Source organism: Dermacentor andersoni, chromosome 1 (genome assembly GCF_023375885.2).
Source record: "Dermacentor andersoni chromosome 1, qqDerAnde1_hic_scaffold, whole genome shotgun sequence".
Lineage (NCBI taxonomy): Eukaryota > Metazoa > Arthropoda > Arachnida > Ixodida > Ixodidae > Dermacentor > Dermacentor andersoni.
Genome location: NC_092814.1, coordinates 409,424,341 through 409,568,519, shown reverse-complemented (window position 1 = coordinate 409,568,519; position 144,179 = coordinate 409,424,341). Strand labels below are relative to the sequence as shown.

At 47.1% G+C, this 144,179-nt stretch overlaps 1 long non-coding RNA gene across 1 annotated transcript; it reads right to left on the bottom strand.

The window, feature by feature from the left end:
* Window positions 1-31,253: 31,253 nt before the first annotated feature.
* LOC129381760 (uncharacterized) lies at window positions 31,254-94,906 on the bottom strand. Its single transcript, XR_011892119.1, has 2 exons — window positions 94,705-94,906; window positions 31,254-35,275 (listed from the first exon to the last, which is right to left on the bottom strand). It is a non-coding gene; the product is annotated as an uncharacterized lncRNA (long non-coding RNA).
* Window positions 94,907-144,179: the final 49,273 nt, after the last annotated feature.

The window sequence follows — 144,179 nt, the reverse complement described above, 5'->3', positions numbered from 1 at the left end:
TTCCGTTGCATGCCGCCGCGATTTTTGACCAGACGCCTTAACCCAAGTAAGGGAAAGTGGGCCAGTCGCAGACGCCGGCACCACCCTCTTCATCCGGTTATCAATTTCAGTGCAGCGGCTCGGCCCCATCAAATCTCTCTCCACTTGAGCGTTCTCCTCGCCTCTTGTCAGCCAATTAGAGAAGGCAAGCCACTCAGTGTCGGCAATGTTATTCGTTTTTCAAGCAAACAAAAGAGACTTCCTATGAACGAGGACAGCGTTTGATTGGTCTGTTCAGACAACCCTGCGGGTGACCGCCCGATGCTTGCGTCGGCGGTTGCGCAAGTTCGACGTCAGGAGATTGGAATAAAAACATATTGGAATAGTTTTACGTTATAGGGCCTCTTTACACACCAAAAAAGACGCCGTTCCAGCAATATTTGGATGAGATATCAAGTCTACAGACGACTGTGTCAAGAGTGAAAAGAGCCTCTGCCATCATTTTACAACCACGGATATTGGCCGAGTAATACAGGTACCTCAACAACAAAAATTTTGTCTTCAGATGTACCTGCAACCTCTGAACAAGCACAGACAACGCTAGCCAAAAGAGTTCTGTCAGCTTCCCCTTCCTTAATGAACTTCCTGGCCTTGTCAAATACCATTTGTGCCAAGTATAATTTTTTTAAATAATGCAAGCTTTTTCATTCCACATTCTTGTTAAAGGTCATTCCTCTTCCTCATTCAAACACTGAAGGTCAATGGATTCTTTGCTCGTGCTCAATACCAGTCGCTGTAGCAGTAGCATAACATATCTGTAGCAGTATTTTCTAGTGTACGATGCCATGTGCAATTCCTCTCCTGAATTAGCTGATGTGGCATTGGCATGTGTCTTGCATTAACATTTGCACCGTGTGCTATGTAGCATTAAACATTTCTTAATGTTTTTGGCTTTCAGTGCTTGCAAGGTAGAGCGGCTTCTTTCTTGAATGCAAGCTTTCTCATTCCCATATTTACTTCCTAGTCTCGTTCAGGACTACTGTTCTTGCTCGACAGTCTGTGTTTTTGCGCAAGCTACATTGAAGCGATTGATTGCGGCATCTGGTTTCGCTGCTGTCCGACTTGGTACTCGTTACTGTGTTAGGTTTCTAGTATGTGGGAGTCTAGTCAGTTGCATTGGGAAACAGTCTCTAGAGGCAAGCACCTGCTCCTGCAGTCCGCACAGTGACATAGACTCTGAATTTACACGCACGGTGATTGGTGCTCCCCGTTCCGTCCTTTCCTGCTGCTGCCATGTGCAAATTTTGCTTGTGGCCTTCCTCGGCCATAATTTGGCGTCAACGGAGATTATCATACGTGATTACATGGTCCGAAGTGTATGAAGTTGATATCCACATGGGAAAGGCCTGCAAAAGTGGCTGCGAAAGGTGACGCCCACAAAACCGACCATGCCCATATTTAGAGAACGTGGGCCACCAATTGTGAGTTACACATTAGCGGCACACGAAAGAACAAAAAAAAAAAAAAACGTGCAGGTTGGAAAGGAGGTAACGCCGAAATGCCGGGTACTCCATGTCGCTATGTTCACTGCGACAGCAGATGCTTGCGTCACCCGATTGCTTCATAATATAAGTTGCTCATCTTCAGCTACTGTCGGTGCAAACAGGTTGGACACACTGTTCAATCTGCTTGCGCTGCTGGTTGTCGCTTGTTACCAGACCACCATGTGCGACGAAGGCAAGCACTATGCATGCAGTCGGACCGTTGAATTTGCCGTAAGCGACACGCGTGTGTGTATGCTCACTGTAGTCATCTATATAATGCCAATGTATATAATGTATAGTGCCGATGCGTTATGTTAGAGGTACGCTGATGTTATTTGATTGCAGAGTCTTATTTCAATGCTGTCCCACTTGGTCATGGTTGCCGTGTTAGATTTCTCGGATGTGGCGGCCTGGTCAGTTGCACTGGGCACAGCCTCTCAATGTAAGCACCTGCTCCTACAGTCCGCACAGCGACATAGACTCCCTGTTTACACGCACCGTGATTGGTTCTCCTCGTTCCGTCTTTTCCTGCTGCAGCCGTGTGCACATTTTGCTTGTGACCTTCCTTACACATGATTTGGCGTGAACGGAAACCAGCATACGTGATTACATGATCCGACGTGTATGAAGTTGATAGCCACATTGGTGGAAAGGCCTACAAAAGTGGCTGGAAAATGGTGATGCCCACAAAACCGACCATTCCCATATTGAAAATGCAGGACACCAAGTGTGAGTTACACACTAGAGGCATGCGAAAGAACAAAAAGAAACGTGCAGGTTGGAAAGGAGGTAACGCTAAAAGCCGGGTAGTCATGTCGCTTTGTTGGCTGCGGCAGCAGACGCCTTCGTCACCAGATTGCTTCCCAATGCAACTTATAGCGACTATCGATGCAAAGAGGTGGGACACTGTCCAATATGCTTGCGCCGCTGGTTGTCACTCATTACTAGACCGCCATGTGCAACGAAGGCAAGCACTGTGCGTGAAGTCAGATAGCTGAATGTGCGTTAAGCGATCCGTAGTGCGTGAATGCTCACTGTTGTCGTGTGGATCTTAGCCAATGTTCAGTGTAGTGTCTGAACCTTATGCGGTAATTGAATGTCGAGTGCAGCGGTGGCGTAGAGGTAGAACACCCGCCTCGCGTGCAAGAGGTCCGTAGTTCGAATCTCGGTGCCGCGCAATTTTCGACCGGATTAAAAAGAAGAAATCCGCGTGTTGATAAAATTGCATAGACAGGCCTGGAGTGTGGCCTGATCCCGGTGACCAGAACCGGTAACGCACTCCCTCACCAGAGCAGGATTGGCCACCCTCGTGCAGTACTTGGCCAACACCTCTTATTTGAACACAACAATCAAACCCCGGCTCTCAGTCCCCAGCAGCTGCGAAGCAACTGACCACAGCGGCGGTCAGACCTGCGACGCAGCAGAGGCTGCTAAGAATCCCTGGATCCGGACACGCCGCCATTGGAATCTGAACCTGGCAACGTTTAACGCTAGAACGTTATCTAGTGAGGCGAGTCTAGCAGTGCTATTGGAGGAATTAGAGGGCAGTAAATGAGATATAATAGGGCTCAGAGAAGTTAGGAGGGCGAATGAAACATAGGCAGTGCTAAAATGCGGGAGCGTCCTGTGCTACCGGGGCTTAGCGGAGAGGCGAGAACTGGGAGTCGTATTCCTAATACAGTTGGTAACATACAGGAATTTTATAGCATTAACGAGAGGGTGGCAGGCCTTGTTGTGAAACTTAAGAGGTACAAAATGAAGGTTGTACATGTCTACGCCCCTACATCCAGTCATGATGACCAGGAAGTCGAAGGCTTCTATGAAAACGTGGAATCGGCGATGGGTAGAGTGAAAACAAAACACACTGTACTGATGGGCGACTTCAATGCCAAGGTAGGCAAGAAGCAGGCTGGAGACAAGACAGTGGGGGAATATTGCATAGGCTCTAGGAACAGCAGGGGAGAGTTATTAGTAGAGTTTGCGGAACAAAATAATATGCGGATAATGAATACCTTCTTCCGCAAGCGGGATAGCCGAAAGTGGACGTGGAGGAGCCCAAACGGCGAGACTAGAAATGAAATAGACCTCATACTCTGCGCTACCCCTTGCATCATACAAGATGTGTACGTGCTCAGCAACATAATCCTAATCCTTAAGAAAGGGGACGCCAAAGACTTGAAAAATTATAGACCGATCAGCTTACTGCCCGTTGCCTACAAAGTATTTACTAAGGTAATTGCAAACAGAATCAGGAACACCTTACACTTCTATCAAGAAAAGGACCAGGCAGGATTCCGTTAAGGCAGCTCAACAATAGACCATATTCACACTATCAATCAGCTGATAGAGGAATGTGCAGTATATAACCAACCGTTATATAAAGATTTCATTGATTACGAGAAAGCGTTTGATTCAATCGAAACCTCAGCAGTCATGGAGACATTACGGAATCAGGGTGTAGACGAGCCGTATGAAAAAATACTGAAAGATATTAAAAGAAATTATGCTTCTGGGCCTTCATCGGCCGTGATGTAGTGTGAACGGAGACCAGCATACATCTCGCTTTATAGGTGCGTGTTCTAAGGCATCTCAATCTCGCTTCGAGAAGTAGTGAGCTTATCTTTGAGTTATCATAAATTGTTTCTTTCCTGATTTTGTTTTTTCCTCTTAAGTAGTTACTCATGGCAGGTTTCTTTTCCATTGCGCCACCCATGAGATTATTTCAGCCTCTCTGACTTTCCGCTTGACATTCTTTGTTGCTGTGTTGCCTACCCTACAGGCCACATACTTGCTGGTAAGCTTCCTAGTTCTCTTCCTCCACTGTGAATCAATGTTTTTCCTGTACAGATACCTCAACACTCTCCCATTCCATTAACTTTCGTCCATATTCCTCAGTCGTTCTTCATACTCAATTTTACTGCGAGCTTCCCTCACTTCAAAACTAGTCCAGCCCACATCACCCTGCACAGCTTCATTTGTAGTCTTCGCGTGAGCGCCCAATGCGAGGCGACCCACTGACCTTTGGTTCCCATCGAGTCCTGACTGTACCCCTGATTTAAAGCAAACAACCGCATTTTCAAAAGTAAGCCCTTGAACCATTCCACCTTTCCACGTACCTCGGAGCACCTTGTACGTATTGTATCCCCATAGAGCTCCGTGCATCATTATGGCTGCATTTCTCTTCCCCTTCACTGTTATTGTTTTTTCCTGTGTTTCCATATATCTATTGCCTTCGTTTATCCATATACCAAGGTATTTATATTCTGTTACCCGAGGTATTTCCTGGCCCTGTATTGCCACTGTATGTTCGCTGTTTTCTTTGAATACCATAACAGCTGAGTTTCTAAGACTAACTTTCAAACCTAAATTGTTGCCTTCCTGTTCACAGATATTAGCGAGACGTTGCAAATCACTTTGCTTGTTAGCTAGCAACACAATGTCTTCCGCGTAAAATAAACCTTGAAGCTGCTGCTCTACTACTGTACCCGCTTGTTTGTATGAGAGATTAAAGCCGATGTTACTTCCTTCTAGCGCCATCTCCATCCTCACCATAAACAGCAGTGGGGATAAGGGGCACCCCTGCCTCAGTCACTTGTTGATATGAACTTTCTCATCGCTCCTCATCCCTTCCCATTCAAGGCAAACGGTATTTTCTAGGTAAATTTCTCTCAAAAGCTGTAGACAACCGTCACCTAAGCCTTTCCCTTCCAGAATATCCCACAAAATGTTGAGGTCTTCATTGTCATAGGCTCCTGTAATGTATAAAAAGCACTCTTGCTCTTGCTGGTTGAACAGCACCATCTGTCGTGCGCCCCGCTACGTTCCATGCGCTGCGACTGCTTATTTTCGTACCCCTGCATAAGGTACAATTTCCCTTCTCTAAAGTGGGTTCTTTATTCTATGCGCCGACGCCGGATTTCCTGCGACACGGGCTCCTTAACGATGCATCGCGCGCCATGCATCGGGGAGAGTGGAGCGAGAGAGGGAGGGAGGGTGGTCGGGCATAATGATTCTCTGATCGGTGAATCAGTGGTTGTGGAACATGTTTACTTGCCTTGTTTGACGCATTATATACACTGGCTTTTGCTTAGGTACATAGGCTTATTGGAGACTTATATGTATATTTAAATATCTTGGTGCGAGGTTTTGTGTACGCATGCACTGGACTTGGTTTCCAGTAAGACTTTTTTGCCCTTTATCAACCTGCATCTTCACATTTGTTTATTCCATTGTATCTTCCCATTTCTAATGTATATATTGCAGAACTCGTTCTTTCTAAATGTGATCTCTGTTGTGACTACAATTTTGCTGCAATTACTTGCAATACGCGACAGCTGCTCCTGCGTAATATGTTGGAACAAAGGAAAGCGTCATTGAGATTTTTCCATGGCCGTTGCATATGTACGAAAATACGAGGAAGTCAAGAAGTACAGAGACTTTTGCAATTTCTTGCACTAGGGCTTGGTAACACTGCTAGTATCCAGTGCTCTGCAACACTTTTATGGAACGTATCACTCTTATTCCCGCGTTAATTGTTAGAGGGTAGCAGACCGTTAAACATGCCGGCTCCATTGTCGATCTGCACCATGGAGGAAATGGCCGTGATTCATTTTTTGTTTGCACAAGATGTTAAACCTGCGAAAATTATTCGTCGAATGCAAGCGCAGTCAGTTCTTTATCGCGAAGAAAGAGCTACGAATAGATAGAGCGTTTTAAACAGGGAAGAACTTCTTTATTTGACGAGGAAAAATAGGGCAGGCCATCGAGGCCAAAGGCTGAGCAAAATTTGAAAGTCATTGAGGGTATGGGGATGGAAAGCAGACGCGTCACATATCAGTCGTGGTTCAGCGTATTCCATCTAACATGACAGGTTAAACTTTCTGAAAGTGCGGGCAAAGTGGATCCCGAAAGAATTGTCAGCGCAGCATAAGACACAAAGGTTGGACTACTCTCGCAAACATTTGGCCCGTTATCATCGCGAAGGATATGCAATTTACAGCAAATTGTTAATGTAGATGAAACTTGGGCACATTTTTTTATCAATACAGCAATTCCCACTGGGGATTTTGGCAGGGTGGGAAACAATACATACGTAAAGAACACTATAGCATAGGCAACGAACACAATACAAATCAAGTCAACAGAGCTTGAAAATAGCAGTGGCACAGCAAGATAACAAATTTTTAGTCAATACTTGAAACAAACGCCGAAAGTGATGATTTTAAAGCTTCGTCATTGGTTAGATGATTCCATTCAAGCATTGTACAACTTACAGCCGTTTAGATCAATTCAACCGCGGACACAACAGCCGCTTTTGCTCACTGCGAATGAAAATATTGCATTAATGAGCGCCATTCTTAAACATATAAATTCATAGTCTAAAAAATTATAAGTGGATCCCACACACGTGCGAATCGATGTAAGCGAAGCTTTCTGTGTTGTTTGTTTTGATTGAAGGTAATTAGCGGTAATGCTGGCTGCGAATGTATAATTTCTTCAGTGTATAGTGCAATACAGAAGTAGTGAGTTAATGGCAACTATTACCTTGCGTGCGCTACTGCGCTTTTTATGCGCAAGACACAACATACAGCGAGCCGTGTTTGCTTGAGGCGTTGTTCTGCGCCATTGTTTGTAACCTGCGAGAGGGTTGAGCATTGCCATTGCTTCTCATGGCACATGGCATCGAGGCAGACGTGTTGGCAGAATTAAGGTATCATACGTGCAAAACACTATCGGATTATGAGGCTAGCTGTAGTGGCGTACTCTGGATTAACTTTGATACCCTGGTGTTCTTTAACGTGCCCCTAAATCAAAGTGCACGACGGTTTTTGTATTTCGCTCTCGTATAAATCTGGCTCCCCGCGGCGGGGATCGAACTCGCGACCTCCAGCAATGCCATAGCCGTCAAGATACCGCGGCGAGCACGTAAGTGTTGATTTGACGTGTGACCACTTCAGTAGTGGGCCTCTTCGATTGTCAGAGTTCTGGCAGCCAGCTAGTTCCGGTTATGATAGGAAGCCACGTGGGCTGGGATCCCAAGACAACCTGAACCTGCCCGAAGTTTGCAAAATCGAACGCCGGGACAGCTGGCCGAATGTAAACATGCTCCAGCATGACAGCGCCCGGCGAGGCCGGCGCGTGCTCGGCGTAGTCGGCACATTTATGCGTTGAGAGCTTGAAAACATATAGTTGCAGTCAGGGATACGATCACGTTCGCGCGATTTCGCGCGACTCGGCGCAGGCCGTGCGCTGGGCCAACCTCACCTTGCGCAGCGCAACAGATGGCCTCCGACGCGGCGGATGACAAGACGCGAAATCGCGCGTAAGTGGTTGTATACTCGAAAGCGATAGCTCGAGGATCTCTGCTCGCAGCGATCCCGTCGCCCACCGGCGACATTGATGAGTTGGGGGTTGTGTCATCACAAGACATGAAAAAGCAGGTTATCGGGTACGTTTCATGCGCATAAAGTTTAGTGCCGACCTGCTTGGGCTTCGATTTCAGAAAGTTTGTTGTGGCTGATGGTGCTTCTCATTTTGACCCTAAGGACCTGGGGACGCGGCTGGCGCATTAAAAGGCACGCCGCCTGTGACCAGCGAAACGTTTCATACGAAGAACAACATTGGTCGCGATCATATGAGACCAATAAGGCAATGTACATGTGCCTATTACTCAATCAGTGCATTAGATCAACGGCCTGCAGTTCGAACACACATCGGTTTCGAGCTGCCACCCAATATCATACGACGGAGAGACGGAGCGAACACGGGCTAGGTGCAGACTTCGCTAACTGCCGAAAAAGGAGATATATACATACGCGAGATTTGTGAAAAGGAACACCACCAGAGAAAGACGAACCCAAAATGTACCGCAATGGGTGCGGTACGAGCGTCTACAACTTGCGCGTCTTACAACTTGCAATGAGCGTCTACACCTTGCGCGTCTTAAAACTTGTAATGAGCGTCTACAACTTGCGTGGAACACGATGCAGATAACATGCACGCATACACGCATGATAACATGCACGCCGCGAAGTAGCCATCAGAACACGCACACACACACACACACACACACACACACACACACACACACACACACACACACACACACACACACACACACACACACACACACACACACACACACGAAACGGAGCGTTAGCACCTAAAAAGATAACGCTAAAGTAAGGAAATCCAAAGGTGACCGCAGACAGTTCGCTGACCGAGGTAAATTTAAGTCCTCAAGCGCCCGCGTTTCAATCCGTGAAGTCCCCGCAAAGATGGTGGCGAACGCCCATCGCCTCTTTTAGTCGTGTGCTAGCCAGAGAAATTCCAGAGAGCAGCCAGACCAAAATCGTCCTGGCAGGTTCTGGCAGCCCGCGGGTAGCCAGAACCATCCAGCCCGAGCAAAACAAACGGCCAGTGGAAGTGTGTAGTGCGTTGGGCGGAGCAACCCCAGAAAAACGAAGACGCTCTGGCTGGCTCTGGCAGTCCGCGGGTAACCAGAAGTGGAAAATCAAAGAAGCCTAGTGTCACCTATACTCGACGGTGATTAATTGCGGCTTTGCGTCGGCGCGCCCTGCGTCTGTTGTCCACTTGACAAATTTACATGGTGCTTATTTTTTAGAAATAGCGGAAACTTACAGTAGCGTGCCTTCAGTTTGCTCCTCAACTGTGGTCGTGTCTATAGTAGTAGAGTTTCGTTATATTCTCACGTCGTCCTTTCCCTGTTTTGTACTTCCCTCCGACATGAGAACTGCGTGCGTAGAATGGCATGGGTGTTACTCGTTTCGTGAATACCCCCGTTCTACCCATTCTCCGCCTCGTCTCCCTGACCCCTGTGTTTACCTCTCTTCACGACTTGCATGTTAGAATAAGGGCAAGCGCTGCAGTTTGCAGGGGTTCACGGATAATTACAACTGTAAAGAGGGTAATGTGACGACGCCCAGGGAGCTCCAGAGGGGCAGTATGCACATGTGACGCGATGGCAAGCTCCAAACGAGTTTCTTGCGCCGCCTTTGCGCTTTTCCATGCTCCTTCCATGTATATGCACACTCTGAACCCCTCCGGACACGGCGTGCAAGAGAACACCAGCACAAGTGGAAAACTCGAAGGAAGAAACAAAGAAAGCTTCACTTTAAAAAAGTTGTCCTTGTTGGCGTATAGTGCCGTGTCGTCGTGGCGTCCTTTGCGGGATTTCAAAGCGGCGAGAGCCACCTGACCGACCTGCCCACTGGACTTTCCGCCTTCAGGAGCAACCTTATCCTGTTGCCAAGACGCGAATGGTCTATCCAGTTTAATACAGACCTACAGGACAATTTTTTTAGCCTGTTCATTATTTGCGCCCTCACAGCTATACCGAGAGTACTTCCTTTTTACTACACTGCATTAATAAGTGAACTTCAAATTATATTCGAATTATATTCTCTAATAGTGTTGTATTCTTGCTATTATTGTCGTACGTAATCTACATAGAGTACTAAGGCACCCTCTAATGAGATGCTTCGAATTTTTGCCTGATCACGCCCTCCATTGTGATGGTAGCAATATTTCTAGTAATATATAGTAAACAGACCTATCATTAAAAGGTTTGTTAACTTCAAGGATAAGGAACGTATCCTATCACGTGGTATCAGGCTCAAGGGTACTAACTTTGCGATCCGTGAGGATCTCAGCCCTGACGTCAGGCTTGCACGATCTAAACTTGTAAGTTATGCAAAAACATTGAATTGCTCTTTCAAACTTCGATACGATAAGCTACTCATTGATAAGAAGTGCTACGTTTATGATGGAACTCAGGATATTGTTGTTGAATTGAAAAAGTAGCAGAAGGGGCGGTACCCGAACAATAAGTCCTCAAAGCAATGTGTGCACACGGGACGTTCCGCTCATCCAATTTCAGAGCTTACCATTTTAGTCGTGAACTGTAGAAGTGTAAAAAACAAAACTGATGAATTTGCTACTCTTACCTCCTCAGTAAAACCCCACGTGATTATAGGTACGGAGTCTTGGCTCGACGAAGCTGTTGGTAGTTCCGAAGTATTTCCGCCTGGTTTTCACGTCTACCGTTCCGATCGCAATGCACATGGCGGTGGTGTCTTTCTACTTGTTGACTCGTGCTTGCAATCATCTCCCGTGTTAATCTGAACTGATTGTCCTGAGTCAGTTTGGTGCAATATCCGATTTGAAACTGGGCAATTACTGACAGTTGGCTCCTTTTACCGTTCCCCCGCTTCCTCATCGCCTGAGACCTTCACAACCCTATCCGAGTTTCTTTCTACAATAAATAATGACTATATTGTTGGCGGTGATTTCAACATGCCTGACGTGAGGTGGGTTCACTATAAGCCTGTCCTTGCTAATTCTTCCGCTCTGTCTATAGCATTTCGCGAGGCAATAGTTACCAATGACATTTATCAGTTTGTTACTGAACCTACTAGGTATGGTCCGAATAGCTCTTCTGTCTTAGATCTGCTTTTTTCAAACCAGCCATTGCTTGTGTCTGATAACGCCGTAATTCCCGGTATTAGTGACCACGACTGCATTGTGGCGCATGTGCAGATTGTCCCCTTCTCATGTGCACATGATCCCCCAAGGAAGGTATACTTTTTTGAGAAAGGCAATAACGTTTCATTGTCTAATGATCTTGCTATATTCCTGCAGGAATTCAGTCATTTAGCTCAGTCCGCAGATTGCAATACCCTATGAGATACGTTTTCCTCCACACTAAAGCACCTGGTTGACACACATGTTCCATGGAAACATTTGTCTGCAAAAAATCGTAGTGATAAGCCTTGGGTAACTCGGGAAGTCAAGCAATTGATTAAAAAGAGACATCGCCTTCTGCATGCTTATAGAAAGCAGCGTAACCCTTCTGTATTTGTATTGCTAAAAACCCTTGGAAAAGATATAAAAGTAAGAAACAAGGTTGCTAAGGAAGAATACTTCTTAGCATTGGGCCCAAAGTTACAAAATAACCCGAAAGAAATGTGGAAGTGTTTGAAAACGATTAGCAAAGAATCAGTTGGCATCCCGACCTTAAAAAACGGTAGTGTACTTCTTACTAATGATGTCGATAAAGCTTCTTGCTTCAATCTTTATTTCCAATCATCTTTCACAACTCCCTGCCAGAATGAATTACCGCCTATTCCCGACAATGTGTTTGAACCTATGCCGGAACTGGTCGTGACATATGGTGGTATACTTAAGTTACTTGGCAATATAAATGTTTCTTCTGCAAGTGGTCCTGATGGTATACCTTCTTATGTGTTAAAGGCTTGTTCTGAGACAATCGCCCACTATCTGGTTATTATTTTTGAGAAATCGTTAAGTACTTCTTGTTTACCTAAGGAGTGGAAAGTTGCAAACGTGGTACCAATCCATAAAAGTGGCCCAAAAAATATTGTCTCCAACTACAGGCCAATTTCTCTAACTAGTGTGTGTAGTAATACACTGGAGCACATTGTATACAGTTCGCTAATAAAACATCTAGAAAACAATAATTTTTTTTGTAAATATCAGCATGGTTTTAGGTCTGGTCGTTCTTGTTCGACCCAGCTCCTAGAATTCAGCCACGATCTTTTTCATTCATTCGATCTCGGTATACAGACTGACTGTATATTTCTAGATTTTAGAAAGGCATTTGATTCTGTTCCCCATGTTTTACTGTTGTATAAGCTATCATCCCTCGGTATCTCTCCTTCATTGCTTGGTTGGATTAAATGTTATCTACAAGAACGCATGCAACGTGTTGTAGTTAATGGTTCACAATCTGATTATGTTGATGTTACATCGGGAGTTCCCCAGGGATCTGTTTTAGGGCCATTGCTGTTTTTGGCCTATATCAATGACATTGCTCAGGTTGTGTCATGCAAAGTGCGTCTGTATGCGGATGATTGTGTGATTTATCACTGCATTAGGTCTGCCACTGACCACGAGTGTTTGCAACGCAATTTGGACTGTATAACACGCTGGTGTGTTAGGTGGCAAATGTCTTTAAACCCCAGTAAGTGTCAGTACGTGTCCTTTACACGTAAACAAAATCCACATCTATTTCATTATACATTAGACAATGTCCAGCTATTGCGAGTAACTCAGTATAAGTATCTTGGTGTTTATTTCTCATCGAATTTAACTTGGACTAAGCACGCTGAATATGTTACAGCGAAAGCCTGTAAAATGCTAAATTTTGTTAAACGTAACTTCCGGCTAGCTCCTCCCAAAATTAAAGAACTACTTTATTTTTCGAACGTAGGACCCATATTGGAGTATGCCTGCATAGCCTGGGACCCGCAAACCAAAACTCTGTCTAATATGCTCGAACATGTACAAAACCGCGCAGCCCGTTTTGTCTGTAATAACTATGACTTTACTTCTAGTATTACAGCACTTAAGGACAACTTGGGGTGGGAATTATTAAGCACGCGCAGAAAAAACATGAGGTTGGAAATGCTTTTTAAAATTTATTTCGGCCTGGTTAAAGTAGATAGAGAAACTTACCTGTTACCTCCTCATTTCTTATCTCACAGAAGTGACCACTATTTAAAAATAAGAGAACTCATTTGTAGAACAAACGTCTTCAAGCATTCATTTTTCCCACACACAATATCACAGTGGAATCAGCTACCGCAGGAAATTGCTGATTGTCACACTGAAGCATCATTCAGAGCATTTCTGCTGAGCATATAGTAGCGTGAATTTTTCTATTGTTGTGTTATTTTTTGGTTGACCAGTTCTGTATTTTGTCGAGCTTATGTACACTGTATATTCCCCCCTGCAAAAATGCCTTCGGGCGCTGCAGGTACTTGAAATAAATAAATAAATAAATATTGCTAGCAATTCTGCTAGCAATATCGCCCCCAGCGGCTTCACGCGCTCCCATACGCGGCGGCTGGGACTGGGACTCGAAAAGTTTATGTATAGGACGTCCTTGCATAAAAACTAAAGCAAAGTTACTAATATATTGTTGCCTTGGATATGTTTGGGACGAGGCGCAAGACGACACGAGCGCGTTCTTATGTTTGCGTTCGCGTCTCTGTCTTGAAGGGACGCGCACCGTAACATGTTGCAATGGTGCTTGCGTTGAGCGTAGGTAAGGCGAAAAACGCCGTTCTAAAATGTATGTTCTCTAACTTGTGCAGTAAACCCATCTTATAGTATTCCCGCCATAACTAGAGTCACGAGTAATCGTAACCGCAAGCATCACGGTATGCTCATAACGTGTCGCGACAGCGCAGTTGTAATCCACAGACCATGCCACTGAGGAATACGCTCAAGGTATTGCTGATGAATAAGTAATTGCCAAAATTGGGTTTCAGTAAACGTTTATTACGAAGAACGGCGGGTGCTTATACTGCAGCAAAGGACGGATGCTGGGCGGTGACTCCAATCACTTACTCGCCACATCCACACATCTACACTGGAATTCAAACGGTTTCACAAACTCTCGATTATATTCTCTAGATCCTAAACTGCGGCTTCACCTGCCACCCGGACACCAGGTTTTCCTCTTTGTCCCCCGCTCCTTTCCCAATGTGCTGAGACGTGCTTCCACCGATTTTTGCTCCGCTTTTTTCTCAATAAATGAAGTCATTCATTCAGTCATTCCTAAACCGATGCAGAAAATAGCGTGTCTTCATCTCAGTGACCACCCTGTCTATCACCTGGACTCTGCCATCGCAAAACAACGTTGCTCTGTTTCAAATGGCTGGGCGTGGCATGTAAAATTTTCTAGTAATGGCAAGCAGCGCGGTGTGCAATTTTCGGTCACCTGCTTTGCCTCTTCTCCACTCAGCGCTCTGCTCCGTGAGCTACTATTAGCCGCTAGGACGAAGCACGAAATGAAACAAACCTAGCTGGACTGGTCGCGGGCTGCTCTTTACGTATTCGTGATGCGTAGATTTAAAATGTACATTTCTCTTCTATGCCTGAATGACACCGATATTGGCGAGGTGAGTTACGGTAGCTCGTGGATTTGGACTAACGACGCTCTTCATGCAGCACTTTCGTCTTATGCGTGTTTGCGAACGGGAGTGAAAGGCATTAGGGTGACACACCTTCCTGAAATGAAACATTCGGAATAACCCTTTGTTTGACGGTTGGACATATGCCAAAGACCCACGATAGAAACCACCTTCAAGTCGGTGTCAGCTTCCAAAGGGGGAACTCAGATGAAACGTTGTCAAGGAGATATGCTTTTAATTATATTAAGGATATCTTTATTGAAATTTCTTACCACGAGGCGAAAGCCGACTAATAAGCATTTAAATTTTCTGCATAAGGTTGCTGTCTTTTACAGCCTCCTTAATTAAAATGTAAGTTCTTAAAAATAAATTGCTGTAAATAAATTATTGTGCAAGTCATGCAATGGTATCGGGATAGGCCCACCAAGTGACAAACTTTGATCACACTATACCTGCGATCAACCCAGTTTACTCAGCCAGAAAGCCATCCATGCATATGGGTAGGGGCGTGGCCAAAAGAGGGCTTTCATTAATTTTTCTCACATGGATAGCTCATTCATATAATCTTTCTTAACTTGGATGCTTTGTTGCTTAAAGTGAAGTTGCTTATGAGCACAATGTCTTGCATTTTATTCCTATTTATGCCTAACGAAAGTTGCTTTGTGCAGTGTCACTTTTCATGTGGTTTCTCTTGTGACACTAAGCTCACTTGTTTTATAGCAGTTATAGGTGTGGTTGGACCTGGAGGGGAAGTGCAAGCAGACCTTGCTATGTTGCTGATCGGTGCCTATCTCCACGTCCAAGTTGGTCCCGCGACAGTTGGGCACCACTGCGCCTTGCTTCATTGACAAGGTGATATAATATGGTGAAGTAGCTTGTAGATCAATATCGGTATTGAAAAATATGTTAAAGAAAAGCAACAAGGGTTGGCTTTTATGTAGATACACTCACGTTCTTTCTTTAAGGCGCTCTTTCGACACTGTTCTGGATGGACATATTTTGAGAGGATGCTAACACTCCTTTTCTGCAAACTGCCATGGAGCTCGTTTATGCGTTAAACTAGCACTCTTTCACCCAAAAAAGCCTTATTTAGCACACTATTCACAAGGAAGGAAAGGAAGCAACAGAACATAGCGCTACTAAGAGTTCAGTTTTATTACTCGCACAGTGATATCGTGCGAAAGGCGAAAGGGGGAGAATAGATAAATCTGAATACATGCTGCTCGCACAAAAACGAAAAGGACACATGGCATGGCTAGCGTGGCACTTGTTTTACAATGATAATAAGCAGTCTCACTATCTAGTAATCCTCTGGATGGTGAGCTAACGCACTGGTTCCCCGTCGTACATATAAGAAAGCCTGAAATATCTCTCCAGCGCTTTTGTCTTTATATTTTGCCACAATCAAGCAGTTTTCAAACATAGGTGCATATGCACCGAGAGGAGTGCACTACCACTGCTAACTGACCCATGCATCAAATTTGCTTGATCACGCAGCCAGTCATTTATACATTGGCCAGTTTACCCAATGTAGCATCTACTGCACGATAGCGGTATGTAATAGACACTGCACCTGTGCACTGTACATGTTTTTTGCATGCTTCTTGTTCACAGATGCTGATGCAGGCCTTTTCATTATTTACATGCCTACACAATAAACCAGCGTTTTCTGTGCTTAGAAAGAATTGTAGGAAAAGCCAGCATGAGGCAACTTTTCTCAGCCCTAAGCAAACTTGATTCGTTGGTTTTAGTTCATTGGGTCGATGGGTTTTGGAGCCCATGCGGCTTCCTTGTTCACACTAAGACAGACAAGCTTGTAGGCTGTGTATCTGCAATTTGTACAGCACACTGATAGCACAAGTGTGGGCCACATCTTGGGAAGAGGGCTGACTGATGACACCTTCCACGGCGCCGATTACTTGTGTTGGGCGAGGCACCAGTGTTGATGTTTGTTCCCTTGTGCAAAACAGCAGTCTTAGGTTTAGAGTAGTTGTAAGAAGACAAGTTGAACATAACCTCCATGGCTTGAGTCCGCTCATTTCTCTCGGGGCATCTAGCTTTTTTTCTTGCAACTGTGCAGAGGTGCTTCCCTAGAGTCGGCGTGATGTTGTCATAGAATTGTGTATTCAGGAACTCCTGAACATTGATCTGCTGTAGCTAGTGGTTTGCGAAGAATGCACCGTATACGAAGCCACTGATTTTCTGTTGGCATGCTTGTACTTGTATTGTCAGTAATTTCTTGGCTTGCTGAATTATCTTGAGGCCCCACGCTGATGCTACCGGTGTCTTCCTGTGCAGCCTTTTCAGGATAAGGTTTCTTGCTTTGCAAGTGTGGTTGAAGGGTAGGTGGCGCTTACAGGTAGCTATTCTAGATATTAGTGAAACGAACTGGCCAATCTTGTTTACGTCTTGTCCATAGTTTTCTAGGAATTAGTCAAAGATTTAGAAAATTGATCTCACTGGTAACGTGATAATAATCGCTTGGTCAATAACCACAACTTTATCATCATGTTACTAGACTAGATGAATTTTAGTCAAACCTTCGACAAAATCTCCTACAGAACTTATGAATAAGACGTGGTAAGGAAGGCCCACTGGTTTGTATTAGTCGCGTCCAGAATAGGCCCCTGTATGTGCCACCTTTCCTTTACCCAGACTAGCAAAGCAAAAAACTTCGTACCGAAAAGCCTGTGCTTGAAGACGGCGGTAGTGTCAGTGTGGGGCCTCAAGATGATTCGCCCAGCCAGGAAGAAATTACTTGAATCACGAGTTTAAGAATGCTGACAGAAAATCAAGGGTTTGAAAACTGACGCATTCTTCACATGGCGTCAACTAGACGGGGCCATTGTTCACGTATTTCAGGTGATACAGCTCCATATCAACTTCGCGATAATGCTAAGGTACCACCTGCCCAAACAGACGCAAACAAGCTTGACGTATTAAAATCAAAAGAGCCTATTCAAACCAAGAAGTTATCTTCACCTTGTCTTCTGCAAGCCCACAAAATCTGAAACTGCCATTTCGTGCAAAGGCGTCAACTTAACACTGCAGAATGTTTCACCCGATCCTGGCAAAAGTAACCTGCACCGTAGAACATGCCATCAGCCAGCTCCTTCGCAAATAAAAAAAAGGACCACGAGCCTACCTGCCATGGTGTAACCTAGAAATCTGTCTCTGCTCTGAAATTTGAGTTTCTTTCACCTTGACTAGGTCAATGACTACAATTTCATCGTTATGAAACAATTCATTAACAGGTGCAAACTCGGGTTAATGTGTTAATCTGCATGATTTTACGGACAAAAACTGATGAAAGGAGACCCGCAGTGACTAGCGAACCTGTACAGGGGTCTGTGTTATCAAGAAGTTTGAAACCCATTTGCATAGGCTAATGATCACAAGGCACACTTGTGCTGTTGCTTGAAACAGTACCATGCACTTCTTTAGGGAATGGCGTAAATCGTTTTTGTTGTATTCAGCACCATGGATGTACACTACCCCTATAATTTTGGTTAAGAGTAAAGAGGGTAAGGCAGAATAGGCCATTTAAAACTAGTGGGAGTAATCTTGACATTAGTAGATCGATGCTCAAAACGCCGGACAATTTCTTGTTTTGGAAAGTATGAAATTATTGTAAATTTAGCTGCTGTCAGCCTATCTTGTATAAACATGTTGTTTTATGAATATACTATTTGCCTTAAAAAATATAATTCTTGAGTTTTACGTGGTAAATTCACAATATGATTACGAGGCATGCTGCAGTGGGGACTCTGTATTATAGATTAAACACTTGTTAGCTCATACTCTGATATCTCCAAATATCAGTGAAGTAAAATGTTTTTCCTCGCTCGATGTTAACTCTATCTATATTTCACTTCTGATCCCGAAATGCTTTGCCACTGTGCTCCCGATATCCCGAAACTAGAGTGCGAAAATGTAGGCAAAATTCATCACCCGAAGGATTTCATACTTTGTGCGCAGCTGTGATGTCGCCTAAAAGTGGTAAGATCGCAAGTTTGTAGCAAATTCCACTTCATTCTACACCACTCTTACCTACTATTCATGTCCAGCTGCGATCTCATTGATAATCTTGGCCGAGTGTTCCGCTGACCCCTTAAAAGTGCGATGAGCACAAGTAGGCACACGTGACCTCCACAATATGCATGCTCACATGAGCGCGGCGAGTTGTCAGCTTGCTGTGCTCTGTGCGGACCGGCACGCTACGCCATGCTTCGCACTGCGCCAAATGTTTGATATGCTATAGGTATCTTCTTTATTAACGAATTCAGGGCTGCAGTTTTGCTCAAATGCCTTCTTCGATGCCATTTCTAATCACACTTCGTCAGTGATCATTGTGATCTCCACCCGCATTATCAGTACAGAATAAGCCAGCCAAAAACAGTGGAAGAAAGAGTGGCACATAATCAAGCGGAAGGCGTGGCTACAAAATCTCGGCCCTCGGGCAGTATTCCCACTTGATTACTTTTCTTTTTTGTCATACGAGCAGCTTCGCGATATCTTGTGTGACTATGCTTTGGCCGTGTCAATGCTTATGCGCAACAGTGTTTGGTAAGATCTGTGCAAGAATCGATGTTGCCCGTAGATGCCCAACACGTCGGGTTCCAAATTATACAATACCTTGCAAATGTGATCTACAAGAAATACCACTTCTGCTATATTTAGCTTTTGCAAGAAATTTAGCGGCTGCTGGCACCTACCTTGAAAGGCTTTATATGGTCTTTGCACGGCCAGGGCCTTCTACTTTAGTGAATTTGCTTATCTCGAAATTTCCTCCGGTTTTTATATCTTCAAGTTATAAAACTGGGGGAAATATATTCAAGTTATAAGAACCGTGAATAACAAAGTTATTCATGGTGCCTTCACTTTCGCTTCCCCACCCCGCGACATGCACGAGAAGACAATTGCTTTATATGACAAAGGTAACTATGAGGATATAAATAGTGAATTAAACGCATTCTTTTCTACCTTTGCAGGTGAATTTAACAACCACATGATTTATGATAACTGGCTGTTGTTTAAAAACAAACTGTGTGAACTAAAGAGCCAATTTATGCTTAGGATAACCATTCGATTTAATCGACAAAAACCATGGTTTACGGGATTCTTAAAACGACTAGAAAATCAAAAAGCGCCTTTATCGCCACGCTAAAGTTAAGGCAAGCTCAGTTGCGTGGGAGAAATATTACGCTGCTGAAGCTGCGTACTTAATCGGAATTCGCGATGCCAAGCAAGCCTTTTTGAACTATGACCTGCCAAACATTTTACTTACTAATCCAAGACAATTCTGGCAGGTGATAAACCCCAAAGAAGCGCGTATCAAAATCTTACGAGCTGAGTGAATCGCTGACAGACTTAACCTGCGCTAATATGTTCAACAACGCATTTTCTTCCGTCTTCACTAATGAAATGGACACACTTCCTCCCCCGCCAGCCACAAATATACAATGCAACATGTCAAACATCACATTCACAGTACGCGGGCTCTTATCTGTGATAGAAAATATTAAGTTGTCTTCATTATCTGGCATCGATGACATTAACTCTAAACTACTAAAAAACACGAAACACATTTCTGCAGGGTTTCTCTATGTATTATTTTCACAGCCGGTTTCCACAGGCACCATGCCAGACGAGTGGAAGATGGAGAAGTTTACTCAAGTCTACAAATCGGGCAACAAAAATTCTCCCCTAAATTACCGCCCCATCTCATTGACAAGTGTTCCCTGCAAGATCATGGAGCATGTAATCTACTCTCATATTATGAACTTTCTAGACACTAACAACATCTTTCATCCTTCACAGCACGGGTTCCGCAGGGGCCGTTCTTGCGAGACCCAGCTTGCACTATTTCTTCATGACGTTCATGCTAATCTTGACCGTAACATACAAACAGATGCCATATTTTTCGATTACGCGAAAGCGTCTGACAAAATAGCTCATCCACGCCTATTACTAAAACTTTCTCGTTTGAATTTGCATCCTGATATCCTAAAATGGCTTGAGCAATTTTTAACTAACCGCTCACAGTATGTCTAATTTAATAACCACGATTCAAACATTACACTCGTCACATAAGGTGTACCACAGGCGTCCGTCCTTGGCCCCCTTCTTTTCTTAATCTACATTAACGACTTACCCTTGCATGTGTCCTGCCATATCCGTATGTTTGCCGATGACTGCGTTATTTACCGCGCAGTCAATACCATCATTGACCAAATAACTCTTCAATCTCACCTTAACCGCGTACAAGAATGGTGTGATGTTTGGCTGATGACACTCAACTCTAATAAATGCAAACTTGTCTCATTTACCCGTCGACATCATCCTCTTCACTTTTCTTATCGGACTGGTGACGTCACCGTGGAATCAGTGGAATCCTACAAATACCTAGGTATCACCTTGACTAATGATCTAACCTGGAATGCGCATGTTACCTATGTTATTTGATCGGCTAACAAAACATTGGGATTTCTAAGACGTCACCTTCGCCTCGCTCCATCGCATGTAAAACTGTTAGCCTATAGATCATTGGTAAGAACGAAACTCGAATACGCATCTGCCACCTGGGATCCGCATCAAGCATATCTCGCCAATGCCCTCGAGGCAGTTCAAAACAGCGCCACTAGGTATATTCATTCCACATACTCTTACAACGTCAGCACGTTATCGTTAAAAAAAGAATCTTCCTTGTCGCTTCTATCGCTTCTTACCTCATCATGGTTTGTGTGGAGGCATTATTTAGCTTGCAGAGCATGTGGAGCCTTTCCCCTTACCTTGCGAGGACTAGTAGGCTAGAGACAGGCGCTTCTAGCCAACATCTCCGGCCTTTTCTTCATTAAAACATTAGTCATCCATGTACAAACCTTGTGCAGGTCAAATCCAGTAAGTTCTAATGCATTTCCAAATCATCCTCATCATTATCAGCCTGGTTCCGCCCACTGCAGGGCAAAGACCTCTCCCATACTTCTCCAAGTAACCCGTTCATGTACTAATTGTGGCCATGTTGTCCCTGCAAACTTCTTAATCTCATCCGCCCACCTAACTTTCTGCCACCCCCTGCTACGCTTCCCTTCAGTTCAGTTCAGTTCAGTTCAATTCAGTTCAGTTTTATTTCTTTAAAGGCCCCTTTGCTAGGGGTATTACATAAGGGGTGGGTACAGTTGGTAATGCGAACATAAACACAGGTATACAGAAAACTTTGTACAAGAAAGCAGCATTTTCGCAAGTGCATAAAAACAGAAAGAATAACGCGTGAAAGAGCAGGTTATTGATTAGCCGCCAAAGACACATTTTCGAGAACGATGTCGGGCAAGTGATTGCAGCGACGTGGTCGGGAAGGGCGTTCCAATCTGATGCTGTGCGGAAAAAAAAAAGACGAGGAAAAGTTGTGTGGGAGCGGGGGCGTAAGACTTGTAATGGGCGCCCAGTTCGTAGCGATATGCGTACGGGTGGTGTGATATATCGCTCGTGAAATAAGAAACTCTAAAAGAACATGTGAAAGAGGCAAAGGCTGGCAGTAGCGCGGCGACGTGCAAGGGGCTGTAGATCAGATTTTGCTCTTAAGGATGATACGCTTACTTCATATGAGTAGGATGAATGGGTGTATCTGACGACGCGGTTTTTAAAGGACTCGAGCTCGTTAACTAGATAGACTTGATATGGATTCCAGATGGGTGATGCGTATTCAACTTTCGGTCTGATAAGGGATTTGAAAGCTAGGAGTTTTACGTTCTGCGGGGCGTCACGCAAGTGTCTTCTCAAGAAGCCAAAAATTGGTTAGCTGATGAAAGTATGTTGGAAATATGCGTGCCCCACCTGAGATCACGAGAAAGTGTGACGCCCAAGTACTTAAATGATTCTACTGATTCTAAGGGAACGTTTACTATTGTATAAGAGGACAGTGCGGCGGCGGCAAAAAGATACATGTTTACATTTGTTGGGATTAAGAGTCATAAGAGTTCCCTTGGAATCCAGTCCGTAACCCTTAATGACCATCCGTTATCTTCCCTCCTCATTACATGTACTGCCCATGCCCATTTCTCTTTCTTTATTTGAACTAAGATGTCATTACCTCACGCTTGTTCCCTCACCCAATCGGCTCTTTTTTATCCCTTAACGTTACACCCATCAATAGCTCATCGTCATCATCATCATGGTTTTTATTTTCACCACTGGATACAAGGTGAAAAAGGAAGAGCCTGAAAAAAAGCCGAAATCTCTTCGGCTTGACAAACCTCCGGTCTCCCAGACAGGCACGGAAGCGGCTGGTGTAGCAATGCAATCACGCATAAAGTGTGGATATAAGAGCATTTTTAAACACAAATACATATAGACATCATCGTCACCGTGGTTACGCCCACTGCAGGGCAAAGGCCTCTCTGATACATATACACATTTTCATGTTATTACATAGAAACTAGTTATAATACAGTTGTTTCAAATGACTCCCAGTAAACAATTATAATCTGTTATCTCGCATATTATTATTTAACTCAGACTCAATCGCATATATGACAAGAATGCAAAAGCAATATATGTATACATATATATACATATATACATACACACGCTTACATATATAAATATAACAAATTTCACAGAAGTGTAAAATAAACACAAGTTACCATCAGGAAACGTTCATATTTTTAGAAATTATTTTACATACTTGCAAATATATATGTGCATCTATGTTAAAAACAAAAAAAAAATCTGCATATAGGCTGCTGCTTTCGCGACAGACATCTCGGCAACATAGCCCAGGGCGTCGTCACATCCTCGAATTTTAACAAACGCGAAGACGCCCTTTGCAGCGTTCAGTTTACAACGCAAAACCCTGCCACATGATCCGGGCACAATCACTGCAGCAGAAACCTGGATTCTAGGAATAATAGCTACAAGTGTGAACATATAAACACAACGAGAGTATATGATAAGATCTGCGGAACTGTTAGAGCAGTTAACAACACACATCTATAAGAACAAATCGAATATTTTAGTTTTGTTTAGAGATAACACATCAAGATTTTGTTGATTAAAATAGTTATGTAGGGAAGGTAGTGTATTTTTAAGGCGTTGGCAGCCATAATTAGTACGTGAGAAAGGGATCTGCCACCATGGTGCCTGGTGACGATATGAACATGCACTTCTATTTTGATGCGGAGTTGCCAGGGTTAGGAATGAATCGAGTTTTCCTAGCATAGCATTTCTATAGCTTAGTAATGTTTGAATTTATATATGGCACGGGCTCTGATTATTCTGTTTTGTTGGAAAAGCTCTTCCCTATGCTCGTAAAAAGAAACGTTCGCTATCGCCCGAATTGCTTTCTTTTGAAGTATTTCCAGCATTTGAATATTTTGCGCTGTAGTGTTACCGCATATAAGTGAACAGTAACTAAGGTGTGAATGGAAAAGAGCATTATAAATGAGACACTTAACTTTAAAAGGTAATGCACTTCGATTGTGATTTAACACACCAACAACTTTTCGTACCTTTCAGCAAACATGACTAACGTGTTCATTCCAGGACATATGCGCTGTGAATATTACGCCTAGGGTTTTAATGGATGACGTAATGTTAATTTTATACGGACCCAACGCAATATTATCTGGCAAGGTAGTAGAACTTCCCGGAGCATGAAAAATAACGCATTTCGTTTTGGTTTCATTGAGGATGAGGCCGTTTGCCTTAGACCATGCTCGAAGTCCATAACAAACGGAGCTTGCTATAGGCGTTATTTCTTTTAAATCTGTACCTGTAAAGAAAACAGAGCAATCATCTGCATACGCGACAAATTTACACATATCGCTCACTTGTACAACTCGTTGTGTCGTCCTCAATTTAAGTAGAACCCTTTTCGTAAGCCTCCAGGGTTCTGCACCGTACGTCAGTAGTGGTAAGACACACCTGTTATACACTTTCCCTTGAGGGATAATGGCAACCTGCTGTTCATGATCTGGGAACGCCTGTCAAACGCACCCCAGCCCATTTTTATTCCTCTGTTTATTTCAGTCTCATGATCCGGATCCGCGGTCACTACCTGCCCTAAGTAGATGCATTCCTGTAAAAATCCTGGGACAAGTACAAGTCACGGAGGAAGTAAAAGACGTGCTGGTGAAGGGACCGAAGTTCAGCCTTGAACCTGAAACAGCAGCGCATGAACTAGTTTCTTTGAATAGGCGTGTTGCCGGGAAGGCGGCACCTGAAGATCAGCAAAGGTGCCTACTGGAAGGAGTAGACGCTCTCTCAAGAGCAGTTTCGAAGAAATCCTCGAGCAACCGATCTGCGATTAACAAAGTAGTCACCTTCTTAAAGGACAATGGCCTGCTGCTTTTACAGGCTGAGAAGGAAGGAGGCTTCGTTGTGGTCCCGCAAGGAATATACAAGGAGAAGGCCTGCTGAGCTGTGGAAAAGAATTTCGCGAGGTCAAGCCTCAAGCCGGCTAGAGTGAAATCTCAGGCTGTGTCCCTCTGCAAGGAACTGGAACTAGGAAAGATAGCAAATGCTATAAGTAAGTGCAAAAATAAGACTTCGGGCATGTTTTTTACCACCAAGACCCACAACGAAGAAGTTCTGTTCCGGTGTATCGTGAGCGAAAGGGAATCTTGGCAACGTCATGTTAACCAGTTTCTCCTAAAGCATTTGAGTTCATTTAACATTGAAGATCCTTTCGAAACAGAGAAGTCCTATGATGTGCTAGGATTTTCGCAGTCCTGCAGTACCGTAGGTAGTTTTTTGTCGGTCGATGTTAAGGATCTTTTCTATTCTATCCCATACAAGGAACTGTTTTTAACTGTCCTGGCATGTGTTGAAAAGAAAGGCACTATTCCGTTTCAGAATTCTGTGGGCATGTCAGTTGAAAATTTCATTAGGCTTCTGATGTTTTATATTAGTTCCAAGGCAGTTCAGTTTGATGATAGCGTTTATGTTCAGAAGAAGGGCATCTGTATAGGGTCCTGTGTAGCCCCTACCTTAACCAATATTTTTCTTTCCGCCGTTGATAGCGTTTTGGACAGCATGTTTGACAAACGGAAGGTTTTGAAAGTATTTAGATATGTAGATGATTTCCTAATTCTGTTAAACAGACAGGATCCATCAGGCCACCAAGAATCTGTCAAAGAGATGCTGGAGGTTTTTATAAAATATAGCCATGGTTTAGAATACACCTTAGAACTATCAAAGAACCAAAAGTTACAGTTTTTAGACCTCGAGCTCTGCCTGGGAGCAGAAGTGCACTGGAAGTACCACCCCGAGTGCAAAAAGAGCTCTTGTCTTATGAATCAGCCCACTCTAAGGTCGTAAAAAGAGCGATAGCCACAGGGGCATTGGAATCGACTGTCAGGAAATCATGTAAGCATGGTATACGAAGCAGCTTCCAACTGAAGATTGAAAGGCTAAAGGAGGTAGGGTTCCCACAGACAGTTTTAAGTTCTGTAGTAGAGTGCCTGCTCCAGGAGATAAAAGCTAAAGCAAGATAAAACACGCAAGAATAAGCCAGGAGATCAAGACTCGTAGTCGTACCGTACTCTCACCGCGTAGCTCACAACCTGAAAAATGTCGCGAGTAAATTTAAAGTCCCGGTTGTTTTGTCAGCCCCTTCTAAACTTGCTACATTGTGCGCCCGCGTTGACAACAAAAAAACAGAACGCGCGACTTGCGGAACCCAGCATACCGATCCACTTGTCAGTTGCAAGGAAGGGGTAGTTTATCAAATTCCGTTCGCATGCAAAAAGGTTTACATTGGACAAACGGGGCGGTGTTTAAATGAAAGGCTAAATGAGCACGAACGCTCACAGAAAAAAGAACTGGTTCCAATATGGCAATCCATTGCAAAGAGTGCGGGTGCAAGCCTCGCCTAAGAGATACCATTGTTCTGGACAGAAGATGAGACAGCGTTGCCCGTGAGCTGAAGGAAGCCTTCCGCATTAAAAGGAAAGGCCTTGAATGCGTCAGCGAACCATCAAATATTCGGTATACAACTGAAATGTCCTTTTTAGAAGCCCTTAGTTAGAACTGAGCATGTTGCTGCACCGCCTGCGCTTGGTGAAAAATCTCAATCTTTTAGTTTTGAATGGGTTACTCCCTTACGGCGATCTCTTGTGTATCGCGTAACCATTATCATTTATGGTCATTTGGCCCTATACACCATGTGTCATTGTCACGAACGTCACCTTTACAAATGTTTTATCGCCTTTTGCCTGGTTACCATGTGATTTTCGACAACGTGTGACTTGAGCTGCCAGATTTGCGTATATATATTGTGTTTCCGTCAATAAAGCATCAGTTCTTAGTAAGTGCTCGTCCGTGTCCCTTCTTGTGTTGCTGTTTGGCGTTTTAGTACTTCAGTAGATGTATTAATTCCCTTACCACTTCCAATGCCTCGCTACCTATCGTAAACTGCTGTTCTCTTCCGAGTCTGTTAAACATTACTTTCGTTTTCTGCTGATTAATTTTTAGACCCACCCTTCTGCTTTGTCTCTCCAGGTTAGTGAGCATGCATTGCATTTGGTCCCCTGAGTTACCAAGCAAGGCGATATTATCAGCGAGTCGCAAGTTACTAAGGTATTCTCCATTAATTCTTATCCCTAATTCTTCCAAATCCAGGTCTCTAAATACCTCCTGTAAACATTCGGTGGATAGCATTGGAGAGATCGTATCTCCCTGCCTGACGCCTTTCTTTCTTGGGATTTTCTAGCTTTCTTTATGTAGGACTACGGTGGCTGTGGAGCCGCTATAGATATCTTTCAGTATTTTTACATATGGCTCGTCTACACCCCGATTCCGTAATGCCTCCATGACTGCTGAGGTTTCGAGTGAATCAAACGCTTTCTCGTAATCAATGAAAGCTATATATAAGGGTTGGTTATATTCCGCACTTTTCTCTATCACCTGATTGATATTGAGACTATGGTCTATTGTTGAGTAGCCTTTACGGAATCCTGCCTAGTCCGTTGGTTGACGGAAGTCTAAGGTGTTTCTGATTCTATTTGCCATTACCTTAGTAAATACTTTGTAGGCAACGGAGAGTAAGCTAATCGGCCTATAGTTTGTCAAGTCTTTGGTGTCCCCTTTCTTATGGATTAGAATCATGTCAGCGTTTTTCCAAGATTCCGGTACGCTCCAAGTCGTGAGGCATTGCGTATACAGGGTGACCAGTTTTTCTAGAACAATGTGCGCACCATCCTTCATCAAATCTGCTGTTACCTGATTCTCCCCAGCTGCCTTCCCCCTTTGCATAGATCCCAAGGCTTTCTTAACTTCTTCCTTCGTTACTTGTGGGATTTCAAATTACTCCAGACTATTCTCTCTTCCATTATCATCGTGATTGTCATTGGTACTGCATAAATCTCTATAGAACTCACCAGCCACTTCAACTATCTCATCCATATTAGTAATGATATTGCCGGTTTTGTCTCTTAACGCATGCATCTGATTCTTGCCTATTCCTTGTTTCTTCTTCACTGCTTTTAGGCTTCCTCCGTTCCTGAGAGCATGTTCAATTCTATCCTTATTATACTTCATATGTCCGCTGTCTTACGATTGTTGATTAACTTCGAAAGTTCTGCTAATTCTATTCTAGCTTTAGGGTTAGGGGCTTTGCTACACTGGCGTTTCTTAATCAGATTTTTCGTCTCCTGCGATAGCTTACTGGTATTCTGCCTAACGAAGTTCTCACCGACATCTAGTGCACACTCCTTAATGATGCCCGTAAGATTGTCGTTCATTGCTTCAACACTAAGGCCCTCTTCCTGTGTTAAAGCTGAAAACGTGTTCTGTAGCTTGATCCGGAAATCCTTTATTTTCCCTCTTATCGCTAGCTCATGATCGGCTTCTTATGTACCAGTTTCTTCCGTTACCTCCTCAAGTCTAGGCTAATTGGAGTTTTTACCAACCTATGGTGACTGCAGCGCACCTTGCCGAGGACGTCCACATCTTGTATGATGCCCCCCCAGGGTTAGCGCTGAGTATAAAATCTATTTGATTTCTAGTCTGTTCATTCAGGCTCCTCCACGTCCACTTTCGGCTATCGCCCTTGCGGAAGAATGTATTGATTATCCGCATCTTATTCTGTTCTGCGAAGTCTACTAATAACTCTCCCCTGCTATTTCTATTGCCTATGCCATATTCCCCCACTGCCTTGTCTCCAGCCTGCTTCTTGCCTACCTTGGCATTGAAGTCGCCCATCAGTATAGTGTATTGTGTTTTCACCTTACTCATCGCCGATTCCACGTCTTCATGGAAGCTTTCGACTTCCTGGTCATCATGACTGGATGTAGGGGCGAACACCTGTACGACCTTCAATTTGTACCTTTTATTAAGGTTCACAACAAGACCTGCCACCCTCTCGTTAATGCTATAGAATTGCTGTACGTTGCCAGCTACATTCTTATTAATCAGGAATCCGACTCCTAGTTCTCGCCTCTCCGCTAAGCCCCGGTAGCACAGGACGCTCCCACATTTTAGCACTGTCTATGCTTCATTTGTCCTCCTAACTTCTCTGAGCCCTATTATATCTCATTTACTGCCCTCTAATTCCTCCAATAGCACTTCTAGACTCGCCTCACTAGATAACGTTCTAGCGTTAAACGTTGCCAGGTTCAGATTCCAATGGCGGCCTGTCCGGATCCAGGGACTCTTAGCACCCTCTGCTGCGTCAGACCTGCGACGCAGCAGAGGGTGCTAAGAATCTCTGCATGTAGCGTCTGAGAAATACGCTGAACCAGGGATTCTTAGCACCCTCTGCTGCGTCACATGTCTGACCGCCGCCTTGGTCAGTTGCTTCGCAGCTGCTGGGGACTGACGGCCGGGGTTCGATTGTGTTGATATAGGAGGCTGTGGCCAATACTGCACCAGGGTGGCCAATCCTGCTCCGGTGAGGGAGTGCGTTACCGGTTCTGGTCACCGGGATCAGGCCGCACTCCGGGCCTGTTTGTGCAATGTTATCAACACGCGGATTTTCTTTTTTTTTATCCGGTGGAAAATTGCGCGGCACCGGGATTCCAACCACGGTCCTCTTGTACGCGAGGCGGATGCTCTACCTCTGCGCCACCGCTGCACCTACTTCCAAATATGCATCCATAAATGTGAGTTCTCGACAAACTCGGAAACTACTGTGGGGACTATAACGAAAAACGGAATGCAAAAAATCCGCAAATAATTTATTATTGTAAGAACATCGCAATGCTTTGCCGTTCTTGTATAGCATCGAGCAACATGTTCACAGCGATTGCTAAGCTTGTTTCCTGCACTTGCAAGGTGGAGCGATGCAAATGAATTCATGCTTGTAGAATGGCAGAAGGATATTCGCATGCATAGATGTCGAACAGAGCTATTGAGCGGAGCTACTGCTAGAGATCAAGGGGCTTGTTTGGCCAGCTGGTTCTCCGCTTAGGTTTCAGTAAAACGATCAAAGGAAAAACCATTAGACTTCAGTCGTTTGAACATCTCTTGCATAAAATCTGGTTTGATGTTTACAAAATCAACAATTGGTTGTCAGCGCCTGCATATGTCCTACGTGTTAGAGTTACTATTTTTATGCCTGTACATGCTGGAGTTTTTTTCAGTTACAATTATTAAGTGAACGTGCCCTTTTAACAGCATCACTCTGCAATTTTCTACAATTAATTTTTTTTCTTGGCCTCCCACCACTATATGAGGTGTTCGAATACTGATCTCGTGAAAATTTCTGTGTAGACTAGAAAATTTAGATGCGTTCGGTCTTGCGTGCGTGTGTGCTTAGGCATATTTTATGCATATATACAAGTCGAATGCCTGACAACGAAACAATCTGTATAACAATGGATTAGGTATTGTCCGGCTGAATTCCTACCTATCATATACATATTGAATGCGTTCACATCAAAGACCACTACAATGAATCGTCTGTACGACGTACGAGGCATCCCCTCGACCAGAGCTGCGCCACCACTGCACTCCGCCGTATAGCAGCCTCTCACTCCCCCTAAATAAATGGAGGGTTGAACAACCATATACTTTGACGAGAGGCATTAATGTGTTCGTGATAGTCTACTGGCAACATGTGATATCGGTGTCACAAGACCACCCTCGATCGCGATGAAGCCCGATCCGGATCGAAATTCTCGACTTCGATTGGCTCGCTTGCGGAAGGGAACCAATCGTGACCGAGAAATTCAATCCGCATCAGGCTCGATCTCGATTAAAGGTGCGTCGTGCGACGCCCGTATATTAGTTTAATAAAAAGAAATAGTGTAATGAGAATACGCAAGCCGGCAAAAGAAATTCCAAACACCAATATCTACATGCTCGGCACCTCTGCTAAACCTATAGCAAGATGTTGGTGCTGGCTATGGAAACTGGGAAAATACGCTGGAGCCTGCTGCTACTAAAAATTGCTTGCTTTTACTGGGTGAAATGCGAGGTCCGTATTTCAAAGAAACTTGTCCCCCAAGAAAAGATTTGAAGAAGTACTAAAAATTTCCAAGTTATAAACATCCCTCAAAAAGGCTTTCAAGAGTATATAGGACCAATATCGGCCCTTGAATTCTTGCACAGAAGAGAAGGATACTTGTCTAGATCTTCGCAATTTCTTTTACAAACTACATGCAGTGGTTATTTATTGAACACATTTACTTAAGGACAAAGGTTACGGCACTACGCAGATGAGGACAAAGTGAGTCAACATTTACGGGTGCCCGTCGTCCTTGTCTTCGTCCGTGTCTTTGTCCTCGTCTCCTTAGTGCCGTAATCTTTGCTTTCAAGTTATGAACCAAATAGCTCGGCAGAAATTTTTTTAATGAACACAGTTGGGCATTACAGATATGTTTATAAAAAGAAGCCCAAAGTAAGTTCCAAGAACAGACAAATGTTGAAGAGGTTTACAGGAATGCTTGCACAAGCATGCAGCGTATGCCCAAACTGGCTGTCGAAATGTACATCACTTGTTCTGCTTTATTAGTGATGCAGTATCACTAACATATGAATTTGCTTTCAGCTGCACTGAATTTGCACGACGTGCAATGTCTCATTGTGGAAGTAGAACTCAATTAGCGTACTGCCAAAAGCCAGCAGTCCTTAGTAGTGAAACGACACTTGCCCGGGTAGCCAACTAGTCTGCTGCCACATAGAATCTGTCGTAGTCTCTGAAGCCTTGCAATGTGCATTATGAAAATGTAAACTGAAAGAAATGGCACTATTGTTTCAGACTTGGTAATGTTGAATGATGCAGCCATACCATCCACTCTTAGCATTGGGCACAGGACATTTCCGTATGCAGTGTTCATTTTCTGCACAATGGCATATGGCCCTGTATGCGCCCACACCTCTAATTACAGGCATTTACCCCTGGAAGCCCAATGTAAAATGTTGGTTATGCCATGTTCGGTAAATCAACATTATGACTTAAGTGCAGGAAGGTTAACACCAGAAGTAGAGGATTTATTTTTATTTGCTGGAGCGAGTTTCCAGTTGCAGACCGTTCAGTGAACCAATTACTGGATAAAAATGTTTTCGTAGAAATACTCTTTATGGCCAGAAATAAAGGGTGTGAACAAGTTACGATTTTCCTTGATGTGGAATGGCATTTCATATTTGATGGTTTAAACAAATCAAGTGGCACAATGCTTAGCTTGACCCATCTATTTCAGCCTGTAACACCTTACTTTCGATGTCAAATCACAAACTATGCTTTCATGTCTGAACTTTTGTTGCACAATGCTGTGATAACAGCAGCCCAAAGAAGAGGTGCTCTTTGCACGAAAATCGAACATCAATGTCCCGAGTGTCACAGGGTAAAAATGCAAAGGTAACAGCTCAACTTACGGCTTCTGCAAGAACACACGTTGACTTAACAGAACCTTTATTGGCAAGATAGCTAGCTCCCTACCGAGTCTCGGAAAAGTGCAGAAAAATGCTTTGGCGTGATTGAAGGAGGCACACATACATAGCCGACTAGACAAGCCTTTCATCACAAACCCGACCAGTCTTGGATAACATACTTATTTTTGTCAGATGTAAGGTGTCGTTGCAACTCACTGCTTAAATTATCCCATAGTTTAGCATAACAGTTCGTGGTGCACAGCATTCATTGTATTGCAGTATATAATGCTGTACATCTTATTACAAGCTACAATGTTGAGCATTGAAAGGCAAGTAGATAAAGATGAAGAGCAAGGCTACGTTGTAGTAGAAACAACTGCCCAAGTTAGTTGCATCATACAGTCGGGCATTCCAGCGTCCACATAACCATTACAAATTGCATATGATAGGGCTGAAAAAAAGCATGAAAATGAAAGCAGCAGCTACTGGCTGGAACAAAGCCTAACAAACACTAAAAGGTAAATACGGCATGTTAACATAGAAGCACTACTGGCGCAACGTACAGCTGCAGTAATACACCTCACTGCTGCTGATATGGTAGCTATAGTATAGTCCCATTGTTTAATGCTTTTGAAAGTCATAAAGCTCTCTTATTCTTGGTACTGAGCCTACCTGAGGAAATGTCCAGCGCAGCTTCGCCAGTTTCCGAAGCACACCTGTTGAACATTTCCATACCTGACGCTTTCTTTCAACTGCAGCACAGGCAATCTTTTTCATCTTTTCAGTATAGGCTGTCTTTGCATTTGTGCGCATCCCTTTTAAATATAAAGTGTACACTTGCTTCTTTGCAACCGGGTCTTCGCAAATATCTAGAACACAAAGTGCTGTGTATGAGTCAAGTTCAAACAAGACATCCTCTAAAGACATAGCAAAACTAGCTTGCGATGGGGGCCTCGGGGTATGCGCTGAGCCAAGCCTAGACCCTGATGGGCATGACAAGCTCCTAGGATTTGCCGTGTCATTGCATTGTTGGAATCTACATGGCGGATGGGTAAAGTTCTCACAGTTCACAATTACACAGTCCTCATCTTCCGATTCTGTTGATATAAATGATGCAGTTTCTTGGTCGCTATCAATCTTGCCAGTACGATCAGAAGCTGCAGACATTGTACAGCCAGTCTTTTTTTGCAGCAAGATAGGACGAGTAGTTGTTGACATTGCAGGCATTTGACAGTTAACAACGTCTCGCAACAAAGCAGACGGTTTTAAAGATACATTTTCGTGTTCGGGTTTTTTAAGAGCATAAGCACTGTTAAAATCGAAACTATGCTGAGGTTCTTCAGTAGCATAAGCACCATCTCTTTGAAAATCTTTCTCTTGACATTCTGCGCCATAGTCTCTGCTATTAATACAAGGAGAAGTGACCGCGAGCCACTTCTGAACTGCAGCAATACCACTTCCCCCCGACTCAAGGAATGAGGCCAGTGGATTTAGTATAAATTCTGTTGCAACGTCAGTAGAAGGTTGCTGTGGTGTGCAAGAATTGTCAATGTGAGTTTCAGTTTCCTCACCGATCTGATCGTGAAGGGTACTGAGGACTGGCACCACGACATCACGCAAGTCATCCCGAGAAGTAGAGAAAGTTCCTGAGCAGAGGTTAGCACTGCAGTGCAAGGACTCTCTATGGGCATCTTCACCAAGGCATTTAGTGCAAACATAATTTTTTGTCGCTGAACGAAGCAAATTCACAGTGACAGGACCTTCTTTGCAAGCAATGCCAGATGAAGTGGACGCGACTTGGGGTAAAGATAGAGCAGCACCAATGCTACTGCTAATATATCCGATACTTTCTTTGCGTAATAGCTTAGGGCATGGGTATGTGGTACTATCCGGGCTTACGTCATGAATGTAAGCAGCATACACTTTTGAAGTGCACTTCTGGGAATCAGCTGAGTGGGTAGGTGAACAAAGGTTTGAATTTTTTCCTCTAGTATCACAATGCCGATCATGAAGGCTCGCTTCGGCTGTTGCAGGTGGTCCTTTTGCTAGCTCCTTAGCCCTAGCCTGAGTGCACGGAACAGATGTCTTAGCAACAGAGTTCATACAATAATTGGGCTTGTCGCCAGTTTCACCACTACCCCTGAAATCAACCTGTATGTGAGCTGTATTGCCATCGAGAGTTTTTCTTCTGCTTGTAGAAGCATGTCCGGAACTAAGATCACTGCACACGTGCACTCTGGCTGCATTCTTCGAGTCATGAACCTTCATTCGTTTGGCGAGGCTTCCATTGCCGCTTGCAGACGGCCATGTAGGACTGGTCAATGTGTGCTTGAGCTTACAAACGTCACTCTCTGTACATCTTTCGGGTAAATGCTTTGTACCGACTGCCGAAATCTTGTGCTTCATGGGGGCAGTGTGGTTTTCATCCTGATGCAGTAGTTCATCCCGTGTCTTTGCCAGCGGAGAAGTCAACTTGGAGCCACCACCTTGAGGAGATGCACAGCGCTCCACATGGGGGCCGTTCGAGTTGGCCATCGGGCTTTGATAGCATTGCGAGGAATTGAATCCGCCACAGCTTCCCCGATAGCCTGCACGCCCGAAGTATGGTGGCGGTGGAGACTGTAAGCGCTGAGGTGTGAAGGAGTATGGTGGACGGCCACGAGGAGCGCACGGTGGAGGAACGCACAGTGGAGGAGGCCTGCCTAAAAATGGTGCACTGAACAACGACGGCCCACCGCCGCGAAAGGGCGCGCCGCAACCCCAGCTCCCGAATCCAAACGGTGTCCTTGAACCACGGAAGGGCGCAGGGAATCGATCAATGTAAGGCCTGTTCCCACAGTCGACGGTTCGGTTGAAGCTATTGCTATGGCTTTCCTCGTAGCGGTCGCAGCTGCTTGAGTGCTTGCCGCCTCGATGAGCCTCGTGGTTGAATATCTGCGGCTGCATTTCCGTCGCACACGCGTTCGGGAAACGGAGATTGTCCTGCACACAGAGTGAGAGATGCGCAAACAACGCTTTTAGTTAAAGCATAAACATCAGATCGATCTGCCTGACTCACAAAGTCAGGTAGACGTGGGACAAGCGAAAATAAACATTTTCGTTACATTGAAATTGAATGGTTAGGTTTTACGGGACAAGATCACTATTTGATTATGAGGCATGCCGTAAAAAAAGAATCCAGAATAATTTCTACTACCCAGGGTTACTTAAAGAGCACGTAAATCTAAGTACGAGCATTTATGCTTGTCGCCCCCGTCTACATAAAGCCGCGTCGGCAGGGATTGAACCTGCAACCTCGAGCTTAGCAGAACGCCATAGCGATTAGGTCACTAGGCTACTCGAGAAGGCACTGCAGGAAGTCGCACACGACCTTTTCATTAAGTAGCTTTTCTATTACTACTGTTACTGCCATCTTCGCTAGTGTAATGACAGAGATTGGGTGCATCTGCGCCACAATCTTCTTCTAGTGGTTGGCTTCTTGGATTTACTGGATGGGGCTGTTAGTGTCTTGTTTTCCTCAAGCAGAGCGCGAGACCTAGCAGTGTGTAGCCCAAATATAGATTTGAGAAAACCAAAACGAATTCAGCAGTAAGAAGCTAAAGGGTTCTTTTGGTGGAGACCAGTGGCCAAGTCCGGATATGAAAGAGGAGGAAGAAAAGCAGAGTCTTTCCACTTCAACACTGGGAGGCACAACCCCCACAAATAAATACGACTCGCACTTATTTTACACCTCTAAAGGAGATTACTGAGTTGCATTGGCAAGTGTTCACTTCAACAAACACCGCATGACGCAACCTTCCTGCACATATTTCACCAGCTACTGCATCGTTTTGCATTACGAGTGAAACTGCAATTTTCTTTATGCCACAACTTGCCCAATTTGGTGTTTGGCGCTAGGATGTTAGCAGTGCTATTAAGGCACTTAAATTCTCGTGAATAGTAGCAGAGAAAAACAATAGAAGAAAGCAGTGCCTTTTTGTGCCTAGACTTTGCATACACCTGGTGCTCTCATTGTCATTTCTTCCCTATCTGCTAAACTTTTCTAAACAAGAAAAGCTTATACACAATTATAGTGCAAAGTCAGACCACAACTAAATCCGAGGTATCCTTGGTAGGCAAAGTATATTTGGTGACATTTTCTGCGGCCCTGCTAGGGCTTTATTTCTTTCCTTCCTTTTCACCTGTGCAGGTTCATTAAGAAGTGACGAGACAGTTTGACAATTTAAATCATTAAAAGACTTAGCGAAACCATTTTTGGGTTTTTTTCTTGGTTTCAGACTGCACATTGCAATTTAAGGTGTTTTCCATGTTTTTTTGCTTTCTTTTTTATGTGTAGGGCATGTTAACATTTTTTTAAACCATGTAAAGTATGTGGTGCCATAGAGTTCTCGGATGCAGTCTTGTCCTTTCGTTCTGCACAATGTGATGTCGCTTTTCGTGCCGAAGGCCGTTTTACACTTAAGTGCGATTGTAGCATTTTGCCAAGTTTCACCCAAGCTTCAAACATTGCTACCCACTGCTGGCGGCATGACACATGTGACATTTTTTTTTTGAATAAAAGGGAACTCTGTCACTTATCCTGTGCACTCGTTGTCTTTTTGAATTACAATTTGTTGCCTATATTTGCCCTGTTGTCGCATTTCAGATTAGGAATGGCTATCATCGTTGACATCATTTAACCATATTGCACACAATGTGGATGATATGTACTTGCAATATATGGCCACGATAAATATAATAAATAGAAGTTAATAATTAAAGAATAGTGCCTTCGAAAGTGGTGCAGCCATGAATAGTGGCTATAAGATACCAGCGGTGCCGGTAGCACTGCCTGTGCAGAATATAGTTCAACTCTACTGCTTTCAAACATCATTGTTTTACCTGCATTTGTATAGCTCCAGTTCCTGTGAACACACATCCGCTGGAAGAGTGGTTTGCAACTGCAGTTGGGGCCAATGAATTGCCGAATTTCTGCTCGTTTTCATGTTATTAGCATATTCGTAAAGGCAGTCGTTTTTAGAGTTGCCTGTTTGCCCAATGTAGCAGCCGGTGCGGGGTGTCAGGATCTCGTACACATCTCCAGCTTTGCAGGGGACGCAGCATCTCGCATATAGTTTGTCACAGGGCAATTTGAGTTTAGTCACTTGCAAATGGATGACCAAGCTTGTTGAAATTGAAGTAAACCGCCTGCACACTCAGTGGCCTTGATTTAGTGTGACATGTGGTTATAGCGACCCTTGTTTTATGCACTCGGCAGCAGTCTTTTGCTTTTGAAACACTCAGGATAGCTTTCAGCAAGCTGGACAGGAATAACACTGAAAAACCAGCTGTTGTTAATTGTCGAACTTATCATGCGAAGCTTCATACAGTATGATGAAGGCGTAAATAAACGAGGGTGTTCCTCAAGGCCTTGTAGCTTATGTCAAGAGTTTAGAGCAACCTGATGTATAGCACTCTTTTGATCGCATGCTATAGGTTCAGCAGGTGTGGCCATGGTTGAAGTGAAGCGAAACGTCAAAAAAAAAAAACATATCTATGAGTAGCACCCTGGTAACGGAGACTCTGGGAAAATTAGTGGGAAGCCTATTGAACACCTGGTTGACCAAGTTGCTGGGTTCATCAGGCAAAGTGTGATAAAGAGAAGGAAGGAAGTACTCCCCAATGCCTTCTTCGGTGACATCAGCAAGGACCAGCTTGAGGTAAGGGGTAATAGACGTCTTTACAAGCTAAAAATTCATGCATGCATGAAAAGCACGTTGCGTCCAAAAATTAGGCACTTTATAGGGGCACTGGAGAAGGAACAGATTATTGACAGTGGGCAAAGACAAGCTTCCCTGCAACTAGACACACAGCACTGTTGCCATGCAACAACCTCTGAAACAATCCCTCTCAAAGAGGAAATCATCTTTGTATCCACAAAGAGGGCAGACAGACAAGGCCCCTTCAGCAATGCTGCCAGCTTCAAAAGGCCCACTATGCACATTCTAAATGCTTCCTTCTTACTTTTCCGGGTACAAGCATTCTACTGTCCAAAAGTCATTGAGAGCACTGTTGGTTTGGTGGCAATACAGTTCAGAAGCGATTACAACAAACCTCCCTTCCTAGTTGGTGTGGAGGCTCACGGTGCTCATGAAGCGACACCATGAGACAAGCAAGGTGACTGGATACCTCCAAGCCCTTGTTCGTTTATCACACTGTTCTGTTAGTAACAACCAAGAGACCTGAAACCAATAAGCTCAAGTTCGGCACTAGTGTGGTTACTGTGGAGGATCCATAATGAAAAGCACAAAAACAGAAAACTCAAGGGAAAGGATAAAGCATCATTTAACACTTAGCATTGGTGCAGCCCACTCCTTTTATTTTGTCTGTCGTGCTACATTTTTTTACTATAGATGGGCATGAACTTCTCCTGTGCACAGCTTACTGCAGAGAGCATAGGTCGTGTTCCCAATCAGTGTCCGATTTATATATACACTATATGCTGGTGCAAAGAGGCTCAAAACACTGCAATGGAAGCTTCTAGTACAAAAGGTGCCTGGAAGAAAAAAAATAAGCTGTGCTGCAACCATCTTGGCAACATCTTGTCCCCTCAATAAAAATTCTGCTTACATGTGAACTTCAGCCCGCCAGCTTAAAGTACCAGTGCACTTATGAACAATGAATGAATTCTCAAAGAGCATGTGCAGTCCAGCCAAAAGCATAGGCATGAATCCACATTGTGCTCCTGCATTGAAGGTGAATAACGCGTTCCATAATGGCGAATATGCCTTCGTTGGCTTCCCTGCAATATAAATTCGTAATTTACAAAGGATTGTCAACGACGCTTACTACAAGCACAGATGCACTTGCAAATTATATCACAATTGAATATAATGAGTACAGTGTAAACCTATGTGTCCTTTCCACTTTTAGCATGCTTTACTGCACGATGCTTATTTCCACCCATGTATTGCGGTGTAGCAAGCTACGAAAGAAACGTTGCATAGTTGGGCTTTTTAAGATTACCTTTCTCGCAATACACCAATGTGTCGCGGGGATGTATACTAAAAGTGGAAAGGGGCCACTGTCGCTGGTCATAAGAGTTCTTTAATTACACACACCCGCACCCGCCGCTTCTCAGGTCGTCTAAGTGGACATACTATGCTGGGTAATAGCGCCCCCTCTCACTTTTAGTATGCTTCACCGCGTAACTAAAATGTACAGTGTCGTCCACTCTTAGTCAGAATGCCGCTCCGTGCTGCCGCGCTCCGCGGGGCGCCTCTGTCGGCCGCCGGAGAAACTATTGCGCAGGTGCAGTGAGAGCCGCAGGCGGGGCTTCACGCGTCGTAGCTACAGTGCGCCCTGTATTGCGGTGAAGTGGACTTCAAATTTGCACTGCCTTCGCAGAACGCCGATCGGAGAAACGTTTATGAATAAACAGAAGACTGCTGAGAAGCCTATCAGCTGCTTTTATCCCGTTCCAGCAACCGTAGCAAAGTTTCCTGCGTGCCTGGTGAAGCTGAAACACACAAATAAGCATGCCGGGGAGGAAATGCGCGCCGCGTAATATTCGAAGCTTTATACTACTGCTGCAACACTACGATCCACCAATTTTTTAAATTTTTGGTGTCTTGCTGAGTAGCTGGTAATAAGTGTTAGCAGACGAATGCTGTTGTCTGCTAAAATGTCGGCGCAACGAAAATTAATCGGAGCGGAATAGTAATAGTGGAGGTGGAGCTACATTTTCAGTCTCCTATTTTACCTTGCCACAGATAGAGGTAGACGGCCAGGTAGACTCATCAGCGTTTGAAAACAATCCCTAAGGTTTACCAGGACCTAAGTCTTCAGCTTTGCAAAGTTTTAAATAGTTGCTGAGATGATATTTATTAAGGCGATAGCATTTAATTGTTCCTACTAGCGTCCGTCCGTTACATTTTAGGTCACGTGACCTTAATATCACGTGACATCACGGTGCAGCGCGTCGTGATGTCACATGAACCCTCTGCCACGCTTGCGCCAGCTGCTCTTCTCATCTGTCACGAAATGAATTCAAGCGCGGGAAATTCAACTCAGTGGAATGAGTCGCAAACGGCTTTCGCCTTCCCGCAGTTAATGAACATATATGTGCCTCCAACGAATTTTACTGTTCACAGGTGGCCGTAGGAAAATATGTCGTACTGTGTTCCCGCTAAGTTCCAAGTATGTGGCTGGCGTATTGAAGCAGGACATCTTGAATCGGGTATGTGGACAATTTAGTCAGCCGCCTTTCAATCTGCCTCTAACACTTCCATCAGGGCTTTCGGATGAGCGCTAAAAGCATAACCTTTCCTTCGGTTTAACGCGAGAGTGCAACTTCCCGGTTGCGAAATTTCTATGACGAAGGTTATCTAAAGACGTAAACCGTCAAGTCACCCAACTGTCTGCAGCCGAGTGCAACTGCTTTCGCGAGTCATTCGGCGATTAAGACTACAAGAACGTTGCCGTATCACCACTGCGGCCCAAAATGTGATTCCCGACTGTGTAGACCGAGAGTGCAGGCGCGTCTGGTCGTTTCAATGTTTTCTGCTTGTGGGCCGCACTAAACCGAAACGTCGAGAGTGCCGGAGGACGAAAGACCTGTAGATTTCTGTGTCAGAGAATGCTCACTGCGATAAAGAATACTCAGAGATGTGTAGTACTGCAGCTACGACTACGCTGCAACGAGACTTCGACTACTCAACAACGACCTTTCCGCAACATTTTTAAACTTCGATCCTATTGTATGGGCAACTAATATTCACCATTGGTAAACGAGTGCTCCCATCTTGTGTGATCTCGGGGGACTGAATATCGACGCTGAATAGGCATGAAAAACTGCGGAGATATTGTCTGAGTCTAATATGAACACTGTAGCAAGGTACTCGCGCAATTACAAAAACAAAAAAAACAGGCAAAGGTAAATACCAGTATGCTTTACTTCGCAGATATGCACAAAAAGCAACAACATAAGCTTATTATGAACATGAAAACGAAACAAGTTCCCGAATACAGTTCTTTTGTTAGCTCAGAAGAAAAAGGAATGGCAAAAAAAGAACAACATAAATAAGGCAGTCTGGAACCGACGGTCAAGCGAGGCGCGCTACCTTGCAGCCCGTCTCGACGCAAGCGCGACGCTAAGTCGTACTCTTCATGGCCCAGTAGCGCGTAACATCACCGCTGGCATCTACGACAGCTCTCATCCGGCCAGGAAGGGAGTTGTAGAGCGACGTGCAGAGGTCAACATTGGCCCTTAATGTTTCCCAATGCTCTTGGACTACTCTCCACAATTGGTCTGCCGACAAACCATTCAGGTTTTGACCTGACAACGCAACTCTAATGTTCCCCCACAGGTTCTCGATGATGTTGAGGTCTGGTGATTGTGGAGGCCAATCCATCACGGCAATTTCCCGGTTCTGCAAATACGAGGCAACCCTCTTGGATGTGTTTATTGGGGAGCGGTCGTGTTCAAGAACGAAGTCCATGTCAGCGAACGGGCCGTCTAACAGAAATGGCAAAGCCACATCGTCCAGTATAGAGCAGTAGCCCTCCGACATGAATCGTCCAGGTATTCGGACTAGAGGTCCAAGGCCATCCTCCGTCACGGCGCCCCATACTGTCACAGAACTCCTCCCACTTGCGGCAACTCGTTGTATGAATTCCGGCATATACCTGCAAGAAAGATGGAGTGCAAGTACTATATCTTTGTTTGCTTTGTTGCCGTGAAGAAGACACTGTGTTCTAGTGTCGTAGAAGAAGTAATTGTCTTTTGTTACAACGCACTTGTTTCATGTAATAGTATGCCAACTTGTTATATGCATACATTTGTTATGAGAAATATACACCAGCCATCCGAAACCAATTTTCAAGGAAGGGATGCTTCTGAAGGCATACTATGTATTAATTTTGTTGAGTCTGCAAAGGGATCTTGTATTCCTACCAGCTAAGACAATTACCACAAGCAAACAAAAAAAATAATGGCTTGGCTGCTTTTTTGGCGACACCGTCTTTGCGTCAATCGGCTGCGCTGTCAAGTGGCTGAGAAACAATGACAAAAAAGTGAGAATTGACCTGCATTTAAACAGTTATTTTATTGAAGGTGTCATTAGGAAACTTGGCAAATATCAATTCTGAATGCTGCCTACAAGCTTTAACCTGCACATATGCATTCTTGACCTGTAGTTTAGCGTGAGCACCTTGTGCACGGAAAAGTATTGCCCTCCAAGCAGTGCACAATGCACAACACAAATTTTTTTACGCTGCCCGCAATCAACCCTTGTTGATAAGACAGTGGTCAAAATCGGAACTGGTTGCGCGCAAGTGTATTCAAGCTTTAAGTTATGTATTCAAGCTTGTTTTTACTAGCTTTATACACATACACCTAAGCCGGACACATCGATCAGTCTTTGCCCGATGCGGTAACAAAAAATGAGCTGCGGCGCATTTGAAAACTATATTACGCAAAGTATACACATTCATCAGAACGCTAATTCCAAGCTGAATAATGCTCCTAAAACGTTTTTCAATGTTTCCACACATTAATTTATAAGAAAGGTTTAGGAACAAAACCTCATACCTCGTGTTGATGGGGCGCCAGACTCGAGATCTTTGGTCCCATCTAGTGGAAAAAAGTAGACTCGTCTGTGAAGACGACGCTCTTCCAGTTCTCAACCGACCAATCCGCATGGTCTTGGGCAAACTGCACGCGTTTCGCCTTGTTTTGAGCACGCAGCAGCGGCTTCTGTGCAGCAGTTCTGCTCTTAAATCCAGCTTCGTAAAGGCGGCGCTTGATTGTAGTGGCAGAAACATGTTTCAAACCCAGCTCCACTTGCAGCTCCCGTACAGACATCTTTGGTTTATCCACCACGGCAGCTACTAGCTGTCTATCTTCTTGATCTGTTGTCACTCTGTGACGAGGGGCATCCTGAAGCCTGCCTTCATTCCGGTATGCATTAATTATTCTATTCACTGTGTCAATTGCACGATTGGTTTCTGCTGCAATTCGTTTCTGCGAATAGCCCCTGTGACTTAAGTCCACAATCAGCCGCCTTTCGTCCTCCGGCACTCTCGCCGTTTCGGTTTAGTGCGACCCACAAGCAGAAAACATTGAAGCGACCAGACGTGCCTGCGCTCTCGGTCTAGACAGTCGGGAATCACATTTTGGGCCGCAGTGGTGATACGGCAATGTTCTTGTAGTCTTAATCGCCGAATGACTCGCGAAAGCAGTTGCACTCGGCGGCAGACAGTTGGGTGACTTGACGGTTTACGTCTATAGATAAACTTCGTCATAGAAATTTCGCAACCGGGAAGTTGCAGTGTCACGGTAAACCGAAGGAAAGGTTATGCTTTTAGCGCTCATCCGAAGGCCCTGATGGAAGTGTTAGAGGCAGATTGAAAAGCGGCTGACTAAATTGTCCACATACCCGATTCAAGATGTCCTGCTTCAATACGCCAGCCACATACTTGGAACTTAGCGGGAACACAGTCGGGCATATTTTCCTACGGCCTCCTGTGAACTGTAAAATTCGTTGGAGGCACTTAGATGTTCATTAACTGCGGGAAGGCGAAAGCCGTTTGCGACTGATTCCACTGAGTTGAATTTGCCGCGCTTGAATTCATTTCGTGACAGACGAGAAGAGCAGCTGGCGCAAGCGTGGCAGAAGGATCATGTGACATCACGACGCGCTGCACCATGATGTCACGTGATATTAAGGTCACGTGACCTAACATGTAACGGACGGACGCTAGTAGGAACAATTAAACGCTATCGCCTTAATAAATATCATCCCAGCAACTACTAAAATCCTTGCAAAGCTGAAGACTTAGGTCCTGGTAAACCTCAGGGATTGTTTTCAAGCGCTGATGAGTCTACCTGGCCGTCTACCTCTATCTGTGGCAAGGTAAAATTGCAGACTGAAAATGTAGCTCCACCTTCACTATTACTATTCCGCTCCGATTAATTTTCGTTGCGCCGAAATTTCAGCAGACAACAGCAGTCGTCTGCTAACACTTATTACCAGCCACTCAGCAAGACGCCAAAAATTAAAAAAATTGGCGGATCGTAGTGCTGCAGCAGTAGTATAAAGCTTCGAATATTACGCGGCGCGCATTTCCTCCCCGGCATGCTTATTTGTGTGTTTCAACTTCCCCAGGCAAGTAGGAAACTTTGCTACGGTTGCTGCAACGGGATAAAAGCAGCTGATAGGCTTCTCAGCAGTCTTCTGTTTATTCATAAACGTTTCTCCGATCGGCGTTCTGCGGAGGCAGTGCAAATTTGAAGTCTACTTCACCGCAATACAGGGCGCACTGTAGCAGACGACGCGCGAAGCCCCGCTGCGGCTCTCACTGCACCTGCGCAATAGTTTCTCCGGCGCCTGACAGAGCCGCCCCGCGGAGCGCCGGCAGCACGGAGCGGCATTCTAAGAGTGGACGACACTGTACTGCGGCAAGGAAGCAGTACGTTTGTATTGAGTGAATAATCAAATGGTTTTTACAACAATACAGAAATAAACGCGCACCATGCATCAGTCTACCACACGGAAGAGCGTCGCAACAAAAGGTAGCTGATTCACACAGGCCGTGTAGCCCACTTATCACTCGTAAAGGGTATTTATTATGTGCAATTCGAAATTTCAGACACACAGAAACATGTTTATATGTTTACGTTCGTACTCCTTGCGTAATAGGACAGCCTGAACTTCCACAATAGAAAGTGATTAACAACACACAAACGCAAAGAACACAGACATATGCCTCGTTTTTAACTCGGCCGTCATGCAAATGATACATAGCACGGAAAAACGTGAACATGCTCTGTGTTAGCATCGCAAACTTCATACAAGGCAAGGAGCACACCACAATTCTGCGATAGGCGCTAATGAGACCAAAACGGGAGCGCATGTCTGAACGCGCAAATGGAGCACCTAGATCACTCTACTCGGCCACCACCTTCACTGCACGGCTGCACCACTCGTTTCAAGTACAGCACACCAATCGCTACCGTACTTCCCTTGACGCACACCAAATACACATTCAGCGCTAAAAAGTGGGCGGTGGACGCAGTTGCATTTACATGACTTGTAGCTAGCAGACATCCCTCGATGTCCGTTAAGCAAAGGCGGACACGGCGACGCCACATGGCGGTTCACTGAACTGCGCTGCCGATGCGCTAGGCAACTTCGACATTTCAACTGTCACCACCGCCGGGTTCTCAAGGAAGCACGAGTCACAACACAAATTCTGTACTGCCAGAGCTCACTGATGCCAAAGCCGCACTACCACAACTCACGGCTTTCCGCCAAGTAACACAGAACCTCTAACCAGCACACAAGCAACGTAAGCACACTCACATGAGCAATGTTAAGCAACGCGCGGTTGGCGCGGTCCAGAGAACGATCAAGTCGAGAACGAACACGCCACAGCGTCGCCCGGCGCCACCATCGTGCCTTCTCAAAAATCCCTAAACGATCCTGTCCCTAGGCACCTAGGATCAGGTCACCTGAGGGATTTTTGTACGACATTTACACGCACGCCCTCTTGCGTGGGCCGCGACGCGGTCGATGCGCCGGAGGCGAGCGCCAGCTGGAGTAAATACAAGGAACCGGGCGCGCCGCTCCGTGGGCCCCCAAAACACCCATCGCGCCGGCGCGCTCAAAATGGCGGACGCCGCGGCCGGCCTACGAACGCCGCGGCCGATTTGAGTGTTTGAATGGGTTTCTTTTGAGTTTTCGCTTAGCATAATTATGTTTTCTCGTATAGTCAAATTACAATCCGAGAGCTATCATGTCTGTTGGTTGTGTGGAAGTCGTAGTTCGCGATTTTTCTACGTATTTTAGCTAGAGAAATTCAAATAGTTCAGTCAATTCCTTGCATCATGTTCAAGGCCTGGGTATTTTTAGGAACTGCCTGCAGAGGTGCCGACATGCAAAGTTTTCCCAGGCAGCTGCAGCTGCAGCAGTGTTGGCGTTTTCTAGGAACCGACCGTCAGTCTCCAGCAGAACTAGGTCTACTGTAGAGATTTGCTTTGAAAGGACGGCAAGGCGTCATTCCGCAACCTCTTGGCGTCACGATGTCTGCTGCGGCGACTGACTGTGTGAGGAGGACAATACGCCGAGTCAACAACTCTTCGCCGGAATGCCGGGGCGAGGTAGGCGAACTAGGCTTTGTTAGTGAACTCGCCATCACCAACCTGGTATGTCGGGAGCGGGGGAGTTCCTGAGAGAATGTATTTGGCGGCACCGTGCCACGCGCCTTTCAAGACGCAAGACAATGGAGAACCACGGCGGCCACTTTGTTGGGGTCAGCTCAGGGATTAAGAGGAGCCTCCTTAAGGCAAGACCCAGTCCTGCGAAGGCCGTCTCGTCTCGGTGGGGGCAGTGAGACCTGTGCGGATGTGTGTGTGTGTAAGCCTTCCCCCTCAAAGGCGGCTCGCCTACAATGCCTCTGGTCGAACGTTTTCTCTCACCTGGGGATCTAGGGAGGACAGAGTGTATTTAAGGAGCTGTTGCACGGATCCTCAGTGTGCTTTCTCTCGCAGTCATGCTAGACTGATGAACTGCAACGCCCTTATGTAGATACTGTAAATAAACCCGTATTCTTCGTTCTCGATGAGAACAAGTCTCTCACTCCAACAACGTCCTCAGCGTGGATGAGTTGGACGATGGCATGGACCAGCTACCATCTAATTTATCTCCGACTTCAAACATTACAGTATACACCGTAATTTTTTTTTCATGGGAGGAGTAGGAAACAACTTCATTAAATAGTAGGGGAAGGAAGAGTGAGGTGATGGAGGGAGGCTAGGCCGGGCCCAGGGAGCCGCAGCTGTCGCCGTCCATTCCGCCAACCTGGACTGTGAGTCTTGGTCGACACTTCTCAGCGTTTCCTCACATTCCTCAGGTGAGAGGGATAGCCGCAGGAGCACTTTTGGGGGGGGGGGGAGGTCGGTTCCCCAGAGTTGGGGATGTGATCCTACCCAGCCTGAGCTAAGCCGCAAAACGTACATGTCGAGACGCTGTTATCCTTCAGGATGGCCGCTAGTCTCCTGGGGCTGAGCACACTGCACGTTTGAGCTCTGCGCAGGGCCAAAGCCTGTTGTCTGTTTAGGCCGCCGCATGGAGGTGTGTAAATCTGTAGTTCCTCTCTTTGCCGGCGGAGGCGATCTCCGTAACTTAGTGACAGTGTTTCAGGGTTTTCCGGGGGAGGCTGCCTCTCGGGCCGCTTAGGAGTTACGCGGGCTGTGAGGTGGGCAGCTTTGTTGCCAGTGTTTCCCTCGTGGCTAGGGACCCAGAGAAGCCTGATGGTTATCCCCGGCCTCTGTGGCTTCTCTGCCGCGGTTTGGCTTACTTGGCCCTATCTGAAGCTTTTCACCGCTGACATTGAGTCCGATACTATGAAGAGCGTCCCTGCGACAGCGGTTGCACTAGCAATGGCGGTCTCTTCCGCTTCTAGGATAGACCTCGCTGCGATTTCCTCGGTTCGGAGGATCCGCCCCGTTCCGTCCACAGCCGCTTTCGCATATGTGCCGTCCCCCACAGGCGAGGCGTCCACATAGGCGGCCGGTTTGTCTGCTACACTCTTCTTGAGGGACTCTGCGCGTGCGCGTCCCTTGTTGTGTTCTCCTACGTTCTTCGGGACTGGCGGAATGACCAGTTCGTTCCTAATCTCTCTAAATTTTCCCTCTCTTGCTGGTTCCTGTCTGTGCGTGGGGAGAGGAGAGATTCAGGAGTTGTAGGATCTCATGCCCCTGCTGTGTGCGTGACAGCCTCCACCAGTGCGCCGCTCTTCGCGCTTCCACGATTTCGGTGACGGTGTTATTTATTTACTTACTTCAACCTACTGTCAACCCCATGGGGGTTATTACAGGAATGGGGGTTTAAACTTTGACACATCATATGTATATTTGCAATCCTGGCTTCATTTTTTGAGCCAAAAAAAGAAATACAGAGTAGTTGGGAACAAATACAGAGACGCAAACAGTATCAATAAGTAAAAGAGAGGACTGCCTTCTGTGCAAGCTCAATAAATTTGGGAAACGTTGTCTGATCAGTGACACACGGGTTCAATTCATTCCATTCTCTTACAGCTTGCGGGAAGTAGGAGAACAAGAATGCGTTAATATTGCACGAAAACTCTTGTAGTCTATTTGGGTGCATCTACACCAGCTATGGAGTCCTAATTGCATCAGTCTTTCGTTGCTTGTCCATGTAGGAAGTCCGGCGGCTATTCTGTAGACTGAACGCAGTAAAGTGTCGATCTTTGCGATGTCGGTCTTTCGTAGTTGCAGGAAAGGGCATGTGTATGCTATCCTACAGACGAAGTAAGCCTGGATTAGCCTGCATGCCTCTTTCTCGTGAAGTCCAAACTTGCGGTCAGTAATACGTCGCAGCACCTCGATTACCTGGCGAGAGGTGCCCGCCGGTCTCTTCATGGTTTCCTTGCACGAGTTATTTTCTTCTAGGTAGAGCCCCAGTACTCTGATAGTGGGGACCAGGGGTACTACTCTGTTGACTACGACTTGCAGTTTAGTTTTGATTGCCTGCGTTGTTTTGCCGGCAATAAACAGTTCTGACACGGTAGAGGAGCATTTGAGGCTGTTGCCGGCCATGTAGGCTTGTACCGTTTCGGCTGCTGTTTGCAATGCCTGTTTGATGGCGCCGGCATTGCTTTGCCTTGTTCAAATGGTCCCATCGTCCGCATAAATGGCATGGCGGATAAGCTGGGGCTTGTTGAGGTCGTTTCCTCGTTGCCCAGTTGAAAAGAAAAAAATATAGTAATGCACCCTGGGGTGCACCCCTAGCGCCGAGGTCAACCTGAGGGCTGTTGATATCTAGAATGTTGAAAGTGGCTGTCCGGTCGCGAAGAAAGGCAACGATGTATCTGAGCGCCCGTGCCCCAACATTCGTTTCCGATAGGTTTCTCAGTATGGCCTCGTGTCTGACGTTATTCAATGCCTTGTGCACATCGAGCCCCAGGCAACGCAACATTTATTTCAGTCAGCGTAGGGTCAAAAAGCGAAGTATTCCCCGCATCAAAAACTCGCGAAAGTCGCCTGATCTCAGCGCGTGAGACAGAGGAAAAGGCCATCACGCAAAACCGAAAAGCGTTCAGTGTGACAATTCAGAAATGGAGGCGGCGCAAAAGCCCGATTACGACAGGAGAGGGCGCGTCTCTGCGAGTAAAACTAACCAATATTTTTAAAAATAACAGGAGCGTATGGCAACGTAGACTACAACAATTTGTGGGATATTCTGGAAGGAAACCTTAGGCGACGATTGTCTACAGCTTTTGAGAGAGCTTTACAGAGAAAATTCCATTTGCGTTGAATGGGAAGGAACGAGGAGAAAGTTGATATCAACAAGGGACTGAGGCAGGGATGCCCTTTATCCCCACTACTGTTTATGAAGTATATGGTGAGGATGGAGAGAGCGCTAGAAAGAAGCATCATCGGGTTTAATCTCACATACAAACAGGGGGGTACAATAGTAGAGCAGCAGCTTCCAAGTTTATTTTATGCGGGCGACATTGTATTGCTCTCTAACAAGCAAAGCGATCACGTCTGACTAATATCTGGACAGCAAGGAGAGAATTTAGGTTTGAAATTTAGCGTTAGAAAATCAGGTGTTGTGGTATGCAATGAAAACAGTGAATAGGCAGTGGAAATGCAGGGCCAGCAAATACTTCGGGTACAGGATATATCTTGGTATATGGATAAACGGAGGCAATAAATATATGGAAACACAGAAAAAAAACAGCAACAGTAAAGGGGAAGAGAAATGCAGCCATAATTAAGCACAGAGCGCTATGGGGATACAATAGGTACGAGGTGCGCCGGGGTATGTGGAAAGGTGTAATTCTTCCAGGACTTAATTTTGGAAATGCGGTTGTTTGCTTGAAATCGTGGGTACAATTAGGACTCGATGGGGACCAAAGGTCCGTGGGACGCCTCGCACTGGGCGCTCGCGGGAACAATACAAATGAATCTGTGCAGGGTGATATGAGCTGGACCAATTTTGAAGAGAGAAAAGCTCACAGTAAAATTTATTATGAAGAACGACTGAGGAATATGGAAGAAAGTTAATGGGCTGGGAGAGTGTTGGTATCTGTACAGGAAAAACATTGATTCACAGTGGAGGAAAAGAGCTAGGAAGTTTACCAACAGGTATGCGGCCTGTAGGGTGGGCAACACAGCAGCAAAGAACGTCAAGCGGAAAGTGAGAGAAGCTAAAATAACCTCATGGGTGGCGGCAAATGAAAAGAAACCTGCCATTAGTAACTACTTAAGAGGAAAAAACGAAATCAGGAAAGAAACGATTTATGATAACTCAGAGGGAAGCTCATTACTTTTCGAAGCGAGATCAGGATGCCTTAGAACACGCACCTATAAAGCAAGGTATAACAAGGAAAAAGGAGCATGTGCTTGCTGCAGTGAAACTAGGGAAACTATGGAGCATGTTTTGTTAGAATTTGATGACATGTTTTCAGAACCGGGCGGACAGTATACAGCGCACACAACTGTCACGAAAGCAGATATGTTTATCCGGCACCAAACAGAATCAGTATTCGGAAGTTCTGCAATTACAAAAATTTCAATGCCTTTTCTAATAAACAGAGCTACACCCCCTCCTTTGGCAAACTGTCTCATTTCTGATAACCCAGTAATCTGGAGGCGAAAATTCTACATGTGATATAGAGTCGCCCAGTCATGTTTCTGTTACGCAAATAATTGACGGACTGTAGCACTCTACAAGCCAATTGAAATCTGCAAACTTATTATGCAAGCTTCGAGCATTTATGTTCAAAAGAGTTTGTTTCTGCTCATTGACGAGTCACTCTGTGTTAGTAGGCACTGCAGCATGTGGAGCCTTAACAAGCCTTTTGCAAACATCATCCCAAGTGTCACGAACACTGTCGACTATAAGGGAATCGTACTGCAATCTATACTTATCTCCTTCTTTGCGGATATTAACCGAATCGTCCCAGAGAGCCTTTCGAATTTGCCGTACACGCGTAGAAAAGTCTTCACTAATGTACGTATCGGATCCTTTTAGTTTTCTGGCGTTTTTAAGGATGGAAAGCTTGGTTCTAAAGTCTAGCATTTAAAAAATTACAGGTCTCGTCTTTTCATTTCTTTGCGTGCCAGGCCTGTGACAGCATTGAATACCTTCACATTGGATTCCAAGTTTGGGACTTCGAAACTATGGGGCATGTTTTATTAGAATTCAAGGACATCTGCCCATCGGTCGATTTAGGCAGCAAAGGACCCCTTGAAGGCCTTGGGATCAGGGAGAGCAGGGGCAAACTAAGCATGTCCGTAACGGATATGAGTAAGAGGCGATTGGAATATTGGTGGGAGAAAAGTAGGAAAACAAAAAAAAACGGAGACGTAGAAAAGCAAAGTTGGTTTGGTTATGGGAATTCATCGTGCGTATTTTTTTGTTTTTTACCTAGGAGGGATATTAGGCAGTATAATAGTAAAAGCCTTGTGGGGCAAGTCCCAGCCCAGTTCCAAAGGGAACGTCCATAACATCGATCCATCCATCCATCCATCCCTCCGAGTGTGGCCGAGATGTTCAACCTGGCTTAGGGCCGATTTACGCTCAAACCGCCCATGGCCGCACATGCCGCACCGCACGCAGGCGGTTCGTGAAAAACGGGCGGTCGTCGCGATCGTTTGCAAAACTGCATTTACGCTGAAACGCATGATGCGGTGCGGTTCGCATGCGCCCTCTGGTTTTCCAAATAGGTAACCAGCTACTGGCAACGTGCATCAGAGACTTCACAGTCCCATGTGCTGGCGACCAGCAAAATTTCGCGCCCGGCCAGGATTTTGTTTGCTCTCTTATTAGTTATTTTTTATTAGTTAGCTCGAGTGGTTCGTATGCGCTGGCATCAGCACTTCGGTTTGGAGACGCGACGTCTGTTGAAAGCCGGCAAACATTCGGCAGTGCGCAGAGCAACACTGTTCGAAGTCGGCAACTATCGCCAACAGCAAACGACACTGGCATATTTTTGTCGATATAGGTTCAAGCTTCTGCGGCATGGTGAAAACGCCACTCTTGCACGGTCACATTCTGTGCTGCATGCGTGGCGTTCACGTGGTGACCCACCTTTGGAACACTGTGCAGTCCTCTTACCTGTGCCGCTTTTTTTATTTGTTTATTGCTACTGCATAATGTTGCGACAACATGCGTCACTATTGGCTCGGTTGTGTATGGCGCGATGGCGCAGTTTTTGTAGCTGCACTAGCGAAAGCTTGTGTTGTGGACAAGCTACGCACCACCGCTCCTCGGCTGTACAAAGCACCAGGGCGGAAGAAACGGGAAGCGACCCCATCCCGAGTCGAGTTCTGAGAATTCTTCGTCGCCCTCAGCGTCTCGGCTACCGGACAGGGACCGAGAGTTTGCCCTCTCGAACACATGCAGCTCTCACCTGCGTCTTTTGTAGAAAATAAGCGTAGTCTGTTTTCTGCCACCAACCGATGTGCACTCTTTTCACGGATGGGGTCAAACCCCGTACGTAACACTGGCGATGAGGCAGGAGTTGCGAAGTGGATAAGTTTTCGAAGTTAAGGCAGTGGCTACAGGACGAATGCACGGCGCTGTCGAGCCTTTCTTGGGCAAATCATGGGAATCGTGGATCCAGCGCCTCGATTTTACTTCGTGGCGAGCGGCGTCAGCGACGAAGCGAAGAAGCGGGCACTTCTCACGCTTTGTGGAGCCGACACTTTCGAACACTGTGTGCGCGTGCTGATAGCACCGAAGATCCCGAGAGAAGTCAACTTCAATGATTTAGTGACACTTCTCAGGCGGCACTTCGACACCAGGACATCTGAGCTTTACAGACCCGTGTTTCAAAGACCCGACCAACGGCTAGACGAGTCGATCAGCAGCTACGCTGCGGTCCTCGGAACCTTGACAACCGACTGCAACTTCGGAGCACTGCCTTCGGCTACAATATCGACGACGTCACCTGACACCCAAACGACCGCTTCAGCAGCGAACCCAACTATGCCGCCCCAAGATGTAATGCTCCGGGGCAAGTTCGTCCGCGGCGTCTGGGACGAACATCTTCCACAGAGACTGTTTGAAGAAAAAGCCTGACATTTCAATGCGCTGTGGACTTAGCCCTGTCAGCGGAAAGTGCGTCAAGGCATCAGCGAGATATCAAGGGAGTGGCAAACTCGGGGGAAATTAACAGGACGTCGCAAATCAAGCCAGAATGCAAGCGTACGTCAGCACGACATTGCCATCGATACGACGGCTTGCATGACCCTCATCATCATCATCATCATCATCATCATCATCAGCCTGATTACGCCCACTGCAGGGCAAAGGCCTCTCCCATACTCCTCCAACTACCCCGGTCATGTACTAATTGTGGCCATGTTGACCCTCCAAACTTCCTAATCTCATCTGCCCACCTAACTTTCTGTCGCCCCCTGCTACGCTTCCCTTCCCTCGGAATCCAGTCGGTAACCCTTAATGACCATCGGTTATCTTCCCTCCTCATTACATGTCCTGCCCATGCCCATTTCTTTTTCTTGATTTCAACTAAGATGTCATTAACGCGCGTTTGTTCCCTCACCCAATCTGCTCTTTTCTTATCCCTTAACGTTACACCTATCATTCTTCTTTCCATAGCTCGTTGCGTCGTCCTCAATTTAAGTAGAACCCTTTTCGTAAGCCTCCAGGTTTCTGCCCCGTACGTGAGTACTGGTAAGACACAGCTGTTATACACTTTTCTCTTGAGGGATAATGGCAACCTGCTGTTCATGATCTGCGAATGCCTGCCAAACGCACCCCAGCCCATTCTTATTCTTCTGATTATTTCACTCTCATGATCTGGATCAGCAGTCACTAACTGTCCTAAGTAGATGTATTCTCTTACCACTTCCAGTGCCTCGCTACCTATCGTAAACTGCTGTTCCCTTCCAAGACTGTTAAACATTACTTTAGTTTTCTGCATGACCCTGAAACGTGCCAATTCAAGACAGCCGAGTGCCCTTTCTGCTCCAAGGAAGGTCACATCGAGCGTGCCTGCATCTCAAAGAAAAAGAAAAACACGGAACCACGCTCCGACAACTAGCAGCTACGGGCACACAGTGTCAACCTACCACCTATCAGCAAATCCTGCTGCAAGCTGCACACAGTGAGTGTACGCACACACTGCCCCAAGTTCCTCGTGGACTTGAGAGTGGAGGGAAAGCCAGTCCAGTTTGAGGTGGACACAGGTACGGCATGCTCCCTGATAAGCGAGGACACGAACTACAGAATGTGGAAAAAACATGGCGTGGCTTTCTTGCGAGGCCCTTAATTGGCACACATGGTCAGGTAAAGAATTACACGTCCTGGGCTCCGGACAAGTTCGTGTGAGGTTGAGTTCAAAGGATTATCTGCTGCCGTTGTTGGTTATGAAGGGCACCAGGTGCAACCTCCTAGGAAGAGATTGGTTTTTGGCACTTCACATTCAGGTGAAGGAGATCAACCACGTTGGAGAGCCAGCACTAGAAATTACAGAGGTTCTGGGATGACACCCAGATGTCTTCAAGGAATACATTTGCAGCTATGCAGGTATACCTGTATACACGTCACTGCAGCACTGCTCACAGTGAACACTACAAAACGACTATTCAGGGTGGAATGCCTCCCGTTCTGAATTTCCACTTCACCAGCTATCTTCTAGTGCGTGAGGGAGACAAAGATACCTGGAATTCCAGGGGTGAGTGTTCACCTTTACGACATCATTGTCAACGGGAACAGTGCAAATGAGCACGCAAGTGTCTGAATCAGGTTCTATTCGAGGCTAACTGAGCAAGGCTTACGCCTCAAGAAAGAAAAATGCAGGTACGGAATTACGTCGGTTGAGTTTCTGGGACATCGAATTGACAGAAATGGTGTTCGCAACACCAAGAAAAAGGTTGAGGCTATACTTCAAGCACCCAAACCATCTGACAAGACATCCCTAAGAGCTTTTCTGGGCTTTATTTCATTTGACGACTGCTTTTTGAAGAATAAAGCGATGGTTGTGGTTCATCCATTCATCCCCACATGGTGCCCACTTCGGGCATATGACGACTACGTGCACGGCTTGGGTGCCCTCGCGGCTGCACGGCGTCAACGACGGAAGCGGCTGCCGACTCACGGACTGCTATTCAGCCCCTCGCGCCGGCAGCAATGCAGCCCCCCCCCCCCCTCCTTTGTGCGGCGGCGCCCAGGGGCAACCCCTTTACCGACCACCCAAGGACTATGTTTCGACACGGTGCCTTGCAGATTGTTCCCTTTGTCCTATGCCGGGCCATTGAACTTGCCCGGCGCACCATTCTGACTGACTGCCAGATTGGCCTGACGACGCAGCGCGGTGACCGGAGGCGCCGGCCACTGAAAGCGGCGTTGGGACCACGGAGGCTGCCCGGACCCTCTCTCTCTCGACCTTGTTCGTCCTTAGGGACTGTTTGGGGAATCTGGGGACGGGGAGGTGTTATTTAAGCAGCTTGCAGCTGCTCTGTCGAGCTCTCCTGATAACCACGCCAACTTGTAAACATTGTATAAAGAATTCTTCATCGAGAAAGCTCTCGTCTCTGACCAAGAAGTGGGGTCAAGACCTCCTGCCGACCACGCATACCTCGGCACAGGCAACAACTGGATGGCGAGCGGTGGGATCGAGCGTGAAGTATGACAGACGACAGTACACCGAGCTCACGGGGACGGACAGCATAGGGCTGGTGAGTGTTGGCTTTGCTCTTTTGAGTGACCAGGCTGACTAGATAGAGGTTTAATCCTAGTCGCTGGTAGGGACCTGCCGCAGAAGCGTGTGTTTTAGTACTTCTGGGTAGAGGTCAAGGCATTGTCACACCAGTGTTCCGCGATGGATCTGAAACGGTTGTTTAGAACTCAGCTCGTATCCCTTTGCGAGGAGCTAGGCGTTGAAGTTAAGCTTCAAATAACGAAAGCAAGTATCATTGAAGCAATTGAGAGCACGGATCTTGCGAAAGAGAAAATCGTAGAAATGTGGAACGAAATCCTAAGGCGCAAGGCGGACGAGGAGAAGCTAATAGAGCTTCACATAGAGAAATTTCGACTTGAAGTCGAGTTGAGAAAGACAAGTGTTGTTCCGGAATCAGAGGGGGTAGGTAGACATGACCTTTATGATCTATCTAAACTTATGCAGCCCTTGAAGGTTGGGCAAGACATAGGTCTCTATCTCGTAAATTTCGAGAGAACTTGCGAAAAGTCAAAATTTGTTCGCAGCACTTGGGCGCGGCGCTTGATTAGTTTGTTGCCCTGCGAGGCGGCAGACGTGCTTGCGAGGTTGCCTGCGCATGATTCTGACGACTATGATCAAGTGAAAGAGAGCCTACTGAAGCGGTTTCATTTGTCAGCAGAGGCATTCAGGCAGAGATTCGGAAGTCTGAACAAAAGGCAGGGTGCCACTTTTGCCTAGTTTAATTATGAGTTAAAAGTAAATTTGGCCGAGTGGTTAAAGGGCGCCAAAGCTTTTGGCAGCTTCGAAAAGGCGTTAGAGGTGTTTGCCTTGGAGCAGTTTTACTCAAAGCTGCCAGAGGCAATGAAACTTTAGATTCAAGACAGGGATCGTGTCGAGTCGGTGCAGTCAGCCACTTACCTGGCGGATCAGTATGCCTCACGCAGAGGAATTAAAGAGGAGGCTACGATCGCCGGTGCGGTGGAAAAGAGAGGCTGGAAGGGTACAGCTAAGCCCAGTAATGGGAAAGATTCTGCGAAAGAAGTGGAGTCGAAGGTTCCAGAGCAGCCGGTAGGGGAAGAAGAGAGAGAGATTCGTGAGAAACGTTCACAGAAGAGCTTCTTCGAAGAACGGAGGCCGGTGGCGTGCTTTAACTGCAACGAAACCGGTCACATAGCTGTCGGCTGCCGCAAACCAAAAGTTGTGTTCGCGGACGTTTCTGACTCGCAGACTGATGATGAGCTGCTCAAACCGCACCTGTCTAAACTGCAGGTGAATGGGCAAAACTAACGTGTGGCGGGACAGTGGAGCAACCATTGACTTGGTGCCCCCAGATTATGTGAAGCAGGAGCAGTACAATGGCAAGTGCGCTTGGATAAAGCCTGTGTTAGAGGACATTAGTGTCTCGCTTCCCGTCGTAGAGGTGGTGCTCAGCGGGCCATTCGGTGTAGTGTGTACTGAGGCGGCTGTTTCTAACAAGCTGCCGCCGCAGTACACTTGTTCTCTAACCGCAGCGATCGCCTACTGAGGGGCCAGGGTAAAGATTGGGTGGAGGGTAGCGTTCAGGCTCTAACGACATCTAAAGCGCGTGCCTTGGCTGCTAAACTGGAAATGAAAGAATGGGATACCGACGTGGAAGTGAGCAATCCACTCGGCGATGAGTGCGAAATTCAGCCAAAAAACCGTTCAATATCTGCGAGTAGTGAGGGAGACACTGTTAAGCATGAGAGAGAGATTGCAGAAAATACAGAGGTGAAGGCTGTTAGGCAGTCAGGCAGAACAACCAGGCAAACCAAGTTCGAGAGCGCATTAATGAAGGACGCCGAATGTGTCGACGGGTTATTTGTCCTGCCGTGCTCTAGCTCACTAGATAGCATGCTAGCGAAAGTGACGAGAGAGGTTCTCATTAAGGAGCAAACAGTTAATTTGGCTCTCAACATGACGGAGGAAGTGGCGACAGAAATTCCGCGCCTAAGTGGAATGAACGAAATTACGGGTGCGGAAGATGTGGCGAGGGTCACTGCGTCTCATGAAGCTTTGACAGACATGCGATTGGCTGATCTAAATAACTAGGTAGAAGCTAACATGGATTTGTTTTCTCGAAATCCAGGAAAGACGGAGCTGATGGCTCACGACATAGAACTCACATCCCAGACTCGAGTGAAATCGCGAGCTTACCGGACGGCACCGAGACAGCAGGAAATGTTAAAAAGAGAAGTTGAGCGGATGCTAGAACGTAAGATAATGGAGCTTTGAGAGAGCTTCTATGCTTCTCCGCTCATTCTTTTAGAGGTCCCGGGTAAAGACCCACTACCTTGCATTGATTATAGGAAGTTGAATGCGACAACCAAAGATCAGATGTGTCCCATTCCCCAATATTCAGAACTAGCGGCTCCACTGACCGATGCCCTCAGAAAATCGGCTCTTGAAAGAGTAATTTGGGATGGCGCCAAGAGGGATGAGTTTCAGGGGCTCAAAGCGGCTCTCTCGGCTTCTCCCGTGCCACGTGCACCGAACTACGACCGACCCTTCATTCCACAGTGCGATGCAAGGAATCACGAGTTGGGGGTTGTGTTGTGTCAGGAGGATGACAAAGGTGAAGAGCACCTAGTGTTGTACCGTGAGCTTTCGGCTCACGTATGAGAGGAAGCCTATAGTGCATTGGAAAAATAACGTGCATGCCTGCTATGGGCATCTCAAAAACTAGCCTGCTACCTTTACGGAACGACATTTGTCTTTGAGACTGAGCATTGCCCGCTTAAGTGGCTGGCTCAAACGTAAGGCAAGAATCCCCGATTGTTAAGGAGGAGTCCAGCACTTCAGGAGCTGAATTTCAGCGTGCGCTATCGAAAGGGAGCAGCCAATGCCAATGCTGATGGTTTAAGCCGCGCCTTTTAGTTTATCTTCCCAGCTTGTACTAAATTTCTTTTGGTTGCAACTGTATACTTTTGCTTATTTGCCTTGTGAAGAAGCGAGAACACTTGTGTGACTGCCAGGACTTAACGAAGTATAGGAGTTTTCAATGTCAATGTCAGCTTGGTCGCTTGCGGAGTATGGCTGGCGCTGCCGCGCCAGTGGTTTCGTTCTACATCATTTAGGAGCAAATGAGCAGACAGGAAGCGAAGCAGATCTCTTCCGTCGAGCAGCTGAGACTTCTCACCGTACGAGATCTTCCCCGTCGGCGCAGGAGTTGTTATGTTTCTGCCTTGGGATTTGCCTGACGGGAGGCCAGTACTGTGGTGTGTCGACCGTGGAGGCAGCATTCATCCCCACATGGTGCCCGCCTCGGGCACATGTGGACTACGTGCACGGCTTGGGTGTCCTCGCCGCTGCACGGCGTCAACGACGGAAGCAGCCGCCGGCTCACGGACTGCTATTCGGCCCCTCCTCGTGCCAGTAGCAATGCAGCCCCCCCCCTCCTCCTTTGTGGGGTGGCGCCCAGGGGCAACCCTTTTACCGACCACGCAAGGACTATGTTTCGACACCTTGCCTTGCAGATTGTTCCCTTTGTCCTATGCCGGGCCATTGAACTTGCCCGGCGCACCATTCCGACCGACCGCCAGATTGGCCTGACGACGCAGCGCGGTGCACGGAGGCGCCGGCCACTGAAAGCGGCGTTGGGACCACGGAGGCTGCCCGGACCCTCTCTCTCTCGACCTTGTTCTTCCTTAGGGACTGTCTGGGGAATCTGGGGTCGGGGAGGTGTTATTTAAGCAGCTTACAGCTGCTCTGTTTCTCTCTCCTGATAACCACGCCAACTTCTGAACATTGTATAAAAAATTCTTCGCCGAGAAATCTATCCTCGTCTCTGACTCTGCTTGAAGTGGGGTCTAGACCTTCTGCCGGCCATGCATACCTCGGCACACGCAACGCCCTTCTTTCGTCTGTGGACGCATCGCCGTACGGCGTTGATGCCGTCCTCGCTCTGGAAGATGGTATTTGCCGAGAGGCGTCCATTGCATTCGGTTCATGAACACTGGGAAGGGCCGAAAAGAGCTACTTCTAGCTCAACAGAGAAAGTGTAGCAGCAATCTACGGCATCAGTCATTTCCATAAGTACATAGCTGGCCGGCATGTGACCATAATAACAGATCGCCAGGCATTGATTGGAATAGTTAGTAAAACAAAGCAAGTATCCCGGGTCTTTTCATCAAGGATCACGCGGTGGTGCCTTAAACTAGCAACGTACGATTACAAGTTACTCTACTGGCCTGGCCCACTGCACCAAAATGTGGACACTCTAAGCTGACTTCCACTACCGGCACAAGTTGATGAGCCTTATTCCCTGGGAGACGTGCTCATGTCGGCTACCATGTCCAGCTTCGAGCTTTCACCGCGTCAATTAGCAGGAATGACTCGAGAGGAGTCAGTTTTCTCGCAAGTGCTGGAGGCTGTCTCAAATGGTGAAGTTCATAAACTGTCAAAAGAACAGTTTTCATCGTGCAGGAAACTGGAGGTTGAGCTTTCAGTGCAGGAAGGGCGCCTTATTAGTGGCTCCCGGATGGTAACTCCAACAAAGGCGCATTACCTTCTTGAACTCGCACCTGCAAGCCACCACATAATTGTGGCCATGAAGGCATGCGCACGAAAGTACTTTTGGTGGCCAGGCATTGACGCAGACATCGAACGGCTCGCTAGAAACTGTGCAACTTGTTGTCAACACCAAAGGGCACCAGTGCCCAAATGGGAACACACAAGAACGCCTTGGGACACAGTTCACGCAGACTTTGTTGGTGCCTAGAAGGCAGAATGCTGGCTAATTGTTGTGGACGCATACAGCAAATGGTTGGAAGTGTGCTGCATGCGCAATACACAGTTTTACACATTGATTGAGGAACTCTGGAACCTTTGCACAGCTTTTGGGCTCCCCAAAAAGCTTGTGACTGATAGCGGACCATCCTTCGTTTCAGTAGAAGTTGAGAGCTTCCTAAAGAAGAATGGGCTGACCCACGTAACAAGTGCACCATATCATCCTACAACGAATGGCAAAGCAGAAAGGCTGTATTCTTAAACAAAACAAGCATTAGCCGAAAACAAGGACGGAACATGCACGTGTGGGCTGGCCCAGTTTTTCCTAAAGCAACACACCATTATCTGCACATCAATGGGTAAAATGCCAGCTGTACTTGTGTTCGGGCATGAGCTGAATAGAGCTCTCACGTGCATTCAGCCCCAAGCAAAAGGGAACAAAATGCATACCAACTGCAACAGGAACACAAAGTCGAGAGTACTCGCTGTCGGACAAGCAGTTTTTGAAACTTCGGAGGGAATCTGATCTGGGCGGAGGGAATCGCTTTGGTAAAGCTAGGCCGGTGCTTTGAGACACTCCACAGAAGATTCGGCGACACAGGATAAGGGCTGTACAGTAACCGCGAGCAGTGCCCCGCTCCCATTTATGTTTTGGATAAAAACAGATAACTCCACGTCGTCAGAGGCTGGAGGAACGCTGCAGCCTTCGCAATCATCGGTGACCAAACCAGAAATTGGCACTGCCCCTGAGACCATGCCAAACCAACGCCTCCTAGATAACACAAGGCCGGTGCACTTCGATCCGTGACGTCATGCTACCTTGCCCGACTGCCATAGTATCTAATGGGGACGCTCCCGATCGAGTCGCGGTGGTTTTGGCGTCATCGTCTTCATCACGCTGGGCTTGGCAATGGAAATTTCGGTCCAAGTAGCATGATGTCACAAATCAGAGTGCACCGGCCTTGTGTTATCTAGGAGGCGTTGGCCAAACACGACTGCAGAGTCACGCCCGCAGCGGCAACGAAGCCCTCCAGATCACTACGGCGACTCCATCTAAGGGAGGAAAGTGTTGTGTACAAGCGAAGCACCACCGCTCCTTGGCTGGACAAAGCACCAGTGCGGACAAAACAGGAAGCGACCCGAAGTCGAGTTCCAAGAATTCTCCGTCACCCCCAGCGTCTCGGCCACTGGACAAGGACCGATAGTTTGCCCCCTCGAAGACATGCGGCTCTTGCTGCGTCTCTTGGAGAAAATAAACTCTGTCTGTTTTCTGCCACAAACCAATGCGAATTCCTTTAACGAATGAGGCCAGACCCTGTACGTAACAGCTTGCAAGAACGCGCATAATCGAACACACAGGTGTATCTCAGCCATTGAGCAAGGGATCTGTCGCAGCAACAGCATAGCACGCTGGAGCGCTGCAGCGCTATCTATTAACATAATCCTATACAGATGGTTCTATTATCACGGAATACAGCTGTGTTGATTGACAAGTCACTTCATCACCGAACGCGCGTGTGAATCATCAACAATGGCTTGTTTATTGAGTTGCACTTTGCTGCTGCGGTCTTTTTAGAAGCAGTCAGTAAAGAACCTACAATTGATTACATGATGTAATATGACATCGTACTTCGGAACAATGATGTAACACCGAATGAACGTACAGGAGCGATGTGCGACACACACAGAGCTAGTATTTGTTCATTCTATGTTACGTAATTGTTTCAAAGTGCACTGCCATATTAAGTCATGAGTAATATAGCGTAAATCAGTCATGAGTAGTGTAAATCGGACCAGGGCCGATTTACGCTCAAACAGCCCATGGTCGCACGCCGCACCGCAAGCGAGCGGTCCGCCAATAATGGCGGACGTGACGTGACGAGAGGCAGTCGTGAACTTTTGCCTCCATGCGGCGACCGCACAAACATGGCGCTGGTTCGTAGCGAAGCGGAGCGCGAGGCCTAGGCCGCTAGGCTGAAGCAGCAGTTTGTTTTTTGTGTGGTTTATTGTGATCATTGGCAAGAGATATTCAGCAGCTGCAAAACTATTTGTCGAACGCAGAAAGGCGTTGTACTCTTCCTGACCTCTTCAGTACGTGTGATCGCCAAAGGAAACAGACGGATGTGTGTTGTGTTTACGCGAGGATCGGAAGGAATGAAGCCGCCGATTTCTTGTGTTTTAGGCTGTCTTTTGCATGTGCATAACAAACGCGAAGGCCATCGGATACACCTACATTCTAAGCGTCACACTAGTTCGGTACGCGCCAAAATGAAAAGATTGCGATCGCCCACCTCAGCATATGGTGTTTGTAGGTGTTGTGTGTGCGCGCTTCATCGATACGAAGATTGAAGTTTCTGCAGTGTTCAGAAGTGATGACACGATGTGTAGCTATTAGCTTCATTGTCGTGTCATCGCAGTCATTTGTAATGTGCAGTTTGTGCCTTGCTTCGTGTAAGCTATTTTGCTTGCTGCGATGCGCATTGGTGACCGCGAACACGTACAGAACGTTCGAGCGCTAGGGTTCTTACTATTACGAAGCGTAAGTGTACTGTAGTGCGCACGTGCAATGTGTCACAGTCGGGCTAGGCGTATAAGTGTTCGTTTTATGCAATATCGATATGTTCTGAAGTGAACCGTGCATATGCGTTTCGGCCGAGTTTTGGTTCGGGCCGTTTCTGCCTCGTTCACGTATCTTATGTGTTTTTCAGAAGTTATTTCTGTGCTATGAAGGTGTTTATAATCGGTGAGGAACAGCTTAAAAGTTACATGAGCACATGCGCGCTGTCGTAAAATGACGACGCGCTTATGCACTGTTCTTATGAAAGCAAATGTTGGACACTCTTCATTTTTGTCATGTGGACATTGGTGTGAACGGCAGAAATCCTAAGGCGTATTTCTAGATTAAGGAAAGTATACAGTCTTAACCCGAGAGAGGTGAACGCCTTGCATGTGCAAGAAATTCACCTGCTTGTTTTTAGTGTCCGAGTACATACTGTTTGCGCAAACACCAGTGGCATGGCATGACGAGCATATAATGTGTGAAAACTGGATACTTCCTTCTCATTCTTGGCAAATTTGCATTTTTTGATAAAAGGCCGTATGCACGTAACAAAGTATGAGGATGACAAAACAACTGGTATGATCAATATATGATTTGAGGATTCTAGCAGCAGAACTTAAGGAAAACGGACACAGAATGGAAGACTAGACGGGGACGCAGCTGCACTGTCAACTGATTTCTTAATTGAAATTCCCACTCGTATTTATTTCATCGCCATATCTCTTCTCTTATCTGTATGAGGCTGTCTGAAGAATGAATTCCTTTCTTGTCAAGGCGACTAACGGTGTGCTTACACATTGCGCTCCTGGTTTACTTACCTCAAATGCCTCAACAATCTCCCGAGTTAGCCTATTGTTCCTTTTGAGGACTTGTACTTCATGAAATTTGGGGGTACACATGCTTATTTGGCTAACTTGTCTCTTCTTGTTCATTTTGCAATGTTTGCAATGCAAGGCCAGATTTCTACCAGGGGTCCCTGAATGTAATGATGCGTGCTCTCTTGTTCAATCATTAAGGCATCTTCCTGTTTGCCCTATGTGTTTTCCACAGCACAGGGGGATGGTGTACATTACTCCTTTGACGCAATCGCAGTATCTGCTCTGGTGCGTGATCCGACATTGTGGTTCCCGTTTTTCCCGGTTCACTCGTGAGCACATACCTTTTCCCTTGTCTTTGCTGAGCACACTACTCGGACGCGATGTCTTTTACCAGTCTTGATGAGATTGTGGGTCAGTCGATGCAGATATTCAATTTTTTCAGAATTAGTTTCGGCATCCGCAACTTCAGGTCAGCTTTTGCTTTCTTGTTTCCTTTTAATCTTCTCTACGAGGCCTTCAGCTATGCTGCATAGCATTGACACAGGATACCCTGCCTTTTTTCAGCCTACTTAGCTGCTGCTGAAAACTTTGTTCAGTTTGATGCTGGCATGATTTGTTTAGTGCGGAACTGAACGCTGCACTCGCTATTGAACTTTTTACAGGCTTGGAATGGCTTGACATGAAGAGAAGAAATTGTTTCTGTGCTCTGGGCTTGCACCACCAGTGTAGATGTGACGGTTGTAATTCCAGTGAAATGTCCAGGAACTGCAGGGAACTGTGGTTCGGACGCCCATAAGTGAAGTTCAGCTCTGGACACGTTGATCGAAAGGACTCCAGTACGGTGTCCTTAAGTTGTTGGTAATCTTGTGCAATCTCTGTTTGGCACAATATCAAGAAGTCATCCACATATCGATAGATCAGTGTGAAGAGCCTTTCCTTGATGGATCCTTGAATTTTCTTGTCGCATGCTACCAAGTACAAGTCACTCAGGATTGGTGCTATTTTCGATCCAATGCAGACCCCTCTTTTTTTTTAGGACAAACAAGGTACCATCATGTACAGCGATTGTGGCAGCGAGATAGGCGTTTAACAGCTCCAAGAAGGTTTCCACAAACATTCCTACCGAGTTTTGAAATGGAATGGCTCCTTGCTCCTCGATGGTCTCTCTCAGTGCATTAATCAAATCCGCGTGCGGTATTGAATAATACATGTCTTCGATGTCAATCGAGAACCTGTACCAATTATCCATTGCGTACTTTCTTATCTCGGAGGTTAGTTCTTCAGAGTTCCTAATCACGAACGACTTTTCTTCCCTAACTTGGGAGAGTTGCCTGAAAACGTGTGCCGAAAAGCAGCGATTGCCACGTGTCTGCTTCCGATAAAATTGCTCTGAAGGGGGTACCAATTTTATGGCTTTTTTCACTGAAAAACACCGACAGCGTGGTGGTTTTCGCTGCTTTAACCTTGCTTCACAGCGGGCTATGATTACTTGTTTCTCCTAGAAGCATCTTGGCCTTTCTTTTCGCTTCCTTTAGGTTTTTATTTTCTACTTGTGGAAGTTCTTGTTGATGGCTTCTAATGCTCTTGTATTGTGGCTGCTGGCATCGAATACTATAAATCCCCCTTCTTTGTCTGAAAGGCACAATATGAATTTTCTTTTTTGAATTCCTTTACAGTTTTAACGAAACTGTGCACATGGCGTTTGCATTCTTTTGAACGAGCCAGTGTGTCTACTCCTTCAGCCACAACTCTGCTAGTGTCTGCTTCATTCGCTTTTGCTGCGACTTGTCTGATAATGGAAAGCTTCCCTGCTGTGTCTAGTCACGGGGAAAGGGCAAATTTTGGATCTAGTTCCAATACTTCCTCAGAAGGTTGTGAGAACTGCACCTGTCCTACTGTGACCACTGGGTTCTTGCTTATCTTCTCGTACTCTTTTTGACCATGTTTTGTTGGCGTCAAAATTGGCAGGAACCACTTATTGAACATGTGTTCAGTGCTAAAAGTGCCACTGAACAAGTGAAGACGATATGATTTTTTCCCAGACGCTCTCATCTTGAGCAAGCCGGCGAGGAGGCGAATCTGTGTCCACATTTCAGCTCGCAGTATCTTCATAATTCTTCTTGCATGTTCTTGGGAAGGCGACGACATCCCGAGTAGCGACCTAACACCTTCCACCAAAACATTCTCCTTGAGGCAACATAGGAATAAGTGGGCCCGGCATGTGAAGACATATTTGTCATGAGTCAAGCGGATGCAGGAAACAAGTAGAAATGCTCAGAGTGCTGAAAATGAATGTCAAAAGGGTGTTTAACTGGGCTAGTTGTGTCATTCTTCGAGGATTGTAGCAGCAGAACTTAAGGAACACGAGGACGCAGCTGCACTGTCAAATGATTTATTGATTGAAATTCCCTCGTACTTTTTTTTCATCGCCTTATCTCTTGTCTTGTATATCTGAGCCTGTCTCAAAAACATGACTTCCTTTCTTCTCAAGGCCACTGACGGTGTGCTTACACATTACACTCCTGTTTTGCTTATCTCAAGTTCCTCAAGAATCTCCCGAGTTAGCCTATCGTCATTCCTATTCAGGACTTGAATTTCTGAAATTGGGTGTGCACAAGCTTACTTGGTTATCTTGTCCCTTCTTGTCCCACTGGCCCACTGCCCACTGAGTTACTAAGCAAGGATATATCATCAGTGAATCGCAAGTTACTAAGGAATTCTCCATTAAATCTTATCCCCAATTCTTCCCAATCCAGTTCTCTGAATATCTCCTGTAAACACGCTATGAATAGCATTGGAGAGATCGTAAGCCTGACTGCCTGACTAGTTTCTTTATTTTGATTTTGTTGCTTTCTTTATGGAGGACTACGGTGACTGTGGAGCCCCTATAGATATCTTTCAGTCTTTTCTCATACGGCTCGTCTAAACCACGATTCCGTAATGTCTCCATGACTGCTGAGGTTTCGACTGAATCAAACGCTTCCTAGTAATCAATGAAAGCTAAATATAACGGTTGGTTATATTCTGCACATACCTCTATTAGCCGATTGATAGTGGGAATATGGTCTATTGTTGAGTAGCCTTTACGGAGTCCTGCCTGGTCCTTCGGTTGACAGAAGACTAAGGTATGGTATGGTATGGTATGATGAACTTTATTTAATGTCCTGAAGATCAACCCTTAGGTTGAAGCAGGCGGCTCCCACGTCGGGACAGTAAGGTTTAACCTTACCGCCGTATCATGGGCCTTCTGGACGGCCTGTACTTGATCGGAAAGAACTCCACTGTGTAGGGCTCGCCGCCACCAGTCTCTCTCCTTGACACAGTCTGTGAAAGTCACAGGACACTGCCAAAGCATGTGATCCAGAGTAATGATGCCATTACACTTCTCGCAATTGATTGGTATCTCTCTTTCAGGATATATCTTGTTAATAAAGTTTGGACTTGGATAAGTTCTTGTTTGCAACAATCTCAGAGTCACCGCTTGAGCTCTATTGAGCTTAGCGTGTGGCACTGGGAATTCCCTTCTGTTCATGTAGTAATGCCTCGTGATTTCATTATATGTAAGTAATTGGTCCCTGTTCTCCTCCTGTATATTATTAAGGTCCTGGTCGCGTAGTGCACGGATAGTAAGTCCTCGTGCAGCTGCGTTAGCCATCTCGTTTAAATTCTTCCGAGATGGATCGACAGACCCCACGTGCGCAGGAAACCAGTGGATTTCGATGTCTTGGCTGTCCAACTCACCGATCAGCTGGGCAGCCCTTTTGGTTACAAAGCCATTGGTAAAGTGTCTAATAGCCATCTTAGAGTCACTGTAAATCTTCGTCCACTTATTCCTTAAAGCCAATGCTATCGCTACTTGTTCCGCGACTGTCGTGTTTTTAGTCATGATTGTAATAGCATCCCGAGTGAAATCATCTGCATCTACTACTACTGCCGTAAAGGCTTTCTTTCCTCTGACCCACGCAGCATCTACAAATGCCGCATGTTCTCTGTCGTGTTCCATCTCTTGCAGGAGAGCTTTGGCCCTTGCCTTTCGTCTTTCCAGGTTGTGCACCGGGTGCATATTTCTGGGGAAAGGAGTCGTCTTGATTATCTATCTTATGCTATCTTTTAGTTCTACTGTGCCTTCACCTGACATTTTGGATTCGGTTGGACACCATCCTACCTCTTCTAGTATTGCTCTACCTGGCCTTGTTCCAGAGAGCCTCTCTCTGTGGGCAATTTGCTGAGCTTCTATTATCTCGTCTATTGTGTTGTGGAGCCCCAGTTTCATTAATTTGTTATCCGGGGTGTTAATCGGTAACCCCACTGTTGTTTTGACTAGCCTTTTAATTAATCTATTCAACTTGTTTAGCTCTGTGTCCAACTGAGCATCCCAGCTACATATGAGAAGTGGCACAAGGCGAAAGCGTGGACCAGTCTCATGGCGCTCTCCTCTCCCAGCCCTCTGTGTCTGTTACTGATTCTTCTTAGCAGTCTTATTACCTCCACAGTCTTGCTAGTGATGTGTCGTATTGTTCTTCCATTTGCCCGGTTTGCCTCCAGGAATAACCCTAAGACTCTTATGGATTCTACTTGCTTAATAGATTCGCCTGCCTTCGTGGTTAGTACTAACCTGGGTTCTTCCTCGGGAATGTATCCCCTCGGTTTTCTACCCCTTCTTCTGTTCTTGAGTACAAGGAGTTCAGACTTATTAGCAGAGCATTTGAGTCCCATGTCTTCTAAAATAGACTACCTCATAAATGCTCTTCTGAAGTCTGCTTTCCGCATGTCCAATACTTCCTTCAGCGGTCCATATAGTCACATCGTCTGCATAAATGGTAAAGTGAATGCCCTATATCCCTTTTAGTCCCTTTGCCACTTTTGACATGGCCAGGTTGAAAAGCATAGGTGACAAGACCGACCCTTGTGGTGTCCCTCTGTCACCGAGATCAATCTTCTTTGATTTAATATCCCCCAATCTAAGGTGAGCTGAACGATTGCCAAGAAAGGCTTTGACCACTTCATAGAGTTGTCTCCCCAATCCCAGTTCGCAAATCACTTCAAGTATTGCTCTATGCTTAATTCTGTCAAAAGCTTTTTCGACATCCAACCCCAAGAGAGCTCGAGTGTTTTTTGGTTTAGCCAATAGCAGTTGATGTTTGATTAACAACATGGCATCTTGTGTGGACAAGCCTGATCTGAAACCAATCAGATTGTACGGTAGGATGTCATTGTCCTCCACATATTTCGTTAACCTGTTCAATATGACATGCTCCATTGTCTTCCCTAGACATGATGTTAACGAAATTGGCCTCAGGTTATCCAAGTTGAGTTGCTTGCCCGGCTTTGGTATTAAGATAGTACTGGCCGTCCTCCATTCTTCTGGATATACCCCATCTTTCCATAGCTCATTAATGTATGTGGTCACATATTTTATTGATTCGTCGTCCAAATTCTTAAGCAATCTGTTAGAGATGCCATCCGGGCAGAAGACTAAGGTGTTCCCGATTCTATTTGCGATTACCTTAGTAAATACTTTCTAGGCAACAGATAGTAAGATGATCGGTCTATACTTTTTCAAGTCTTTGGCGTCCCCTTTCTCTTAGGATTAGGATCTTAAGATTCCGGTAGGCTTGAAATCATGAGGCGCTGCGTATACAGGGTGGCAATTTTTCTAGAACAATCTGCGCATCATCCTTCATCAAATCTGCTGTTACCTGATTCACCCCAGCTGCCTTACACCTTTGCATAGACCCGAAGGCTTTCTTCAGTTCTTCCGGCATTACTTGTAGGATTTCAAATGCCTATAGACTATTCTCTCTGCCACTGGTACTTTACAAATCTCTAAAGAACTCCTCAGCCACTTGAACTATCTTATCCATATTAGTAATGATATTGCCGGCTTTGTCTCTTAACGCAAACATCTGATTCTTGCCTATTCCTTGTTTCTCCTTCACTGATTGTAGATCAGTTTTATGAAGATGTTGAATTAGCAATGAGAAAAGTGCAAAGGCGTTATACACTAGTAACGGGGGACTTCAATGCAAAAGTGGGGAAAAAGCAGGCGGGTGAACAGTTAATTGGCAACTACGGTGTCGATTCTAGAAACGCTAGAGGCAAGATGCTGGTAGAATTCGCAGAAAGGAATAAGCGGAGAATAATGAAAACTTTTGTCAGGAAACGTAGCAACAGAAAATCGACCTGGAAAAACCCTAATGGTGAAACAAGAAATGAAATTGATTTCATACTTTCTGCCGACCCCAGCATAGTGCAAGATGTTAAGTAATAGGTGGGATAAAATGTAGTGATCATAGGTTAGTGAGGGCCCGGATATACCTGAATTTAAAGAAAGAAAAAGTAAATTTGGTCAAGAAAAACAGGTCAACTTAGAGGCAGTAAGGCTAAAAGCAGACAAATTTAGGCTGGTACTTGCAAACAAATATGCAGCCTTAAACAGAGAGATGATGACATAGAGGTAATGAATGAAACCGTAACGAGGCTGGCTTCAGAGGCAGCGATTGAAGTGGGAGGCAAGGCACCAAGGCAACAAGTAGGCAATCTCTCCCAAGTAACAAAGGACCTAATAAAGAAACGCCAAAGAATGAAAGTGTCCCACTCAAGAGATAAGATAGAATTCGCGGAATTGTCAAAACTGATCAACACGGCGAAAATAAGTAATATGCGAAACTATAACGTAAGAAAGACTGAAGAAGCCGTAAAAAAATGGACGCAGCCTGAAATCAGTGAGAAGGAAACTTCACATAGGACAAACCAAGATGTATGCGCTAAAAGATAAGCAGAGTAATATAATCAGCAATTTGGCAGATATAGTAAAAGCAGCAGAAGAATTCTATACTGACCTTTACAATACCCAGACGACTCAGGAGCGCTCTGTTCAAAACACTAATGAACAGTATACAGAAAGTCCTCCTATATCTAGAGGTGAGGTCTGAAAGGCCTTGCAAGGCTTGAAACGGGCGAAAGTGGCAGCAGAGGATGGAATGACAATCGATTTAATCAAAGATGGAGGAGACATAATGCTAGAAAAACTGGCGGCTCTCTATACGAAGTGTCTATCGACTGCAGAGGTCCCAGAAAACTCGAAGAATGCAAACATTATACTAATCCACAAAAAGGGTGATGTTAAAGAACTAAAAAATTATAGGCTCATTAGCTTACTCGCAGTATTATACAAAAATAATGTCCAACATAGTAAGGGCAGCAGTGCAATTTAGTCAACCAAGGGAGCAGGCTGGCTTCAGGAAAGGTTACTCTACAATGGATTACGTCCATGTCATTAACCAGGTTATCGAGAAATCCGCAGAGTACAATAACCCTCTTTATATGGCTTTCATAGATTACGAAAAAGCATTTGATTCAGTAGAGATACCAGCAGTCATAAAGGCATTGCGTAATCAAGGAGGACAGGTCGCTTACGTAAGTACCCTAGAAACTATCTACAGAGATTCCACAGCCACTTTAATTCTACACAAGAAAAGTAGGAGGATACCTATAAAGAAAGGAGTCAGACAAGGAGGCACACTCTCTCCTATGCTATTCACTGCGTGCTTAGGAGAAGTATTCAAGCTATTAAACTGGGAAGGCTTAGGAGTAAAGATCGACGCCGAATACCTCAACAACCTTCGGTTTGCCCATGACATTGTTCTACTCAGCAACAATGCAGACGAGTTACGACAAGTGATTGAGGACCTTAACAGGGAACGTGTAAGAGTGGGACTGAAGATTAATATACAGAAGACCAAGATAATGACAAATAAACTGGCAAAGGAACAAGATTTCAAGATCGCAGATCAGCCTCTAGAGTCTGTGGAGGAGTACGTTTACCTAGGTCAACTAATCACAGGGAATCCGGACCATGAGAAGGCAATTCACAGAAGAATAAAAATGGGTTCGATCGCATACGGCAGGCATCCTGTGCTCCTGAATGGGAGCTTACCGTTATCATTGAAAATGAAAGTATAAAATCAGTGCGTTTTACCGGTGCTGACATACGGCGCAGAGACTTGGAGGCTGACAAAGAAGCTTGAGAATAAGGTAAGGACCGCGCAAAGAGCGATGGAACGAAGAATGCTAGGCATAACTTTAAGAGACAGAAAGAGAGCAGTTTGGATCAGACAGCAAACGGGCATAGACGATATTCTAAAGACATTAAGAGAAAAAAATGGCGCTGGGCAGGTCATGTAATGCGCAGACTAGATAACCTTTGGACCATTAGGGTAACAGAATGGCTAACAAGAGAAGGGAAGTGCAGTCGAGGACGGCAGAAGACTAGATGGAGTGACGAAATTAGCTAGTTTGCTGGTGCTTCTTGGATTCGGTTGGCGCAGGACAGGGGTAATTGGAGATCGCAGGGAGAGGCCTTCGTCCTACAGTGGACATGAATAGGCAGATGATGATGAGCGTAATTTTGTGACAATTATTGCTGACGTATGTAAAGTCACGTGAAATATGAGCTCCGACACAGTGACCATGATAGAACTGGCCCCTGGAATACAGGGCTACATTGACACGCGAAATACTGGTTTGATAACTACCAGTAATCTGAACGTGCTTAGCTCTAACTTTTGGTATGTCTGCGCCACTGTGCAGCCTTAGATAATAAAAAGCCTATCCACCTAAGAAGTTTCATCTGAGTTCCCCCTTTGTAAGGTGATACCCTTTTGAAGGTGTTTCGTATTGTGGGTCCTTGACGTACGTACAACGTTAAAACAAAGCGTCATCCCAAATTTTGCACCAGCTTGCCAAACTTCACACGCTTACACCTTGTTCCACTTTACAATCCTAATGCTACGTATGAAAATGCAAACACAGGGATAACGAAAATGAATGAAGATGTAGCGAGAGTGAATCCTGCAGTGCACAGTGTGCAGGCGCTTTCAAGAAGCACAGTTGGTCTTTTGTGGCCTTGTGAATTGAATGATGCTTAGACCAAGTTCTGAGGATATTTTTCTCCGATAGTGGTCTGCCTTCGAACCGGGTAATTGTTCCTCACGGAACAGAGTGTTGAGTGTGGAAGTAGCAGAGAAGGGGCTCTATAGTGTCTCTTCACCCACCCAAAATTGCATGGGCGCTGCTGGACATTAGAGAACTTTATATGCGACGCCCAGCCATATGCAACATAGCAGCATTGTTTTGCGATAGCAGATTCCAGCTGAGAAAGAGAATGATTATGGATAGGAGACGGTATCTTCTGTAGCTATTGAGGATTAAATGTATGGGTGAATGAATTCATTAAAAAAAAGGAGAACCGAACCTCGGTGGCAGCAAATTTCCGTACATTGGGAAAGGAGCCTGGTACAAAAAGAGAAAAAAAAAAAGTCCAGGTGGCAGGCGAAGTCGTAGTTAAGGGTCTATAGAATACATGCGGGAATTTGTGAAAACAGTTTAATTTCAGTGTAGATGTGTGATGTAGCGAACAAATGATTGGAGTCACCGCCCAGCATGCGTCCCTTGCGGTAGTTTAAGCACCCGCCGTTCTTGGTAATTAACGGTTACCAAATACCAATCTTGGATATTATTAATTGGCCATACCTCGCCGCGTATGCCTTAGTGACAGGCTCTGTGAACTACAGCTGCGCTGTCGCGACAACTTACGACCATACTGTGACTTTTGCGGTTACGGTTGCCATACTCGTGACCCTTGCGTTTGGGAGAATACTATAGACATCGGTTTACTGCACGGGTTAGAGAACAGAGTTTAGAACAGCGTTTCTCGTCTTACCTACGCTCAACGCAAGCACCTTTGCAGTATGTTATGGTGCGCGTCCCTTCAAGACAAAAGAGAGTTATAGCTCATCCATCCAGCAGGCCAGCAGGCCCAGAGGGCTAGCGTAGACGCCAGGGCGCATGCGCGGTACAACGTGCCCAGTGGCGTCCAAGGTAGTCCTTTGTGCCCAGTGGCTCAAGGACGCGAACGCAAACAAGAGCGCGTTAGAAGGCAGGGTGCCGTCTTGGGCCGTCACTGAAAAACATGTCCAAGCCAACAATCTATTAGCAACCATGCTGTCGTTTATATGCAAGGAGGTTATATACTTATACTTCTGTAGTGCCAGTCATAGCCGCCGCCTACGGGAGTGCGTGAAGCCGCCGGTGGCCATATTGCTAGAAGAGAAAGAGCGCGGCTCGAGCATATACGTGGCCGCGGCTCCCTCCACTTGCGGTTAAAAAAATAAAATAAAAAATTAAACCCCTTTAAGAAGTATATGATAAAAAAATATCAGTCTGCCGTTGTGCGTCGCTATGGTATAAAAAAAAATGTGTCATGGTGTCGGGTGGATTGTGTTCAATAAGTTGCGAGAACTGAAAAACAGTCATAATTTCTGTTGCCATAATTCAGTAACCTGCCACTTGCATCGGCAGTGTGACGCCCTTTCGTCGATACGTGGTGCCGGCCCGTATTGGCTGCGAAATATGGTATCCCTATGCCATTTCTTAAAGCATCACTATTTGTTTAAATGAGTGTTCAAGCCGCTGATGATGAAGCTCTTGCTGCTTTAAAGTTAGGAATGCGCATTTTTTTATTTAAACCTAGGAAAGAAGCAAAAAAAATCTATGAACTTTGCTGAGATAAACTGCGATAGAATAAAGCCTGTCTATGACGGCCTGTGTGGCTGCTGTCAGAACTGTTCTGCGAACGGACGCCGCCGTGGCCGCGAGCATGGGATGCAATCACAGGCATATGGCTGCAAGGTTTTTCGCTGATGTGCGCGCACCCCCACCCGCATATCCGCGCTCTCCCACGCGCCTAGTCGCACAGCGCAACTGTCATAAGGCCTCCTCTCCTTGCTCCCCTCACCGGTGATCACCGCTTTCCTGCATCCACCACGGACTGCGCCCGGACACTAAGGAGCCGCTAAAGGTTTACGCCTTAATACAACCGTATGTCTCGTTTTTGTCCAGCGTTTCTGTTTTGACCGGAAAGACTCAGTGAAAGAAATTTTACAATAAAGCTAAGGGGATGATCTGCATGCAGCCGCAAGTCCACATGCGCTCCGATAAGATTAGCCTGTCAAAGTTAGCCATGTGTCACCTAGGGGCTCAAGCAATCTTCACTTTTTTTTTTCTTTTCTGCGACCATTCTGCCTTCGTCGGTGATAAGAACTAGAAGTGGGAAGGCCGATAAATCGAAGGTGGCTAAGGAGAGCGGTATAGCATAGTGTTCAGCGTGTTCAGCCCCCAAATGTAGAACGCTGCGTATACGCGGCTCGAACCACGTGACTTGTTTGTGAAAACACCTTGCTGGACTCCTTGGTGACGACGAAGCTCAGAATAAGGCGGTGGCCTAACGACAACGGTCGCCGTCAGCGTAACAGAATAAGCGGGCGTGCAAAGTGGCATCTAAAGCCGAAAGTATATTCAGAGGAAATACAGTATGGTCCTATCGACAAAAAAAATTTAATGAATAACGAGCACTGTTGTTGAGCGAGGTTGTAGACCGATAATGTCACCAAAGACAGCTTTAGCGCTCCTATTCCGGCAATTAGACGGAATGTACATCAGCAGCTTGTCAACTAGCGTGTAATTGATACTTCATTAAGGTCGTTGCGTGTTTGTGTTGTGTACAGCACGAGCGAGTAATGCAAGAGATGATACTGAAGAGAAAGCGGTGAGGCGAAGTCCGCGAAAAGTAGTTGCGGATAGCCATATTGAAGGAAAGCGCCGTGTTGAAGAAAGTCTGCGACTTCACTGGAAGACCATGCGCGAGATTAATATATATATATATATATTGAAATTTGAGGCGGTAGATTTGCCGGCCCATTGAACGTGTGGCACATTGAAATCACCGCCTAGTAGTACGCTGATGGTTAATACGACGTTAGAATGAAAGGGCCAGTGCTCTGGCACGACGTTCAAAGGAACTTATCCCGACAGAGTCCCAGTATTCAAGAATGACTGTACACCACCCAGTGTAACAATCGCCATCGTCAGTTTGCGTTGTCACACTAGTACAAGCACAGTAACACCATCCCCGTCTATAGTGGTGTGCGAATATTCGAAACTGTGGAATAACGACTGGAATATCAACTATACTAAAATCGGAATGTGTTTACGATACTTCACATCCACGACTATACACGATTAGAGCAAAAACAGAGGGCACCCAAGCACTGATGAGTTGAGACGCGTTGAGACGCTTGCCCAACGCCTCCTAGATAGCACAAGGTCGGTTCACTTCGATCTCTGAAATCATGCTACCTTGCCTGATTTCCATAGGATCTAGCGTGGACGCTCCTCAGTAAGCTGCGGCGATATTACGTTACCCATTTCGTCACGCCTGGCTTGGTAATTTCGGTCCACGCACAGTGATGTCGTAAAGCAGAGTGCGCAGGCTAAGAGGCGCTGGTTTAGCCCAGCGCGTAAGACACACCGCTTCCCACCGTGGGGTTGTTTTTAGGTTCGAAGCGAACTACCACTGAACTTGTTCCTTTCCATTTTAATCTGTTTTCCTATAGACTAATTTCTTTATAGCGATTACCGATGCGAAGTTAGAACGCAGGCAAGAGCTTGCGCGCTCAAGGAACGGGCGGCTAACAAAGGCTTCCGGGAGCGAGGGGGGCATCACGGCGATGTCCCGTGCCCTCACGCAACACCTGACGCGCAAGCAGGTGTGCCCTTTCGCCCGTTCTGCTCTGTCGAGGCGCGCACGTGACGTAGCGACGCAGCCAATGGAAATTTAGGTACCATTTCACTGCTCATGAGGCTAGACGCCGGATTTTGCGCTCAATGGGCCATTTGATGCTTGCGCAGCAACATTGAAGCAAAAAGGAGATATTTCATTGATTTCCGCGTAGCAGATAAGGCTACAGCGTTCGCTTTGCTAAGGGATGTCACTACTGGCAACGGGGCGCTTATATTGCTGAGAGTTGCCCCTGTCTCCTATTTTTTCTTTTGCACTCTTCATGTTATTAGTGGCACAAGCATCGGGTGACACTTGTTCGTGCAGCCGACCGAGGACGAAGTTCAAAAGGAATAAAAAAAATAGAATACAAATGACCGCCCTTCCACTACTGTGAAAAGGGGTGCAAGCGAAGCTCGGGATCCGCGGCTCTTCGTTGTCGTAAGGCCTCGACTTCGCACTCCCTCACGTCGAGGACAGCGCGTCGACGACGAGCGCTTTCTCGATTGAGTTCACGGTGGCGTTCAGCAAACGCCGCCTGCTCCTCGGCAAAACGAACCAACCGCGCATAAAAACGGCGACAGTGGAAGAGAAAAGCACAACACGGGCGGTAACTTTCAACTGGCTTATTCACGGCAACCCGCGGGAATATATAGACAAAAGAACATGCGCAGAACACAGCAAACAAGAACACTCGTCAGTCCAGAGGGGCAACCAATTATCAAAAAAAGTTCTATTTCCGATTGAAACAACCTAATGGAAGTGTCACTAACGCAGTCTTGGCCTTTCTTTTTTATGTGATGGAGGCATATCACATACCTCCTATATGAATACAACAATGAAACCCCGGCCCCCAGTCCCCAGCAGCTGCGAAGCAACTGACCACGGCGGCGGTCATACCTGTGACGCAGCCGATGGTGCTAAGAATTCTTGTGTGCCGACAGGCCGCCATTGGAATCTGAACCTGGCAACCATTATTGCTAGAACGTTATCTAGTGAGGCGAGTCTAGAAGTGACAATTGTGGAATTAGCGGGTAGTAAATGGGATACAATAGGGCTCAGTGAGGTTAGAAGGACAAAAGCATATGGAGTGAAAAAAGCGGGCACGTCCTGTGGTACCGGGCCTCACCGGAGAGACGAGAACTAGGAGTCGGATTTCTGATTAATAAGGATATAGCTGATAACATACAGGAATTATATAGCATTAAGAAAAGGGTGGCAGGTCTTGTAGCGAAAATTAACAAGAGGTAAAAATTAAAGCTCGTAGAGGCCTCCACCCCACATCCAGTAATGATGACCAGGAAGTCGAAAGCTTCTATGAAGACGTAGAATCGGCGATGGGTAAAGTCAAAATAAAATTCACTATGCGGGTGGATGACCTCAATGCCAGGGTAGGCAAGAAGCAGGCCGGAGACAAGTCAGTGGGGGAATATGGCATAGGGTCTAGGAATAGCAGGGGAGAGCTATTAGTAGAATTTGCAGAACGGAATAATATGCGGATAATGAATACCTTCTTTCGAAAGCGGGATAGTCCAAAGTGGACATGGAGGAGCCAAAATGGCGAGACTAGAAATGAAATAGACTTCATACTCGGTGCTAACCCTGGTATCAGACTAGATGGCGACGTGCTCGGCAAGGTGTGCTGCAGCGACCATAGGATGGTAACAGCTCGAATTAGCCTAGACTTGAGGATGGAAATGAAGAAACTGGTACACAAGAAGCCGATCAAGGAATTAGCGGTAAGAGGGAAAATAGAGCAATTCCGGATCAAGCTACAAAATAGGTATTCGGCTTTAACTCAGGAAGAGGACCTTAGTGTTGAAACAATGAACGACAATCTTACGGGCACCATTAATTAGTGTGCAATAGATATCGGTGAGAACTTCGTTGGGCAGGATACCAGTAAGCTATCGCAGGAGACGAAAGATCTGATTAAGAAACGCCAGTGTAGCAAAGCTTCTAACCCTACAGCTAGAATAGAACTGGTAGAACTTTCCAAGTTAAACAACAAATGTAAGACAACTGACCTAAGGAAGTATAGTATGGATAGAATTGAACATTCTGTCAGGAACGGAGGAAGCCTAGAAGCAGTGAAGAAGAAACTAGGAATAGGCAAGAAACAGATGTATGCGTTAAGAGACAAAGCCGGCAATATCATTACTAATATGGATAAGTTAGTTCAAGTGCTGATGAGTTCTGTAGAGATTTATGCAGTACCAATAGCACGCACGACGACAATGGAAGAGAGAATAGTCTAGAGGAATTTGACATCCCACAAGTAACGCCAGAAGTAAAGAAAACCTTGGGAGCTATGCAAGGGGGGAATGCAGCTAGGGAGGATAAGGTAAAAGCAGATTTGTTGAAGGATGGCAGGCAGATTGGTGTACAAAAACTGGCGCCCTGTATACGCAATGCCTCATGACCTCGGGCGTACCGGAACATTGGGAGAACGCCAACATAATCCTAACCCATAAGTAAGGGGACGCTAAAGACTTGACAAATTATAGACCGATCAGCTTACTGTGCGTTGCCTACAAAGTATTTACTAAGGTTCTCGCAAATAGAATCAGGAATACCTTAGACTTCTGTCAACCAAAGGACCAGGCAGGATTACGTAAAGGCTACTTAACAATCGAGCCGAGACGAGCCGTATCGAGACGAGCCGTATGTAAAAAAACTGAAAGGTATCTATAGCGGTCCACAGCCACCTTAGTCCTCCATAAAGAAAGTCACGAAATCCCAATAAACAAAGGCGTGTTTACAGGAGGTATGCAGAGACGTGTATCGGAAAGAATTGGGGATAAGAGTTAATGGAGATTACCTTGGGAATTTGTGATTCGATCACGATATGGCCTTGCTTAGTAACCAGGGGACCAATTGCAATGCATGCTCAGTGATCTGGAGAGGCAAAGCCGAAGATGGGTCTAAAAATTAGTCTGCAGAAAACTAATGTTTTACAGTCTCGGAAGAGAACAGCAATTTATAATAGGTAGCGAGGCACTGGAAGTGGTAAGGGAATACATCTACTTAGGGCAGGTAGTGACGGCGGATCCGGATCGTGAGACTGAAATAATCAGAAGAATAAGAATGGGCTGGTGTGCGTTTGGCAGGCATACTCAGATCATGAACAGCAGGTTGCCATTATCCATCAAGAGAAAAGTGTATAACAGCTGTGTCTTACCAGTACTCACGTACAGGGCAGAAACCTGGAGGCTTACGAGAAGAGTTCTTAAATTGAGGACGACGCAACGAGCTATGAAAAGAAGACTGACGGGTGTAACCTCAAGGGATAAGAAAAGAGCTGATTGGGTGAGGGAACAAACGAGAGTTAATGACATCTTAGATGAAATCAAGAAAAAGAAATGGGAATCGACAGGACATGTAATGAGGAGGGAAGATAACCGATGGTCATTAAGGGTTACGGACTGGATTCCAAGAGAAGGGAAGCGTAGGAGGGGGCGGCAGAAAGTTAGGTGGGCGGATGAGATTAAAAGTAATTGTATTTTAGCAATGGAAACAAATAACGAAAGAAAGAAAAAAGAAAGAAAGTTTGCAGGGACAACATGACCACAAACAGCACATGACCGGGGGAGTTCGAGAAGTATGGGAGAGGCCTTTGCCCTGCAGTGGGCGTAGCCAGGCTGATGAAACACCAACTAGTCCAAACTGAAATTTTTCTGAACCAAACGCGGCCGGCCAGCTGACTGCCGGGCCTGAACTGGCAGGAAACTGCGGGTGCGTGGCAAGCGAGCACGCGACCACACACTTTCCCTCCTCTGGAGGGAGGGGACGCCTGTGATTGTCTCGCGCCTTGCACTGCGTCTACTTCGTGCAGATAAAAGCCCGCTGTAAAGGGCGCATATGATGAATCCACAGTGCCTGTATTGGTTAGTGTGGTGGTCTCGAAACCCCGGAGATCGGTGGTTCCAATCCGCAGCCCGACAAAGAATGTTTACTTTCGATTGGCTTCAATTCTTTCGCACGGCAGCACCAACACCGACAAGAGTGAGGGAATACAAGCTTCGCCTTAAAAAAGTAGGACAGTACGAGATTTATAGGCTGCATTATCGATATATCAGAGCGTAAGTTTAGTGACAAGTTAATTACTGAATTACGTTTCTGGAATAATGAGAATTAGACATCACTGATTACCGCAACACCAAAGCACATAATCGTAGACCTTAGAGACCCTCCACGTGAGCGCGACCATGGCAAAATTCCTTGCAAACCGGAAGTAGAAAGAGGAAGCAATGACGTCAGACAGAAGGTAGTATGATATTTAGCCGGCCAATTATGAAAAACAGTTGCCTGGTATAGACTGAACATCTGCCTAGCAGTGCGGATGTGACATCACTCTCTCCCCGCGCTCACCTGCTCACTCGCAACAGCTGCATGCACGCTCGTTGCATGTTCTGACGTCATCACTGGAGAGGCCGCGCCGCTCGATCGCCAGCGGACTACGCCCCGCCAGGTGGCGCCTCCTCCTCATCCGCATATCGTGCCAGGCAAAGGACGTTCGCTCGCTTAACCTAAGGAACACCAACACGGAGGTGCGAGTGCCACTAAGAGACACCCAAGCAACCTCCTGACATTCCCATAGGGCCAATGGGGCCAGTTTTCGCTGGCGACGCTAGCGCCGTCTGGATTCTAGCGTCAGTTGTACTGATACCAGAAGAATGATGACTTACTAATAATAGATAATGTTTTGAGTATCATTTAGTTGGAATCTAAATTTAAAAATGACAGGCGACGTCTGAATAATTTCTAGTTGCTTCCAAAGTTAAATTGCATCTAAAGCGCCATGACGCTTGCGACTAGTACCGCACAGCAGGCGAGCGACGCCGGCTTCAGCTGTTGCGCTGCCCGCTTGCTTTGGGGAGGTTTATCCTAATTTGACCTCGTTCACATTGTGTGTGTGTGTGTGTGTGTGTGTGTGTGTGTGTGTGTGTGTGTGTGCGCGCGCGCTATTTGGCACTCAGAATCAGCTTGTACATTTACCTCTGAAGGTTGGCGCTGCTGCATATAGGCGGAGCGAAATGACAAAGCTCATTGCATCAACTTCCGCCAAATAAGCAGCTTTATTGTAAGAGCATTGATGTTTACATGAAATAAAAGGCACGTGAATAGCGTTTCAGAAGATGTACTGGAACATAACATGCATAACTGTTTATGTGCAAAAAGATGCCTACATACAGTCGCAGCACACATTTCTGGAGAAGGCAAGCTGTCCGCCGCTGAATGAAGAAATACATCCGACCATATAGAGCTGTCGCAGGCTGGTATGTTGCTAAACTTCCTTCACTTTTGTAGCTGAATATGTCACGCCACTTCGTTCACAATATTCATAGACTGCAGCTTGATTTGAGCTTAAACATGTAGCTTTCACAACGGCGAATTCTGTCGCGACTGCTCGTCTTCTGGTCCGGAATGCGTGCCTTTTCTCTTGCAGCTACCCATTCGAGAAGTGACGATATAAAGCTTTTGAGAGTTTAGGCTGAGTTTGCTTCAGAAACTTTATCAATTAAGATAGAAATGTTTTTGTGTACATAATGTTTTGAAGCGTTGGAAATAAAGTTTACATAATAAAGGTATAGCTGGCGCTTCGATTACCGCTGCCGGTGGTGCAGTGTCGTCGCTTCGACGGTGGCGCCACCCCAAGGCTTGGACGCGAAACACGTGACATGCCACAGGCTTGATCCAAGTCAAAGATTGGGGTCGCTTATAATTTTTTTTTTTGCTCCTCTCATTACAAAGAATACATTGACCAGCGCTAAAGATCAAGGGGCTTTACGCGCTTTTAGTGCGTTGGCGATGCGAAACGCTCGTAAAGGTTCTTACATCACTATAACTTGATTCTACGTTCTAGCACGGTACACAATGACCATATGCTGAAGCGTTAATGGCTCGGCATGCTTACCTCAGTGCCCCAGGAGGCGGCGCATGTGCAGAGAGTCTAATGTATCCCGTATCGCGGTAACGTATTACGCATCACGCAAAGTAAAACTTTCTTGCTGTTCGTAGCCTTACGTTGCTTCAGATGTTTAACTACAACACGCTCACATTCATTTTCTGCGCAGGAATTCAAGTGGACAGTTAAGAGCAGTTTTAGTGTACCATGGTCGACAATCGAAGTTCTCCTTTATGGACAAGTCGCGATATCGCAGCTTCCACTGGTTTCTTCACAACGGCTCACTTCCGCAGCATCTCGGTGTGTCCTTAATCGGTTTGCAAGGCCCGAAAGGTGAAGCGTCAGCTAAACTTATCACACTGCGACGAGAGCTTGACTGAGATAATATACGGCTGCGTAGCTCGTTGGTTGGGAGCGCAACGGAAATTGTCGATATGGGTCGCGCTAACAACTCTTACGATCTACACTAACGCCTCCGCTTTTAATTTAAGAAAGAAGCTAGATGATCGACGGGTTATTCCAGTAGTGGATAGCAGGGATAACGGCACGTTATCACATAAAGCCGAATCCATGCTGAACAGCGATTCTGACTACTAGCGTTTTGTAAGGTCAACAGCAAGATGGCGGAAGAACGTCACATGCTCGACAACTTTTTTTTTTGCTGTTGCATAAAGGTCTAAGTACTAGAAAAGAAAATTGCAGATTCAACGCACATGTCGGAATCTATGAAGCGACGTTTATCTGAAGCGGTTGCTCAAATGATAAATTTACCCATTTCTGAGTCTTTGGAGTGAAAGAAACTTGCGAGCGCTCATGGGGGGCTCTCGCGCTGCGCAAGGCGACCATCTCAGAACTGGCACAATGCAAATGGCACATTTCTGGACCGATGGAGAGACTGTGGAGACCGGGCTTGAAATTACGCATTCATCGTGTCGGGGGCGAGCATTAAGCGAGAGAAATGCTTTTTGTTTAGCGATCACGTATTATGCCATCTAAATAGGCTGGGATTCAATGGAAAAATGATCTGCGTTATTTAGGAGTAACGCTGTCCCAGTATCAAAACAACAACCCCCATTGGCCGAGAGAGGTTGCAAAAGTACACCGGAAAGGAAATGCATGACAGGGGTTGAAGATGGTGATATGTCGTTGCGCTAATGTAACATTCCTTGTTGCCCGTTCGAGGTACGTTCTACAAGTATTGCACTGTTCTTGGGTTCGTCTGCAAGCACTTTACCATGTTTTCGCTAAGCATTTACTTGGAGTTCACGTTGCGAGTCCATGCGACGAGACAACCTCTTCTCCTGAACGGGGAGGCCTTGGTTTAGCTCGACTTTCTTTTTTCGTCAGACAGCTTGTTTCTCCAGTTATCTTTTTACAGCGAAGCGGCCTATGGCTGGGATCCGGCGGATCGCGTCCACGCGTAAACCAACAATTTTTCATACTTGGGCCGAGCCCGAAGATAGTGCAATACCGAGCCGACCCGCTGCGGAGGTGAAGCAGACGGTAAGCAGTCCCCATACGCGGGCTGATCCCAAAGGTAATCCAATGCCGAGCCGACCCGTGGTGGAGGTGAAGCAGACGGTAAGCACTCCCCACAGGTGGGCTGATCCCAAAGCTAGTGCAATGCCGAGCCGAGCCGCGGCGGAGGTGAAGCAGACGGTAAGCACTCCCCATACGCGGGCTGATCCCAAAGGTAGTCCAATGCCGAGCCGACCCGTGGTGGAGGTGAAGCAGACGGTAAGCACTCCCCACAGGTGGGCTGATCCCAAAGCTAGTGCAATGCCGAGCCGAGCCGCGGCGGAGGTGAAGCAGACGGTAAGCACTCCCCATACGCGGGCTGATCCCAAAGGTAGTCCAATGCCGAGCCGACCCACGGCGGAGGTGAGGCAGACGGTAAGCACTCCCCACACGCGGGCTGATCCCAAAGGTTGTGCAATGCCGAGCCGAGCCGCGGCGGAGGTGAGGCAGACGGTGAGCACTCCCCACACGTGGGCTGATCCCAAAGGTAGTGCAATGCCGAGCCGACCCGAGGTCGAGGCGCAGTGCACCATTAAATCTCTCAGAAAGCTGAAACCATTGAAAACCGATTTGCAGATTGCAATGGCGCGGTGTTCTTTGGGATATTCTACAAATGTCACTGAAATAAGATAGACAATATGCCATCTTCAATACAATTTCTACCATTTAAAGACTCTGGCGACCCTACAAAAGACGTTTATTTTGCTAGTACTACATAGTCTTTTCTGTAAAATGGCATGTGTCACAGACACAGTGAAACTGTTAGGTGCACGAAGTCGCGTATCCGTGAAACTACAAAGTATGTGCATAGTGTGTGTGCGGCCCAAGAGCATGTGCGAGAAGGAATGTTGGTATTGAATGCACGTGTTTGTTTACCTAAATATGATGCGCCTGATATAGCCTTTGCGGATCTCTGCATGTTATTTCCAAGTGAAGAAAAAAAAAGATGCACGATGCATAGTTTTCGAATCGTAAAATCAGCCGGGGGAGGTCGCTTGGTGAACAGGCACGTAACGAACACACGTTACTGCATCATCGCTTATATCTTGGCAAACGTACTATCCACGCGCTTTTGTGTGGCCACGTTGTGCAGAGGAAAGAACCTATTATGCTGCCATTCATGTGTAGCGTGCACAGACCGTTGTAGCGCCACACAAGACGCAATCGGAGCTAAATTATTTTGGCTCTCGCGTTAGGAGAGATCACTAGGTAGTATGTTAAGTAGATCTGAGCGGGAGTTGCCGCGTTTGAGAGAGCTCACCGAGCCATAGTAGGTGGATTCCATGAAACTGGCGCTAATCAAGGCCGATAAGTGCGCACTGCGTTGCAGAAATTTCACACGCCTATGGCGCGCCCACGTTCGAAACGTATAGGATGCAGAAGCGGCGTGGAAAACCTCGGGCAGCTAGACACAAGGTTCTGACTTCGGGCGAATGTGTCCGTCGAGCGCAGGAGCCCCAGTGCGGCGTGCTTGAACGGCGCAGGGCCGTCTCGCACACTTCCAGTAAGTAATGGAGCCGATGAGGGCAATTTGCGAAAGCACCCGTGTGCTCAGATTGAGGTGCACGGCAAGGTTGTTGCTTTGTAGGGGGCGCTTTTCTCTTGCTGTCCCAGTCTATGTTTCTCATAATAAAAATCAGTTGGAAGTCAGCGCTTGTCTTCGTCGTCCTTTTTGTCCCTCGTCTGTGTATGCGCTGTAAGTGACGTTTGATACCAAAGAACCCCAGTTGATCCAAATTTCCGTAGTCTCCCACTACAGCGTGCCTCATAATTGGATGGTGGTTTTGGCACGTAACACCCCCATAATCTTCAATAAGGAAGGGGGTGGGGTAATTTTTTTGCCGGATTTATTTATTTGACCAAAGCGAGCAGGCCCACTACGAATAGCGAGTGAGCAGGATTTCAGAGATTAGACCGTAACATCGCACTAGATGTAACTTAAGTTAGGCATATAACTTTTCTAATGCGTGATTAAATGTGACTTGTATGTTTAGTTACGCCGTTTCTATACTATAGTGACCATACGCCGTGTGCAGCACGCACAAGACGTTTCACTGCTTCCACTGTGACTGCGTCCCTGATACAACTTACCCAGTTAAACAGTTTTTCCTACAAACCATGCTGCATCATGAGGTCATCACAATACACTGACTCGCTTCGTTCCTGGGATCGCTACGACACGCGAGCGAACCAGAAGGGAAAAAAAAAAGTTTTTCGCGCGTTCGTGATGTCGTACCTCATTGCTGCACGATGCCTGATAATTTTCCTTATATCACGACGATATTTCGAGACTCAACTTTGATATGTAATAAAATACAAGTATTTTCCCTCGTTCCTACTTGCTTTTAAGATTGCAGTGTTCACAAGGGCTGGATGGACAGGTATGGCGCAATATCTGAGTGCCTCATGCATAAGGGCATTGTTGCTGCCCTCGAAATCCCCCGAAGTGAACCCAAATATGTGGAATATTGTCACGTGGTGGTGACGTAGAAGAACACAGTAGCAATACTGTGAACGAGAAAACTAACTTTTATTGGGCGAACTTGTGCCCACAAAACAGGCTACACTTATAGCACAACGAAAGCGGCGAACACAGTCGGCGATCGTCGGAAATGTGATCAGCGGGTCAAGCGCGTCGGCTTTTATACAGGATCGTCGAATGTTCCAGACTAATCGTTGGGACCCGCGTGCCTTCCACAAAGTTCTACACCATTCGAGTCAGGCGACTAAATCAGATAACAGAAGGTTCGTCGACAACAGACTGGATAGAAGCATCGATAACTTTCCAGAAACTTCGGATACATGCAAGCGCGTCCCGCGCTGTGCGATAAGATTTGTTAGGCGGCGAAACGTGGTCGCCCGATAAATACAAGTACACGTGTCAATACCCCCCTCTTAAAAAGCATCGTCCCGATGCTACAAATATAAGAAAGCGAAACACAAAATGGCACTTATTAAACATAAGTAACAAAACAACGAAAAGAAATCAAGTCTAAAAGTCAGTTACGCGAAGTCCCAAAGTTCGTCAACGCTGGTGGTACGGCTTGAGTCGCACAACGTGGACAATTTCAGGTCGTGAGCGACGCCGCTGTGACAGCGAAATGCCGTCTGGCACGACCTCATAGTCCAGTACGCCAATACGTCGGATGATCTTGTACGGTCCGAAATAGCGACGCAAGAGCTTCTCGCTCAGTCCTCGTCGGCGTATAGGGGTCCAAACCCAAACACGGTCACCGGGCTGGTACTCGATAAAGCGTCGTCGGAGGTTGTAGCGTCGGCTGTCGGTCCTCTGCTGGTTCTTGATCCGCAGGCGGGCGAGCTGTCGGGCTTCTTCGGCGCGCTGGAGATAGCTAGCGACGTCAAGATTTTCCTCGTCAGTGACGTGCGGCAGCATGGCGTCGAGCGTCGTCGTCGGATTCCTGCCGTCAACCAGCTTGAACGGCGTGATCTGTGTTGTTTCTTGCACCGCCGTGTTGTAAGCGAATGTTACGTACGGCAGGACGGCATCCCAGGTCTTGTGTTCGACGTCGACGTACGTTGCTAGCATGTCGGCGAGGGTTTTGTTCAGGCGCTCCGTGAGACCATTCGTCTGCGGATGGTAGGCAGTTGTCCTCCTGTGACTTGTCTGGCTGTATTGCAGAATGGCTTGGGTGAGCTCTGCTGTAAAAGCCGTTCCTCTGTCGGTGATGAGGACTTCTGGGGCGCCATGTCGCAGCAGGATGTGCTCGACGAAAAATTTCGCCACTTCGGCTGCGCTGCCTTTTGGTAGAGCTTTAGTTTCAGCGAAGCGGGTGAGGTAGTCCGTCGCCACGACGATCCACGTATTCCCGGATGTTGACGTCGGAAACGGCCCCAACAAATCCATCCCAATCTGCTGGAATGGTCGACGAGGAGGTTCGATCGGCTGTAGTAATCCTGCTGGCCTTGTCGGTGGTGTCTTGCGCCGCGGACAGTCTCGGCATGTCTTGACGTAACGGGCGACGTCGGCGGTGAGACGCGGCCAGTAATACTTTTCCTGTATCCTCGACAGCGTCCGGGAGAATCCGAGGTGCCCAGCGGTTGGGTCGTCGTGTAGGGCGTGCAGTACTTCTGGACGCAGCGCTGACGGTACAACAAGAAGGTAGCTGGCGCGGACTGGTGAGAAGTTCTTCACGAGCAGGTTGTTTTGTAGCGTGAACGAAGACAACCCGCGCTTAAATGCCCTAGGGACAACGTCGGTGTTCCCGTCCAAGTACTCGACGAGGCCTTTTAACTCCGGGTCTGCTCGCTGCTGTTTAGTGAAGTCTTCCGCGCTTATTATTCCAAGGAAGGCGTCGTCGTCCTCGTCGTCTTGCGGCTGGGGATCGATGGGGGCACGTGATAAGCAGTCGGCGTCGGAGTGTTTTCTTCCGGACTTGTATATTACCGTGACGTCATATTCTTGTAGTCTGAGGCTCCACCGGGCCAGCCGTCCTGAAGGGTCCTTTAAGTTAGCTAGCCAACACAACGCGTGATGGTCGCTGAGGACTTTGAATGGCGTGCCATAGAGGTAAGGGCGGAACTTTGCTGTAGCCCAAATGATGGCGAGGCATTCCTTTTCAGTCGTAGAATAATTGCCTTCCGCTTTTGAGAGCGACCGGCTAGCATAAGATGTCACCCGTTCATGTCCGTCTTTCCTCTGGACTAGGACGGCACCGAGGCCTAGGCTACTGGCGTCAGTGTGGATTTCAGTATCGGCGTCCTCGTCGAAGTGTGCAAGTACCGGCGGCGACTGCATGCGTCGTTTGAGTTCTTGAAATGCGTCGGCCTGCGGCGTTTCCCACTTGAACTTGACATCACATTTCGTTAGATGTGTTAGCGGCTCCGCGATGCGTGAAATGTCCTTGATAAAGCGCCTATAGTAGGCACACATGCCAAGGAATCTGCGCACTGCCGTCTTGTCGATTGGCTGCGGGAACTTTGCGATGGCAGCTGTCTTCTGCGGGTCGGGGCGTACTCCAGATTTGCTGATGACGTGGCCTAGGAATAGAAGCTTATCGTAAGCGAAGCGACACTTTTCCGGCTTCAGAGTGAGCCCTGATGACCTCTAATACTGTCGCAAGCCGCTTAAGGTGATCGTCGAAATTTCTGGCGAAGACGACGACGTCATCCAAGTAAACAAGACAGGTCTGCCACTTCAATCCTGCTAAAACCGTGTCCATCACGCGCTGAAACGTTGCAGGCGCCGAGCACAGTCCAAATGGCATAACCTTGAATTCATAGAGGCCGTCTGGGGTGATGAAAGGGGTCTTTTCGCGATCCCTTTCGTCGACTTCTATTTGCCAGTAGCCAGACTTGAGGTCCATCGATGAGAAGTATTTAGCATTGCAGAGCCGATCCAATGCGTCGTCTATCCGTGGGAGGGGGTATACGTCTTTCTTCGTGATTTTGTTCAGTCGACGATAATCGACGCAGAAACGTAAGGTTCCGTCCTTTTTCTTCACTAAAACAACTGGAGACGCCCACGGGCTTTTCGACGGCTGGATGATGTCGTCGCGCAGCATTTCGTCGACTTGTTGTCTTATAGCTTCGCGTTCTCGCGTCGAAACTCGGTAAGGGCTCTGGCGTAGTGGTCGAGCGCACTCTTCGGTTATTATGCGATGCTTTGCGACTGGTGTTTGTCGAATCCTCGATGACGTCGAAAAGCAGTCTTTGTATCGTCGAAGCAGACTTCCGAGCTGTTGCTGCTTAATCACGGGGAGACTTGGATTTATGTCGAAGTCTGGCTCGGGAACTACGGTCGTCGGGGTAGATGCAGCAGAATCCGAGAGGACAAAGGCATCGCTGGTTTCCTGAATTTCCTCGATGTATGCGATCGTCGTGCCCTTGTTGATGTGCTTGAACTCCTGGCTGAAGTTTGTCAGCAACACTTTCGTGTTTCCTCCGTGCAGTCGAGCGATCCCTCTTGCGACGCAAATTTCACGGTCAAGCAGCAGATGTTGGTCGCCCTCGATGACGCCTTCTACGTCAGCGGGTGTTTGGGTGCCGACGGAAATAATAACGCTGCAGCGCGGCGGGATGCTCACTTGATCTTCGAGCACACTCAAGGCATGGTGACTACGACAGCTCTCCGGCGGTATCGCTTGACCTTGCGACAGCGTTATCGATTTCGACTTCAGGTCGATGACTGCGCCATGTTGATTCAGGAAGTCCATGCCGAGAATGACGTCTCGTGAACACTGTTGGAGGATAACGAAGGTGGCACGGTAAGTCCTGTCATGAATGGTTATTCTTGCCGTGCAGATTCCAGTCGGCGTGATGAGGTGTCCTCCAGAGGTTCGAATTTGAGGGCCTTCCCATGCAGTTTTAACTTTCTTCAACTGCGCGGCGATCAGTCCACTCATGACGGAGTAATCGGCTCCTGTGTCCACTAAAGCGGTGACTGCGTGGCCGTCGAGAAGCACGTCGAGGTCGGTGGTTCTTTGTCTGGCGTTGCAGTTAGGTCTCGGCGTCGGATCACGGCTGCGTCGTGTTGAACTGAAGCTGGAACGTCGCGTCGTCAGGTCGTCTTTCGTCGTCGTATTCTTTGCTTCCAGACTTCGTCGGGACGGCGGCGTGTCGTTATGTCGTCGAGGTAGTTTCTTCGGTGTCTTCGTCGGCGGCGGAGGATCTTCGTCAGTTCGACGAACAGCAACCGCACCTCCATCGGTTGCTGCTTTTAGTTTTCCGGATACGGGCTCGCTGACCGGCCCCGGGCTGGGCCAGTGTACGGTCGGCGCTGCGGCGACAGGTAGCGGCCTGGTGATGGCGAACGCGACGGTCGTCGAGAGCTCCACTGAGTAGCGGCGAGGTAGTCGGCGATATCGCGAGGGCGTTCACCTTGCTGCGGGCGTGGAGCGTTCACGGCGAAACCTCGCAGTCCCATTTCCCGGTACGGACATCGTCGGTAGACGTGACCCGCTTCCCCGCAGTGGTAGCAGAGCGGGCGGTGGTCAGGAGCGCGCCAAACGTCGGTCTTCCTCGGGTAGCTGCGCTGTGCGACGGGTGAGCGTGCTGGCGGCGGCGGTGGTCGACGGAATTGCGGCGTTACAGGGCCCTGGCGCGGTCGCGGAGGAGGACCTGGACGGCGTACGACGGCGGCGTAGGTCATCGCTTCGGGCTGGGGTTGCGGTAATTGAGGTTGCACCTCCGGAACTCCAAGTGACCGCTGAACCTCATCTTTCACGATGTCGGCGATCGAGGCCACTTGAGGCTGCGACGATGGCAAGACCTTGCGCAGTTCTTCGCGCACAATGGCTCTGATGGTCTCGCACAGATCGTCCGTGGCCAGTGATTGAATTCCGGCGTAGCTTGTCGGCTTGGTGCGTCGGTCGAATTGCCGGTTCCGCTATTCCAGTGTCTTCTCGATGCTCGTCGCCTCACGAAGAAACTCGTCGACGGTCTTCGGTCGGCTTCTTACCATTCCGGCGAAAAGTTCCTCCTTTGCACCACGCATCAGTAGGCGTACTTTCTTCTCCTCGGACATTTCTGGGTCGGCGTGGTGGAACAGACGGCTCATTTCCTCAGTGAAGATCGCGATCGTCTCATTTGGCAGCTGCGTTCTGGTCTCCAGTAGAGCTTGGGCTCGCTCTTTTCGCACGACGCTTGTAAATGTTTACAGGAAGCCACTTCGGAAGAGGTCCCACGTCGTCAAGGTGGCTTCTCGATTCTCGAACCACGTCCTGGCGGCGTCCTCCAATGCGAAATAGACATGTCGTAGCTTGTCGTCGCTTGCCCAGTTGTTAAACGTAGCGACCCACTCATACGTTTCCAGCCAGCTTTCCGGGTCCTCAAATGTGGAACCGCGGAACGTCGGTGGTTCCCTGGGCTGCTGCAGCACGATGGGGGACGCTGGGGCTGCCATTGGGGTTGCCTTGGCCACAATCTTCTTGGTCTTCTCAGGTAGAAGTCCGTGCTCCTGAGGCAGCTGTTGAAGACGGCGGCTTGCTCGATGATCCGGGAGTACGTTGGTGTTCTCTTTGTGGTCCGGGCTTGAATTACCGCTTGTCGGGGGCGTCCGGTACATGAACGTAAAGCACCTCCACCAGATGTCACGTGGTGGTGACGTAGAAGAACACAGTAGCAATACTGTGAAAGACAAAACTAACTTTTATTGGGCGAACTTGTGCCCACAAAACAGGCTACACTTATAGCACAACGAAAGCGGCGAACACAGTCGGCGATCGTCGGAAATATGATCAGCGGGTCAAGCGCGTCGGCTTCTATACAGGATCGTCGAACGTTCCAGACTAATCGTTGGGACCCGCGTGCCTTCCACAAAGTTCTACACCATTCGAGTCAGGCGACTAAATCAGATAACAGAAGGTTCGTCGACAACGGACTGTGGATAGAAGCATCGATAACTTTCCAGAAACTTCGGATACATGCAAGCGCGTCCCGCGCTGTGCGATAAGATTTGTTAGGCGGTGAAACGTGGTCGCCCGATAAATATAAGTACACGTGTCAATATTCTTACTTCAAATGCCATTGACTTACGTGCAGTGGGCGGCAAGTATTTTAGAACTTCGGAAATGTGCTAGTCCTCCTTGAAAGCCATTGTGTTGCGTGTCCTCAATAAAGGAACCTTGCATCTGGACTTAAAGTGGCCAGTCGGCGCGAAGGAGCGCATAACGCGACAGGGGAAAAAACGATCAAGAAAACCCCTGTTTGTAGGCTAACTACCCCACCGCTGGCAACACTGCTTCAGCGCCGTTCGTTCAGACGCCAAGTGAAAGCGAATGTATTCCATCGCGTCAATTAGTTAAGCAACAACACAAAACGTGAGAGCTCGATGGCATCGCTATGCCACATGAGAAATATGCATGCCCATGTTAGGTGACACGGTTAAACGCACGTGGCAAGCGTTACTCCTGGTCACGTCACGGTTAGGTTCTGTATTCGAGGCGCTGTTCTGAAAAACTTGATGGGGCGAGTGGAAGGAAACGGCGCGTAAGCTTGCTCATCGATATCGAAGTAGTTGTTCGCAAAATATACGTCGGGGACGCGTGACCTACGCCGTTGTGCATATTCCAGAGATGCTTCGACGTCAGTGTTGCCTGACGAGTAGGACGTTGTACGTGCACTGCACATGCTTAAGCCAGGCGAATCTATCTACACTTTTAAACAAATGTACACCGTTTGTGTCGTAGCTTGCCACATAACGACAATGGTGATCTGTCTTGCATGTGTGTTCGTTCTTGAAAACGCTGCGCGCGCCACTTTTCTTTGGAGAATGATCTGTAATGGTGATAACGCGCATGCCGTTCGTGACTTGGAAGTACTGGGCTCGCAGGGTTAAAGAAAGGAAATGCGGAGGACGATTATTGTGTGGCAAGACACGACCCATAGAGGGAAAGAGATAAGTAGAAGGCAGGGAGGTTAGCCAGAATAACATCCGGTTGGCTACCCTATACCGGCGGAATGGGAAAGGGTAAACAAAGATAACAGGGAGAGAGAGAGAGAGGAGGGAAGGACAGAAGGAAATTGCGGTGAATTCGCTGTTGGACCACACGACCCAAAGGGTGTAATTGTGTTTATGAGTGTAGCTACCATTAAAATTTTGGCGCACTGATACTAAGCACGAGCCACAAAAAGCACCGATCGCAAACATACGTCGTAGACATAGTTGTGCCAGTGTGAAGTTTTTAGTGCTGTCACATTGAGGGAAAAACGGAATGAACTACGAAAACGCAGGAAGGGAAAAAATAAAGAAAGCCAGAATCTGCCAATGTAGCTTTCCACCAATATGCACGTTTCGTTCAGTACTAAGTAAAAGCCGGACACATTTTCAGAAGGCGTCATCAGACAAGCCATAGGGGAAAAGTTGTCATTTGACCGGGGGTGCTTTAATGAGCTTGACCCCCTACCAGGATTTGCAGAAATAAAGCGAAAACATGAATTAACAGCCGTGTACGTCCGTGCCACCAATGATGCAGCAAGCTTTAGCCGCAATAAAATTTTAAGTGAGAAGGTAGAGGTAGAAGCAACTCAAAAGAAACCACAAATGATGTGGGAATTAGAACACTCTGGTAATTGCACTCTAAAAGGGCGTAGGCTTCGGTATCGCCGTGGGGGAGGAGCAGCCCCGGCGATACTGGAGCCACCTCCAGACTATCGATACTCTGGAGGGGGCTCGGACCCCGGAGCGTCCCTCTAGTCGGCGCCTACGAGAGGAGCGATAGTATAGTTAACCACAGACGCGAAAAAATGCAAGAGTGTGTCCCTGCAGCCGGGCCCTCGTGAGAAAGAAATATGATAACGGTGCCGCTTATCAATGTCGGTGAACTGCGCGGCGCTCAAAGAAGCGAACAGGGCTGAAACCTCGGCGAACAGTGCGAAAAACACGGACAAAGAAGACAAATGCACAGGACGGGCGCCCGTACTGTGTACTCCTGTCTTTGTCCGTCTTGTTCCCGCAGCTCATTAAAGTTTAACCAAGTGGCCCAACCAAAAGTTCTTTTGAAGCGAACAGAGGAATCGCCGCAGTGCAAGCGGCCGAGGTTCCCAGTGGGCGGCGAAGCAAAAGAACTATGCAAAATGGTTATTTACCAAGGTCCTGCTGTCGGCGAAGTCCTTCTTTCTAGCGGAGCGGCTTCCGTGCACGAATGATGGCCGAAATTCAGAGCGGACTACGATGGTTTTTGCAGCGCAGCCACCTTCCACTCACGACGAAGCATGGCCGAGCTAACCCTCATAAAGGGCAACATCGCGATCACGTGGGTGCTCTGGAAGCGCCGTTTACCGCACGTGGCGTAAAACAAAAGGGCGTAGCAGTTCGAACTCGCTCCTATCTCGGATCCTAGGACAGCGTGCGTAGTGCAGCCCACGCAATTGGCCAAATGGGAGAACGACGCTTTGTTTAAGCTGTCCTGCGTCTATGACAATTATTTAGAGTGAATAAAGACCTAAATACTACCATTGACAAATAATACTGTTGTTTCCCTTCGTTTAAATAGAGAGAGAGAGATGCAAATGAGAGAAAGGCAGGGAGGTTAACCAGAGTTAAAACCTCCGGTTTGCTACCCTGCACTAGGGGAAGGGAAAGGGGAAGTAAAGACGGAAAGAAGAGCGTGACAAAAGTAAAAGTGTGAGAAAAAGAATTTGAAAAGGGACGGAATGGGATCAATATAGTCTTTCTAAAAGGCCACTGTAACATAAAAAGGTCAACAAAGCCTTGCCCGACTTTCGCTGCGACGACAGCTCATCTCGGCATTCCAAGACTGACTGTTCTGAAAGTGGCCTGTCGTCAAGGCGTGCCAACGCGGTCGCTAGTGACAGCCGGTGCGCACAGTATCGAGGACAGTGGCAAAGTACGTGTTCGAGAGTCCCCTCCCCGCCGCAGTGACTGCAAGCCGCGCTGTCGTCCATACCGACTAAGAAGGCGAAATGTCTTGTGTAGGCGACACCAAGCCACAGTCGGCAAAGTACTGCTGTCTCGAGTCGAGAGAGTCCAGATGGGGGTCAAAGTCGAAGGGATGGGTCCAGTCAGTGTAGACGTATGTGCTTCAAGCTTGGTGTGTTCCATAAAGTTCTGATGGATTCGTTTGCAAGCACACAAATTTTCATTGCAGCGTCTGTTCTTGAGAATTGAATAGAGTCTTGCAAGCCCTCCTCATGTGCAGATCGTGCTACTGCGTCGGCATGTTCATTGCCCATTATGCCAACGTGGCTTGGGATGCACTGTAACGTGATGTCGTGTGCTTGCTCGACGAGGGGGCGAAGCAGAAGTCCGATTCCTAGAACTAGTTGTTCGTGGGGTCCTCGGCGTAAGGCAGAAACCAAACAATGAAGACCATTCTTGGACTCACTGAACATGCTTTATTCCTTGGGTAGTTCATCAGAAATTACACGAAGTGCACAACGCATAGCAGCAAGCTTCGCGGCAGTCGATGTAGTCTGGTAAGATTGTCGAATCTTTATGGTGGAGGGTTTCCAGGAAAGATCACCGATCCTGCAGACCCATTCACCGTGGTAGAAGCGTCAGTAAATAGATGATGATGCTTGTTGTACGTCTCGTACAGCAAGAGCAGTGAAAGCTGCTTGAGTGCTGGAGACGAGAGTTGGGCTTTTGTTCATATTCCTTGTACCATTAGTCGAACCTTTGCTTCAGTCAAGCACCATGGGGAAACGGAACTTTCGATGGCGCTGTATAACCTGATGGAAGGTATGCACGATAGGGCAGGACTGTTTCACAAAAAGAAGCACGTGGTCGATCCTCTGGCAGTGAGGCTAGATGACGGGCAGGGGCTCGAGCAAGGCGTCCTACGTGTGCTCTGAGTGCTTCCATGACTATACGGGTCCTGGCTAGGAAATCGTGTGCAATAGCAATTGTTTCAGCCGTTGACGAGCACCATGGCAATCCAAGACACACTCTAAGTGCCTGGGCCGGGACGCTTTCGAGTGTACAGATATTACTTCTGCAGGTGTTGGTCAGCACAGGCAAGCTGTATCGCAAATACCCAAGAAAGAGCGTCCTATATAGTTGCATCATTGCATGTTCTGACGTACCCCAGACATTTCCTCCAAGAAACAAACACATTAGAAATATCTGTCAGGCGCTTCTTTAGGTAGGTCACATGAGGACTCCAGCAGAGGTCACAATCAATGACTGCGCCTAAGAATTGGTGCGTCCTGACATAAGGTATGCTTTGACCGTGGATAGAGACATCGTATGATCTCATTGGCTTTCGGCTAAACGCGATCGATGCGCATTTTTCTGGCGAGATCATGAGGCCTTGTTCATTTAGGTACGTCGCTGTTGACGTCGCAGCTTTTAGAAGCCTGGTGCGTACTTGCGGCCGTGCCACACCAGATGCCCAGATGTCGTCGGCATACATTGATATTTTAACTGTGTTCGGAAATCGTTCCAGGAGACCAATGAGTACAAGGTTGAAAAGCGTGGGACTCAAGACACAGCCTTGTGGAACTCCATGGTGCGTATAATATTGCGAGGTTGGGCCAGCTTCAGTCATAACAAATAGAGTCCGCCTATGTAAATATCTGCGTGTCCAATGATATAATGGACCGCATAGGCCCACTGATTTCAATGCTTCAAGTATGGCGTCATGAAGAACGTTGTCGTAGGCTCCTTTTATATCTAAGAACATTGCGACAGATAACCTCCTACACGTCTTTTGGTGTTGAACATAGGTTACCAGATCGATAACGTTGTCGATAGAACATCAGCGACGTCGAAAGCCAGCCATGGCGTCCGGGTAGATTTCGTAATGTTCAAGGTACCACTCAAGTCTGGCGAGGATAATTTGCTCCATTACCTTCCCAATGCAACTTGTCAGCGCAATTGGTCGGTATGAAGTAAACTCTAAGGGAGACTTGCCAGGCTTAAGAAGCGGTGCCAGGCGGCTGATCTTCCAATCTTGAGGAGCTTTGCCCTCCTGCCAGGACTCGTTATAGATATTAAGGAGCGCACTTCGTGCCCGTTCACCAAGGTGACCTAGCATACGGTAAGATATGTCATCCGGACCAGGCGACGACAACCGATTACATAGGGCGAGCGCCGCGTCAAGCTCTCGCGTCGTGAAAGGCAGATGCATGCGTGAATCTCGTGAATCTGGAATACAGTTCGATGTAAGCGAACCTGTGCGAGTTGGCTGGCCCGCAATCGTAGCACAGAAGTCTTCGGCCTCATCAATGTCTTGTCGGCGCTGTAATAGTGCTAGGGCCTTGAACGGAAAACGCTGTTCCGGAACAGAACATAGACATCACACAGTGCTCCATATTTGAGATAGCGGTTTGCGGGGATCTAGCGACGCACAGAATTTCGACCACCGCTGAGCCTCTAGTTTATCAATGCGGCGTTGTATCTTCTTTTGCATTCGCCGGGCTGTTCTTAGATCCTGAATTGACTTAGTGCGTCGATATCTTCTTTCAGCACGACGGCGAATCGCACGAAACCGCTCTAAGTCAGGTCGAGTTCAGAATACCTTGGAGAACACGTGAGTATGCGCGTGGCTGTCTGTGCCGTTTTCTTGATAGCTTGTTTAAGTCCACAAGAGAAGCCTTTGTGACAAGCGTCCTCAATCTGGGATTTAAAGACACTCCAATCTATTCTTCGTGTCGTGGTGGACGTGTACATGTTAGACATTCCCTTGATCTTGAGCTAAGTGGGGATGTGGTCGCTTCCGTGCGTTTCAATGTCCAACAACCACTTAACATGTGCGTCGAGGCGGTGGGAGACGAATGTCAAATCGAGGCATCTGCTGTACCTTGTTGCTGTCACTACACCATGAACGCAAATGCGATTTTCTGCTGACGATTGTGTGTTATTTCGTCAAAACACTTGCGCAAAAGATCAAAACGAACTTAACGCGGGTCTAGACAATGTGCTTGATTGGTGCAGTTAATTTTCTCTGACTGTTACCACAGAAAAAAAAATGTTTTTATTCAGATAACGCGCAAAAAGAATCCGTTACACCATACTTATCAACTAGGGTCATCAACACTAAAACAGGTTTCTAGCTACAAGTATTTAGGAGTAACGATAACTAACGATCTTACCTGGAACTTGCATATAGAAAACATGTGCTGATCTGAATTCCGTAAGCTATGTTTTCCAAAGCATAAGCTTTGAAATGCTCCCCTTCCCCCAAATATTAAACTCCTAACATATTACACCTACATCAGACCGAAACTAGAATATGCATCTATGGTGTGGGACCCTTTTACTAAAGAAAACATTAATAAACTTTAAAGAATTCAAGAAAGGGCTGTCAGGTTTGTTTACTCAAAATTTAAGATAGCGGATTCTGCTACCGATATTATGGTGACTAACAACAGAGAGTTCATAGTAAAATATTTAGCGCGCACAATTGACAAGGACACAGTGAAGGGGGACACACGAGCGCTTACTCACAACTATTTTATTTTCGGAAAGATACAGAACATCTATACCCCAGCTATCAGCGCTGAGCATGTGCAACAAGAGTGGTCAGTAAAATAGAGACAGATTAAAAACAGATTAAGAAGGTTCATCCTGTATTTAAAAAAGCAAATTCGTTTTCAGTGATTACAACCAATGGTTGGCTTATGCATTTTTCAGCGCACTTTTTGATATTAAATGCTTCTGTGATTTCACGTGTTAGTTTCTTTTTATCTTAAAAAATATGTCAGTGTTAAAAAATACCGGATCACAATGACATAGATTACAGTGGTTCGATAAGTGCGAATGGTTTTCTTTACCGAGAGAACCTTCATGTTCTTTCCATTAGCACTTGTCGAACCACTATAATCTGTCATTGTGATCCGGTATTTTTTAACACTGTCATTTAGTTTTGAGATAAAAACAAACTAACAGGTGAAATCACAGAAGCATTTCATATCAAAAAGTGTGCTGAAAAATGCATAAGCCAACCATCGGTTGTAATCGCTGAAAATGAATTTGCTTTTTTAAATACAGGATGAAGCTTCTTAATCTGTTTTTAATGTGTTTCTGTTTTACTGACGACTCTTGTTGCACATGCTCAGCGCTGATAGCGGGGGTATATATGTTCTGTATCTTTCCGAAAATAAGATAGTTGTGAGTAAGCGCTCGTGTGTCCCCCTTCACTGTGTCCTTATCAATGGTGCGCGCTGAAAATTTTACTATGCATTCGTACCAACTCGCCGAACTATCAGTTCTGCAACAATAGAGAGGTTTAGCTTGTCCGGTATTCGGGTAAACGCAGTAACGTAATATTGCAATATCGCAGTAAAGCAAGTGTATTTTACTTTGCTGTGGGTGTAAATTTTTGGCAGGAACACGATTACGCCAGTGCCGAAAATTTACACCAGCAGCGAAGCAGAATACACTTGGTTAAGGCTATATTAGCTGTATTTGTCTCTTTCAGCTCTCCGCCACCAGGTAGCTGCATCTTGCAGGCTGCTGACGTTTACGCCTCCGCCCCAGCGTTTACCCGAATATAGGACAAGCTAAACCTCTCTATTATTGAAACAGATCGAAGAAGGAAATCTCGCCTTTACTTCCTTCAGTGGCAACTGAATCGTAAACTCGCAATGTACTCCTCCTTATACTTATCCCCTCTATCTAACCAACATACCCGCACCGTCACACGCAGTCACTAACACCATATTTTGCGAAAACTAACTGCTATAAATTTTATTTTTTCTTGCGTGCCATATCTGAATGAAACCATCTTACAACTTTGACGTAATTTTAATAACACTTTCTTTTTCGCCATCTCTACTGTATTGTGTTCCGTATTCTTATGTTTATTTTTGGGGCCGAATCTTCTAACGGTTTGGAAGGGGAACGGTTCACTTGGCCTCATCTGATTGGTCAAGCAACTCAGGGGACCAATTGCAATGCATGCTCACTGACCTGGAGAGGCAAAGCAGAAGGGTGGGTCTAAAAATTAATTTGCAGAAAACTAAAGTAATGTTTAACAGTCTCCAATGAGAACAGCAGTTTACGATAGGTAGCGAGGCACTGGAAGTGGTAAGGGAGTACATCTACTTAGGACAGGTAGTGACTGCGGATCCGGATCATGAGTCTGAAATAATCAGAAGAATAAGAATGGGCTGGGGCGCGTTCGGCAGGAATTCTCAGATCATGAACAGCAGGTTGTCATTATCCCTCAAGAGAGAAGTGTATAACAGCTGTGTCTTACCAGTACTCGCGTACGGGGCAGAAACCTGGATGTTTACGAAAAGGGTTCTACATAAATTGAGGACGACGCAACGAGCTGTGGAAAGAAGAATGATAGGTGTAACGTTAAGGGATAAGAAAAGAGCAGATTGGTTGAAGGAACAAACGCGAGTTGACGACATCTTAGTTGAAATCAAGAAAACGAAATGGGCATGGGCAGGACATGTAATGAGGAGGGAAGATAACCGATGGTCATTGAGGGCTACAGACTGGATTCCAAGGGAAGGGAAGCGTAGCAGGGGGCGGCAGAAAGTTAGGTGGGTGGATGAGATTAAGAAGTTTGCAGGGACAACATGGCCACAATCGGTACTTTACCGGGGTAGTTGGAGAAGTATGGGAGAGGCCTTTGCCCTGCAGTGGGCGTAACCAGGCTGATGATGATGATGATGATGATGATGATTGGTTAAAATATTGATTGCGTCAGAGGCCGTCAGAGACAGCGGAGCGGCACAACAAATTATGATCACGTCACGCATCTGTCAATCATTTCCAAGGTACTTAGATTTAGGTGCACGTTAAAGAACCCCGGGTGGTCGAAATTTCCGGAGTCCTCCACTACGGCGTGCCTCATAATCAGAAAGTGGTTTTGGCACGTAAAGCCCCATAATTTAATTAATTTTACTCATTTCCAAAGGGAAATGATTGTCTTTGCCTAAGCGCGGAATCAGCGAAGGGGTAGTCCGCTTTCGGTTCCGTTGCTGTGGCTTGCGACCCTGGTCGCGCGCGCCGTTCGTGCGAACCCGGAGACCCGCGGGCGTCGCGCGCGCGTGCGTTGGTTGCTTCGGAGGCTATTACTTGCCTTCGCCGTCTCCTTGACGCTGCTCTTTCGGTGTCGACCGCGGCTAAAAGTGCGATACGCGTTCGAAGAAATGACGGATAATGAGTTGCAGCGCCCCTGCCGGCTTCCTCTTGCAGGCGACGTTATCAATTGGAGGAGACTCGGGTGCAAGCGTACAAGTGGTAATGCCACGCAGACGAAGGAATTGCGCGTTACGGTTCATCGACACCGGCGTCGGTCGGAACTGTCGTTCGAAAGCGAAGTGTTCATCGTAATGGCCGAGATCTGTGTTGCCGAAACTGTCCGCGCAGTTGCTTTCGCAATTACTGTGTTGGCCGGTAGAAGGGCTGGGTCAGCCTTCCTGTGACCTCCGCTTCAAAGCCAATGCCCATGAGATATTTACATGGTGAGATCGAATTCCCAGTGCTGTCGCCAGCGTGAATAGCTTGCAGATCGCCATTCGGCAATCAGAGGGGTTCAACCCAGTCTGGTACAGCGCTGCCTTCGTTCGGCTGATGAAACTATACAGTCAGGACGGGAAGACATTCTGGAGATCTCTTATTTGGCTGCCCTTTTTTCTCTATTTCGGGAGTGCCACACTTTGTTCCTCAATTTCACGGCACAGCGCGCACCTTCAGCACCACGCTCTTCGATTTTACATCGCGCAGGCAATGCGGGGCCCGTATGTCGTGATTTTCGGTTTCAAGTTCCATTGCTTATATCACGCGACGCGCCGTGGTGCAGATCGCAGGGATAGCGGCAGCGCGGCGGCGAGCGAGTCATGTCCGAGCCGATGACGAAGGGCGAAAAAAGAAGGAAAATGGATATTTAATTATTGGGTTTTACGTGCCAAAACCACTTTCTGATTATGAGGCACGCCGTAGTGGGGGACTCCGGAAATTTCGACCACCTGGGGTTCTTTAACGTGCACCTAAATCTAAGTACACGGGTGTTTTCGCATTTCTGCCCCATCGAAATGCGGCCGCCGTGGCCCGGATTCGATCCCGCGACCTCGTGCTCAGCAGCCTAACACCATAGCCACTGAGCAACCACGGCGGGTGAAAATGGATATAGTCGGCTAGTAAAGGTGTCCCTAAGAACCACTTCACGGTTTTGTCGCGCTTGCTACTTAGGAACTGCTCCCAGTTCATTCGTGTATCGTGCATCGTGCAAGCTGCTGGTAGCCGACGACATAGCGCTGCTACAATGTCCTAAAATACTGTAGCGCTGCGATCTGCCAACTCATTTACTCTTGTGATACCACCTGTCGGCTGAGAATGAAAAATAATTACATTAATATATTGCTTCTGCATCGCGGAAACGCCCTGCGCCACACGTTTATACTTTAGAGGTTGCCGTATAATGTTTAATTTATATTTTATATTTAATTAGCAAGCAGAAGCATTCTGCAGTTCCTCGAGTAGCTCGTCACATGATGACGTACACTTCCGAGGTGGCACCCTCTCGTCTCAGTAAAGTGGAAAGTTGGGCTAGTTGGTGAGTGATCATCATACCTTGCTGGTGAAGCAGCGCACTGACACGGACACAGTGAATACAAACAGGAAAAGACGGCACTCGCTGCACTCGCAACTATTTTATTTCAGAACACATACTTCATATTTATATACTCGCGCACCCTCAGGCGTCAATCGTCTCGTCTATTGGTCGCATCCTCCCCTTCTTCCACCTCCGGCTAGGGAGTGGCACACTTAGTGACGTAAGCAGCGAAATGAACGGTTCGTTTTCTGAACCGTTATAACAGTCTGCCCTTTTACATTTACAATGTTGTGCCTGTCCAGATTGGACCGTGTTGTGGTCTGCAGTATGCATTAAATAAAACTAAAGAAAATGAAACGTTAGCTGACCCCTAAAGCGTATTTCGTTTGCAGGAAGTACGAAAAGAAAGTTGCGCTGCATAGTCTTAACAAAGCAAACACACTAAAAACAGTGGCACCTTTTGGGGTGTATATTTGTCACACAACAATAATCGTCATCTGTCTTGCCTGCGGCATTTTCTTTCTTTAACGCTGCGAGCATCGGTACAGTCTTACACTCTAAGAAACGTTTACACCCTTTGGAGTGCCCCTTCTGCCACACAACGATAATCGTCATCTGCCTTGATGCGTTTCCTTTCTTTAACGCTGCGAGCCCGGAACTTTCCAGTAACGATCGGTATGTGCGTTATCAGCATGTTAGCCTTCCCGACAACATAGAGTTTCTCACTACATTACCTAGAGGGAAATCTGGCGCTGCTGCGCTGTGGTATGCATGGGAATGCCGGTATATTGTGGATTCGGATTGGCATCGTTCTCGTAGAGACAGGACACCTTGAAGACGCGCTTGGCAAGTACCGTTCCGTCTGTCACAATGATTCATTTTCTACTAGAACAGCACGTGAAAAGCTGTTTTAGCTTTATTATTACGCGAAAACATGTTTTGTTTAACTATGAGAACTTGGTATTGTGTGTATGACTACATGTTACATAAAAGGTATCAGCGGGCCGCTAAAGTTGGAGGACAGACACAAGGTACGCGCTCGCTTTGAAACAGTTGGTCGTCTGTTCTTGCTTTTCTTCGCTTGGTCATGCATCGTGGGTGAGTAAAGGTGTAATATGCGTGAATGGAAACATTTTATGAAGATTTTACTTTGAGAACGCGTTATTTGTGTAGCCATATCCACGTTTTAGACGAAGCCTCTTACAACACCAGCCAACACGAGCCTCGCAGACACATATACCGTCATTCCCATGACGGCACGGTGCCCCCTTAAGAAACTCCCATAGATGGTGGCGCCAGATTACCCTCTAGGTGTTATAGTGAGAAACTCTATGCCCGACAAGAAAGTAGCGGGCGCGGCGTTTTCAAGAAAGGAAACGCATCACGGCAGATGACGATTATCGTTGTGTGGCAGAAGGGGCACTCCAAAGAGTGTAAACTTTTCTTAGAATGTAGGCAAAGTTACACCCTTTGGGGTGTATCTCTGCCACACAACATAATCGTCATCTGCCTTGGTTGCGTTTCCTTTCTTGAAAACGCCGCGCCCGCTACTTTCCTGTCGGGAATGCTATGTCATGCTGATAACGCGCATGCCGTTCGTTATTGGGAAGTACCGGGCTCGCAGCGTTAAAGAAAGGAAATGCGGACAAGACAGATGACGTTTATTCTTGTGTGACAAGAGACGACTCGAAGGGTGTACACTTTTCTTAAAGTGTAAGAGTGTAGTTCCAACTGATGAACGGCAATCGCGTTATCAGCATGACAGAGCATTGCGACAGGAAAGTAACTAGTGCAGCGTTTTCAAGAAAAGACCCGCAAGCAAGACGGATGACGATTATCCTTGTGTGGCAAATATACACCCCAAAGGGTGCAACTGTTTTTAGAGTGCAGAACTAGTATAAAGCGATCACATGCACGTGATACTGAATACAGCGTCGTATACTAAGTTGTACTACGCTAAAAAACGTTTACACCCTTTGAGTTGTATTTTGTCCCCAAACGATAATCTGTGTTGTCCGCATTTCCTTGCTTTAACGCTGCGAGCCCGGTACCTCCTAGTCACGAACGGCTTGTGCGTTCTCAGCTTGACGCAGCTTTCTCGACAGGAAAGTAGCGAGTGCCGAGTTTTCAAGAGAGGAAACGCAAGCAAAGCAGATGGCGATCATTGTTTGGAGACAAGCCCCAAAGGGTGTAAACGTTTTTTTACACTTGAGGTGTATATATGCCACACAACGATAATCGTCATCTGCCTTGCTTGCGTTTCCGTTCTTGAAAACGCCGCGCCACTACTTTCCTATCGGCAATGCTATGTCATGCTGATAACGCGCATGAGGTTCGTTATTGGGAATTACCGGGCTCGCAGCGTTAAAGAAAGAAAATGCGGAGAAGACGGATGACGCTTATGGTTGTGTGGCAAGATACAACCCAAAGGGTGTAATTTTGTTTAGAGTGTACACTCTTAAGTAAAATTACGCCCTTTTGCCTAACTGGTCACTGCAGAGAATTCCGGTGACCAGTTTTTGTTATTACATTACCACCTTTGGATTGTCATGAACACAGCAGAAGTAAAAAAAAAATCAATTACATAGCAGTCACTGTCAGCGTTTTGAATTAAAAGTTCGAGTTACCTGTGTGACGACATAGGCTCGCTTCACTTTTCAACCTGTACCAAGAAGACAATCATTTTTTAATAGCTTCTTCCTACTCTGAACTTTGGTTTCGCTTTTAAGTATTCTTTAATCATGACCGCGCGGTATTTCGCCTATTTTCAAACGTGACATATGGCGAAATTACGCTAACTGGAAAGTCCTGGCGGGGCTGACATCGGAGCAGATGTACTACAACGGCTACGGCCTCTGCTCGGACCACTTCAGAGGAAGTGCGCCAACCCTGTCGTCATAGAGAAAGAAATACAAGAGCGGACACTCCCATGGAGCCCAGTGGTCGAATTGACTGCAGCGCACCAAGCCGCTCGCGTTGTTACCTGAACCACACTTCCGGTTTTGGTTTTGTGCGCGCGCGTTTTGAATACTAGCTGGTACGCGTTACGCCGGCTGCACCGTTACTATTTTTTTTTTTTCCTTCTACAGCTTAATGCCTGCAGCATTTCCTTTATTTAACCCGGCGGGCCCGGTACTTCCAAGTCACGAACGGCATGCGCGTGATCAACATGACAGATCATTCTCCAAAGGAAAGTGGCGAGCGCAGCGTTTCCAAGAACGGAAACGCAAGCAAGAGAGATGACCATTATCGTTATGTGGCAAGATACGACACAAACGGTGTACATTTGTTGAAGAGTGTGGATGGATTCGCCTGGCTTAAGCATGCGCAGTGCACGTACAACGCCTTACTCGTCAGGCAACACTGACGTCGAAGCATCTCTGGAATATGCACAGCGGCGTAGGTCACGCGTCCCCGACGTATATTTCGCGAACTACTACTTCGATATCGATGAGCAAGCTTACGCGCCGTTTCCTTCCACTCACCCCATCAAGTTTTCCAGAAAGCGCCTCGAATACAGAGCCTAACCGTGAGGTGACCAGGAGTAACGCTTGCCACGTGCGTTTAACCGCGTGACCGAACATGGGCATGCGTATTTCTCAAGTATGTGGCATCATAGCGATGCCGTCGAGCTGCCGAGCTGCCGATGCCGTCAAGCTCTGAAGTTTTGTGTTGTTGCTTAACTATGTGACGCGATGGAATACATTCGCTTTCACTTGGCGTCTGAACGAACGGCGCTGAAGCAGTGTTGCCAGCGGTGGGGTAGTTAGCCTACAAACAGGGGTTTTCTTGATCGTTTTTTCCCCTGTCGCGTTATGCGCTCCTTCGCGCCGACTGGCCACTTTAAGTCCAGATGCAAGGTTCCTTTATTGAGGACACGCAACACAATGGCTTTCAAGGAGGGCTAGCACATTTTCGAAGTTCTAAAATACTTGCCGCACAGTGCACGTAAGTCAATGGCATTTGAAGTGAGAATATTCCAGACATTTGGGTACACTTCGTGGGATTTCGAGGGCAGCAACAATACCCTTACGCATGAGGCATTCAGATATTGCGCCATACCTGTCCATCCAGCGGTTGTGAAGACCGCAATCTTAAAAACAATTAGGAACGATGGAAAATACTTATATTTTATTATATATCAATGTTGAGACTCGAAATGCCGTCGTGATATAAGGAAAATTATCAGGCGTCGTACAGCAATGAGGTACGACATCACGAACGCGCGAAAAACGTATTTTTTTTCCCTTCTGGTTCGCTCGCGTGTCGTAGCGATCCCAGGAACCAAGCGAGTCAGTGTATTGTGATGACCTCATGATGCAGCGTGGTTTGTAGGAAAAACTGTTTAGCTGGGTAAGTTGTATCAGGGACGCAGTCACAGTGGAAGCAGTGAAACGTCTTGTGCGTGCTGCACATGGCGTATGGTCACTATAGTATAGAAATGGCGTAACTAAACATACAAGTCACATTTGTTCACGCATTAGAAAAGTTAAATGCCTAACTTAAGCTGCATCTAGTGGGATCTTACGGTCTAATCTTTGAAATCCTGCTCGCTCTCTATTCGTAGTGGGCCCGCTCGCTTTGGTCAAATAAATAACTCGGTCAAATAAATTACCCCCCCCCCCTTCCTTACTAAAGATTATGGGGGTTTTACGTGCCAAAACCACGATCCAATTATGAGGCAAGCTGTAGTGGGAGACTAAGGAAATTTGGACCAACTGCGGTTCTTTGGTATCAAACGTCACTTACAGCGCATACACAAACGAGGGACAAAAAGGACGACGAAGAAAAGCGCTGAATTCCAACTGATTTTTATTATGAGAAACATGTAGACTGGGACAGCAAGAGAAAAGCGCCCCCTATAAAGCGAAAACCTTGCCGTGCACCTCAATCTGAGGACACGGGTGCTTTCGCATTTTCCCCTCGTCGGCCCCATTACTTAGTGAAGGTGTGCGAGACGGCCCTGCGCCGTTCAAGCACACCGCACTGGGGCTCCTGCGCTCGACGGACACATTCGCCCGAAGTCAGAACCTTGTGTCTAGCTGCCCGAGGTTTTCCACGCCGTTTCTGCATCCTACACGTTTCGAACGTGGGCGCGCCACAGGCGCGTGAAATTTCTGCAACGCAGTGCGCACTTATCAGCCTTGATTAGCGCCAGTTTCATGGAATCCACCTACTATGGCTCGGTGAGCTCTCTCAAACGCGGCAACTCCCGCTGAGTTCTACTTAACATACTACCTGGTTATCTCTCCTAACGCGAGAGCCAAAATAATTTAGCTCCGATTGCGTCTTGTGTGGCGCTACAACGGTCTGTGCACGCTACACATGAATGGCAGCATAATAGGTTCTTTCCTCTACACAACGTGGCCACACAAAAGTGCTTGGACATTACGGTTCCCAAGATATAAGCGATGATGCTCTACCGTGTGTTCGTTACGTGCCTATTCGCCAAGCGACCTCCCCCGGCTGATTTTCCTCATCATTATCATCAGCCTGGTTACGCCCACTACAGGGCAAAGGCCTCTCCCATACTTCTCCAACAGCCCCGGTCATGTACTAATTGTGGCCATGTCGTCCCTGAAAACTTCTTAATCTCAACATCCCACCTAACTTTCTGCCGCCCCCTGCTACGCTTCCCGTATCTTGAAATCCAGTCCGTAACCCTTAATGACCATCGGTTATCTTCCCTCCTCATTACATGTCCTTCCCATGCCCATTTCGTTTTCTTGATTTCAACTCAGATGTCATTAATTCGCGTTTATTCCCTCACCCATCCTGCTCTTTTCTTATCCCTTAACGTTACACCCATCATTCTTCTTTCCATAGCTCGTTGTGTTGTCATCAATTTAAGTAGAACCCTTTTCGTAAGCCTCCAGGTTTCTGCCCCGTACGTGAGTACTGGTAAGACACCGCTGTTATAGACTTTTCTCTTGAGGGATAATGACAACCTGCTGTTCATGATGTGAGAATGTCTGCCAAACGTACCTCAGCCCATTCCTATTCTTCTGATTATATCCGTCTCATGATCCGCATCCGCCGTCACTACCTGCCCTAAGTAGATGTATTCCCTTACCACTTGGAATGCCTCGCTACCTATTGTAAATTGCTGTTCTCTTCCGAAACTGTTAAACATTACTTTAGTTTTCTGCAGATTAATTTTTAGGCCCACTCTTCTGCTTTGCCTCTCCAGGTCAGTGAGCGTACATTGCAATTGGTCCCCTGAGTTACTAAGCAAGGCAATATCATCAGCGAATCGCAATTACTAAGGTATTGTCCATTAACTTTTATCCCCAATTCTTCCCAATCGAGGTCTCTGAATACATCCTGTAAACACGCTGTGAATAGCATTGGAAAGATGGTATCTCCCTGCCTGACGCCTTTCTTTATTTGGATTTTATTGCTTTCTTTATGGAGGACAACGGTGGCTGTGGAGCCGCTATAGATATCTTTCAGTATCTTTACATATGGCTCGTCTACGCCCTGATTCCGTAATGCCTCCAAGACTGCTGAGGTTTCGACAGAATGAAAAGCTTTCTCGTAATCAATGAAAGCTATATATAAGGGTTGGTTATATTCCGCACATTTCTCTATCACCCGATTGACAGTGTGAATATGGTCTATTGTTGAGTAGCCTTTACGGAATCCTGCTTAATCCGTTCTTGATAGAAGTCTAAGGTGTTCTTGATTCTATTTGCGATTACCTTAGTAGGTAGTTTGTAGGCAACTGACAGCAAGCTGATCGGTCTATAATTTTTCAAGTCTTTGGCGTTCCCTTTCTTATGGATTAGGATTATGTTAGCGTTCTTCAAAGATTCCGGTACGCTCGAGGTCATGAGGCATCGCGCATACAGGGTGGCCAGTTTCTCTAGAACAATCTGCCCAGCATCCTTCAACAAGTCTGCTGTTACCTGATCCTCCCCAGCTGCCTTCCCCCTTTGCATAGCTCCCAAGGCTTTATTTACTTCTTCCGGCGTTACCTGTGGGATTTCGAATTCCTCTGGACTATTCTCTCGTCCGTTATCGTCGTGGGTGCCTCTGGTACTGTATAAATCTCTATCGAATCCTCAGCCACTTGAACTCATCCATATTAGTAATGATATTGCCGGCTTTGTCTCTTAACGCATACATCTGATTCTTGCCAATTCCTAGTTTCTTCTTCACTGCTTTTAGGCTTCCTCCGTTCCTGAGAGCATGTTCAATTCTATCCATATTATATTTTGTTATGTCAGCTGTCTTACGCTTGTTGATTAACTTCGAAAGTTCTGTCAGTTCTATTCAAGCTGTAGGGTTATAGGCTTTGCTACACTGGCGTTTCTTAATCAGATCTTTCGTCTCCTGCGATAGCTTACTGCTATCCTGTCTAACGAAGTTCTCAGCGATATCTATTGCACGCTCTTTATGGTACCCGTAAAATTGTCGTTCATTCTTTCAACACTAAGGTCCTCTTCCTTAGTTAAAGCCGAATACCTGTTCTGTAGCTTGATCTTGAATTCCTCTAATTTCCCTGTTACAGCTAGCTCATTGATCGGCTTCTTATGTACCAGTTTTTTCCGTTCCCTCCTCGGGTCTAGGCTAATTCGAGTTCTTACCACCCTATGGTCACTGCAGCGCACTTTGCTGAGCACGTCCACATCTTGTATGATGCCTGGGTTAGCGCAGAGTATGAAGTCTATTTCATTTCTAGTCTCGCCGTTCGGGCTCCTCCACGTCCACTTTCGGGTATCCCGCTTGCGGAAGAAGGTATTCATTATCCGCATAATATTCTGTTCCGTAAACTCTACTAATAACTGTCCCCTGCTATTCCTACTGCCTATGCCATATTCCCCCACTGCCTTGTCTCCAGCATGCTTCTTGCCAACCTTGGCACTGAAGTCGCCCAACAGTATAGTGTATCTTGTTTTCACTCTACCCATCGCCGATTCCACGTCTTCATAAAAGCTTTCGACTTCCTGGTCATGATGGCAGGATGTAGGGGCGTAGACCTGTACAACCTTCATTGTGTACCTCTTATTAAGTTTCACAACAAGAGCTGCCACCCTCTGGTTAATGCTATAGAATTCCTGTATGTTACCAGCTATATTCGTATTAATCAGGAATCCGACTCCTAGTTCTTGTCTCTCCGCTAAGCCCCGGTAGCACAGGATGTGGCCGCTTTTTAGCACTGTATATGCTTCTTTTGGCGTCCTAACTTCACTGAGCCCTATTATATCCCATTTACTGCCCTCTAATTCCTCCAATAGCACTGCTAGACTCGCCTCACTAGATAACTTTCTAGCTTTAAACGTTGCCAGGTTCATATTCCAATTGCGGCCTGTCCTAAACTATGTTCTAAGCTTATGTTCTGATATCGTAGATATAAAGAAAATGAATTTTGTACTGTGCTATTTTTATATTCCATTTGAACTTCGTCCTCGGTCGGCTGCACGAAAAACAAGTGTCACCCGATGCTTGTGCCACTAATAACATGAAGAGTGCAAAAGAAAAAATAGGAGACAGGGGCAACTCTCAGCAATATAAGCGCCCCGTTGCCAGTAGTGACATCCCTTAGCAACGCGAACGCTGTAGCCTTATCTGCTACGCGCAAATCAATGAAATATCTCCTTTTTGCTTCAATGTTGCTGCGCAAGCATCAAATGGCCCATTGAGCGCAAAATCCGGCGTCTAGCCTCGTGAGCAGTGAAATGGTACCTAAATTGCCATTGGCTGCGTCGCTACGTCACGTGCGAGCCTCGACAGAGCAGAACGGGCGAAAGGGCACACCTGCTCGCGCGTCAGGTGTTGCGTGAGGGCACGGGACATCGCCGTGATGCCCTCCTCGCTCCCGGAAGCCTTTGTTAGCCTCGCGTTCCTTGAGCGCGCAAGCTCTTGCCTGCGTTCTAACTTCGCGTCGGTAATCGCTATAAAGAAATTAATCTATAGGAAAACAGATTAAAATGGAAAGAAATAAGTTCACTGGTAGTTTGCTTCGAACCTATAGACAACCCCACGCTGGGAAGCGGTGTGTCTTACGCGCTGGGCTAAACCAGCGCCTCTTAGCCTGTGCACTCTGCTTTACGACATCATTGTGCGTGGACCGAAATTTACAAGCCAGGCGTGACGAAATCGGTAAAGTAAAATCCCCGCAGCTTACTCAGGAGCGTCCCAGCTAGATCTTATGGCAATCGGGCAAGGTAGCATCACCTTACAGATCGAAGTGAACTAAACCTTGTGCTATCTAGGAGGCGTTTGCCAAGCCTCTCAACGCGTCTCAACTCATCAGTGCTTGGGTGCCCTCTGATGTTTCTCTAAACGTGTATAGCCGTGGATGTGAAGTATTGTAAATGCGTTCCGATTTTAGTATAGTTCATATTCCAGTCGATATTCCACAGTTTCGAATATTCACATACCACTATAGACGGCGATGGTGTTACTGTGCTTGTACTAGTGTGACAACGCAAACTGACGATGGCGATTGTTACACTGGGTGGTGTACAGTCATTCTTGAATACTGGGACTCTGTCGGGATAAGTTCCTTTGAACGTCGTGCCAGAGCACTAGCCCTTAGTTTCTAACGTCCTAATAAGCATCAGCGTACTACAAGGCGTTGATTTCAATTTGCCACACGTTCAATGGGCCGGGAAATCTACCGCCTCAAATTTCAACATATATATATATCATAATCAGCACTCGAATATAATTAAAACCCTAATAATAATTGTAAATATTCATCTCATCTAGGGATCTAATGCGCGCGCTGTTGCTTTGTCTCTGCGTGTCGTACTTAAGAGAGCCAGTTTAAGGGAGGAGAAGAAGGAAGGAAAGGAAAGTCTCTGAAGCGAAATTGCAGCGCCGTAGTTTTAAAGGGCACCCGTGGTACAGAAAAAATTATAATTACACGAAGGTATTTCGCCCTCGTCAGCAGCAGTCCTTGAGATAGTTATTCTGGCGGCTAGCTTCCCACGCTATGCATGCCGCCCTCGCACCTGGTTAAGCTGTTCCTAGACGCTAGAGTTATACTATGTCCGCGCAACCTTGAGCGATCGGAAAGTGCGTTTTGCCCACTTGGCCGGCGGTGAAGGGAGGCTTTGTTCCGGCCGCAGAGCCCTCCACGTCTCAGTAAGGTGCCTGGTTGTGGTATATTCCCCCCTCATCTTTTAAGAGGTTCAATACTTACAAGCATTTGTTTCGCAAACCATATTTATTTCAAGGGAATTTTCCACGTCTCAATAATTTCTCTCGTCGTATTCGAGTGCTGATTGCCGCGTCATTGTTTGTTAACGAAGCTTTCCCTCAAGTCTAAGTATTGTAAGGCAGTTTGTCGGGTGCGTACCATGGCCACGTACGCTTATATCGCCTTCCGTTTCTCTACCACGGGTGCGCTTTCAAACCACGGCGCTGCAATTTTGCTTCAGAGACTTTCCTTTCCTTCCTTCTTCTCCTCCCTTAAACTGGCTCTCTTAACTACTACACGCAGAGATAAAGCAACAGCGCGCGCGCTAGATCCCATAGATTAGATGAATATTTACAATTATTATTAGGGTTATAATTATATCCGAGTACTGATTGCTGTGCTATCGTTTGTTAACGAAGCTTTCCCTCAAGTCTAAATATTTTAAGGCAGTTTGTCGTGTGCGTATCATGGCCACGCACGCTTATATCGCCTTCCGTTTCTCTACCACGGGTGCGCTTTAAAACCACGGCACTGCAATTTTGCTTTCCTTCCCTTCCTTCTTCTCCGCCCTTAAACTGGCTCTCTTTCACTACTACACGCAGAGACAAAGCAACAGGGCGCGCATGCGATCCCATAGATGAGATGAATATTTACAATTATTATTAGGGTTATAATTATATTCGAGTACTGATTGCTGTGCTATCGTTTCTTAACGAAACTTTCCCTCAAGTCTAAATATTTTAAGGCAGTTTGTCGTGTGCGTATCATGGCCACGCACGCTTATATCGCCGTCCGTTTCTCTACCACGGGTGCGCTTTAAAACCACGGCGCTGCAATTTTGCTTTCCTTCCCTTCCTTCTTCTGCGCCCTTAAACTGGCTCTCTTTAACTACTACACGCAGGGACAAAGCAACAGCGCGCGCATGCGATCCCATAAATGAGATGAATATATATATATATATATATATATATATATATATATATATATATATCTATATATATATATATATATATATATGTATATATATATGTATATATATATATATATGTATATATATATATATATATATATATATATATATATATATATATATATATATAGAAACTTATCAGTCATATCTCTCGTAGTATAGCCCCCTGGGCCGTTTCCTTTTTTTTCTCTCGAAAGTAGTCCTATTAGGGCGCAAAAGCTTCTAGGACACTAGGTTACCTACGTCGTAATCTGTGTAATTCACCTTCCCACATCCGCAAATTGGCCTATCAGACATTTGTTCGTCCACAGCTCGAGTATGCATCATCCATTTGGTCCCCACATCCTACTTACTTAATCGACATGCTAGAATCAGTCCAGAACCGAGCTGCCCGTTTCATTTCACGTAATTATAGCCATCACTCCAGCGTAACGCAAATGAAACTCGATCATTCCATACAGCCTTTAGTTCTTCGCCGTAATATCGCTCTGTTATCCTTGTTTCACAAATATGTTTATAATACCACACAATCCACACTACATATCCAGACCGCCTCGAACACGTCTCGTCGATTAAATAACCACTTAAGTTTTGCGCGCATGTACGGTACGACACATGCTTTTAACTTTTCCGCACTCCCTACGGCCATTCGCTTGTGGAACAATCTGCCTGAGCACATTGCTTCTGAGTCAGATCAAGAAAAATTTCGTCATCTCCTACACGAGCATTTTTCATAATAGCACTTACAAATCACTTTATCTTTTTTCGTACACTTTGCAATCTGCTTCGAACATCCTGTGATATTTTTCTTTTTTTTTGATGCACTGCTATCTCGCTCTTGTGAATTGCTATTTTATGCTGCGTCATGTGTTCACTTGTATGCCTTGTATATATTATTGCTTTTTTGCGTCTTTTTCCCTGAATATCACTTCAAGAATTGTACTCCCTGATATGTTCATCTTTTGTCTATTTTACTTTCTAGTATTAATGCCTTACGTTACGTTTTACTCATGTTATTTCCTTAAGTGTACCTTTGTGGCCTTTCATTACTTCAGTTATTCCTGTTTCATGTTTTAATCTTGGTAGTATTGTTGATGAGGCCTGTATTGAGGTATATCTTTTGTGTACCACATTAGAAGGCTGCTCACTCTGTAACCCCCCTTACAATGCCCCCATAGGGCCTGTAAGGTATTTTAAATAAATAATTGCACGAAGGTATTTCGCCCTCGTCAGCAGCAGTCCTTGAGACAGTTATTCTGGCGGCTAGCTTCCCACGCTATGCATGCCGCCCTCACACCTGGTTAAGCTGTTCCTAGACGCTAGAGTTACACTATGTCCGCGCAATCTTGAGCGATCGGTGTCACGATCCACCCCGGGTCGTGAACAAGGGAGGGCTTGTGGCACCCTCCGATAGACGGACGCTCCACAGCGTGGTGGTGCTGAATGATTACTGACCGGCCAGCTGCCGTGCTCATCGGTGTTTATTGTGGTGCGGTGACCAGTGTTGCCTGCCGAGCTATAGGAGGCCGCCGAGCTTGGCGGGCGAACCAAGATTATGTCCGAGGGGGCGTCACATACTTGCTACAACCCCTTACCCCCAGTTTGTTTGTTAAATAAAAAACAAACGTCCAAGTTCACACTATGAGGCTCTGCCTCCACCCTAGCTGGGTCGGCGGTGCCTGCTACCCAGGCAAGTAACGGTCTGGTGGCCTTCGCCGTCGAGTACTCCGCCTGGGCACCGGTGTTGACGGGTCGGGTGTGGCAACGCCGGGTGCTGCCTGAGCCAGCCTTGCTCCATCCGGGAGGTTCGTAGCGGTCGGCCTTGCGAGTGGTGCTGGGCTCGACACCGGTACCACGGGTGCCGCACCACTGGCTACGGTTGCCGCCTCCGAGGTGGGTGGTCCTGTCCGGCAGACCAGGGTGGGCCAGGACGGAAGTTCCTGGCGAAAACTGGAGCTCCCGATTCTGGTAAAGGCCCGGGACGGCACCCTTAGTCAGCAGCCAGCTTCTGCTTCTCTGATTGGGCCTCGCGCAGCTTGCGCTTGCTGCGGGAGACCTCACTCTTGAGCTGCCTGTTGCGGCTCTGCAGGCTCGTTATAATGTGCCGCATCTCCCGGTTGATTGGCTGAGCCTGCTCGCTGGACACCGACAACGCCTCAAACTCAATGCGTAGATTCTCGTACTCTCGACGAATCTGCGCGATGTTGTCCTCGAGGCGGATGACCTCCGAGCGAAGCTTCTTCTGGACAACCAGCTCCTCGCTTTCCATCTGCTCAATGTGGCGAAGGTGTGAGTTTTTGGCTGTCGACAGCAAGGAGCGACACTCGTCCAGCTGAGTCTTGAGTTGCATGCTCTCGTTGTACAGCACGGAGAACTGGCTCTGGAGGCACTTGTACTCTGCCGTGCTCACCACCAGGCTCTCGGGCAGCGACCGCAGCTCTATCCGCAGCCGCTCCACCGTCTTCAGGGCCTCCTTGTGGTCAAGCTGAAGCTGCTCCAGCTCCAGCAGCCATGCCGATGCCAGCTCCCGCTGTTCCTCGAGCTGGCTCTGCAGGTCCTCCAAGCGCAGGGAGGCTGCTCTGCCACCACCGCCACAGCCCCCAAAATCCACATGTAGGCGGGACCAGGGTCTCTGTGGAAACGGCCAGGGGGTGCTTTCCACATTACGCGAGGCTCGCTGATGCTCCTGGCAGATTTGGCAGTTCTGCACCACCTGCAGGCTGGCTTCCGCGTACTCTGGCAGACGAATGCCCAGTACATGAATCCAGTTTCGGCCCAGCAGCGTCGGCGACGACCCCTTCGTTAAGTAAAGGGGAAGGGTTGCCTCCCTATCGCCAAAACGAACGCTGACCTGTGCCTGACCCTGGACCTGGGAGAGTTGCCCGGAGGAGCTGCGCAGCATCACGCCCGAAGCCTCGACGGACACGCCGGGGAAGGTACGCTTGAAGAGCTTCCCGGCCATTACAGACACGCTGGCCCCGGTGTCCAGCTGGCACCCTCCGATAGACGGACGCTCCACAGCGTGGTGGTGCTGAATGATTACTGACCGGCCAGCTGCCGTGCTCGTCGGTGTTTATTGTGGTGCGGTGACCAGTTTTGCCTGCCGAGCAATAGCAGGCCGCCGAGCTTGGCGGGCGAACCAAGATTATGTCCGAGGGGGCGTCACATACTTGCTACAACCCCTTACCCCCAGTTTGTTTGTTAAATTGGTCCACCTTGACTGATCAAATAGGGCACCACTGTAGGTTAAATGAGGCGGAACCCGCCGTGGTTACTCAGTGGCTATGGTGTTAGACTGCTGAGCACGAGGTCGCGGGATCGGATCCCGGCCACGGCGGCCGCATTTCGATGGGGACGAAATGCGAAAACACCCGTGTACTTAGATTTAGGTGCACGTTAAAGAACCCCAGGTGGTCGAAATTTCCGGATTCCTCCACTACGGCGTGCCTCATAATCAGAAAGTGGTTTTGTCACGTAAAACCCCATAATTTAATTTTTAATTTAACTCCTGCGGGGACGGTAGAGTATCCGCCTCCCGTGCAAGAGGACCGTGATTCAAATCCCGGTGCCGCACAATTCTCCACCTGAAAATACCTAAAAAAAAACCGTGTGTTGAGAAAATTGCACAAACAGGCCTGGAGTGCGGCCTGATCCAGGTGACCAGAACCGGTAACGCACTCTCTCACAAGAGCAGGCGTGGCCACCCTGGTGCAGTACTTGGCCACAACCTCCTATATGAACACAACCATCAAAGCCCGGCCCTCAGTCCCCAGTAGCTGCGAAGAAACTGACCACGGCGGCGGTCAGACCTGCGACGCTGCAGAGGGTGCTAAGAATCCCTGGCTCCGGACAGGCCGCCATTGGAATATGAACCTGGCAACGTTTAACGCTAGAACGTTATCTAGTGAGGCGAGTCTAGCAGTGCTATTGGAGGAATTAGAGGGCAGTAAATGGGATATAATAGGGCTCAGTGAAGTTAGGAGGCCAAAAGAAGCATATACAGTGCTAAAAAGCGGGCACGTCCTGTGCTACCGGGGCTTAGCAGAGAGACGAGAACTAGGAGTCGGATTCCTGATTAATAAGAACATAGCTGGTTACATACAGGAATTCTATAGCATTAACGAGAGGGTAGCATGTCTTGTTGCGAAACTTAATAAGAGGTACAAAATGAAGGTTGTACAGGTCTACGCCCCTACATCTAGTCATGATGACCAGGAAGTCGAAAGCTTCTATGAAGACGTGGAATCGGCGATGGGTAAAGTCAAAACGAAATACAGTATACTGATGGGCGATTTCAATGTCAGAGTAGGCAAGAAGCAGGCCGGAGACAAGTCAGTGGGGGAATATGGCATAGGCTCTAGGAATAGCAGAGGAGAGTTATTAGTAGAGTTTGCAGAACAGAATATTATGCGCATAATGAATACCTTTTTCCGCAAGCGGGTTAGCCGAAAGTGGACGTGGAGGAGCCCGAACGGTGAGACTAGAAATAAAATCGACTTCATACTCTGCGCGAACCCTAGCATCATACCAAATGTAGACGTGCTCGGCAAGGTGCGCTGCTGTGACCAAAGGATGGTAAGAACTCGAATTAGCCTAGACTTGAGGAGGGAACGGAAGAAACTGGTACATAAGAAGCCAATCAATGAGTTAGCGGTAAGAGAGAAACTAGAGGAATTCCGGATCAAGCTACAGAACAGGTATTCGGCTTTAACCCAGGAAGAGGACCAAAGTGTTCAAGCAATGAACGACAATCTTATGGGCATCATTAAGGAGTGCGCAATAGAAGTCGGTGGTAACGCCGTTAAACAGGAAACCAGTAAGCTATCGCAGTAGACGAAAGATCTGATCAAGAAACGCCAATGTATGAAAGCCTCTAACTCTACAGCTAGAATAGAATTGGCAGAACTTTCTAAGGTAATCAACAAGCGTAAGACAGCGGACATAAGGAAGTATAATATGGATAGAATTGAAGAGGCTCTCAGGAACGGAGGAAGCCTAAAAGCAGTCAAGAAGAAACTAGGAATAGGCAAGAATCAGATGTGTGCGTTAAGAGACAAACCGGCAATATCGTTACAATATGGAGTGGCTGAAGAGTTTTATAGAGATTTATACAGTACCAGTAACGCCCACGACGATAAGGTGAGAGAGAATAGGCTAGAGGAACTTGAAATCCCACAAGTAACACCGGAAGAGGTAAAGAACGCCTTAGGAGCTATGCAAAGGGGGAAGGCAGCTGGGGAGGATCAGATAACAGCAGATTTGTTGAAGGATGGTGGGAACACTGTCCTAGAAAGATTGGCCGCCCTATATACACAATGCCTCATGACCTCGAACGTACCGGAATCATGGAAGAACGCTAACATAATCCTAATCCATAAGAAAGAGGACGCCAAAGACTTGCAAAATTATAGACCGATCAGCTTGCTGTCTGTTGGCTACAAAGTATTTACTAAGGTAATCGCAAATAGAATCAGGAATACCTTAGACTTCTGTCAACCAAAGGACCAGGCAGGATTCCGTAAAGGCTACTCAACAATAGACCATATTCACACTATCAATCAGGTGATAGGGAAATGTGCGGAATATAACCGACCCTTATATGTAGCCTTCATTGATTACGAAAAAGCATTTGATTCAGTCGAAACCTCAGCAGTCATGAAGGCACTACGGAATTAGGGTGTAGATGAGCCATATGTAAAGATATTGGAAGATATCTATAGCGGTTCCAGAGCCACCGTAATCCTCCACAAAGAAAGCAACAAGATCCCAATAAAGAAAGGCGTCAGACAGGGAGATACGATATCTCCAATGCTATTCACAGCATGTTTACAGGAGGTATTCAGAGACCTGGAGTGGGAAGAATTGGGGATAAAAGTTGATGGAGAATACCTCAGCAACTTGCGATTCGCTGATGATATTGCCTTGCTTAGTAACTCAGGAGACCAATTGCAATGCATGCTCACTGACCTGGAGATGCAAAGCAGAAGGGTGGGTCTGAAAATTAATCTACAGAAAACTAAAGTAATGTTTAACAGTCTCGGAAGAGAACAGCAGTTTACGATAGGTAGCCAGGCACTGGAAGTTGTAAGGGAATACATCTACTTAGGGCAGGTAGTGACCACGGATCCGGATCATGAGACTGAAATAACCAGAAGAATAAGAATGTGTGGGGTGCGTTTGGCAGGCATTCTCAAATCATGAACAGCAGGTTGCCACTATCCCTCAAGAGGAAAGTGTATAACAGCTGTGTCTTACCAGTACTCACCTATGGGGCAGAAACCTGGAGGCTTACGAAAAGGGTTCTGCTGAAATTGAGGACGACGCAACGAGCTATGGAAAGAAGAATGATAGGTGTAACGTTAAGGGATCAGAAAAGAGCAGATTGGGTGAGGGAACAAACGCGGGTAAATGACATCTTAGTTGAAATCAAGAAATAGAAATGGGCATGGGCCGGACATGTAATGAGGAGGGAAGATAACCGATGGTCATTAAGGGTTACGGACTGGATTCCAAGGGAAGGGAAGCGTAGTAGGGGGCGGCAAAAAGTTAGGTGGGCGGATGTCATTAAGACGTTTGCAGGGACAACATGGCCACAATTAGTACATGACCGGGGTAGTTGGAGAAGTATGGGAGAGGCCTGTGCCCTGCAGTGGGAGTAACTAGGCTGATGATTATATATATATATATATATATATATATCATATCATCATCATCAACTAGGCTGATGATATATATATATATATATATATATATATATATATATATATATATATCATCATCATCATCAGCCTGGTTACGCCCACTGCAGGGCAAAGGCCTCTCGCATACTTCTCCAACTGCCCCGGTCATGTACTAATTGTGGCCATGTTGACCCTCCAAACTTCCTAATCTCATCTGCCCACCTAACTTTCTGGTCTTTTCTAACTTTTATATATATATATATATATATATATATATATATTGCAACGGGGGTGTTCGCCGAGCAGCACTAGCTCTAGGTTGCAGCGGTAGGCTTAAAGAGGTCGGTGCTATATCGAAACGGGGAAGCAAGCACTCCTCCTCGTCTTCTTGTCATTCACTAGCACCATGCCCACTGCCCAGTGCCTTCTGTACAATCACTCTCCACCGAAAGAGTAGCCATCCTGGCGACCTAAGGACAGGAAAGCAGAGAAGGGTAATGGCACTGCTTGAGCCGGGAGACGTGGACAATTTCCTGGCCGCGACGACACTGATCGGAAGGCGCTTTCGTTGGCTCGTTGAGGTAGTTGACCGCGGATGTTTGTTTCAGTACCCGATAAGGACCGTGGTACTTGGAGAGCAGCTCAGAGGAAAGGCCTGGAGGAGTAGAGGGCACCCACAACCAGACCAGCGAGCCAGGAGCAAACATGTAGCCGCAGTAGATGTATCGTGGCGATGCTTTTGGCGCTACTGGTGCTGGGATGTCAACGAACGAGCGAGCTGGCGACATTCTTCGGCAGCCGCTCTAGAAACAGTCGTGTACTCCGAAGCATCTGGTCGGTAAGGTAGAATCGTGTCCATAGTGCATGAAGGTTCATGTCCGTAAAGCAGAAAGAAAGGGGAGAACCCAGTGGTGCTTTGCGTGGCGGTATTGTAAGCGTAGGTGACGAAAGGCAGAATGCGATCCCAATTCAAGTGGTCAGAGGAAACATACATTCTCCAAAATGTCGCCAAGGGTGCGGTTGAAACGCTCTGTCATCCCATTAGTTTGAGGATGATATGCCGTGGTAGTGCGGTGAATGATGCGACACTCTTTTAGCAATGCTGCAATGACGTCGGAGAGAAAAACGCGACCGTGGTCGCTCAGTAATTCTCGAGGTGCTCCATGGCGTAAAATCAGGTGTCCAAGGATAAAACTGGCGACGTCTTTTGCTGTGGCAGATGCTAGGGCTGAAGTTTCGGCGTACCGCGTGAGGTGGTCGATAGCAACAATAACCCAGCGGTTGCCGCTTGGAGTGTTGGGAAGCGGACCGTATAGGTCAATGCCGACGCCGTCGAACGCGTGCGCGGGGCATGGTAAAGGTTGCAAGGGGCCGGTGGCATGGTGAGGTGGCGTCTTGCGTCGTTGGCATATGATGCACGACCGGACGTACTGGCGAACGAAGCGGTACATACCGCGCCAGTAGTACCGAAGCTGGAGGCGAGAGTATGTCTTTAAGACACCAGCGTGGCCGCATTGGGGATCGTCGTGGAACGTGGCGCAGATGTGAGGGCGCAGGTGTCGGGGTATAACAAGCAACCACTTGCGACCGCACGAATTGTAGTTGCTGCGGTACAACAGGTTATCCCAAATGATGAAGTGTGCGGCTTGACGACGGAGCGTCCGAGGAATCGGCGCTGGCGACTGGCTAGACAGGAAGTCATTAAGCGAAGAGATCCATGGGTCCTTGCGCTGGTCTGATGGCATGTCGGTAATGTTGAGGGCGAAGGCTCCATATGTGGAAATAGACGAGTGGACAGGACCGGAGGGCAGGGGTGACCGGGATAGAGCGTCTGCGTCTAAATGTTTGAGCCGGAGCGATAAACAACGCGGATGTCGTACTCTTGTAGGCGCAATGCCCAATGGGCGAGCCGACCAGTTGGATCTTTTAATGAAGATAACCAGCGTAGGGCCTGATGGTTGGTCACGATCTCAAATGGACGCCCGTACACATAAGGACGAAATTTTCTGATTGCCCAAATGATGGCCAGACATTCCTTTTCAGTAACCGAGTAGTTCGCCTCGGCTTTGGTAAGGGTGCGGCTGGCATACGCGACGACGTACTCTTCGAAGCCATCCATGCGTTGTGCAAGAACAGCGCCGAGCCCGACACCGCTAGCATCCGTATGGATCTCAGTTTGTGCAGAGGGATCGAAGTGTCGCAGTAGTGGAGGAGAGTTGAGAACGCGTCGCAGTTCTTGGAATGCGTCGTCGCACGCCGGGGACCAGGCTGACAGGTCAGAACTGCCGGTGAGAAGCTGCGTCAAGGGGGCGATGATAGAGGCAAAGTTACGGTTGAAGCGCCGGAAATATGAGCACAAGCCGATGAAACTGCGAAGCTCTTTGGTTGGTTTAGGGAACTCGGTTACGGCGCTAAGTTTCGTGGGGTCCGGGAGGATACCGTCTTTGGAAACTACATGGCCGAGAATAGTAAGCGTGCGAGCGCCGAAGTGGCATTTCTTCAAATTTAGTTCCAGTCCTGCAGTGGAGAGGCATGCAAGGACTTGTTCGAGGCGGCTGAGGTGCGACGCAAAGTCGGTGGAAAAAACCACAATGTCACCCAAATAACAGAGGCATGTTTTCCACTTCAGCCCTCGAAGAATGCTATCCATCATTCGCTCGAAAGTGGCAGGTGCGTTGCAGAGGCCGAACGGCATGACGGTGAATTCATATACCCCATCAGGAGTTACAAAGGCTGTCTTTTGGCGATCGGCCTCTGCCATTGGCACTTGCCAATACCCGGAGCGTAGATCCAGAGAGGAAAAGAATTCCGCTCCCTGCAGACTGTCCAAGGCAACGTCGATGCACGGCAGAGGATAAACATCTTTGCGCGTTATTCGGTTAAGGCGGCGATAGTCGACGCAGAACCGAATTGAGCCATATTTCTTTTTTAACAAGGACAACCGGAGATGCCCAGGGACTGTTAGAGGGCTGGATGATGCCACGCTCCAGCATGTCGTCAACATGCTGGTCGATGACACGGCGTTCAGCGGCCGACACACGATACGGACTCTGGCGCAATGGTGTTTGTTGGCCGGTGTCGATACGGTGAACGACTGCGGACGCCCGGCCCAAGGATGGTTGGCCAATGTCAAATGAGGCAAGAAAACGCTGGAGGAGCTTGATGATTTCGGTGTGCTGCGCAGGTGTGAGTTCTGCGTCGAGGGCACGAGCGAATACGTATACAGGGGCATCGGTCGCGGCGGGAAGAGTTACGGCACAAATCGGAAGTGATGCCGTATCACTAAACATGGTGGCCGGGAGAACGCTATCGAAAGCTTCAGTGGTACCCAGGCACTCGCCGCGGAGCAGGGATGATGGGCAGGCGGACGGACTGCACACGTAAAGGGCAGCAGAACCTTCGCAAAAAGTGACGACAGCAAACGGAAGCAGAAAGTTCTGGCGGCGCGCACAAGTGGCCGACGGCGTAAACAGAGCAGATGAGTTCGCAGCAGAGCTACATAACACAGGAACCAGAGCGGCGGAGAAAGGTGCGATATCGATGTCAGAGACGGCAACAACTTTAGGAGAATGATGGTTGTCAGGGTCAAAACACGGCACTGATAACGTAAGTTCGCAACGAGCGCAGTCGATAAGAGCTTGATTGACAGATATGAAATTCCATCCAAGAATAACGTCGTGCGAGGAACTAGGTAGGACGAAAAATTCGATAACATGCATAACGCTTTGAATGACAACCCGGGCTGTGCACGACGCTGAAGGCTGAATGCGATGCCAGGTTGCCGTACGCAGAGAAAGAGAGGTAAGGGGAATGGTCACTTTGTTCAAATTGCGGCAGAGTTTCTCACTAATAATAGAAACAGCGGCTCCAGTATCGATACGTGCGTGTACGGTGACGCCGTCTACGGACAGTTCAATTTCGTTCGCCGGCGCAGAATGAGGCCTTGAAATGTTCGACGTAAACGCAGTTCTCGCCTCTGGAACTGCGACTGTTAGTTTACCTCTCGGGGAAGGCTGAGTCGGCGAACCATCGGGGAAATGGCTCGGCGACGTGGGGAAGGCGACCGGCGTGAATCGAAGGGGAGGCGACTGTAAGATGAGTTCAGAGGAAGGTTAGACTGGTCCTGATGCGGAAGTCGAGCAGGCCTGTAGCTTGAGGCGCCCTCACTGTCAGGTAAACGGGGGCTGCGTCGGCGGCAGTATCGTGCTACGAGGCCCGGAAAATGGCAGGAATAACATATTGGCCGGTCATTCGGTGTTCGCCACGGGTTGACGACAGGGGCTCCAGCAGCCGAGTAAGGAACAACTATCGGACGCGAAGGTGGCGGCGGTACATGGAAGGTGCCGGTGGCCCGGTAGGCATCAGGAGCCGGAGGAGCGTAAGGCCGGGCGACAACGTCAGCGTACGTTAGCGGTCCATCTGCAGGCTGCGGAGGAGGGGCAGATGGCACCGCCACGGAGATTTGCGTCTGAATGACGTGACGAAGCGAAGGCGCCAGGGTTGTCGACGGCTCGGGTGCGCTATTCGAGAGAGTTGGCGTGCGACTTCCTGGCGGATGAGCTGCTTTATCTCCGGCATTAGAGCAGAGATGTCGGCAGCGTCGCGACCGAAGTCCAACGGGGATATATCCGCAGTGTCCTGCTGAGCAGCTCGTGTTGATGCACGTTGCTTGCGCAGCTCGTCGTACTGCTGGCAAAGCTGTATGACCTCGGCAATCGTCCGGGGACTCTTCGCGACGAGCATCTGGAAGGCATGATGCCTTCATGACGTGTGACGTGATGCCTTCATCGATGCCTTTCATGACGTGTTTGATCTTGTCAGCTTCGTCCATAAATGAGTTGATGCGCTTGCAGAGCGGGAGCACGTCTTCAATATAACTGGTGAAGGTCTCGTCCTGGCGTTGAGCTCGACCACGCAAGCGCTGCTCAGCGCGAAACCGGCGAACTGCGGGACGGCCGAAGACCTCAGCCAAAGTCGTCGTGAAAGCCGACCAGGTGGTAAAATCGGCTTCATGATTGCGGAACCATAGGTTGGCCACGTCAGTCAAGTAAAATATGACATTTGTGAGCTTGGCGTGGTCGTCCCACTTATTATAAGCGCTTACACGGTCATATTCGGCGAGCCAGTCTTCCACGTCGTGGTCGTCTGTGCCGCTAAATATAGCCGGATCGCGCTCGCGGATAACGCCAGAGCAGACGATGGCCGGGGGCACGGGAGCAGCAGCCTGGGACGGTCCCGGTTCATCCATTGAAACAGCTGGTGGTAGCGTCCGACTGCGGAGTTCCAGGATGTTGAAGAGAAACCCCGCACCTCCACCAAATGCAACTGCGGTGTTCGCCTAGCAGCACTAGCTCTAGGTTGCAGCGGTAGGCTTAAGCAGGTCGGTGCTACATCGAAACGGGGAATCAAGCACTCCTCGTCGTCTTCTTCTCATTCACTAGCACCATGCCCACTGCCCAGTGCCTTCAGTACAATATATATATATATATATATATATATATATATATATATATATATATATATATATACATATATAACGAAATTATGGGGTTTTACGTGCCAAAACCACTTTCTGATTATGAGGCAAGTCGTAGTGGGGGACTCCAGAAATTCCGACCGCCTGGGGTTCTTCAACGAGCACCTAAATCTGAGTACACGGGTGTATTTGTAATTCGCCCCCATCGAAATGCGGCCGCCGTGGCCTGGATTCGTTCCCGCGACCTCGTGCACAGCAGCCTAACACCATATCCACTGAGCAACCACGGTGGGTATATATATATATATATATATATATATATATATATATATATATATATATATATATATATATATATATATATATATTGTAAAGAAGAAGACGCGCCTCGCGGCACAGACACATCGCCAACGCGCGGCGCGGCTCTGCTCGCGCTGTTGATTACTTTCGCCTTTTTTGGACAGTGCTTCGGGCTGTCTCGCCGTTCCCGGTCGCTGCGCGTTTGCCTTAGGAGCCGCCAATAAACCTCTTCTCAATTGGTGGAGGTGCTGGGACTCAAACCCTGTCGCTTGTAACCCTGGAGCTGCGATCAAGAACGCTATCGCCTGCCATGACCGACAGCTCATCCCAAATGGCGCCGACGCCACAGTCCGTCACTTGCACCGGCGTTGCACGACAACGCGACCCCAAGATCTTCAGCGGTGCAGACGACGAAGACGTAGAAGACTGGTTGGCGTCATATGAACGGGTGAGCGCGCACAACAAGTGGGATGATCCAGCGAAGTTAACCCACGTCATCTTTTATCTGGCTGGTGTTGCCCAACTCTGGTTTCACAACCACGAAAGTGACTTACCCACATGGTCAATCTTCAAGACAACCTTTACAGAAGTGTTCGGCCGACCCGCTGTTCGCAAACTGCGCGCTGAACAACGCTTGCGCGCCCGACACAGCAGATGGCAGAAACATTCACGAGCTACATTGAAGACGTCGTGGACCTGTGTAAACGAGTCAACGCGGCAATGCCCGAAGCTGAGCGAATTCACCATATACTGAAGGGCATCGATGACGGCGCTTTCCAGATGCTTCTAGCCAGGAATCCGCGCACTGTGTCCGAAGTCGTCAGCCTATGCCAAAGTTATGATGAGTTACGGAAGCAACGCGCTTCGACTCGGCGTGCTCTGGGCAGCGACGACTTGGTGGCAAGCCTTGACAGCATGTACGACCCATGCTCATTACTTCAACGGGTCAAGGACTTCGTGCGTGAGGAAGTTGCCTGCCAACTTTCTCTAGTCCCCTTCACTCAGGAGCCCACCTCCCGTCTTCCAAACACGCTCCGCACTCTCATCTCCGAAGAGGTCGCTCAAGTTGTCCCTTCCGCACACCATCAGCCGCCTGCAGCCACGAATCTCAACTCTGCTCTGGCAGTGCAGCCTGTCGCGACTCCTCCCACCTATGCGCAGCCACTCCTGCCTGTGGCCGCGCCTCTTACGTACGCGCAGGCAGTACGCAGGCCTCCGCCTGCGTCTTTCGCGACCCATTCCCAACCGGTGCCACCGGAAGCGCATGCTGCATCTTGGACCGCACCGAGAGCTAATCCTTGGAGGACGCCTGATAATCGTCCCATCTGCTATTCTTGCTGCACTCCTGGACACGTCGCCCGATATTGCCGACGTCGGCCTCAAGCGTTCGGCGACGCCTCTCGGCCCTTCCAGTACGGCAGCCAGCCCTTTCGCCAATACGCCACTCCTTCCCCCCAACCGTATGCTCGTGCTGACCTTCCAGAATTTCCTTCGCGTCGCTCGCCATCCCCTCGCCGACGCTCGCTCTCCCCAATGCGTCGGCGACCCGCACCACCTGACCAGGAAAACTGAACGTCGCAGTTCACGAGGCAAGAGCTGCGCCCCATTCGAACTGTCTAAGTCCTCGCGCCTGTCCTGCTAACGTGGTCGAAATTAGTGTAGAAGGTGTTCCTGCATTCGCTCTTGTGGATACCGGCGCAGCCGTTTCTGTGATAGCCGCCAAACTGTGCCGTTCGCTGCGCAAGGTGACCACGCCGCTTTCTGGACTGTCGCTTCGTACGGCAAGCGCTCAGCACGTCACTCCGCACGCAGCCTGTACTGTACGTGTGCTTATTCACGGCATTGTTTACATAGTCGAGTGCATTGTTCTTCCCACCTGCTCGCATGACGTCATCCTCGGATGGGACTTCTTATGCCGTCATAAAGCCGTGATCGACTGCGCACGCGTCGAAGTTGAATTTTCCCCTTGTGACGCACCCTTGCACGAAGATTGTGACCGCCCTTCTAAACTTACCGTGCGCGAGGACACATATATTCCACCTGGCTCCTTCGCTCTCGTACCCGTCTCTTGCGATGCCATCACTGATGCAACGGTCCTCTTCACACCTACCGACGTCTTCATGAGCCGTAAATCTCTCCGACTACCCTTCGCAACACTTGACATGGCTGGCGGCTGTAGCAATATATACTTTTGCAATCCACTCTGTGCGCCTATTACATTGCTCGTTGGTGAATGCCTTGGCATCGTGGAACTCCTCGACTCTTCGTCTTTGGTTGACGTCCCCGGAGACTCTTTTGATGTCGACTCCGGCCAGTCGTCTTCGATTTCCGCGCTTGAAGAGACGTCCAAGGATGCATACTCGAGTGCCATCGCCGATACCCTCACACCTGCCGAACGCGCCGACCTTCTTGATCTCCTGCACCACTTTAGAAGTTCATTCGACGTTTCACAACCTCGCTTGGGCCGCACGTCGGAAGTGCAGCACCACATTGACACCGGTTCACATCAGCCGTTACGTCAACGACCCTACCGCGTCTCGGCCGAAGAGCGTCGTGTCATTACCACCCAAGTCGAAGATATGCTGCGCCGTGACGTTATTCAACCTTCGCACAGTCCCTGGGCATCGCCTGTCGTTCTCGTTCGCAAGAAGGACGGGTCTATTCGCTTTTGCGTCGACTACCGTCGGCTAAATAAGGTAACGCGCAAAGACGTCTATCCTTTGCCGCGCATCGACGACGCCCTCGACAGTCTTCAGGGAGCAGAATTCTCGTCCCATGACTTGCGTTCGGGGTACTGGCAGGTACCGATGGCTGCAGCCGATCGCCAGAAAACCGCATTCATTACGCCTGACGGCTTATATATGAATTTAACGTAATCCCGTTCGGGCTTTGTAACGCCCCTGCCACCTTTGAACGACTCATGGACAACACGCTGCGTGGCCTCAAGTGGTCCATATGTCTGTGTTACCTCGACGATGTCGTGGTTTTCTCGCCTGATTTTCTGACTCACCTGCTCCGCCTCAGACTTGTTTTGACCTGTCTAACGAACGCTGGCCTCCAACTCAACCTCAAGAAGTGCCGCTTCGCCGCGCGAGAGCTCACCATTTTAGGCCACGTTGTGTCCAAGCACGGCTGTCTACCCGATCCTGCAAAACTTCGAGCAGTCGCTGAGTTTCCGAAGCCTCAGACCATCAAAGAACTTCGGAGCTTTGTGGGCCTATGCTCATATTTCCGGCGCTTTGTTCCGAATTTCGCATCGATCATGGCGCCATTGACTCAGCTTCTGCGCGGTGACACCACCCTCTCCTCCTGGTCCCCTGCATGTGACTCCGCCTTCGCTACGCTGCGTCGTCTTCTCACCTCCCCACCTATTCTTCGCCATTTCGACCCGTCGGCTGCAACTGAGGTACACACAGATGCCAGTGGGGTCGGTCTCGGCGCCGTCCTCGCCCAACGAAAGCCAGGCTACCCCGAATACGTAGTCGCCTATGCGAGTCGCACGCTGACGAAGCCTGAGGCCAATTACAGCGTGACCGAAAAAGAGTGCTTGGCCTTAGTATGGGCACTTGGCAAGTTCCGACCATACCTGTACGGGGGCCCATTCGACTTGGTCACAGATCACCACGCGCTTTGTTGGCTTGCCAACTTGAAAGATCCCACTGGCCGCCTAGCCCGTTGGGCATTACGCATCCAGGAGTACGATATTCGCGTCTTATACCGCAGTGGGCGAACACACTCCGACGCCGACGCCCTGTCTCGTTCACCTTTACCTCCAGACTCGGCCTGCGGAACAACTTCCGCACACTCCATCTCATCTCTCGACATGGACTCCTTTGCCACCGCACAACGTCGTGACCCGTGGATCGCTTCTCTTTTCGACTATCTTTCTGGATCATCGACCATCCCTGTATCCCGAACCCTCCGACGCCAAGCAGTTCATTTTGCCATTCGTGATCAGCTGCTCCACCGACGCAATTACTCTCCTGAAGGCCGTCGGTGGCTTCTGGTGATTCCCCGCAGCTTAAGGTCACAAATATGTGCCGCTTTCCACAACGATCCACAGTGTGGCCACGCCGGAGTCTTCAAGACGTACGAACGAATTCGCCACCGCTACTACTGGCGTGGCATGTACAATTTCGTACAAAAGTTTGTTCGGTGCTGTCTTGACTGTCAACGCCGCAAATCGCCGCCTTTACGCCCGTCTGGTGCCTTGCAGCCGCTCCCGTGCCCTGCCACACCCTTTGATCGCGTCGGCATCGACCTATACGGCCCGCTTCCTATGACGCCAGACGGCAATCGGTGGATCGTAGTTGCTGTTGACCACTTGACACGCTACGCCGAAACTGCTGCTTTACCAAGTGCTACGGCACGGGATGTAGCCTTTTTCGTTCTACATCGCTTTGTGCTTCGACACGGCGCACCTCGAGAACTCCTCAGCGATCGAGGTCGCGCCTTCCTCTCCGAAGTCGTCAAAAGTTTGCTCTCGGAATGCCGTATTATTCATCGGACAAGTACGGCATACAATCCCCAGACTAACGGACTCACAGAGCGATTTAACCGCACACTTGGTGACATGCTGTCGATGTACGTGGCATCTGATCATGGTAACTGGGACCGCATCCTTCCATTCATCACGTTTGCGTACAACACCGCGATCCAGGCCACTACGGGATTTTCACCTTTCTTCCTCCTGTATGGCCGCCAGCCTACGCATACCATCGACACGCTCCTTCCATACCGTTCTGACGCCTCCGAGTGTCTCCCTGTGTCCGACGTCGCCCGACAGGCCGAAGAATGCCGCCAGCTAGCGCGCTCCTTTACGGCCGAGCAACAGCAGCGCCAGAAAGAAAACCGCACCGACACGTTTCCGAACACCACCTACGCTCCAGGCGTTCTTGTGTGGTTGTCTGTGCCTTTCCAGACTCCGGGGCTTTCCTCGAAACTCGTCCCAAAATTCGAAGCGCCTTACCGAGTCTTGGAGCAAACATCTCCGGTGAATTTTCTAATTGAGCCACTGTCACCACCTGAAGACTTGCGCCGGCGTGGACGTGACATTGTCCACGTCTCGCGTCTCAAGCCCTACCACGACCCTCTGCCTCCTGATTCTTAAGGCGCCAGGATGGCTCTTTTTGTCCGGGGGGAGATTGTAAAGAAGAAGACGCGCCTCGCGGCACAGACACATCGCCAACGCGCGGCTCGGCTCCGCTCGCGCTGTTGATTACTGTCGCCTTTTCTGGACAGTGCTTCGGGCTGTCTCGCCGTTCCCGGTCGCTGCGCGTTTGCCTTAGGAGCCGCCAATAAACCTCTTCTCAATATATATATATATATATATATATATATATATATATATATATATATATATATATATATATTATAATCGCGCATGGTCTTTCAGTGAAGTCGCAGACTTTCTTCCACACGGCGCTTTCCTTCAATATGGTTATCCTCAACTACTTTTTCGCGGATTTCGCCTCACTGCTTTCTCTTCATTGTCATCTCTTACATTACTCGCTCGTGCTGTACACAACACAAACACGCAACGACGTTAATGAAGTATCAATTACACGCCAGTTGACATGCTGTTGATGTACATTCCTTCTAATTACCGGAAGAGCAGCGCTACGCTGTCTTTGGTGACATTATTGGTCTACAACCTCGCTCAACAACAGTGCTCGTTATTCATTACATTTTTTTTTGTCGATAGGAGCATACTCTATTTCCTCTGAATATACTTTCGGCTTTAGATGCCACTTTGCACGCCCGCTTATTCTGTTCGCTGACGGCGACCGTTGTCGTTAGGCCGCCGCCTTATTCTGAGCTTCGTCGTCACCAACGGGTCCAGCAAGGTGTGTTCACCAAGAAGTCACGTGCTTCGAGCCCCGCATACGCAGCGTTCAAGATTTCGGAGCTGAACACGCTGTACACTATGGTATACCGCTTTCCTTAGCCACCTTCGATTTATCGGCCTTCCCACTTCTAGTTCTTATCACCGACGAAGGCAGAATGGTCGCAGAAAAGAAAAAAAAAAGTGAAGATTGCTTGAGCCGCTAGGTAACACATGGCTAACTTTGACAGGCTAATCTTATAGGAGCGCATGGAGACTTGCGGCTGCATACAGATCATCGCCTTAGATTTATAGTAAATTTTCTTTCACTGAGTCTTCCCAGTCAAAACAGAAACGCTGGACAAAAACGAGACATACCGTTGTGTTAAGGCGTAAACCTTTAGTGGCTCATGAGTGTCCGGGCGCAGTCCGTTGTGGATGCAGGAAAGCGGTGATCACCGGCGAGGAGAGCAGGGAGAGGAGGCGCCATCGACGAAGGGAGGCAACGAGAGGAGGCTTCATGACAGTTGCGCTGTGCTAGTAGGCGCGTGGGAGAGCACGGACATGCGGGTTGGGGTACGCGCACATCAGCGAAAAACCTTGCAGCCATATGCCTGTGATTGCATCCCATGCTCGCGGCCACGGCGGCGTCCGTTCGCAGAACAATTCTGACAGCAGCAACACAGGCCGTCATAGACAGGCTTTATTCTATCGCAGTTTATCTCAGGAAAGTTCATAGATTTTTTTTGTTGCTTCTTTCCTAGGTTTAAATAAAGAATGCTCATTCCTAACTTTAAAGCAGCAAGAGCTTCATCATCAGCGACTTGAACACTCATTTAAACAAATAGTGATGCTTTAAGAAATGGCATAGGGATACCATATTTCGAGGTCATTTCGCAGCCAATACGGGCCGGCACCACGTATCGACGAAAGGGCATCGCACCTCCGACGCAAGCGGCAGGTTACTGAATTATGAAAACAGGAAATATGACTGTTTTTCAGTTCTCGCAACTTATTAAACACAATGCACCCGCCACCATGACAATTTTTTTTCTACCATAGCGACGCCCAACGGCGAACTGATATTTTTTATCATATACTTCTCAAATACTTCTTAAAGGGGTTTAATTTTTAATTTTTTTTAACCGCAAGTGCAGGGAGCGCAGCGCGTACACCGCGGCCACGTATATGCTGGAGCCGCCCTCTTTTTCTTCTAGCAATATGGCCGCCGGCGGCTTCACGCACTCCCGTAGGCGGCGGCTGGGACTGGCACTACAGAAGTATAAGTATATAACCTCCTTGCATAGAAACGACAGCATGGTTGCTAATCGATTGTTGGCTTGGATATGTTTGGCGGTGACGGCCCAAGACGGCACCCTGCCTTCTAACGCGCTCTTATGTTTGCGTTCGCGTCTTCGAGCCACCGGGCTCAAAGGACTAGCTTAGACGCCACTGCGCACGTTGTACCGCGCATGCGCACTGGCGTCTACGCTAGCCCCTGGGCCCGCTGGCCTGCTGGCTCCGATGAGCTATAACTCTCTTTTGTCTTGAAGGGAAGCGCACCGTAACATACTGAAAAGGTGCTTGCGTGGAGCGTAGGTAAGGCGAGAAACGCTGTTCTAAACTGTCTGTTCTCTAACCTGTGCAGTAAACCGATGTTTATAGTATTCCTGCAAACGCGAGGGTCACGAGTATGGCAACCGTAACCGCAAGAGTCACAGTATGGTCGTAAGTTGTCGCGACAGCGCAGCTGTATTTCACAGAGCCTGTCCCTAAGGCATACGCGGCGAGGTATGGCCAATAAATAATTGCCAAGATTGGTATTTGGTAACCGTTAATTACCAAGAACGGCGGGTGCTTATACTACCGCAAAGGACGCATGCTGGGCGGTGACTCCAATCATTTGTTCGCTACATCACACATCTACACTGAAATTAAACTGTTTTCACAAATTCCCGCATGTATTCGATAGACCCTTAACTGCGACTTCGCCTGCCACCTGGACTTGTTTATTTTTTCTCTTTTTGTACCTTGCTCCTTTCCCAGTCTACGGAAATTTGCTGCCACCGAGGTTCGGTTCTACTTTTTTTTAATAAATTCATTCACCGATACATTTAATCCTCAATAGCTACAGAAGATACCGTCTCCTGTCCATAATCATTCTTTTTCTCAGCTGGAATCTGCCATCGCAAACCAATGCTGTTATGTTGCATATGGCTGGGCGTCGCATGTAAAGTTTTCTAATGTCCAGCAGCGCCCATGCAATTTTGGGTGGGTGACGAGACACTATAGAGCCCCTTCTCTGCTACTTCCCCACTCTACACTCTGCTCCGTGAGCAACAATTACCCGGTTCGAAGGCAGACCACTATCGGAGAAAAATATCCTGAGAACTTGGTCTAAGCATCATTCAATTCACAAGGCCACAAAAGACCAACTGTGCTTCTTGAAAGCGCCTGCACACTGTGCACTGCAGGATTCACTCTCGCTACATCTTCATTCATTTTCGTTATCCCTGTGTTTGCATTTTCATACGTAGCATTAGGATTGTAAAGTGGAACAAGGTGTAAGCGTGTGAAGTTTGGCAAGCTGGTCATGTGGGAGAGGTAGAGAGGAGATGGGACCGCTTAGAAAAGTAATATATGCATGGTGGTATGCACCAGACCCCACCGTCGATTACACTTCGCTGCTAGAAGAAACAGGACGTGTGTCGTAGTGAGGAACTGAACAACACTGCAATTTGGTAAAAGTCGCATAAATCATGGAAGCGGGACCTCAGAGAGGGGCGACGTAATGCTTCCCGCATTTCTCTCGCATTTACCGGTAAATTATCATTAAATTTTTCCCGCCCCATGTGTACGGTAGCCAATCGGGCACGTCCATGGTTAAACTCCTTGCCTTTCGCACTTCCATTATCTGCCCTTTTGTATGTTGCACTTTTCTTTTTGTCGGTGGCCTGCCTCATCTCTCACAGGACGAAGTACAAAATGAAAGAAACCGAGCTGCGCTAGTCGAAGGCATCTTTTTTTGGAATCCTGATGCGTCGATTTAAAGGATACATTTTCTATCCAAGCCTAAATGACAGTGATACAGGCGCGGTGTGTTACGGTAGCTCGTGGGTTCGGACTAACGACGCTACTTACGCAGAACATTCATATTTTTCGTGGTTGTGCACCGGAGTGAAAGGCAGGAGGGTAACACGCCTTCCCGAAATGAAAAATTTGGAATGACGTTTTGTTTTAAGGTTGTACGTACGTCAAAGACCCACAATACGAAACACCTTCAAAAGGGTATCAGCTAACAAAGGGGGAACTCAGATGAAACTTCTTTGGTGGATAGGCTTTTAATTATTTAAGGATATTTTTACTTGAAATTTCCTTCCTTACTCTGAGGCGAAAGCAGACTAATAAGCATTTAAATTTCCTTTATTCTTGAGACCTTCTGTGATTGCCCAGGTTGCTGTCATTCACAAGTTCTTAGATTAAAACGTCAGTTCTGAATAATAAAGTATTTGTATAAACGGGTAAACGCCCACCCCCCCAAAAAAAAATCCTAGTACATTTCTCGGTATTCGCTCAATGAAGATGTAGCACGTCTATACTGTCTAGTTGTAGTGATGTGAAGAACAAGGCAGCTTTAACCGAGTTAGTCACGAATATAACTCGGTATAAGGCTAGCTTGCACTGGAAAAGAAAATAACAATCAAAGCACAACGATGGGTGCGCGCAAAATAGTGCTTCATCTGAATGTGATCTACGAATCAAGGCATCGGTTCATCTGATTGGAATGGTCGTGCATGGCCGCGCCATCGCGGGTGCTGAAATGTGATCAATAATGTATACGTCAGCATTCGCTTCACGCGCGCAATCTGATTAGATAACTCTATTGCACTATTGAACCCGTGACGACATTCTCGATACTTGAAAGCTAAGCGATAACCTTGGAACCGTGGTGAGACGCTAAAGGAAGCTCACTAATAAAAAAAAAAGTGATGTACAGTTGCTTCAAATCTTAGCTGAAATATAATGCGCGCGGTAAGACGGGCCCCCAAGACTGCACAGTGGCGCAGACATACCAAAAGTTCCAGAGCTGAGCACGTTCAGATTACTGGTAGTTATCAAACCAGTATTTCGCTTGTCAATGTAGCCCTGTAGTCCAGGGGCCAGTTCTATCATGGTCATGGTGTCGGAGCTCATATTTCACGTGACTTTACATATGTCAGCAATAATTGTCACAAAATTACGCTCATCATCATCATCAGCCAATTTATGTCCACTGTAGGACGAAGGCCTCTCCCCGCGATCTCCAATTACACCTGTCCTGCGCCAACCGACTCCAAGAAGCACCAGCAAATTAGCTAATTTCGTCACTCCATCTAGTCTTCTGCCGTCCTCTACTGCACTTCCCTTCTCTTGGTAGCCATTCTGTTACCCTAATGGTCCAAAGGTTATCTAGTCTGCGCATTACATGGCCTGCCCAGCGCCATTTTTTTCTCTTAATGTCTTTAGAATATCGTCTAGGCCCGTTTGCTGTCTGATCCAAAGTGCTCTCTTTCTGTTTCTTAAAGTTATGCCTAGCATTCTTCGTTCCATCGCTCTTTGCGCGGTCCTTAACTTCTTCTCAAGCTTCATTGTCAGCCTCCAAGTCTTTGCGCCGTATGTCAGCACCGGTAAAATGCACTGATTGTATACTTTCCTTTTCAATGATAACGGTAAGCTCCCATTCAGGACCACAGGATGTCTGCCGTATGCGATCCAACCCATTTTTATTCTTCTGTGAATTGCCTTATCATGGTCCGGATTCCCTGTGATTAATTGACCTAGGTAAACGTACTCTTCCACAGACTCTAGAGGCTCACCTGCGATCTTGAAATCTTGTTCTTTTGCCAGGTTATTTGTCATTATCTTTGTCTTCTGCATATTAATCTTCAGTCCCACTCTTACACGTTCCCTGTTAAGGTCCTCAATCACTTGTTGTAACTCGTCTGCATTGTTGCTGAGTAGAACAATGTCATGGGCAAACCGAAGGTTGTTGAGGTATTCGGCGTCGATCTTTACTCCTAAGCCTTCCCAGTTCAATAGCTTGAATACTTCCCCTAAGCACGCAGTGAATAGCATTGGAGAGAGTGTGCCTCCTTGTCTGACTCCTTCCTTTATAGGTATCTTCCCACTTTTCTTGTGTAGAATTAAGATGGCTGTGGAATCTGTGTAGATATTTTCTAGGGTATTTACGTAAGCGGTCTGTCCTCCTTGATTACGCAATGCTTTTATGACTGCTGGTATCTCTACTGAATCAAATGCTTTTTCGTAATCTATGAAAGCCATATAAAGAGGGTTATTGTACTCTGCTGATTTCTCGATAACCTGGTTAATGACATGGATGTGATCCATTGTAGAGTAACCTTTCCTGAAGCCAGCCTGCTCGCTTGGTTGACTAAATTCCACTGTTGTCCTTATTATGTTGGAGATTCTTTTAGTAAATATTTTATATAATACTGGGAGTAAGCTAATGGGCCTATAATTTTTTAGTTCTTTAACGTCGCCCTTTTTGTGGATTAGTATAATGTTTGCATTCTTCCAGTTTTCTGGGACCCTTGCAGTCGATAGACACTTCGTATAGAGAGCCGCCAGTTTTACTAGCATTATGTCTTCTTCATCTTTGATTAAATCGATTGTCATTCCATCCTCTGCTGCCACTTTCGCCCGTTTCAAGCCTTGCAAGGCCTTTCAGACCTCACCTCTAGATATAGGAGGAGTTTCTGTATACTGTTCATTAGTGTTTTGAACAGAGCGCTCCTGAGTCGTCTGGGTACTGTAAAGGTCAGTATAGAATTCTTCTGCTGCTTTTACTATATCTGCCAGATTGCTGATTATGTTACGCTGCTTATCTTTTAGCGCATGCATCTTGGTTTGTCCTATGTGAAGTTTCCTTCTCACTGAAGTCAGGCTGCGTCCATTTTTTTACGGCTTCTTCAGTCTTTATCCCGTTATAGTTACGAATATTACTTATTTTCGCCGTGTTGATCAGTTTTGACAATTCCGCGAATTCTATCTTATCTCTTGAGTTTGTGAGAAGGTTTGAGAAGGTCTTCTTCTTCACAAGTTGGACACTTTCATTCTTTGGCGTTTCTTTATTAGGTTCTTTGTTACTTGGGAGAGGTTGCCTACTTGTTGCCTTGGTGCCTTGCCTCCCACTTGAATCGCTGCCTCTGAAGCCAGCCTCGTTACGGTTTCATTCATTACCTCTATGTCATCATCATCTCTCTGTTCTAAGGCTGCATATTTGTTTGCAAGTACCAGCCTAAATTTGTCTGCTTTTACCCTTACTGCGTCTAAGTTGACCTGTTTTTTTGACCAATTTTACTCTTTCTCTGTTTAAATTCAGGTATATCCGGGCCCTCACTAACCTATGATCATTACATTTTATGCTACCTATTACTTGAACATCCTGCACTATGCTGGGGTTGGCAGAAAGTATGAAATCAATTTCATTTCTTGTTTCACCATTAGGGCTTTTCCAGGTCCATTTTCTGTTGCTATGTTTCCTGAAAAAAGTTATCATTATTCTCCGCTTATTCCTTTCTGCGAATTCTACCAGCATCTCGCCTCTAGCGTTTCTAGAATCGACACCGTAGTGGCCAATTGCCTGTTCACCCGCCTGCTTTTTCCCCACTTTTGCATTGAAGTCCCCCATTACTACTGTATACCGAGTTGGCACTTTTCTCATCGCTAATTGAACATCTTCATAAAACTGATCTACTTCCTCATCGTCGGGACTGGACGTTAGAGCGTAGGTTTGCACTACCTTTAATCTATACCTTTTGTTATAACACATTTTGATTAAACATGCTTCTGTAAGAGCTATGCGAATAAATATTTTCCAAATAAATCTGTAAATATTTTCCAATTAAAGTCTGTAAAGTCAACCTGACCGCACGTAGCCTTTTGTGATGTCGATAATATGGCTCCGTAAGGGTGTCCCTGGTGGCCAGTCCGCCTTCTATTTTGATTTACGAGGAAGCTTTAGCTCGGGCCCAACTCCAACGCGGCCTATTCAAATACATGAAAAACGCAAAAACGTTTTTCTGAGATAACCCATGACCGATTTTAATGAAATTTGTTCCATTCGAGAGAGAAAGTTAAATTCTAGTGACTGTTGGAGGCGGAATTTCGATTCAGGGTCTCAATTTTGTTTAAGATATTTTCGAAAATTCAAAAGTTTGAACAATATAGAAGCACGAACTTTGCAAATTAATAGCTCTGCATCAAGAAAAGATATCGCGGTTCTGTAAACGGCATCCACTAGATCATTGAAAGCGGAGAAATTTGATACGTCATGTCATATCTTACGTGAAATTCTTACGTTGTGTACTAGGGTTCCGCGAAAGCTGTATTTACATATTACTAACTTTTTTTCAGATTCATGCGTAACGCGTCAATTTCGTCCACTTTAGATGTACTATTAGATGCAATTCACATATTTGTTACATCATTTTTCTTTGCTGAAGCATAGTGTTGTAAAGCTGATTGTTTTTTGAAAATTTGCGATATTCGCCCCTTTAATAAAATATTGCCGACCTAAATCGCAAAATTCAAAACCAGCAGTCACTAGATTTTAAATCTTTCTTTCAAATGCAACAAACCTCGCCAAATTTGGTGCAGTGGTTGCCCAAAAAGACGAATTCTCCTTTTACATGGATTTTGGAGCACCCGAGCTAAAGCTCTCTCTTAACGCTGTTTATTCGAAGTTCACAGTTTTAATACCAATATACCAGCGAACATGTGCCGCCGAAAGCTTGCTTGGTCGCAGAAGCCACGCATGAGGCAGTGATGGTGTAGGTTTAGCGCGTTGCTGGCTTGATGACAGTGAACTGCCGGTAGCGGCTCACGAAGCCGGTGTCCGTGCCATCGTGACGAAATCTGGGGCGACGATATTGATGGCTCAGGCGTCTTGCTTTTTTTTTTCCCTTGACTTTGCTTTCAGAAAGAGATATTGTTATAAATGCAGAGTCATTCATTCTTGTCTCGTAGATTTAAATACGGGTTTAAATAAACTCTATATCCCATTCAACCCGGACAGTAGGCGTAAGCGGGGAAGTGCTCACACACACACACACGCACAGAGAGAGAGAGAGGGAGATACGACGCATATATGTCCACATTCACATTTATACACGTGCACACACGCACAAAAATGTACGCACGCAGGCACACGGAACTGCATGCACACACAGACTCGCGTATGCTCGCACACGCATACACGCACTCGCGCCCACGCAGATTCAAATACGAAGACACAAACCCGAGCTCACACGCATGCACGCTTATTGCGTGTACACGCATGTACACTCCCTTTACTTCCCTGCTGCCTCGCAAAAAATATGCGCGTGGAAGCAGACTGCATGGCACTCGTTCTGCAAACACCGTTCGAAGTCCAGCTGTAATAAATGGCTTTACGGTTTAAATTTGGCGCTTCTTCAAGTCAATGTGCCCTCTGCCCATAGGGTACAACACCATTTGCTCCTGTCGTGTCACATAACCGCCCATCCTCGACCAAAACTCTCCTTTAACGCACCACCAATGTTCTAAGTTCGACAAATGCATAGGTTGTTACAAAAGACTACCCTGTTGGCGCAGAAAGTTGAAACTTGTTGACACTCGGTTATTATAATAAAATTGTTTCAAATTTTGCCCATTCAGTTACGCATGTGAATTACACACAGGATGGTGAAGGTGCAATGGCCAGAATTCCTGAATATGTCCATGCTACAAGGCACGATAGCATATTTTTTTAACGTAACATAAAAATATGCGCATGCTTGTTACGTTGTCCAAGGCATAAAATGTGATCATAAAAGCAATGGCTTAACAAATAAGCAACCCATTGTTACATTTTAGGAAGTAAAAATAGAAAATATAGTATTTGAAGAGTCCCTCAGAAGAAACCAAAACTGAAACCAAATGGTGAGTTTTGTATTTCGGCCATCTGGTGGAAGACGGCCGAACTAAGTCCTACGCGGCGTAAAAATAAATTGGCATCACGGCCTCGAACCACTGTCAACATGATGTGAAACGACAGGAGCTAGCGGTTAAAGAATTCGGCCACGGCTTCCGACGTGCCTGCAAGTAATACGCCCGGGTTTTTATAGATACCACGTGACCTTGCACGACTGTGTGCCAAAATTCACTTTTGGGAACAGCGTTACGCCATGTGTAGAGAGTCAAGATAGGCATCAATCGAAAGCCGAGTCTCCGGACTACATACGCTGCAGTGACTTTTACGATAGACGCCGCAGTTTTATCACAGATACCGTGATAAAACTACGGCGATCAATATCATTGGCGCTTCTTGATAAACAATGTTCAAAAAGCGCCAGTGTATGAAAGCCTCTAACCCTACAGCTAGAATAGAACTGGCAGAACTTTCCACGTTAATCAACAAGCGTAAAGCAGCTCACATAAGTAGCTATAGTATGGATAGAATTGAACATGCACTCGGGAACGGAGGAAGCGCAAAAGCAGTGAAGAAGAAATTAGGAATAGGCAAGAATCAGATGTATGCGTTAAGAGACAAAGCCAGCAATATCATTACTAATATGGATGAGATAGTTCAAGTGGCTGAGGAGTTCTATAGAGATTTGTAAAGTACCAGTGGCACCCACGAGGATAATGGAAGAGAAAATAGTCTAAAGAAATTTGAAATCCCACAATTAACGCCGGAAGAAGTAAGGAAAGCCTTGGGCTCGAGCTATGCAAAGGGGTAAGGCAGCTGGGGAGGATCAGGTAACAGCAGATTTGTTGAAGCATGGTAGGCAGATTGTTCTAGAAAAACTGGTCACCCTTTATACGCAATGCCTCATGACTTCGAGCGTACCGGAATGTTGGTACGCTCCTAATCATAATCCTAATCATAAGAAAGGGGACGCCAAAGACTTGACAAATTATAGGCCGATCAGCTTACTGTCCGTTGCATACAAGGTATTTACTAAGGTAATCGGAAATAGAATCAGGAACACCTTAGACTTCTGTCAACTAAAGGACCAGGCAGGATTCCGTAAAGGCTACTCAACAATAGGCCATAATCACACTATCAATCATGTCACAGAGAAATGTGCGGAATTAACCAACCGTTATATATAGCTTTCATTGATTACGAAAAAGCGTTCGATTCAGTCGAAACCTCAGCAGTCATGGAGTCATTGCGGAATCAGGGTGTAGACGAGCCGTATGTAAAAATACTGAAAGATATCTATAGCGGCTACACAGCCACCGTAGTCCTCCATAAAGAAAGCAACAAAATCCCAATAAAGAGAGGCGTCAGGGAGGGAGATACGATCTTTCCAATGCTATTCACAGCGTGTTTACAGGATGTATTCAGAGACCTGGATTGGGAAGAATTGGGGATAAGAGTTAATGGAGAATACCTTAGTAACTTGCGATTCACTGATGATATTGCCTTGCTTAGTAACTCAGGGGACCAACTACAATGCATGCTCACTGACCTGGAGAGGCAAAGCAGAAGGGTGGGCATAAAAATTAATCTGCAGAAAACTAAAGTAATGTTTAACAGTCTCGGAAGAGAACAGCAGTTTACCATAGGTAGCGAGGCACTGGAAGTGGTAAGGGAATACAACTACTCATGACATGTAGTGACCGCAGATCCTGATGATGAGACTGAAATAATCAAAAGCATAAGAATGGGCTGGGGAGCGTTTGGCAGGCATTCTCAGATCATGAGCAGCAGGTTGCCATTATCCCTCAAGAGAAAAGTGTATACCAGCTGTGTCTTACCACTACTGGCGTACGAGGAAGAAACCTGGATGCTTACGAAAAGGGTTCTACCTAAATTGAGGACGACGCAACGAGCTATGGAAAGAAGAATGATAGGTGCAACGTTAAGGGATAAGAAAAGACCAGATTTGGTGAGGGAACAAACGCGAGTTAATGACATCTTAGTTGAAATCACGAAAAAGAAATGGGCATGGGCAGGACATGTAATGAGGAGACAAGATAACCGATGTTCATTAAGGGTTGCAGACTGGATTCCAAGGGAAGGGAAGCGTAGCAGGCGACGGCAGAAAGTTAGGTGGTGTTAGGGTTGGGGTCTGGCACCACGTGTGGAAAGGAATTTCAACCGACCATCTCACCCTGCCTCATCGAAATGAGGCGTGACTTCGCCTCCTATTGTTGGCGTCCCGCTCCACGGGCAGAAAGAACTTTCTCCCACCCGACCTTCTTTCACCAGGCCTCGTCGAAATGAAGCGTGACTTTCTAATTCACCATGACCGTTTCGAGCGTCTCCCTGTCTGCCGGAAGCCCCGCAGTGTACAGGCCTCTTTTGTGTGTGTATGTGTGTGTGGGAGTGCGAGTTGAGAGAGACCCTTTTCTCGAATTGGACCTAGAGGAGAACTTCCACGAACCCGCAACGCGCAGAATAGAAAGACAGGCGTCTACAACTCTAGGAGGCGTGACGACCCCCTCGCTGCAGTAGGCTCGGTATAACCAGAGGAGGAGGGGCCCTCTTTCTGTGCCGGTCACGTGACGTCGACGGAAGCAAGATCCCGCACACGAATGTAGAGAGCCTATTTAAGGGGCTCTGAAATGTACTTTTGAACACTTCATGCTCTTCTCATTTTCCTTCATCTACCTTTGAACAAACCGTGCAAGTTTCGCACTAGAAAATCGTCT